General features: G+C 46.0%; 1 protein-coding gene across 1 annotated transcript; it reads right to left on the bottom strand.

Annotated features, from left to right (window-relative positions):
* Positions 1–61,703: 61,703 nt before the first annotated feature.
* LOC138581022 (adapter molecule crk-like) lies at positions 61,704–125,459 on the bottom strand. Its single transcript, XM_069652035.1, has 3 exons — positions 125,227–125,459; positions 99,544–100,068; positions 61,704–63,292 (listed from the first exon to the last, which is right to left on the bottom strand). Exons 1-3 carry the CDS (start codon positions 125,386–125,388, stop codon positions 63,158–63,160), a joined length of 822 nt encoding a protein of 273 aa, XP_069508136.1. The 5' UTR covers positions 125,389–125,459; the 3' UTR covers positions 61,704–63,157.
* Positions 125,460–144,179: the final 18,720 nt, after the last annotated feature.

The raw sequence follows: 144,179 nt of genomic DNA, 5'->3' as shown, positions 1-144,179 counted from the left end.
CACATAGAACAGTATTCATAGTGAAGATATTTTTACAATGGTAGTATATGGAAGCATAGAACATTTTACATGATGCTTAGAAACAGTCTCTATACATAGCATATTTATTTTTCCAATATAAACTGATGGATACTGCAAACTACTTCCCGAGGCATCATGAGGGAGGTTTTACAAAAATACAGCCATCTCATCCTCTGTGTTTAGTCCCACCTCCACAGACCTGAATCTACAAATCAATTGCGCTTCTTCTTGCCCCAGAAGCAGTTCTTTATTGCACCATCACCAGCCTAAGGCTACTTTTTTTAAGGCCAATAAATCTAATATCTTTCTTGTCATTCATCTGATGATGCTTTTGCCAATGTTGTGCTAAAGGTAGTGTTCCATCCTGGCTACCAATTATGGACAATGTTCTCGTACGTGGGTTCTCAGTTTGCTTATGGTGCTGCCAATATATGTCTTGAGGCAGGTGCAGATTATGGCATAAATCACAAATTTTGATTTGGAATTGATGCTTTTTTCGGTCGTGATACATGTTCCATAATTGTTTTTGAATCTGTTTGTGTATTCATGAATATATTTGCACATAGTGCACATATCACATTTTCTGAATCCTGCCATTGGTGTTTGAGGCCATATGTTCCCAGGTTGTTTGTCAGCTTCAGGTAAAAATGATGGTCTTATGTTCATCTAATAGTTTTCGCTCTTCTGTAGGTAACGTTAGGATAGTCTTCTATGAATTTGCAAATATGTGGGTCCAATTTGAGTAAATACCAGTTCCTTTTTAAAATTCTCCTTAATATCTGGAAAAGGTGGTAATGAATTTGACCTTTTCTTGGTCTTTCCTTTCTGGTCGTTCTCTATGTACTAAGGTCTGTTCTCTAGTCATGCTTTTAGCTTTATCAAATGCTGTTTTTATACTTTTTCGCAGAGGAGTCCTGTTGATGAGGCCTATTAAAGCCTCAACAATAGTTTGTGGAGGGGATTGTGCAAGTATGGAGTGAATCACAATATCCCAGACAAACAGCTGATACACGCTGCTTCCCTTCCCAGCAGAATTACCAGATGTTTGTATTGCGCACATCTGTAGGCTGTGTTCCAACGGTGTCAGGTAATAATGTACCCATACATAATCTCAGCCTGAAAAGCCATTGGCAACCTTATATATGGTGATATTATGTACGGGGGCGGGTTGCAGGGATGGCCCCTGCTCCCCCTGTAAAGACAATGCATGTTCAATGTAATAAATTGTCTCTGCAAAAAACAGTGACATTTTTGCGGGGACATTATTACATGGAACTGTTCCAACTTGGCTGTAGTGTTGTAGGGCACCCTCGCACCGGGGGGGGATGTGCAAATGCAAACAGACAAAGCCTTTTCAAATGAAAGCAAGTGACACTTGAGAAATGAGAAGGTGCTGGAAGAACACTACAATGTACATTATACACAGTAAGCAAAGGGTTCCTAATTACCTTGGCCTCCTCTTCCCCCTCCCCAAATGCTCACCATGACGCTGCAGTCTTCTGATCTGCTGGCGATAATGTTGTCATTGTGGGGGCACCACTCAATGTCAAGGACCGGGCCTGTGTGGACGCACACAATAGACTGCGGTTTGTCCAAGCGCCCCATCTGCAGTGAAAGAGAAAAGTGGAATTGTCATTAGGCAAAGAGGACTGCTCCCTGTGAAGCCCACTCTATTATGAGAATCTCTCAATGGCCAGAGGTCTCCTGGACTGTGGCCAAGTGCCTTGACCTGCCCAGAAAAGTGCAGCTGAACACTTTTCTAAACAGTACCATGTACTGCAGCAGAACGGAAGAGGTAGCCTGACCTGGATTCTGCCACTTTGATTCACCACTCCATCACGAGTTGGGCAGTATCCCGGCTGGGAAAGGTGGAAGACTGAATTGCCAGAATAGTCTGTAAATTTGTTTTAAAAAACAGTTTGATCCCTGTAGTTCCTGCGAGCACTAATAAATTCTCCCTTCGGAATGTTATGTTTAACCGGGTCATGGTGGCAACTAGTTGCAAAAAGGGTTGAATTGACCTCAGTTTCTTTACGATATGTGCATGTCATAAGTATGTCTTTTTCCATATGTATTGTGAGGTCTAAAAAGTTCACATTAGTTTTACTGTTTGTTCCAATAAATGCAACTATTAAATCATTTTGGTTTGCTCGTGTCATGAAGTTGTCCAGTTCTTCTGTTGATCCGCTCCAGATCAGAATCTATATAGCGAGCCCACATAACGATGTTATCCGTGAAAGCCTGATCTGTGTATATATGTAAGTCTTCATACATTCCCATGAACAGGTTAGCCAGTGCTGGGGTGTATTTTACGCCCATTGCTACCCCTCTTTTTTGTTTATAACAAACATGAATACGTTGTATTCTAGTGTAGCCATAAGCATTTCTTTGAGCATACCCACAAAATGGTAATGCGATGCAGATTCATCTTTGAAGACATAGGGCCTCATTACGACCCTGGCGGTAACCATGGCGATTTTTGCGCCATGGTTGCCACCGGTAAACTACCGATTCCGCCATGGTGAATGGCGGAATTACCGCCCCATTCCGAGGTTTACGGGGGCGTTAATTCCCCATTCACCATGGCCCTTCCCCATTCCCATTTGAGCCCCCATAGGGCTCAATGGGAATGGGGAAGGTGGTAATTACGGTACCGCAAATTGCGGTACCGTTATTACCTCCAAAGTCCCTTTGCGGGTCCCGTTTTTAACGGCTGGTAAAACCAGCCGTTAAGGGAGGACTGGCAAAGGGACCTCGGAATTGGGCGGTAAGGGATTACCGGTACCGGTGCCCTTACGGCCCGGGTCGTAATGAGGCCCATAAAGTCTTCATTGCCGAGTCATATCTGATGGAAGTATGCAATGCCTTCACGTCCCAAGTTGCCGGTATAAAATTTGGTTGCCAATTTACTTTTTCCACTAGTTTGACTGCGTCTGTTTTGTCTTTCAGATAAGCACTGACCTTTGGTATTCTGGGTCTCAAAACATTGTCTATGTATTGCGCAATTTTCTCCGCTTCCTTCTGGAATTTGGTTGTATGCCTTATGTACCTTTGGTAATAAATAAATTGTTAGTAACACTGGTTGTTTTACAAATAAACAGGTTTTTTCCTCATCCATCAATAGGCCTTTTCTATGCCAACTCTGAATTTGATCTTCAAGTTCCTTGATTATGTCTTATCTTGGATTGTTGGGTAGTATTTCATAGCATTCTGGCATGTTTAGATGATAGTTGGCCATTCTTATGTAGTCTTGTCTATTCATAATTACAATATTCCCCTCCTTGTCTGCCTCTTTAATAACTATTTGGTTGGCATTTTTCAATTCTAAGAGGGCCTTAACTTCCTGATGTGTTAGATTACTTTTCTTTTTTCTCTCTCTGTATTCTTGGCTTCTGGATTTATCTTTTAGATTATTAAGGTCTTTTGTGACAGCCTTGTAAAAAGCATTGATCATATTTTCTGGTGCAAATTGAGGGCTAAAACTTGATTTAGGTTTCATTTCATCACTTGTTGTACTGATAGGCTTGACCTTGAGTTCTTGTAATGTATAGTGAATTAGATATGAATCAGGTTCTTGTAAGGATCTAACAGTATGTATATTGTCCCATTCTTCAATTGTTATTTCAATTCTGGGTTGTTGTGCCTGTACTTTTCGCAAGTGAGTTACTAATTGTGTTTCAAAATACTTTTTAAGTTTTAGTTTGCGTGTACATTTAAATAAATCGAAGTGTACTTCCATAGTATCATACTCAAGTGTTGCCGCAAATTATCCTTTTTTTTTAGGAGTGACATTTCTTCAGTTGACAGGATCCTGTTTGAGAGCTTTAATACCAAATTGGTTACTTGTTCCTTCTGGCTGCTTCCTTTGCACCTGCTCTTGTTTGTCACCTTTGATCTTTTATATTTTCTGGGTTTGATGTGTTTGCCCTTCCCCCTCTTAATCAATGTCCATTGTAATAGAATTACATCTTTCTTGCTTTCTTGCATCTCTCTCATGCATACAGTACTATTTTTTGTCATTATTTATATTTTATTATACAGATCTTATAGATTTTTCAAGAATGCCTGCTTGTATGGTTTTCGGTTGCCCTTCTAGGAGGCATGTCAAAAGTCAGGGCACAGTCCTGCATACATTCCTGAGGAATATTGATTTAATAAGAAGATTGGTTCAATAATGTGGTTTTGCGGTGGACAAGATTGAAAGTAGAACACAGGATGTCTTGAAGGATGTGAGGTCCAATCGATTCCGCATCTGCAGCATGCACTTTACAGACGATATGCACAACCAATCGAAGTGAACAAAAAAAGTCGACCAAGAATTTCTCGTAAAATGCTTTCAAATGCAATTCCAACTCTATTGATGCACACACGGCCTCAGGTGAGTCCCGGATGATGAATTAGCTGTAGGCGGTGGGGTACTGAAGAGGTAACTTCATGAATGGATTGGTGCTTTTGGTGTAAATGTGTCTTACTAAAGTTTGCATATTTACCAGATTGTATTACATTTTCACTATACCACATTTTACTATACATCTGTCCCTGGTTTATGGAGCCTCAATTGAAGTAATTATGACCATAGAAAACAATGCCATAGTACCCTTCAAAAGAAGCATAATATTTTCATAATGTCCATATCTTTAGGAGAGCATACTGACAGAAGCACAGACCCTCGCATGTGACAAAACCACTGACACATCCAGTATACCAATGGTGAGCCCTACAGACATGCAGAAGTTTACATTCTCAGCAGTTGGATCTTCCCACATATCTAATGCAAATCTAATTTTCCCTTGTACCACTTTATGACAATGCACTGAAAATGAAGGAGCAAGATTCTGCATCCATTTCTGTTCCAGAGTAAACAACAACTTCAAGCGCCTATCAAGTAATGTTATTTCACTTTTCATTTACGTGAATGTATTATGCTTGGAATTTCAAATAATATGAAAAGGTTTATGTATCCTGTCAGTTGTTTACACTAGGTGGCATTTATGGGTTTCTCTTTATATGTACCATTGTCTCAGTTCCATTTTGCTGTTTTCATCCGTACTAAAACAAGTACGGTGTTACAGGGGGATGCTGGTACTTCAACTACAATAACATTGTCCTTTGCAGCTGGTCCAGAGTATGAGCTATGTGTACTTACAGTTCCCTTGAATGAAAGAAACTAAATCCAGCTTAGGATACAATTAGATAGTGACATGCATATAAACGTGCAGTGTGTCAAACTTTTATGATTTCATTTCTAACGTTACACTTCCTCCCTAATGCAGAATAAATTGCAAAATGTTTGAGGGCAACATTACAATCAGTATGTTTTGCAAGGTGATCTCTGATCAAGTACACTTGCCATCTTGGATGGCTATCAAGTGAAATGTATGCTGTGTGCGATGAAAGATTTGAATTTCCAATACGATTGAATTTTTATTTTAAAGAATATTCTGTTCAAGGAATCTACACAAGGTGTGGAATTAGAAGTGTAGGCACATGGATCACAGGTGAATATAAACGCTATTGGATACAATTGGACATCAAATAGCATTTGTAATACATTTTTATGTAGTATTTTTTTAATTCAATCAAGTTGGTTCTGCTTGTAGATATTTAAATATGTTTGTTTGTGTGTAAATGAAATGTGCTTCCTTTAAACCATATAAAAACGTTTTTTTTTTCAGCTTGCTGGTGCGGTTGTTAAAGAGAAGACCACAGTTTCAGAGAAAATCAAGAAAACAAGGGTAACTAATAAACAATTTCATTTTCTAGAAGTATTTTGGGCTGGTGTTTTCTTCATAACATGTTTTTGAATTTAAAGTGCTGTATGTGTGCTATAGATCGAACATGTTTTTAAAACACATCTCCTAGAGGCCCAGAAGGAAAAGTAGTATAAAGACACAGACAACAAATGAAACCAAAGATGTTGCTTGCCAAACAGATTTCACCATGGAGCAACTACTATTTGAGGCGCATCGTTGTCCAGTCAATAAGCAGACTCGTGATGCTTATTCCCAATGGCCTGAAACTGAATGGAATGTGACCGGCAAAGCCAGCAAAGTGTTCTTGGACCATTGCTACAATGTGAGAACTTGACAAGATGAAACTGAATATAATTCGAGACTTGTCCTTGGCCTCAAGCCCAGGGATCGTATCTCTCCACGACTGAAATCTCTTCACTGGGTCCCAGTGGCAGCGAGGCTTAAGTTCAAAACCTCTGCATTGTCCACAAGGTCTTCTGGGGCCTGGGACCTCAATACCTTCAAATCTCTCTTCCCAAATATCTTCCCTCTCAAGCTCTTTGGTCATCCCCCTCCAACTCCCTTAGGGTCAGTCGCTTCTCCAAGCAGCGAGCTGGTCGTAGACCTCTTTCTTCTGCTGGGACCTCCCTCTGGAACAGCCTCCCTGCCTCTCTGAAACTTGAGGAGAACCATCTCCGGTTCAGGAAGCACCTCAAGACCTTCTTCTTTGCTTCTGCTTTCTCTCCTCCTCTCCCCTGCTGATCTTTCAGTTGAATCTGAAACTGCACTGGTTACCTGGCTACCCTCTGATCTCAGGCCCAGGTCCTCTTCCCCCCCCCCCCAGTTGCACACCTGCACTGCCCCCTGGCAACCCTTGCACTTGGGGGCTGTTTCTGTATCCCTACAGCCCCTACTAGCACTTGACCCCTGATATCTGTTCTTACCCTTGCTCTTGTCACCAGCTGCCCGCACTTTTATTTATTGTCTTATTTATTTACTGTTATTCTATGTACTGCATTGCCCCTGCCCCTTTCCCCCTGCACTTTTCCCCTTCCCTTCCCCCCCTGCACGCGCAATCTCAATGTCACATGGCCTAGTAGAATCGCTGTCTGTCTTCCCTCTGTCTCCCCTCCATTGCTTTGTCGCGCCTTGAAACCCTTGTGTATAGGCGCGTTATAAATGCCATATCATATTATATCAATTAAGATGCATTTGAATTCCTCGCAGACCACTTGACACAATCTACACCCGCAAAAAAAGGTTCACCCGATAAACATTCGATGTTGACGGTTTCTCCAATTCGTGTGCAAATAACACAAGCTGAACTAACAGACACTGAAGCTTCAACGCAATTGACCGAGGAACTTACCAGAGATCTTGACTACAGTTTGCTTGTTTGGGCGAATTGTCCATCACAGTTGAGTCACAAACCACATTCATGCAGGACGATTGGCTAATAAAGGAGACAAAATACATTGTATTCAACAGCTGCCTGGTAGAGATTATACTGATGCTGAAATGTGTCCATACATGGAGGGGGAAAATATGCAGGGAGTCATTGGTGAATGTGTCTCGTGTATTACAAGGCACTAACCTGAAAATTGTTGTGTCCACCTCCATGATACATTTTCATGGTCCGCTCAACCAATGCTGGCCAAAGTGTCAGCTGGAAATCTACTATGTTCAGCAGCTTTACTTTTCAGTGGCTCGACTTTCAGTAAGATGTCCATTTTCTGTCAATTTGTGGGAGTTCAGTTCTTTGCTAAAACCCAGTACTACAAATATCAAAGGGAATTCTTATTCCCTGCTATTAGTCAAGCCTGGAAAATGTAACAGATGTCAATCGAAAGCACATTCCCTGGCGAACGTTTCTGGCTATCTGGTGACAGAGTGTGTGACAGCCCCGGATTTTCAGCAAAGTACTGCACATACCACTTTCAAGACATGGAAAGTAAAAAAATTGTGAGTATGGGGATCGTGCAGGTGTCCGAATGTACATATTCTGTGGCCATGGAGAAATAGCCAAGGCCATGTGAGAGCAGTTTCCAAACATTCGTCATCAATTTGATGTATGGCACGTTGCCAAATCGGTCAATAAAACAATTACAGGTGCTGGTTAAAAAAAAAAAAAGGGTTCGAAAAATATTTTACACCGGTCTCAGTCTTTCAGCAACCATCTTTGGTGGTGCTCCAAAACTTGTAATGGGTCTGTGGAAATTCTTCTTGAAAAATGGCGCTCATTGATGCACCATTGTTCCAACATTCACTCCTGGACAGAAAACCAACATTTTCACGAATGCGCACATGGACCTTTATCGGAGGAGCAAGCACGTAGGAAAAAGTGGTTGGTGCCCTGTTCACCTCGACACAAAGCTCTTGAGAAGATCGTGTATGATAAAACTCTTTCAAGAGACCTGAAGGGACTCACAGAATTCTGTCACACCAAATGAGCACAGGCCCAAAAGTTTGCATTTCGGCATAGATGGTATGCAGGCCCGAACATTACTAGCTGTATTAGCGCACAGCGAGAACTTAGGGAGAGAACAATCAAGAACTGCCGGAAACTTTGGGATGCTTCGTTACACCTTGGCCTTTGCAAAAACAAAGCAAAAAAATGGGTGGCCAAGCGAATATACCAGGAAATGGAATTCAATTTTTGTGAAAGATCTCACTTGACTTTGTTGGCCATGCATACTCATGGAATCGAACCTAGGACACATACAATGCCACAATACATTGCAAATGAGCCCTATCCACCTAAAGCTGGACTTGTTGAACGGTTGACTTCCCGGTATGAATGATTTGCAGCAGTGTTCTTAATGTGCTTACCATAACTTTTGGGATATGCTCCCCAATGTTTGTGCATTGCACATCAACAATGGAATGCTATTAAACTCTAATTTCAATGCTATAAAAAAGTATTAAGAAGTATTTAATTATGCAGACTTAATCCAGTTTCTGATTCATTAATTTATATCTTTTGCCTTCCCTTAATTTATATTACTGGTCCTCGAACTATAACAATAATGTCTTTGGTTGCTTGGTGTCTGTAAATCCCTCTGCTAGATCCAAACCACATCCACACATCAGTGAATGGCTCTGGCATTGATGGCCTACGGTGGGTAACATTTTCATCGCAATGATATATTGACGGGCCAAAGTCTACCCCATAACATACAGATCGTCTTGCTTTAGCAGTGTATTATTTGGACAAACACCTTGGCAGGTGTGCACCTTTTTAAACACTTACATAGTGTTTTGGTCTTTTCATGTGTGCGATTTTTTTGGGTTCTGCAGAGCTCGACATAGGTGGCCATAGCGTCCAAATTGTCTTTTCAAATGTATCCTCTTTTTCAACTTTTTGGCAAGAAGTGCCTGTTGTAGGATGGCATACAGTGTAACTGTCTTTTTCCCCCTCCCGCCCCGCATTTTATCCCTTCCCCCCTCAACTGGACTTGTGCGATCTCAAGGTCTCTCAGTCGCTGTTGGCACACGTGGGTCAGCTGGGCTCATCTACACAGTGTGAAGGTCAAGGAAAGGGAGCAATTCATCTATCGAACTAAACAACAGAAACCGATTATGCAGAAATAATGGCACACATACAATCTTGCATGAATAGGGGTACTTCGGTGAAATGAGCGAATATATTGCCATTCTAACCGCTTCTCTTTGCAATCAATTTGATAGCACAATCTCTGTACCCATGTGCACAACCGAAAGGCTTGATCTGCCATCGGCCCTGCTTGGGTCCTCAGGATATAGATAGACGTGTGTTGCTTTTTGGGAGAATATATTACTACATGGGATTAGGGCTGTGATGTGGGTCCTTGACTGATCAGGGCACAGGAAGGTCAGATGGATATCAGCATGAAAGGAATTTCAGGTTCTGAGCTGGTGGGCTCAGGCCTGGCGGGTGGAGGTTGTTAGTGCACAGGAAATTCAGTAGCGATGAATGGGCACTTGGATTTATGACTTGTCAGTGACTCACGTTATCCGCAGAGCACATTCCTCTGCGAGAACAGAGGGCGCGCAGGCGTGTCAATGGGGAGGAGATGGTGCGGCCTGGCTGAGCAAGGCACTGGGGATGGGAGGGCTGCATTTGTACAGAGAGATGGATTTGGGGCCTAATAGAAAGTTGTCATTCGGGCTATTTCAAAATGGTTTCCTAATGCTGGGCTTGAAACTATAGTGTGTGTGTTATTTGCGATGGGGTGTGGTGTAACGGAATGTCGCAGGGGTTGGCTACGCCTCCCCCCTTGGTTATTACATATATCATGTTTCGAGAGTGACGAACTTGGAGGAAGGGTGGGGCAAGGATCGTCTACTTCCCAACACTAGTAAGAACAGTGTCTCTGGCTCCTGTCTGTTCTCCCTGCATTGCCTCGTCGCGCCTTGAAGCACTTGTGCATTGGCTCCTTATAAATGCGACATCATATCATCATATGATATAATGGTCTGTTTCAGACAGACACAAATAGAATCTTAGGTTACACCAGACTTTTAGTGGCTTGTATTATCTGTTTTACTTACCTTCAGTGTAACTGTTGCCCAAAAATAACTAAATCACTAGCACTATTGATGAGTAAAAAAGTATTCATGATCGCGCAGCATTGGTGGATGCCAGCAAATAATTTGTTTATTTTTCAAACATATTTTAAATGCCAAGTTGGTCGGCCGGGCTCATGGCTCCCATGGAGTCAAGGTTACTGTGTGATGTTGATTGTGGGGAGTTAACACTGACAAGTCTTGTACGGTATGTTTTAGATTTGTGGCTTTCCTTCACAAAAACAAAAGCTACCAGGCATACATGCTCTAAACAAGCTTCAATTGTTATTCAACCTTGGACGAAAGGGAGGATTCGCTATGGCTTGAAGGACGGAAGGTGTCGAATACCCGCAAAAATGGCAACATTATCTATTTTGAAACTGGTGATTGGAACATTTACTTTCAATCTATGCAAACCGTTGTTCTGAGCGGACACTCTGCGTTACGCCAAGAGAATGGAACAACCAAATATAATGTAATTTTAACTATTCAGTTTAAAGACGAGTTTAAAGTCGAACGAGTAAAGGTTTCATTTTCTGACCGGTATTGCTTGCTTACATTGTTATGGGTTGTTAGTTGGAGCATATTGTGACGATCATTCATTGACGACCCGCAAAAAGAACCTGTGTGCAGGCTAGTGATATCTAAACCACTTCGTACCATGGCATATCAGGGTGTGCTGTCAACGTTATATTATTGGATGTGCCAGGTGCAGAACATTTTCCAAGGGTACTTGGTTCGCTTGTCGAAATTTGATGTTGCCAGTTCCACTAAATTTTTAAACAAGATACCAGGCGCCCCTCTCTCGAAAGAACATGGCATTATAATCTGTTATGTTTTTTTTTCACACTTTGTGTGTCCGCAGCCATCGCCTTTTGCTCAATGTACCTTTCACAGATGGTAAATATCAGTCATTGTCCCAGCCACATGGGCAGTCCAGCACCGAAATGCTATGGCAATTCCCTTCTGAACAAGAGTACCTACAACAACCACATAAACGTGTTTCAGCCTTGTTGGGCCTCATCAGTGAGGTAGAGCTGTGCCTCTCTGAGCACAGTGAGCATGGAGTCCACGTCAGGGTTCCCCCAAGGGAACTTAGGGTCACCAACCCCAGGTTTGTTGCAAACATATGTGTTGTTAAATTTTCCATCAGCTTCCACATCCCATTGGGAGCTATACAGACTCCACAGCGCTAACCTCTCAAGCACACCGTAGACTTAAACTTTCCCCGATGTCTTCTGTGTGTTTCCATTGTTTGTGGTTTGTGTTAGTTATTAGGTTTCACCCGATGCAGAATTACAAGGTAAATGGGTACATTTGAATAAAGAACGGCTACTAAAATATATTCTTATTATGTTTTCTACACAGCTACATTGTACAATTCTCCGAATGCCATAGTTTCCAGATACTGACAGATGGTTTCTTCAGCCAGCAGTGGCAGATACGCCTAAACGCATGGATTTCCATTACGCTGATGTGGGACGATCGCCCGGGACTGATATGCCCTTTGGTGGTCCCAGAGGCAGGAGCAACCGGTCATCGTTTACGGTCTAGCAAGAAGCTGATGCCGAAGTCTTGTGATTCAAGATGCGTCGAATGAGCACCTTCTCCCGAAAGGAACAATGTGTGCCTCATGATAAAGTTTTGATGCTCTACCCCAAGGACATTCAAAAATTGGTAGATAATCGAAATCAGCTGATGTTCTCGGAGCGTTTTTTGAGAAATAGAGCACATTATAAATTGCAGAGTATTGATGTTAAAATTCTATTCCGATTTGGGACGCGCTGTGCTGCAAGAGGATGTGTGTTGATATTCTGGGTTCATGCGTCAACTGATGTTAAGACGTAGGTGATGACTGGGCGAGATTGGCTACGCTGTCCACTATCTTCATGAAAATAGGTGGAAAAATAATCGCTAGGAATAGTGATGTCAGCTTCAGGGGCGGGTGATATGATTTAGTGCTGCAGGGGCACTTGAATTTAGGGCGATCGATCCACGGATAAGATTAGCACAAGATGGCTGCACCCAACTCGTTGATTTTGCATGTGTAAAAGTGAGGAAAACTAAGGTAAGGTGCATAGGAAATGTTTTTACGATCAATCACAGTTTGCTTAAAACCACATGCCCCAACGCTCGGGACAATGACATTTTTGAGCGCACTATTCCTTTAAAACAAAGAAAGTATTTCATTGGCAAAATTCTAATAAGTAAATTCATATAAAGAGCCCTCATTAGTTTGACCTGCATGTTATCTAAGTAGCAGTCGAAACCAGGTACTGCTTTCCTAGAGACATAAGAAACTACGCTAACTGAACAAACAAGTTTGGCTCGAGATTCTCTCATCCATCTATCCTTGTAGGCCTTCTTTAATAAATCTTTGTAATTTTCTGGAATTAATTCAGGCTGTAACAAGTAACCCTCCAGCCCCATTGTGGTCAGTTCCCTTCTTATGCCCTTGAACCATGGCAAACTTGAACTACCCAAATGAGTTAGCACATCCCAAACAGCTCTTCCATAATGACCAGTTTACCTTTGGTCCACAATCTAGCCCAAAGGAACACTGGCCTAATCTGACATATGAAGCCAACGCTCTGCAGGCCCAAGTCCCACAATGGCAGGACATTGGGCACATTGACATGCAACCCCAGGACAGATATAAGAAATGTCTGCTCCACAACATAGAGCATACCTGGATTGCTCATACCCCAGCGTTCTGCCCAGTAAAGCACAGATTGCCTTCCCTGACTCTTATAAATCTGGAGTAACACTAACCAGCCCCTTCCCATGGATAAATCTAGATACTGCTGCACAGCTCCAGGACAATTTTAGCAAAGCCCGCCTCACCTGGTCGCTCCATGCACAGTTGGCCAGTAGGCGAACCCCCAGGTAGTCAAAGCTCACAACCTGTTCGATAGAGCTGCCTTCTCAATCCAACATTGAGCCAAGAGGATTTCGTGGCCAGTGATTTACTAAACGCCATGGAATGTGTTTTCAGCACATTAATTGTTAGACCATTAGCCTCACAGAAGCCCTCAAATATTGCCAACTGTCTCCGTAAACCCTTAGGAGTCATTGAAAGATGCACTGCATTGTCAGCAAACATAGGGATTCTCTCGAATGCCATCCATGGTTTAATACAGGATACTGATGGCCTGGAGTTGAAGAATGAGGGGAAAAGCGGCAGGGCACAAATCAAGTAAAAGTAATTAGGGGTCTATTGGCATAGGCACTGGTGGGAATTGCGTGGTGGAGGGTGGTAGCGTTGAAGTTATGAATCCAGACACCAGAGATACGGAATTGCCAGCCCATCCACACATGTGCTGTGCCCACTGGAACAGTCTGAATTAAATAAAGACCCCCTCATGGCCCACAAGATTGAGACGAGAGCTGAGCAGGGGAGTAGGGCGGGTGGGAAGATATTTTCTTATGCCCACCCCAATGGTTAGCCATAATAATAATGGTGCTCACAGAGGCTCCAGGAACTTTGTTGATACACACCATCTTGCACCTGAAGAAAGATGTGAAGGGTCCATTATTTCTCACCAACTTGGCCCTGAAGTGAGTGGGAGTATATTGGAAGAGATCCCCTCGGGGAGGGAAGAGGAGAAGGTGGAGTGGTTGTGATTATCCCCTCTTTTGCCTTGACTAATAGGTTGATTTGATTTTGAGATTTCTTACGCACACCAGACAGACTTAACTGCATTCGGGCGAAGGTGATCACTATATATCCGGTATAGAGTGTGTACACATTGCACATGAACGGTACTTTAACTAAGTTATTTGAAAAAGAAAGGGATCATACCAGCAAAATAATAGTACAACGAAGGTCCAGCTAGCAATCTATCCAGAAATAATGGTCAAGCAGGCAGAACAAAAAGACACCAATTCTATGCAGAGTATAAAGAGAGTGCATATATTGGGGAAACTTTGTAAGCCCTGCAAGCCTAACCAAAAAACCTGTTGCACAACATTCCTCCCCAGCTTTGTAGAAGACATTAAGAGCATAAAAACTAGCATATTAGATTCTGTTTTGCTTGACCTTATTAAAGAAGTGGGGCGGGCCGAAAGATCAAATGCAGTTATTAACGCAGCTACTCCAGTACAGGGCATTGGTTTGTCATGCTTTGCCTCTACCCATTAATCCTAGGGTGGGGTTACACATGCATTCTAGTGAGTAAAGATTAGAAGTGGAGGACAGAGGGAGCCTATCAATATCCCTTCTCCTAACCATAAGGTTCAGTTAGTTCCAACTGCACTAAACAATCAGTGTACCCACCTTCATAAAGGCTCTTGCAAGTATCGTATCTCTTGCTCAGTATTTGGCCCTCTTTTTGAGGTCATCAATCGACATAATCATCCACCTGCATTATTGGGGCAGTCCACAGTTGGTGCAGCGTCCCAAGGTATTAGGAAAGCCCAAACTCAGTTCCAAAGGCAGCTGAGTGCCCAGATGGATGCTTCATCCGTTATTATGTATAATGTCCCTAGGCTTCCGCAAAACGCTGTTGAGTTCTAGATTTCTTTAACCACCAAATGCATCCACTGGATAAGGTCTGTGGAAGGGTGTAGTTCAATTATCAGGGGGGACATATTAAGAAGATGCCAGTGGGCAAAAATGCCCCCTAGCAGCTGCAATTGAATTAGAAAATGTGTACCAATAATTTTCTTGTAGATGGCCTAATGTCTATTGATTTCGTCCATTTCCCCACCACCCCCTGCAGGGTTCATCTATAACTTTGAGAGTTGAGTCCCCTCGCCCCTCCACGCAGCAGACGCACACTGCCTACCCCAACATCTTAGAACAGAATAAGGCGATGAATAATGCAAATGTGGGGCCACCCAATAAGTCACACTGGAGAAATAATTTCACATTACCGAAGCCAGCACACCACAGCAGGGGAGAGCGGAGAGACGCAAGAGAGGTTTATAGTCATTCCATCGACAGCCAAAGCATCTAATGCCATACCATCTATAAAAAAAAATAAAAAAAAAATCTAAGCATTTTTCTTTTTTTTTTTTAATGGGGGTGTACCCCCCTATCCCCCTTTTTTAACCTTTAAAATCCATTTAAACCCAATTTTTATTAAACTAAACCCTTTACCATCTAAAAAAATGCATTAGATGCTTTTTTTTCAGATGGTTTGGCTGTCGATGCTTTGGTTGTCGATGCAATGACCGGATACCCGCTGGAGACAACCGGTAAGACCTGGGGAGTGGATAGCCCAGGAGAAATAAAGCATACCAAGAGGAGAAAGTTAAGTATTCTTTTTGAAGTTGTGTACTTTAAGATAAAGAATCTGGGAAGGAAGTTGATCCCTGGAACTGTGAAAATTGTTGGTTGGAAAACCTTTTGTTGGATTTGAACTTGTGTTGAACTTGAACATTTGAGCACTTGGGGAGTGCAGGGGGGCAGGGCTCCAGGCAGCTCTGCAGGAGCGGCAGGGACACGTCTCGGCTGAGAGCTGGCAGGGCTGCACAGCGAGAGGTAGGTGCCCCTTGGTTTGCAGTGCCTTGGATCTGGGGGGTTGGTTCCAGCTAGCTTCTGTTCCAGTTGTGGTGTGGCGGATCCTGTTGTTCCTGGGCCTCAGTCATTGGGGCGGGAGGGGGGACATCTGGGGACTCCTAAGCTGCGGTTTGGGGGTCGGCAGCGTGCGGGCTTCAGATCGGCAGTGCTTTGCGGTTTCGGCTTCTCGCAAGTGTCACCGCCTCAGTTCTCGGATGCCTTGTAGACTTTCCTCGCATCTGGGGTCCAGCATTCTGTTGGTGTGTCTCGGGCTCAGTCTGTCCTGCTTCATGGGAGTCCGGTGGATCTTCCTGGAGCTCGGGCCCGATATAAAACTAATGGTCAGGGTGAAGGATGAAGTGTTCACTCTGCCCTGGAACCCCTACCACTTGACAAGTTAAACTACATTGTGATAGTACTGTGATTACTAGCCTGTGTCGTACCACAGCGAATGGTTCAGATTGACCCGATTCATATCTAGAGGTCTCCGCACTGTGATGGTACTGTTAATGTTTGGCCTGCACCACACTGTTATAGCATTATTATTACTAGACTGTATCGTACCCCAGACAACTGCCTGCATCCCTGTTCATCACATGGTAAAACCTATTGCATTGTGAAATCTATGCCTCTCCCCCGCTATACAGGAGTCTCAAATCTAGGGGTAGCCGCCATCTTTGTTTAGTATATGGTGAAACCTACTGCATTATGAATCCTAGGCCTCTTTCCACTATACAGGATTCTCAAATCGAAGGCTAGCCTCCACCTTTGTCTAGTATATGGTGAAACCTACTGCATTGTGAAACCTAGACCTCTCTCCCACTCTACAGGATTCTCAAATCTAGGTGTAGCCTCCATCTTTGTCTAGTATATGGTGAAACCTACTGCATTCGGAAACTTAGGCCTCAACGGTATTGGACTCTCAAATCTAGGTCTTCTAGATTACTTCTGTTACATTGGACAAAGATCACCCCCACCCAAAAAATCTCAAAGCTTACGTTATGCATGTCTCACACCACCAGTGTGCACATAGGCCGCAGGCACAGCCAAGCATCCATGCACGATAGAATGCTGCTATGGCTAAGCATATCCGATCTAGCATCACATATAGCTGTCCAGACTGAAACACCGGACGTACCTCCACACCTCTGCCACTAGCATACAGCCACTAGCATCCGAAAGGAACTCAGTACATCTGGCAACACATCGACTCTTTCAACAATAACAATCTATCGCAAACCTCTCAACAGCGCCCACCCACATTCCTGACCTCACTTCGGGCTGCTTAGTCGAGCCTTGCCAGCCACCCAAGTCCTACAACGGCAACATGCACACTAAGCTAAAGTCCTTAGAATTTTCTACCACGTAGACTACGGTCACCGAGGACGTTCCAACCAGAAAAAAGCACATTGAGCGCTATATAAATAATGAAATACAGCACAAGACAATACAATACTTGGAAACCTCAAGCGTCAATTCCTGTACACATTGAAGTTTAGTTAGAGTGTGAGGGCCAGAATACGATTAGGGGTACAGGACAGGCCTTTTATTTGGATATCTGGACACCGGACAGACTCATTTGTTTTGTTGAGGTAGGGAAGTTCCTCCTAGAGTAGGGATAGTGAGGCATTTTCCAACACCTTTTTATGTTAATAAACGTTTGTAACCACAAACATGTCTCCTTCATGTCCATGTCTCATTCATGGCTCCTCACAGGGGATCAATTACCTTTTGGAAATGGGTCACTGGAACGGACGTAAATGGGGCACCCAACTTTGAATACAGTATTACACCACATGAATGGTGCAGACATTTTTCCGGTCCTTTACACTAGAGAAGAGTTTTCCAGTTTATTGGAATCTTCATTGACAGAAGTATAGTCTGGGAGGGTGTCCTGCATTTAATACTGGAGGAAATAATTGCACACAAATGAGGGATGGATGCAGGGTCAGATTATATTCCAAGTGATATTTTTAAAGATGATATTCTAATCTGGGCTCCTGTTCTCTGGAAATTATTCATGGTATGTGTCAATCTGAATATTGATCCCATTTCTTGGTAACATGCCGTAATTGTCCCAATATATAAAAAAGGGCAGGAGGGAACATCCAGCAAACTACGGGACAATCTCCCGGCTGGATAGCACCAGTACATTTTTACCAAGGTGATATTACAACACATCCAGAAAAGGGTTGATGAGTGTAATATAATCCATCCAATCCAGGCAGGAATCCAGAAAGGCAAGGGAATCGTGGATCAGGGTTTCCTACTTTTTGTATCAGTGAAAAAGTGCAGCGTTCTGAGGAAGACAAACTTGTTTGCCATCTTCGTCGACCTCAAAACGGCCTTTGACGAAGTCCCACAGGATCTACTTTGGCAGATTTTACACAATAGGAATATATCCAGGTTAAATTGCTGTCAATTGTAAAATTGCTCGAACACATCACTAATGCCGTGATTTACTACGGTTTGGCAGGGGAGTTAACACAGCATTTTGAAGTTACTAGGGGGCAGGGGTAGTCAGGTATGTGTCCTCGCCCCTTCTTAGTGTTTTCATCGATGAGGTGATCAGGGTACTTCTTGAGAAATGTTTGGACCACCCCAAAACTAGCCATAGAGAGAAAGATCTCTTTTTTGCAGATGATGCCTTTTTATTATCCACCTCACTGCAAACCATTAAGGCTACTCTGGCATCCTTTGTGAAAAAGTGTGGAGAGCTCAAGCTTACCCTTAATTAGAGAAAAATACAGGTATTTAAACCCAAGCTTGCCAAAGAACAACGGGTCGTTGCTAGAGTTGATGGTTGTGTGCTAGAGCAGGTTACATTTTACGAATATTTGGGGGTCAGATTGAAATAGTGTGGGTCTAAGCCTTCCCAACACGCTCGGACCAACCTATCTAACTACTTCATTACAAGTACGATTGGGATTCCGTTCAGCGCGGTGGAGCAACAACGGCTTCTGAGGAGTGCCTCGGACCCCACAGTTGAAGGGGCAGAGCCGAGAACTGCCGCGTCGCACAAGCAACGTGGCACAGGATTACAATCCCAACGAGCAGAGTGAACACAACGCACGCAGCTCACAGAGAACAGGGGCATTGTAAAGCATTAGAGTACCGCGCTTCACGCTGGTGGAAGGCGTGCTGGGCAAATAATCCCAGAGCACAATCAGAGGCAGAAAAAAGTAATAAAACACGCTGCACTAGCGCAAGGAGGAGCCCGTAGACTGCTCCAACACAACTGCCCGAAATTCAAGTGCTAAAGCACTACGAAAGTGCAGGCCACATTAAAGAAAACAGAGAGCTTGCCAGCAGAGCAGTGGACGTGCAACTCAACCTGCAAGTTCAGGTATTTGGCACACAGCACCCTACCTCTATAAAAATGTCAGAATATGAATGGAGTCTTGAGGAACAGCCGCAAGACCAAGCACTTAGTTTTAAGGAGGTGCTAGGGAGCTTGCTGGTCAATGCAGTGGCAGAAGGGGTTAAGGCCATCCAGGAGAGGCTGGCTACTTTAGAGTCCCTCCTATGACAAAAGCACAAAAAAACAAGAATAAGTGAAGCGAGCACGTCCACTAGGGCTGAGGAGAAGCAAGGCCCTCAGGGGAGTACCAAGACTTGCAAAAGGAAAGCCTGTACTACTCCCCCGGGTCGCAGATACATGGTGGACCAGGCAGCCCCAGATGCATTTGAAAAGCTGAGAAACGCAGCAGTGGCATGCCTCGTGGTTACAACATCCTTTAATCACGGCACGTTTTTTCACGGGGTTTTAAAAAACAAGGGTTTTTTCGTTAAAAAAATTGCAGTAAAAAACCCCATGAAAAAACATCCCGCGATGAAATTACATGGAACTGCCTCATGACGCCCCATCCGCAGGGGAAGACCATATGGGCGAAGCAGACAGACTCAGAAGAGGAGTCACTAGACGTCACAGCCTCTTGGCAGGAAGAAGACAGCAAACCTGAGAAAGAGTGGGCAGAACCCACTGGTGACAAAAGAGCCCGAAAAGAGAAGCACCTGAAAGGTGATGAAGGGGAAATGTCGGACATGTTCATTCCGGACAATATCAGAAACCCCAGGTCCTCAGACTGACAGCCATCGGCTAGGGTGGCAAAGTATATGACACAGAGGATTAGGAAAGCGCTGGCCAAAGACAAGAGACAGCGTGTGAGGGCCGAGTGTCCACATCCAGATCTACCTGGAAAAGTGGCCGATGCACCAAAACTAGATCGTAAGATGCTAGTATTTCTTACCCAAACGGCAAAAAGACCCACGCAAAGGTATGGACAGAAAAGGTGCTAGACCTTACAGGCCCCTTAGCGAAGATCATGGATCTAGCAGAATGAGCCTGGGACACTAGCTAGAAAGTGGACGCAGACACGTTAGCAAATTGGGCACCGAGAGCAGTCTGTCTGTTAGGTAATGCAAATTGTGCAATCTCTTCGGAGACGAGCGTACTCCTCTTAAATATAGACACTAAGTTGAGTTACTTAGCCACTTCTGAGGCCGGTGACTCAGCCCAGGGCCTCTTCTTCAGCAAGACTTTTGGTAAGGAAATGAGGCGGTTCATAGGGATCTACACCTCCTTGGAGAAAGCACAATCCTCCATTAGAAAACAATTCCTGAGCAGAGTTTTTGCCGGGAGCTGCCGCTATAGGGTTAGAGCAGCTGGTCGCTTCCAGTCATCAAGGAGACCACAGCGCAACATAGCCCAGTCTGGGAAAACAGACAGCAAGACTCTTTCTTCTCCCCCAGAGGGAGATTTCCCAGAGGACACAGGAGCAGGAAGAGCACAAAGCTCCAACAGTGGTGAGACCCTCAACTTAACCGCTGGTAGAGGGGAGGACATGGCAGAACTGGCACAGGCTTTCCAGCGATACTTGGGGGCTACAGACGGCCCAAGGGCTACAGTTGGAGTTTATACAGCACCTGAGACAAGAGTGGTTCCTGCATCCCAAGCAGAGCGAGAGAGCCTGCACAACGAATTGAAGCAGCTGAAAATGAAAAGACTCTATTGAGCCATGTGCGCAGGGACCAAGGTTTGTGAGCAATATGTTCCTGGTCCACAGGAAAGAGAAAGCCAGGCCAGTTATAAACTTGAAGGAATTGAACGGTTGGGTGATAGGAGCCTGAATTTTGTGAAATGTCTGTCTAACAGAACTAGTGAAAGATTTCTGGCATTATTGCCTACATACAGGGACCTCAGTGACAGCAGAATATCTACTGGGAACTCTCAACATTGTGGCGCACTGGAACACTCGTCACTTGACAGACTCCAGCGACTAGAAACTAAGCGAGAAGGTATTCCAACAGCTGGAGCAGCTATGGGGACTAGTACACATGGACCTGTTTGCCTCCAGATTGAACACGCAAACAAGTTGGTATTTCTGCTGGAGATTGAATCCGACCGCCCTGGGGTCTGATGCCTTTCTTCAAGACATTCATGATGATCCACAGAGTATTAGCGAAGATCCGCAGGGAGAAAGCGACAATAATAGTGGAGGCATCCATTTAAGTCGCAAGTGTGGTTTCCAACTCCGACAGAACTTTGTTCGTATTTCCCGCAGATTCTCCCGTCAGAAAAGCACCTGCTCACGGACCCAGCCTGGTCATTTCATCCTCTGAGAGTGAAGGGAACGCTTTCCCCAACGGCATGCAAGGTATCAGAGAATGTTGGTCAATACCAGGCATTTCGGAGCAGGCTGCTAAACTCATCACAGAGTCATGGGCCCCCTCCACACAAAAGAGCTACAATGCAGCATGGAGTAAATGGTCATACTGGTGCAGAAGTAGAGGTATTCCTGCCGTTTCTGCTCCTGTAGTAGCAATCCTCCATTTCCTAGCCTCTCTCTTACAAGAAGGTAAGTCCTTCAGGACCATAGGGGTGTATAGGTCAGCGATCTCGGCTGGACGTAGACAGAGCACCACTAGGAGAGCACCCTTCAGTGGTCAGGCTCATGAAAGGGGCACGGTTTTGGGTTCCCCCAAGTCTGAAATACAAGGAGCTATGGGACGTGACAAGTGTTGCGCTTCCTATTAAGCTGGGCGACAAACAGACTCCTGTCCCTGATGCAGTTATCAGGGAAGCTAGCCATGCTGCTGTTCTTAGTGTCGTGCAAACGAGGTTCAGACGTTTAAGCATGATACTGGCCGGAGATACCTTCACACTCTGTAGGAGAACGAAGGCCAACTCTGCGTCAATCTTGTATCCCTATTTGATCGGACAACCAAAATGTGCATAGCATGTGTAAGAGTACGAGTGCAGGACGGCCGAGCTGCGACCGGCAGGCGTGTCACAACTCTTGATTGTGCGTAGGAAGCCCTACAAAGCAGTAGCGACAGCCTCCATTGCCAAATGGGTCCGCAAGATTCTGCAACCAGTAGAGATTGACCTAGGTAGCTTTGGAGCACATTCAGTGAGAAGCGCTATGGCCTCGAAGGCATTCATAACAGGGGTGGCATTGCAGGATATTTTGCAGGCAGCAGACTGGGTCAGTGATAGCTCATTCAAAACATTCTATTTTAAGCCTGTTCCGTCAATGGCAGAGGCAGTGACTTGAGAACTGTAAACAAGCATGGACATAGAATGAAGTTTACCCCTGCATACTGTGCAGGGAGTCTTGATCCTATTAAACACACAGAGGCAAGCATTACTTTCCCACCCAGCCCATGCACTATATCGCAGATTGGGGAGTGGTGGTGTGATTTTTATAATATGTAGGACAGTGCATTCTCCACCCTGATGGTATTTTTTTTCTGGTTAACAGGAGATGACCAGAAGAACAGCTGATCGAGGAGAAAAAGAAGTTGAAGTACAAAAGGGCTGACTCTAGTGACCAGACCACGTTGAGCGAAGTACCAAGTTGGCCTGAGGAGTTGCCAGGAACGGTTTGGTTTTTCATGTGTTTTTGGAATTACAGTTGAGGTACAGTTCAGAGCATCCAAAGAAGGGGTGGGGCAAAGGAAAGGAAGTGACTTATGGGCAATTGCAGGAAGTGTCATGGACTACAAGAAGGAGTAGGATGAGAGGGAAATGTAGTTAAAAAAAGAAAATAAGAAAGCCATTTTCTGTTTATTTGTTGAAACTGCTGAAGAGTGGTATTAAAGACATTGAAGCATAATGCTCGCCTCTGTCTCTTCAATAGAATCAATACTCCATGCGCAATATTCAGGGGTAATCTTCAATATATCTAATATATTTGTGTTTACCAGATTTTAAGTGATTGATTTGTCTTTTTCGTGTATGGCTAGGCTGGTTTAGTACACAAGACAAGCCATATTTTATCATCTACCATTTGGAAATACACACTTTCAATGTCCTATTTTATGGCATCGATATGGAATATCTTCTTTTAATGCTATAATGCTGTGCATGTACTTTTATTGTTCTTTGAACAAAGTGCATGGCCTTGTGCCGAATAAGTACAATAAATAAAAGGCTGACTTGGAAGTCATTCTCTGTGGGTTGGCACAAAGACACATGGTGTTGTGATCAGCAACCACAAATTTTAACATATTGCCTGAGGTCTCCAGAGTCAAAGGGCAATCCAAATTAGGCCTAATCTCTGGTAAAAATGGGCCCACTCCTAAAAGTGAATCCTGGAGGAACTGAATACTTGTCTCACTCCTGTCAGTCTGATAACAGGGCATGAAACCCTTACAGTTGTTTTCTCCTGGGATTCCCCCCTCCACCCGCTTTCTTGGGCCAGCAAGGATGTATGTAAAACCACTCTGATGGTATCCTGACATTAGGTTGAACTAGCAGGGGAATGTCACACAATTGTAAGAGGAAGGACCATACATTCTGAGGAACCTCCAATCCCTCAAGATTTCAGATGGGCTTTGTGTGCTTACTTTCCAGGAACCCACCTTCCTGTTAAAAAAATAAATAAAATGATTTTATTGGGATATAGCCGACATGTCAGCTTTTTTAAAATTTATTTTTTTTATTTGATTTGGCTGAAATTAATCAACCTTTCAAAAAGTACAACAAGAGATTTCATGTTACATTTCATAATACAAAATTCATAAAATTCATAAAATTCATGAAAATGTTACTTAAAAGTTACATTGATTCATTATTACATTTGTAGCGAAATTTAAGTAGTAAGTAAAAACACGAAAATAAAATAAAAAATATATAAGAAAGCAACAGACAAGCAAACGACACCTATAAGAAGGTGAAACAGAGAATACATTCACATACATATATATGTAGTGTAAGCATTATCAGTTATTCTCTTCTAGATTCAGGCTGTCAAGGAAATTAATAGCAGCAAGTTGAATTGCCATATTATTACATCCCATTCGGACCCCCCAACATTCAAATTGGGATAAATTCCCCAAATATTCGCAATGTCTGGTGAATACAAGTTCTCGTTTAGGTCTTATCATTGGACATTCTGTGATTAGGTGAACAAGAGTCTCGGAACTGAGCCAATTTTACAAAAGCAACATAAGTTTTGGTCCGCAGGTGTGAGCCGGCGCCTTGCTTTTATGTCACCCGTCATCCACAGGTTAAAGCGGAGACGTAATATGCCATTACGATATGTAGGTGAAGGACATTGTATTAAGTATGGTGGCAAAAAGCCAATTTTTTTGGGAGGAAAGCGGGCCATGTCACCATCACAAAAGGTAAGACAGATTTTGCAAGTATTGATCCAATCGGTCTGCCGAATCTTTAGTTTTGCTTTTTCGGAGTTGGATAACAAGAGATTGATAGTTATGCCAGCTTGTGCAAGGATATAGTAGGCTTTGTTCAACCAGGTATTCACAAACACATATTTAGCTGTAAAAACATAGTTTGAAAGGGTTTTTAGCAGTACATTTTCAGTTGTGGATATCAAGCATTTTCTAAATAAGGAGCACAGGCGCCAGCTGTAATGCACCTGGAGAGAGAGCAACCCCAACTCATATCTCAGCCAGGGTATCGGTGTACATTGGGGCAGGTGGAGCACTGAACGCCAAAATTTAGCTTCCCATTGATGGAATTTAAAGAAGGACTAAGTAGGCAAGGATTCAAGGCCATAAAGTAATATTGGAACAATTTTCTTTGTCCAAAAATGCCATGCTGGCAAGATAGAGAATTTGACATATTTATGCATAATAATGCGGGCTTGGGAAATGGCTGAAATTAGCTTATTCTCCACCCGCTCCAACTGGCCATGTGCTTTCAGATTCCCGTCAAAAATCATACCCAAGTAACAGTAGTTAGGTACTAACCCAATCGGGGTAGAGCCAATGGTCCATGCAAACGACAATGGTCCTGCGCATCTAGGGGAGTATTGTACAATCTGAGTGTTCGTGGAATTGATCAAAAGTTCATTCAGTTTTACTTACTCCTGGAACACGTTCAGTAAGCGCTGTAATCCGACTCGAGTCCTAGAAATTAGGACCAAGTCGTCAGCATACATGAGTGACTGAATTTGATGGTTGTTCAACTTGGGGGGAATCCGAAATTACCTGACAGTGGCTCTTTAACATCATGTATGTAATAATTAAAGACAGCAGAGGCCAACAAGCACCCCTGCTTTAGTCCCCGAAATGTAGGATTTTTTTTGACAGGAGTCCATCTAGGGTGATTCGAATTCTGACAGATGTTGCATAGTGCAATGACTAAATAATATCTTGCAATGCAATCGGACAGTTGTCTCTTTTTAGTTTATTCACCAATAAGAGGCAGCTGATTGAATCAAATGCTGCATTCAGATCAATAAATGCAAAAAAGACCTGATGTTTATTCTCCTGACATTGGGCTTTTATGGCGTTAAGGGTCAACAGGTTGATGTTCGTTCCCATGCCCGCCATAAACCCTGTTTGACTGGTGTCTCAAAGATTACAGGTCTTTGTCCAGCTGTTAAATTCACGAAGTACAAGCCTAGTAAAGATCTTGCCAGGTGCGTCTAGTAACGCTATAGGGTGGTAGTTCGCCGGGACAGATCAATCACCTTTTTTGAAAATCAGAATTATTATAGAGCACTTCCAAGATAACGGGATGGTACATGTGTAATATGTCTTTGAAGATTGTTGACAATATATGTGCCCATATCTGTGGATGTGTTTTAAACATTTGATTCGATAACCCACCTGGACCTTCTGCCCTCGAGGAACTGATCTTTTGTATGATGTGATAGATCGTTTCATAGGAAGCTTCCACATGCCAAGATGAAATAGATACCGATTCGTAAACACATTCAGCAAACTTTGGGTCAGCATAAAGATTTGTAAAATGTTTGACCCAACCTTGCTCCAATACTCCATTGAGCTGGGCATCTGCCTGCTGATGGCAAGTATGGTTGTTTAACAAATACCACATGCCAGAAGAATTCTCGTTGCGCATTGCGAGCGCCATGGCTTCGCTATCTTGCTGGAATAGGATTGACTTTCGGGGCACGCAACCAGTTCTTATATTTCATTTAACAGATTTAAGTTCCCACCATTTAAGTGCTGATGTTGACATTAAAATTTGTTTTTGGTCAACCTGAATTCCACTCTTCTTTTTCTAATGGTGGAGTCAAAGGCGTGTGGATGTCTGATGATGTTACGCTGGGTAATTGTAACTGTTTGTGCAAAGAAGCATAACAAATCTGTATATTCATTTCTACCGAATGCGTTGAAATTGACAGTAACCAGATGGTCAAGCTCATTCAGTTTATTCGCGTTCCATCTGAGACGAGAACGCAAACTGTTAACTTCCATATTACCACTATAATAGGCATTGCTAGGCTTTAGCATCATAACTATATTAATACAGAGAGACAACAAACTATGATCACTCTTAGTGTGATCTTGTATGGTTAGTGATTCAATCTTTTGGAATAGTTTGGAGCCAACAAAGATGTAATCAATTATACTCGTAGATGAACCACGATGCCATGTGTAGTGGACTGGAACATCACCCTGCACTGAACCATTCACCATGTAGTAATTTCGCTCACTCATCAGTGCCAACCACTTTTGCGCTGCTTGGCTATGTGATCTAAGCTTCCAGCAATCTAAATTTAGATCACCCAATAAGATGGTATATGTTATCGAGTTGTCCAGTGTAATAAGCTGTAGGATGTCTCTAAAACCAGAAAAAAAGGTGTCATCGGGCATGGTAACAACATTTCTGTATATGTTAATCACGGCTAGAATTTGTACACCGTAAATGATCTTAACTAACTGAATGTGTGGTCCTACGGAAGCCCATGGCAAAATGAAAAAAACAGCTTTAATGTTGACAGCAAACAATAATCCTGATGATGGCCTGCCACCCGTTGGAATTTCCGGAATTAGGGACAATTCATAGTTGTCCCAGAGTGGTGATTTAGTTAGCCAAGACTCTTGCAACGCTATGATGTGATAAGAATCACACATCTCTCTAAATGAGGTGGATAAGTGGCTGTGGCCTCTGGAATTCCAGATGACAATGCTTAATTTTGTTAGATTAGTACTTTTTAGTTGTTATTGCTGTGCACTCTCAGACACCCAATTCTCTGGTTTCTCGACGCATTCCTTGATAGATCTTAGGCAGTGTAGTATATAATTTGGATTTGGGTATGTTATATTCCGGGTGCTCAGCTAGCAGGAAACCCATGTCAAATAGGAGCATTTTATTGCGCCATATTGAGTGCCAAGCCACGCCTGATGGAATCCAAAATCGGACTATAGAAAGTGGTGAGTCAGTTAGAAATTCAATCTGGTCTATGTCGGACGTGGAGATGTTGGACAGATCTATTTCGGCAAATATATTCAGCATACTTTGCCGATTTAGGTCATACACGGGGTGGTCTCCCTCTCTGCATTTTAGAATCAGCGTGTGAAACTTTGCGCGTTGTGGATGTAAATGCCATGAGGGGAGCCGGGTTTCACTTTTACGGGAAGACCATTTCAGAGTGGTAGGGGTATTAGGGCAATCGAGTGGCCATGCATTCTTTTGCAACTGCTCATCCCTGGAATTAGCCGAGTGATTAAAGGAAGTAGGGCCAGGCAAATTACCAGCACCTTGTGCCACTTCCGACGGGTAATGGGGCTGACCAACTATTTGGGCAAGAGTTTTCGCAAGATGAGTGGCTAGATAATCGTCCACTCTTTTCCCAAGTTCGTCAGTTACAGTCTGGGACACAGAAGGGTCCACTAGGTGAGGCTGTTGTGGTAAAGGCGCAAAGGATACTGATTTTAGCAGAATCAAAGGGGCCTTTGTCGGTTGTGATGACACTTGCGGTTTCTGGGACCCAGATTTAGCTGTTATTTGTTGGACAATACCTGGCGTTGACTTGTTACAAACAAAGGCACTGGCAATTGGATTTGGTTTTTGAGAGGAGCTTTCCTGCGCCTCACGCAAGGAGTGAACTAGTTGTGATAAAGGAGAAAGAGTCACAGTGGACCTTGGGTTAGCAAGTGGGGCAAGACTGACAGATTGTGTTGATGCAGGTAAGAATGCCAGCTTACCGAGAGTTTTGAAAAAGGTATTAAGAATGCTTTTTGGATTCTTGGTGCCAATCATATTATTATTTTTTTTTTTATCAGAATGGCTGATTTTTGTTTTGTTTTATTATTGTTGAGCTTCGGGTTTCTGGATTTCAGCTGTTGAAGGTGACTTTGCCCTTCATTCACAATCGGTTGTAAATTTGGCGTCTCTACTAGTCGAGGTGGAACCTCATTGCTCAGAATTGGAATCGGCAGCAAGGGAGTGGGGCTCTCCACGTGAGATGCCACTGGTCCTATTATGCCCGGAATTGGCGGAAGGAGGCAAGGAACCAAGACAGCAGGAGTGACCACCTGTGGCGTATGAGATGGTGTTTGTGCACTGGGTCTATTTAGGTCACCGTTAGCCACGTGGTTAGAAATCAAGATAACAGACTCTTTGGGAAATTCCTGACTTTGAGGAATTTTTGACAACTGTTGTGTGGACAACCATTTCATCAAGTCTTCAAATTGTAGGGCTTGACGGGTGTCTTTGGAGTCCAACAATTCAAAAAGTTTGCACAGACTACATACAGCGGTGTTAAGTGCTGACGGCGCTGGTGGAATCATTAAAATAGTATGCGCCGAAGTATCAGTTGGATAAGGGTGACTCGGCCAAGGAGTCGGCATTGCAAAGGATTTGAGCATAGGCAAGTCATTCGCGTGGGGAGAGTCACAAGTTGCCGACATAGCACTAGGTATAGGGTCAACCCCTCGAGAGGAGGATTACACCCACGTGTACTCGCATAGATTGATAGCGCAACTGAATCGGATAATAGTTGTGGAAATGCAATTGTAGAAGTGGACAGCTTTGAAGTATGCAAAATATGACAGTTTTTGGTGGATTCCATCATCGTCAAGTCAGAGATTGGTTCAGAGATTGGTTCAGTGTTAACGGGCCTCACAGGAGTTCATTTGGATACATTAAGTTTCCCGATGGTTAAAGGGGAGGGTGTATGTACTTCACATGATGAGATGGTAGCGGGAGACAAAGGTGATGTGCCAAATCTATTGTTTGGTGGATTAAATGGAAATCTAGTGTGCTGATTGGTGGACATGGGGTCACAGAAGTGGCAGAGAAAAATGTTTGGGGTAATAGAACAGAATCAACTGAGGGTGGGAATGTTAATGGGTCAAATTGGGTTGATAGCAACAACAGCGCTATTGGAGGCATGTTAGTAGTGAGCTTGTATGAAGTAGATGCAATCATTAATGAAAAAGACCCAAGAAAGTAGTTACAAAAGCAAGGAACAATGTGAGACACAACACTGTACTTCCCTAGTAGAGCAGAACAAGAACAAAAGTCATATTCAAACAATCAACAGGCAAGCAAAGCAAATATACGGGTTCTCAACCTGACTCCCTTGAAAGGAGGTGTAGAGTTAGTTTCAGCTTACAATGGTCCAAATGAAATAAGAATTAGGCACCGTGGCTGCGCGGCTAAGCAGCCAAGCGGTACTTACGAGTACTTGCTCGTGTGCACGCGCGCGCTGTGTGCGGGTAAACTCGCTAATGTAGCTGAGCAGCCTGGGAGAATCCCAGCAGCCAATCCCCACAAAATGGGCGTTTTTTTGAACAATGTCAATCAAAAACACAGGGGATTGACAGAAAACGCTGGGGAAAACAGAAAACAACCATTAGAACTGCGTTGAGGTGGAGGCAATACTAGTAAAGTCCAGCTGCAAAGTTCAATCACCTGTGTTGATTGGTGGGTGTTGTAGCTTGTGAAGTCCTCAATAAAACAGGCAAATGAGGATAGGAACAGGTCCAGAACACACAGCCAAGCGGTACTTACGAGTACTTGCATTTCGGCTTTACATATAGAAAAATACAGACATTACATCTAATTCCTAATACATCACGAAGAGTTTAGAAAGAACAAGATCAGGACCCAAATAAAAGCGAACAACATATAAATTCCACCAATCCTAAAAATAGAAGAAACAAAGGCAAAGAGAAACATTATAAGAGAAACATTATATTCCAGTTATTTAAATGTGATAAAACCCAACCTTCCTATTCCATCCTTTGCTTCACAGGAGGGGATCCCTCCCACTGGAAGCAGGCCTTTTAAAATATGGTTTCTTGTTTTTGTTGGCCCAAACTAATCTCTTCCGTAGGGGTTCCTTTACCAGCAAGCTGGGTAGTTCAGGAGTCCCATAACATCCAAGACTTTCTGGTCGTCCATCTTCCAAGCTTGAAATAGGGGTACTACCAACTACTTTAACAGATGTTGTAGGTAGGACAGGAGGAATATTCTCATTCCCCCTGCCTCTGTTTCTGACTCCTTGGCTTTTGGATTTCCCCTTTGGCCTAGGTTTTCCCTTAGGTTTGGCTAAGGCAGCCTGATTCTGAGACCTAGTGCTTTAATGATCTGGTGAGTGCCTATCAGGATCTAGGAGACGGATCTCCCCCAGAACTCTTCTTGGAACAGGTTTCCTAATATTGACAGATTCCCTGACAATTTGCAGCTCTCATGGCAGGTGCTACTGGAACATTGAGAGAGTGCCTACAAGCGAACTATCCCCCACAGGATCTCTGGCAAGACCCTGTGGGTTTACCATGGAGGAAGCTACATGAGTAGGACTGGGCCCAGTGTTCCGAACAGTAGAGTTAATTACGCCCACTACTTGAATATTATCCTCAGAAGAAACTTGACTAAGGGACAGGACTGCAATGGGAGCAGAAGCTCCAGCATTGTTAGCTTCCAAGGAATCTAAGCCAACTTCAGATTCTTCACCTGTGGGGAAGGCAGCCAAAGGGGAGGACACCCCTGCAAACTCCTCATCCTAAGGAAAGACCAGACTTGCGGAGTGGATCCCCAAGGTCTTACCCTTACACCTGGGGTCCCCCTTCCTGTGGTCTCTGGCTCCCACTGGGCCTTGACACATAGGGAGGCTTAGAGAAACCACTCTCATTCTTGGGATGATTAGTCCCACTACCCTGACCCGACTACTGTGACTTCCCCTTCCAAAGTTTTTTTGTGGGCCTTCTTTGATAAAGTATCTGTTTCCACACCCTCTTTCCCCTTCTTGGGATGTCCTTATGGGACACTATTTGAGACCCCTAAGTGAGCAGCAATGGCTAACCTATTAGGATTTCACTCGGAGTCAGCAAAATGTTGCTTCAGCTCTGAGGAACAAGAGCCAAACGTGTGCTCAAGTGGATCATGCCCTCAAAGGTGATAACCCTCTAGACAGCTGTACACGTTTTTCAAGGAATCTGTAACGAAGGTGACATAAGTCATACTTTCTTTTTTCTTGTACTCTTTAAATCCCCTCAAGTACTGGGCAGGAGTCTTCCCAAACTTTGAGCTGAGAGCTTGCTTACGTTTTGCAAAATCTTGCCCTTCAGTTTTTGACATTTCCTTAAAGGCAGTGCAGCCAGAATGGGACAGTTTGCTGAGCAACTATGCAATTCTATCAGCATTCCTTACTCCTTGTACTTCGTATGCATACCCAAAAGTCACAAGCCAACAATTATGTCCTCCTTCTCATACACATTGCATAGATCTTTTTGGAACTTTGGATGTGAAGAGGACCCTGCACAATCTCCAAATCCTCTGGAAGAACTGTGAAGCCTATAACTTGGCAAGCTTCATCTGGTGATCGCTGCCCTGCCGCTCAACTCTCTCAAAATCTATTCTTTCCAAGTTGAACGCAAGCTCTTTTTCCTTGAGCCTAAGCATCTCCTTTTTCAGATAAAAAAATGGACTCAGCATCTGAGGTAGTTACATTCAGAAGGGTCACCCTCCTCCTCATTATCACTTTCTACAATAGCTGCAGCGGCAGCAACTCTATTACTGCTGCTGGGCACTGCCCCAGCATCACTACCAGTACCATTAGGTAGGGGAGGTACACACTTATTATTCATCAACATCGATTTTCATTCGGCTTTAAAATCATCAAGTACAAATGCACCATAAAACCATAATTCAAATCAAATACAGTTTTCTACAGATAGATCTCTCAGGATAAGAATTAATTAGTAATTTAAAACTAAAAAATAAAATTCCATTAATCGCATATCGTTTTAGAACATCTTAAAAAGAGGCAGAAAAGCTACACAACACATTTCCTACATGGTAATTGTGGAGAGCAAGCTCGCCACCTCAGGTTCCATCAGAAATGAAGCTGTTTTCACAAAGACGATTGGGGTTTGGAATCATTATATTATTATTATTCTCAAAATGTAGAATCTGGACAATTCAGCTTTGGTGCCAGAGACTGTTAGGCCTCTGTCACTACACAACTCTTTGAAGTGATCCACTTTAGAAAAACTTAAAGACGTGAATGTGATTGTCTCCATGCTATCAATTATAACTACAGGGCAATCAAAGATCACATTGCACTGTGTAAGTGTTATCCAGACACTTCAGTGTTGTTCACTGGCAAGGTACTATGAGGGGTCAGTAATGCGGGGTGGACAACCGCTTGCGTTTTTCTCAGAGTTGAGCATTTTATTAAAATAAAAAGGTGAAAATAAATCCTTGCTAATCCTACTCTATCAGGGAGTTCCATACCTAGTCTAAAAACTAAAGGGGTCACTCCTAGCATAAACAAAACTGGCCCTCACACTAAAAAATAAACACATTCAAAGTACATCATAAACATGAATCAGCAAATACCAAACAACCAGTAATTAGTTTGACGGTTTAACAATGGGAAATGGAAAAGCTTTTCTTATATGCAAGCACTCCACCTTGTATTAGAAGAGTGTATGATACATTTCCGTTGTCAGCAGAACTCTTTACGACGACAGTTTCTACTCGCTCCCATTCTTACGCAAGTTAATATAGAGCTGGTAACAGTTACTGGCAAGGTTTTCAAAGTGAACCTGAACGCGGAGCTTGACTCACCAGCTCCAGGAACACTACAGTTGTGGGCCGATTCCACTTCCAGACATCTTCTCCTTCTGCTACCACTCCAAGGACCCACACCCCTCTTCAGAATGGGTGTGTCCGGTCAGGCCTGGTCAACAAGGAGTCTCCTTCACTCCTCTGACCCTCAGCATGCTTTTTTTACACAGGCCTCAGACTGTAGCACATTCAAGGCTCTGCAATCACAGCCACTTGGCGCACCTGGGAAGACCTTCAACTTCAGCAAGTCTCTCTCTCTCTCTCTCTCTCTGGGCAGCCAAGTCAAGGCCAGGCTTGTGAACACAGGACCCTGTCAGAACTTGCAGGTGAAATCTACTTTCCTCGTGGCCCGCGGCCCTTAGTGATCACACTTCCTCATGAACTGCCTGCCTCATGCTCTTCTCCTCCTGCTACTACTGCCAGCCTTCCTACTCCTTCTCCAGGTCCCTCTTCGTTCCCCACCTCCTGCTGCAACCTTTTATGCCTCTCAGGTTGGGCAATTGATTTCAGGTGCAGGAGGCCCTTGCTGTTATTTGCCTGATCCTGGAAAGGGCTGTTAGGCCGATTTGCCTCTCCTTCACTTCTACATGCCTCTCCAGCCCTCTTCGTCGTCTCAGTCCCTAGGGAATTCTGGGACATGTGGCTCACTTTAGAAAAGTTATATTTTCCCATTTCTTAAATTTGGAAAAAAGCCATAAAAAGGGAGGGATTAGGGGGAATGTCACTTCCTGGTCTGATCTCCCTCCTCCTCCCAAACCATGTGATCCTCCCGCAGTACACCACCCGCAGGATCGGGATCAGAAAGTGCCTGCCTTTCCCTGGCTACAGGAGGGTCCCAGACCAGGTTTCTAGGAACAATCCCACTTGAATACCTGATCCTCACCCCTGCACACCAATTAGAACTGATTTTCTATACTCTGGCCTGGTGGACCGATGTATAGAAGACCAACCTTGTTTAGTGACAGGGACAACTCTGGAAGCTGTACCCAAACCAGTTCAAGGTAGCTGGACAAGTGGTCAAAGCCAACTCAGGAGGGGTGAGCCTGGTAAGGGGTCCTCAGTAAGTACACACAGTGAAATGTCAAGGAACACGCTTAGACAATCAGTTATACAAATACTTATTTATGGCTATATAACACTATGAAAAATTACTGCTAGCATTTAACATCATCAAACAAGACAAAAAAATATACATAAATACAATCACTGGAGTAGGGCAAAATACATAAACCCCTGCAAAGTAAGGTAAGTATTAGTATGCAGCACTACAGGTTCACAGAAATGCAACACTAACTTCAAATGTCCATCCCTAAGATGTATGGGGCCTTGTGCTCAAACGTTCACCAAAGTTCCACACAGTTTTGTAAAACGGGGAAAAAGTTAGTGGAGGGCTTCTGGGGTCCAATGAACAGTTGAAAGGGCTAGAGGACAAGTTGTGTCTCCCACTTTTGGAATGCTTGCACGAGTAAGCAATGGCAAAGCCAAACTGCTGCAAAAGTTTCTAAAAGTTACCAAACTTTTAAAAAGGGAGATAGGGGTTCAGATAGGCACTGTTGCAACTCACCCCCATACTCCGATTCTTCTTAGGACTTGGCAGGTCTTCAGAAGAGGGCCCAAGGTCACTTTACCCGCTGTTAGCTCCGGTCCTGGGTGCCCAGGGGTTGCAGGTTCGAGCAATTCTCTGGTCAGCTACAAATGCTGGTACAAGTTCTTCAGGATGAGGAATGCAGAAGAACTCTACACACAGCCCATCTCAGCACAGGACTGGATGCAGGAAAGTGGTTTTGGACGACGGCCACCGATGCACGGCGACACAGGCGGACACACTTGTTGAGGTCGGACTTAGCAGAGAGGAGTCCTGTAGCACAAGCAGTCTATCCCCAAAGTTCCAGGCCTCAATATGGACAAACAGCAACATCTGCAACACGTAGCACAATCTCTGAGCTGGGCAGCCAATGGGCGATTCAGGGGCACTTCTGAGGTCTCTTCTTCGCAGGACTCCGAGAGGACGTAGAGAATGGATGTTCCCTTCACTCCAGGGTTGAAGCTCCCTTGCAGGACTTCTCAAGATCACCTACAAGACAGGGCTCTTCCAGGACAGCAGAAGTTGGCCGCCAGGCATTCTTCCAAAGGGTTCACGGTCTCCTTACACTTCTTGCAGCTGGACAGTCGCCTTCAGGTTTCTTCCAGGATCTCTTTGGAACTGGTACAGGGATCCTCTTCTGATCTAAAAAACAGGGAGGAGCCGAAGATCCCACTAGTCAAGTATCTGGTAGGACCACTGGCGGCACAGCTCATGCATACCACTCAGATACACTGAAACCAGTTTGTGGATTGGGATCAGACAGTCTGAACCCACTTACTGGCAAGCAAACGCACATGGCCCACGAAAAGCCTCAGCTTTCTACTAGAAGTCCATATAAGGATTTTCCTGTCTTCACAGGCCAAGAAGAAGGGTTAGTCACAAGATGGCCAAGAGACAAACGAAAACCCTTGCATTACGGCCATGTTTGGACACTAGCCACATTAGGAAGGAAAACGCGGTAAACACAGTAAGGCTAAAACAAAATGCACAACAAAAAAAATAGCAAACAGTAACTGCTGCCACCAGCTTGTCCCTTAGGCACACCTAAAGTAACCAAAATTCCTCTCAGTGTTAGTCAAGGGAAAAACAAAAAGTGTACCCCTTTATAAGATGGATCAAAAGTTACCAAAAGTTATCAAGTAGCAGAGGGAAACAATGTTTCCCAGTGCTGACAGCCTGAAGACATAGCCGTTTCCCCAAGACAAGTGAGCAAAAGCCACTGCACTGTAAAAGTTCAGGTTAGATTTCAAAATAAAAAGCAAAATATTTGGGGAGGGTCCATAAAAATGGAGGGAAAGGGGATGTAAAGAGAAATCAGTGAGGAATGTTACACAAAAGGTACGCTTTCCGCTGCAGGATCTCGGCCACAGAATTCTCGAGCCAATACGACCCTCTCAAGACCAGCATCAACCTCTCCCCCACTCTGGTCCCAGCATTCTGACTCTTCCGTGATTTCTTCCTCTGCAACTTCTTGCAAGTTTCAAAACTCCTCTGAACTTTACTACCACTGCCCTCCTCCTCCTGCTGCTGCTGCTGCTGCTGCTGCTGCTGCCGCCGCCTCGCTTTCCTCCAGCTTGGTCTGATGGCCTGCACCGGAGGGGGCCCCTTTAAGCCTCGCAGCCATCCCCAGGTGTGGGTCATCAACATTAACAGGTTGCATAGCACACCCTTGTGCCTCTGCAGTTCTCTTCCTTGTCCCAGTACTCTAAATTCAGGGGCTCGTCCAGAACACAAAAGTTAGCTTTACAATAGGCTATTAGAAAACTGGGGCTTTGCAGGAAATTACAAGGGGGAGGGGGGAAATTCTCCCATTCCTCCTGACCTGGTTCCCCTCCCACGTGATCCTCCCAGCTAATACCGACCCCAGGGTCAGAATCAGACAGTGTCTGCCCTTCCCTGGCCACATGAGGGATTCCAGGTCAGGTTTCCTGGGTGAATCGCCTCCAATTCATCACACAGGCCTTCAGATAAGTGTCATACCATCCTCTTTTTACACATTAAAATCTTGTAAATAGGACACCTTTTATCTTTCTGTGTTATCCATTTAAGCACCAGTTTAGAGCAGCATTCACAGCAAAAGGCAGGTGACTTGACAGAAACCAGAGCACATCTTTCGATTCTTATCTGCATGGATGAAATTGCAGGCCACATACTTCTGTCAGAAACTGCACACAGAGAGATGAGGATTGATTTTCTTTCTGTTCAACTTAAGTGTTTTAAGTCTGTAAATGCTGATGGAGAGGAACATAATGTATGCATACTTGTTTTCCTAGCATTTTAGGAACGGAGCAGCAAGAAGATGGAAAATGTAGTTCCAATTGGGAAGTATCCTCTTAAAAGAAAAAGTATGCTCTTTCAGTGAACGCATGCTTTCATTGAACAACAACATTTTTCAGAGTTCGTGCTGTGTGCAGGGAAGCCAGAACTGCTCCTATTAAAATTGACCTGTTATGCATGAGTGAAGCATTCAACAACGTATGATGCGGATTTACCTATACTTTGCATGCAAGGGAAGTTTACAATGTTAGCGCTCATCTGTTCCATTTGTGAGAGGGTGTTTGTTCTGCTGCACACTGTTCTTAATCTGTCGGGGAAACATGCTTACCTGTTATTATGTGGACCACTGCCGCATAAGGATTTCCATAGTTTTAACAGTATTGGTCGACCAGATGTCGCACACAATTTACTCTTGTGAAGGAAAAATAACAATTTGTACTCCCTTGAAATCACATTTGCTCTCAAAGTAAAAATAGAGAGTAAAATACTCCCACCTGAAAATATTATCTGGAGCACTGGCCCTTAATGTACCAAATGGGCTTAAGATTAAAAACAAACAAAAAAAAAAATCACATCTGTGTTCACTGCATCGAGCATGGATTAGATGTAATTTTGTACCCAATGTACAAAGTCTAGATCAATTTTGGATGTATTCTCCATCTTTCAACATATTCATTTCATATTTTAGAACTTTAGATTGATAATATTACTGCATTACATTTTTTTCAATTGCCAAATTCGCAATATGCAACTTAGCACTGATGAAATCTATTTGTATACGCTTGATCGATGAATTTTCGATAACGATTGACTATTTGGTTGTAATGTATGGGTCTATGATATAAACTGCTTTTAAGGTTTCGGCTTAAATAAAGCAAAATTTGACTGATTGTGACCAACAAAAAATTATTTGCTTAAATACGAGACAACCAGTCTATACAACAAAGCCAAGATCAAAATTGGAAAAACATTCACTGGCACAGCCTAGAACCATGTAGAGGCCGGATTATATGGTATACATTACTCACTGTAATCGTATTTCTGATGCGTGTATCTGCTTAGATTCACATGCTATGCATAGGCCGCCATTTAGTGGTAGCTGCAGAGTATTACATATATTGTTTTTGAAACTCAAAAAGGGATGTCGACAGGGCAGGACAGTAATACTATCTATCCCTAGTCCGACATCCACTGTACCCATGGTCCTTCACGTGTCAACGTTCCTCAGATTGTTTGTTTTCTGACATGAGGTAGCATGAAGTGCAGCGAGAGTACAGATGTAATAAAGCAAATCAGAGTAAAGCCAGAAAACATATGCACCTTCTACTTACAGGGGAGGAACGATGGGCGGATGTGGCCTGAGGGCATGTGGCACGTTATAAACATTTTAATATATAAATAAACCTGAATCTAAGCAGGTACAAACAACAGCAATACGTTTACAGTGAGTAATGTATCCCTCCGGAGCCTTGTGGATCATGCTTAGATCACATGCTATGCATAGATTAGCAAGCAGTGTCTGGAGAAAGGTGGTGGGTTGTGAGAAAGTACAGCAGCAAATAGATGGTTTAGCACTGCTTGTCCCACCTGTGAATCTGCTTTAGAATGTGGGTCAATGCAGTAGTGCAGAGTAAAAGTATGTATGGAGCTCCATGTTGCTGCTTTGCAAATGGCGTCCAGCGGAACGTTTGCAATAAAAGCCAACGTGGCTCCTTTACCCCTGGTAGAGTGAGTTTTTGGTGTGAAAGGCAGAGTCTTGTTTGATAGAGAGTAGCAAAGGTGTATGCATGTCACTATCCATCTGGAGATGTTTTTTGAAACATGATCCCCCTCTTCCCTGCCAGGTGCAATGGAGACAAAACAGTTGGTCTGTTTTTCACAGCGGTTTTGTTTTGTTTACATAGTAAAGAGCCGCCCTCCTTACATCTAATGTATGGAGTTTTTTTCTAGCTGAGCTTGAAGGGTTTTGAAAGAAAGCTGGTAGTTCAATGGACTGGTTGACATGGAACTTAGGTGAAAACATCGGGTGTGTTCTTAGTACCAACCTGTCTTTGTGGATAACAAAGAAAGGGTCTTGCACTGACAAAGCTTGTAGTTCATGTACTCTTCTTATGGAGGTGATAGCCACCTGAAAAGCTGTTTTATATGCAAGGTGTTTAAGGCTGGATTTGCACTTAGGCTCAAAGGGGGGGTCCCATCAGCTTTGCGAGTACAACATTTAAGTCCACCTTGGAGGCGGGTTTGAAATGGGGCCGGGGGGGAGGGTTAAAGTCTTTTTACTCCTTCCATGAATGCCTTAATGACAAGGACCTTCCACCAGTACACCTTGCTTTGAGAAGGGGGTGTACGCGGATAGAACCACTAGGTGAACCCTGGAGTTAAATACATGTAATGAAGAATGTGTGGAGGAGTACATTCAATGGGGTTTACATTTTATGACTGGCACCATATTACAAATCTTTTCCATTTGTTAAAATTACAGTGTCTGGTGTTTGGTTTGGATGCCTCCTTGAGGATTTCCATACAGCTGTGAGGAAGTTTTAAATGGCCAAACTCTATGGACTTCAGGAGCTAAGCTGCCAAGTTCATAGACCGAGGTTGTGGGTGGAATGTAGTCTGCCAGTGCTGTGTGAGCTTGTTGTAGGGGCACGGGAGTTTGATTGGTTCATACATCACCAGTTTGCGCAGATGCGGAAACCAAGGTCGTCTCGCCCACATAAGAGCACCTAGGATTAGTGTCACTTGATCCTGGTGCATTTTGTTCACCAACCTGCTTAGTAGTGGTGTTGGGGAAAACGCGTAGGCAAATTTCCATGACCAGTTCATCCACAGGATGCTCCCCATGGACCCGTGTTGGGGAAACCTGGATGCGAAGTCTGGGCATTGTTTTGGCTTGTGGCAAACCAGTCTAAAGGGGAATAGCCCCAAAGGCAGAAGATATTGTCTAAGATGTCTTTGTCAAGCTGCCACTCGTGCTCTCTGAGTAGAGGATCTCTGCTTGATGAGTCTGCCAGAGAATGGAGTTCCCCTGGAACATGATGCAATATTAGGAACATGCCCCGCTTGAGTGCCCACTTCCACATTTTATGTGTTAGCCTGGACAACTTGGAGAGTGTGCCCCCCCCTGCTTGTTTATGTAAACATAACAGTGGTGCTGTCTGTGAAGACTTGTCCTGTCTGACCGGACAGGTGTACCTGGAAAGCTTCTAGGGCCTTGAGCAATGCTAGCAGTTCCAGACAATTTATATGATTTTGGGCTCTGGTCTGTTCCCACAGGCCATGTACTGTGTGGTGAAGGTAATGGGCTCCCCAGCAGGTGAGCGAAGAGTCTGTTGTGAGAACTGCTTGCACTGTAGGGTTGTGAAAAGGTTTTCCCTTGAACAGGTTTGCTTTGTCCACCAGCGTAGCGCTTGAACCAGGGTTAGCGAAACCATCAATAGATCGTCCCACTGACCGCTTGCCCAAGACCAATTTTTCGCTAACCACTCTTGCATTGGGCACATGCACAGTCATGTGTGCAAAACCAGGTAAATGCATGAAGCCATCATCGAGCAAGTGCATTGCACTGCGTACGGTTATTTGGCGACCGGCTAGATACAGAGGTATTTGCAGCAGAAGGTTTTGCACTCTTTCATTTGACGGAAAGACTGGACCCTCTTCTGTCTTTATAACAGCTCCTAGGAACTGTTTTGGCATGAGACTTGATTTTTTCTCGTTGATAGTTCTCTGGGTATTTTGCTTGCAAATTTGGGAGGATTCCCCCAGTTATCAGCCAGTCGTCCAGATAAGGGAACACTGGGATTGAGTCTCTGCGTAGGTGCGCTGCCACTACCGCTAGTACCTTGGTGAATACCCTTGTAGCTGAGGCTATGCCAAAGGGTAGCACCTTCAATTGGTAGTGTTGGGCCGCTATTTTGAAGTGCAAGAAACCTTTGTGCACTGGGAACATTGAAATATGAAGGTATGCATCCTTCATATCCAAGGTTGGCATGTAGTCCCCCTGTATTAGCAGTGGGATTACTTCCTCTAGTGTGGTCATGCAGAATTTTTGTGGCTTGACATAGGTGTTGCAGGGCCCAAATCGATGACGGTGCGCAACGTTGGGTCTTTTTTTGGCATAAGGAAGTACATTGAATAAATACCCTGGTTTACCTGATTTGCCAGGACTATTTCTATGGCGTCCTTTAGGAGCAGTGCCTTGACCTCTTCTAGCAGGATGCATTGTTCTTCCTGTGAAGTCTGTCTTTGTCTTGGCGGGTGGTTGGCTGGTGTTTGAAATGGCTCTATGCGATACCCCCACGCCCTGCCCCGATGAAAAGTACCCACTTGTCTGACGAGATTCCCTCTCATTCGTGGGTAAAGCAAGAAATACGACCTCCTACTGGAGTGGTATGGGTGGGAACCTGAAGCGGGTGGTCATTGCTTAGGAGGGGTTGAGCCCTCCCTTGAGGAGGATCTGCCCCCACTTCTAGACCCTCTTTGGCCTCTTTTAAAACTCTGTTGGGAGGATGGTCATCATGAGGAACCCCAGGACAAATGTTGCTCACCCTGGTTGTAGTTACAGGACCGCAGGGAGTTTTGTCCTCAAACGGCATGTGTTTGAGCCTTCTCTCTGCCCAAAGGGTTTGTTGGTGAGCTGACCTAGGGATTTGAGGGCAACATATTCCTCCTTTGCGCTTTTAAATGCATCTTCAACAGCTTTACCAAATAAAGCGTTCGGCTTAATGTGCATGTTTAAAAGGGTAGCCTGGGTCTCCGATTTAAACCCTTACTGGAGCGGACATGCGTGGCGTTTAATAAGTGGGCCTTCTACCACAATTTGACCTCAGTCTGCTGCATCCAGGTTATTTTTAAAGATGCAGCTTGCTACCTGTCTCCCTTCAGCGAATTGTGTGCGAGAGCTGTGTCTTTAGGGGCTCTGGAACAGAGTCTATTTGCTGGGCAATCTCGTCCCACTTGTGGCAATTGTAGCTGGATAATAACGTAGTATTATTAGCTATTCTTGTTTGATAGGCAGCTAAGGAAGCTACTCTCCTGCCCAGGGTGCAGATCTTTTTACTCCTTGTCAGGAGGGGCTACAGCAGAGGCTAACGGTGTTCCCGCAATCTTTCTAGTGGTGGTGATTACTAGGGAGTCAGGCTTTGGCTGTCCCCTAATGTATAAAGGGTCTGGTCTAAACATCTTTTCGATGCGTGGGTTGACTGCACGTGTCAAATTAGGGGTAAGCAGTGAGGGCTGAATACACCTCTGGACCGATTGAAGTAAGGGGATAAACTGTGCTTGAGATCTTTTGTCTCCAAAGATGTCCTCCACAAAGTCTTTATGGACCCGAGCTTCTGGGTATCTATTTTAAAGTGCTCTCTAGCTTTTAAGAGCAGGTCAGTGTATTGCAGTTGGTGGTCTACCAGGGAGTCAGCCACAGGTGGGTTGGTGTGGTCTGAGGATAGGATGATGTTAACATTGTCATCATCATAATAGTCCCATGTGTCCCCCTGGGTCTGTATATGAGCCAGGGACTTGTGAGCCTTGAGTGTCATAGTAGTATGTATCTCGACCTGCATCCTGATATGACGAGGTGGTAGCCCGCATGGTGTCCAGGAGGGTTTTCTTGGATGCAGGTAGTTTGCTTTCTGCCTCGCCCTTTTAGGGCCCCGGAAGGTTGGGGAGTTGTTCAGGGTGTTCAAAGAAGTTTATGAAACTGGACATTCTTCTCATGACCCCATTAAAGTGTTCTGCAGTCCATTGGGAGGAGCTTGGCAACACAGAAGGAGCAAGTGCAGGTGGAGGTTCTGGGGCAGGGGTCCGTTTATGATACATTGCCCCCGAAAGGGTGTCCTCAGTGATTGTGTAATACCTACGTGTCGTACCTTGAGACTTTGAGACTTGGGGCGTCGTAGATTTAGAGTTTTTTGACATTCTCGCCTTCAGTAGGGTGTCGGGAACGTGTTTTTTAATAAAGGCGCTCATTTAATACCCTTTTCCCCAGGGCCCTTGACGCATCTTTCGACGCACGGTCACCGTATCCAGGGGACTTATCAGATTTAGGCACACAGTCAGAAAAAGACTTTGGCGTCTGTTTCAGGAGCCAGTCATGTAGCGATCGCGATGGCCCAGAAGACGGAGAATGTTCGGACCTTCCCTTCGACACGACGTGTGGCTTATCGGTCAACGATGTGGTCGGCTTTCGGCCATGGGGGATGTGCTTGGTGTGGTGTGAACTGGGGGTGCTTGAGCCGCCAGGTGTCATCCCCGTAGCAGAACCACTGGCCTGCCTGTTGGTGGCTCGCATGCGGGAATCCACTGGATCCCAAGCGCGCCCTCTGCATCACTTAGGACGCTGATGCTGCCATCGCTGGAGGCTCCCTCAACGTCCATGGTGGCTTCGGCCTGCATGGCGTGGTGGCCCAGCGTTTAGTCTTGCGGTCCTTTAATGTTTTAGGCCTGAACAGTTTGCAAGATTTGCACTGTTTTTCAGTGAAGTCCCTAGGGAGGCAAAGGTTACACGCTCCGTGCGAATACATCCAGGGAAACTTCATGTTACAGGAAGGACAGAATTTAAAAAGGAGCGTTTTCCATTGTGTATAAAGATGGCATCCTGGTAAAATAAATGGGATTATGGGGGAATACGCACTCTCTTACAGAGACTGAAATATGAACCCTCCCCTCCCACCCCCGCTCTCCCTACTGCGCACGGCCAAGGTCGCTGGCAAAGGTTTGTCGAGACGGTAGCACCAGTCGTCAATGGGTGGTCTTGTCCCTGAAGCCGTTGCCGGAGATCTTTTGGTGTATGGTTGTCGAAAGGATAGAAAGAAAAACTATGTTTAAACCTTTACTAAGTAATGGCATCAGCCAAGACGGAACTGCCACAAGCCTCAGAAATAAGTGTATGTATATATATATATATGATACAGTACTCACTGTAATCATATTTCTGATGCTTATATCTGCTTAGATTCAGATGCTACCCGCATCCCATCACTGCGAAGACCCTGTGAAACCAGCCCTACTGTGACAAGACCACACAGGCCAAGAAGAATACAAACTCACAACTACATTCTCAACCCGAGAAGATGAAGTAATGAGGCTCAAGCCTCGGTATCCAAAAATCACTGCTGATGGATAGAAATCTATCAGCAAGAATAAGAACAAGCGCTGTGCGTAGGCCGACATCTAGTGGAAGCTGCAGAGTATTAAAGTAGTTGTTTTCAAAATTCAAACAGGGAAGTCGACAGGGCGTGCCAGTAATACTATGCCTAGTGTGACGTCCACTGTACGCATGGTCCTTCACCTGTCGAGGACCCCCAGATTGTTTTGTTTCTGACATGAGGTAGAATGAAGTGTAGCACAAGTACAGGTGTATCCAAGCAGATATGTATCAGACAATAGCATCAGAAATATGATTACGGGGAGTAACACATCCCTTCTGAGGCTTGTGTAATCTGTTTACATCACATGCGGTGCATAGATTAGCAAGCAGTGTTAGAAGGTGGTGGGTTGTGAGAAGGTTCATGGGCAAACAGATGTTTTAGAACAGCTTGTCCCACCTGTGTATCTGTCTTGGAATGGGTTTCAATGCAGTAGTGCTGAGTGAAAAGTGTGTACTGAGCTCCATTTAGTGGTTTTGTAAATGCTGTCTAAGGGGGCATTTGTAATAAATGCCAAAGTAGATCCTGTGCTCCCCTTGTGGAGTGACCTCTTGGCATGAAAGGCAGAGTCTTGTCTAACAGAGAATAGCACAGTTGTATGCATCCGACTATCCATCTGGAGACGGCATTTTTGGAAATGCGGTCCCCTTCTCTGCCTGGGGCTACGGAGACAAACAGTTGGTCTGCGTTTCTTAGCGGTCTGGTCTTGTTTACATAGTAAAGGACCACCCTCCTTACAACTAGTGTGTGGCGCTTTACCTCAGCTGAGCTTTTTGGGTTCTGGAAGAAAGCCGGAAGCTCAATGGACTGGTTCACATTACATTTTGAGATGAATTTAGGAGAGAATCTAGGATGAGTATGTAAAACCAGTCTGTCCTTCCTTGTGTATGACAAAGACTGACAATGCTTGCAATTCACTAACTGTTCTAATGGAAGTAATAGCCACTAATAAGGCAGTCTTTTAAGTCAGGTGTTTAAGACTTGACTTGTGCATTGGCTCGAAAGGGGTTGCCATGAGCTTAACAAGCACTACATTGAGATCCCATCCTGGCAGTGGGTTTGAAATTGGAGGGTGGAGTCTCTTTAATCCCTCCATGAATGCTTTGATGACCGGCACCTTCCACCACAATACTTTATTGTGGGAGGTGGTGTACGCCGACAAGGCCACCAGGTGGACCTTTATAGAGTTGAAAACTAACCCAGAGTCTAGCAAGTGGAGCATACAGTTTAGAATGTGGGATGGGGTACATTCTATGGGGTTTATTTGTTTAGTCTGGCACCAAATTACAAATCTCCTCCACTTGTCGAAATAAGTGTCCAGTGTTTGGCTTTCGTGCCTCCTTGAGGATATCCATACACCTCTGTGGTAGGTTAAGGTGTCCGAACTCTATGACTTCAGGAGCCATGCTGCCAAGTTAATCGAGTGAGGTTGCGGGTGCACTGCAAGGCATAAAATAAGCAGTGTCGCAGAGAAATTTGCTATGCAATTCTGTAGGTTTGCGAATTAAATTGGCACTTGTGTAGCAAAGCTAGCTATTTAAGTTACCCTGTTCAATGCCCGCCAAAGCACAGCTCACCCAGCATTCCTCTCTTGCCTTCAGAGCTCTCTCTACCCTAGATTGACTGCAAGCGCAAAGGGGCTAACGGGTAGAGAGTGCAGCAGTAATCTTCCCCTTCACTCATGTGCCAAAAGGTCTGTGTGGGAGTGCTATGCACGCTTTCTTTTTCAAATATTTTCAAACCAGAAACAATCTGTATAATACGGTTATTAAGCTAACTGTATTCTGTCTGCCAAAGACCAGTATGTGTTAGTTATTTTTTTTTAAAAAGGCTTTCAATTCCTTTTCTAAAAATGTAGTTGGTTACATAATGCATAATTAGAGTATTGCTACTGTAAAACACTGCATCGTCTCCATGCTTTACAGTTAAGTGCATCTAAATCTCAGTAGCAAATAGATTTCATTTTGGTGGGGAAGATGCATCATATGACAAGTGGACACTTTTGAAAATGTACATGACCACGCAGCTAAATGCTTTGAGGGCAAACCTAGTTCTGTGGCCTGCTGGTTACATACCACTTGCAACTGGTGCCTAACCCATGAGCTGATCCCATACTCTTTTTTTTAAAAGTTTTATTAATTTTTAAAATACCAAACAATACAAACCAAACACGCAGTGCATTTTACAATAGTTCAATTGTTCATAGCTTAATCAAGGTTACTGCTCCCCTCCCCAACCCTCCTCATGAGCCTATTTATACCTAGCACTCTGTATCTGCTGCCCGTGGCGAGGTATCGCTTCCCGTGGAGCCTGTCAGATCATGTATTGTTCCAAATAATTCTGCTATTAACGATTTCCATGCCATCAGGGTTCCCACCTCTTCCACCCCCCCCCGCGCTACTCGCCCCTTGCCATACCATCGTTTCAGCCTCCGCCCATTTCTGCAACTCCCTCCACCACACCTCCACTCGTGGCTTGTGACACGTTTTCCAACCCATGGCAATCCTCCTTTTTGCAAGCACATATGCTAAATCCTTCAATTTCCCAACATGTTTAAGTTTCTGTGATCTGGGGAACCCTCCCAGCAAGCAGGCCCAGGCTGTATCTATGATGATCGTAACCCCCTTTTCCGCTAGTTTCTGTGCCACTTCACCCCAGAAACACCCAACATATGTGTCATATCAGCCTTTTCCTCATCGCATTTGGGACATGCCTGCCGGCCAGCATTTACAAGCCTGGATATATTCTCAGAGGCGTCCTGTATGCTCTATGCGTTACATACAATTGTATTTGTTTTAATCTCGCATTCCTTGACACCTTCTTGTGGTATCCTAGGGCATGATCCCACATCCCATCTTCTATCGGGGCTCCCACTTCCATTTCCCAGTCTAGTCTCAATTGTGTCAGCTCCTTCTCGGCCTTAGTCATCACCATCTCATACAGTCTAGAAATCTCATGCCCCCCTTCCGATATGTCATATATTGTCCCCATGATAGCATCTGGTTCTTCTTCCAACTCTGTTTCAGGCCATGTTTTACTAATTCTCTGTACCATTCTATGATATGTGATATATTGGCCCATATGTAGCCCCGTTTCTTCCCCAAGCTCTTCGAAATCCTTAATGGTTCCCTCTTGCCATATGTCCCCCAACGTTACCAACCCCCACCGATTCCCAGTGGGTCCTAATCGCCCTCAGCTGCGTATCCTCCCCCACCAATGCAACCAGCGGTATCTGCGGGGAGCATGGGAATGGGTTCTCCATCATCCGGCACGCCCTACGCCACATTTTCTACCCAACCATCATCATCATCATTCTAGGACGCCCTTCTATTTCTGACTCAGGTAGCCAGATCATTTCTTTCAAGTAGAATGGGGCACAATCATGCCCAAACAACCTTAGTTCTGGGGTCGTTTAATAAGAGCCATTTGGCCACATATTGTAGCTGGCTCGCCACATAATAAGCCTCAAAATTAGGCAGTTTGATCCCCCCTTTTTCATAAAAGTTCTGCAGCTTCCATAGCGCCACTCTGTTTTGGGTACCCTGTCACAGGAAGTCCCTACACATACTGTTCAGTTTAGCAAAGAACTTCTTGGGTATCATGTATGGAATATTACTAAAGTAATGCAGGAGCCTAGGTAGGACCACCATCTTCAGCACTGCACCTCGTCCCATCATTGCTAGGGGCAACTTCACCCAGAAATGTATACATTTCTCGATTTTCACAATAGCCACCTCGGTGTTATGCCTATGTTCTTCTTCTACCGTGTGGTACACGTCTATCCCCAGGTATCGAAAAGAGCTAACCGCCCATGGTATCTGCAGCACCGGTAACCGCCCCACAGGGGTTCTGAGCGGAAAAATGCTAGATTTTTGAGGATTCACCGCTATCCCAGACAACCCCGCATACCTCTCCATCACCTCCAGGATGTACTTGAGATTTTCTTCCGGGTACCTTAAGTATAGTAAGAAATCATCCGCATATAAAGATATCAGGTGTCGTTCCCTTCCTACCTCAATACCTATCGTATCGTATTGTTGCCTGAGGTATATTGCTAGGGGCTCCAGGGCTAGAATGTAAAGCATAGGGGACCAAGGGCACCCCTGCCTGGTGCCTCTACTAAGTTGCCATCTTTTGGATATCACTGCTCCCGTTCGGACTCTGGCTAGCGGCTCACTATATAACATCTCCGCCGACCTAATGTAGCCAGGCCCTATCCCATACCCCTCCAGGGCCGCCAGCAGCCACGGCCACCTGACACAGTCGAAAGCTTTTACCGCGTCTAGAGACACAATCGCCATTTCGCCCTTGGCCTTACTACCCCCATTCGATCACCTGTTGGAGTCGCCTGTGATTATGGGTTATGTTCCTATTCAGGACATAGCCCGTCTGGTCAGGGTGTATTAATTTGCTGATCAGTCTTCGCATTCCGTTTGCCAGGACAGCCGTCAATATTTTGCTGTCCTGGTTCAGCATCGACAAAGGTCTGTAAGAGCCACAGCTATGCCATGGCTTGTTAGGTTTGGGAAGCAGTATTATGATCGCCTATCTGAGTGATTCCGGCAACCGTCCTTCCTCAAACGCTTCATTGAGCATTTCTAACATTGGAGGGAGCACTTCCTCTCTATATATTTTGTAAAATTCACTCGGGATCCCATCCGCCCCCGGGGTTTTACTGGTAGGCAACTGCCTCACCACTTCCTCTAATTCCTCCAGAGTGATCGGTGCATCTAGCTCTCCTCTCTCTTCTTCACTTATCTTAGGCAATCCAATATCTTCTAGTGTTTCCTTTATCTTGTCATGGCTACAGCCCTCCTCGTCCCCGTATAGCATCTTATAGTAATCCACAAACTCCTTGTTAACTCCTTCTTGGGTGTCCACTACCCCACCATCTTCTCTCGTTATCGTTCTGATCGGGGGTCTGGGAGTTTCGCTCTTATATAGCCATGCTAAGAGCTTTCCTGTTTTATCCCCTCCCGCATGCTGTCTCTCTATATATTTTTTATAGTTGAGGTTGCAGAGCCTTTCCCAATGTTCCGCACATTCCTGCTGCAGCTTAAGTACCAGCTCCATGTCTACGCTCACACCCTTTAACGCTCTTTCCAATTCCCCTTCTGTTCTTTGTAGGTCAGCTAGTGCCCCGCCTTGCAGGCCCTTTGATTTAGCTATGGCCACCCTCTGCATCACTACCTTGAAGGCTTCCCACAAAGTACCCGCCAAGTCAACGCTACCCGTATTTATTTCAAAGTAGTTAGTAATCTCCACCCTTATGTCTTCTCTAAAAACTGGGTCTTTGAGTGCTTCTGCTCGGAGGCGCCATGTCAGAATCCGTGCTCTCAGGGGGCAATATTGCCACTCGAGAACCAGTGGCGAGTGATCCGAGAGGACCCTCGCCTTATATTCTATCTGAGTAACCTCTGTAAGTACATCTGACGTGGCAAAGACATAGTCCAGCCTTGTATGTAGCTATTGCGGGGCGGAGTAGTGCGAATATTGCCTCTCTTGGGGGAATTTTGTTGTCCACACACCTGCCAGGCCAAAGTCGTCTAACAGTGCCCGCAATGCTTTAGCCGCTGGGGCGGGTCTATCAATCTTGCCATCCGATCTGTCTACCTTGGGGTTCATTACACAGTTAAAGTCCCCACCCGAGATCACTGCACTACCTACACACATACTACGATTGGTGCACAGAGTCTAAAATATGTTGCCGTGTTCTGGTTGGGGGCATATGCATTTACAATACTTATCTCCTTATTTTCAACCAACCCTCTCAGTATGACCATCCGCCCATCCGTCTCCGCCTTTTCCTGTAATAGCTGGAACAGGACGTGCGGCGCAACCCAGGTAGGTACCCCTCTAGCATTCGCAGAGTATGACGAACCCACCACAACCCCTTTCCATTTCTTCACCACCATCTCCATCTTTTCCCTTGTCAGGTGTGTCTCCTGCAATAGTGCAATATCTATCTTTTGCCTGCGCAGATACAACATGACCTTATTCCTTTTCAAATAACTTAAGTCCCACGACATTCCACATGATCACCTTAATATCACCCATGGCTCGTTAAAGATCCACCTTCGAACCTCCAGCCGATCCCTCCCGCCCGCGCAATACAGATTCAGCCATCCGGCTCTTACATTTAGGCTCATGTTCAAACTTAACCCCCCCCCCCCCCAACAACTACACACACACCCAACTCCCCCCTTCTCTCCCCTACCCTTCCCCAACAAAACCATCCCCAACTGTTGCCCAGCTCCATCCCTGGATCTCAGGCACCCCCACATCTAGCCCTATCTCAAACAAGCCTGTGCTTAGGGCTTAGTAGGGTAAAGTCGCCCTAGTGGCCCACTTGACTACCAGTTCTCAGGGGTGGGTTGCTTCCATCCCGTTGCTCCTATTTTCAATTTTATGACGCTTCATGTTAACACTATGCAACTCCCACATACGATTTATCCACTATATTCCAGTCTGTGCGGGGCACAAGGCCCGAAGGCTACAAAACGTCCATCCGGTCTCACTCTTCCCCCCCCCATAACAGGGCCCCCCTCCCACTTACCCCCTCAGTGTCCATGACACAGGCTCCTCAATTGTCATTCTCCTGATGATCTCGATCTGCCTCTTGTTCTGGGCAACCCTGCAGGGCCAGCCATGACCCCACCTCCTCCAGTGTGTCAAAGAAAAGCGCTCTACCCTTGTACAGCACCTTCAGTTTCGCTGGGTACAGGAGCATATACTTGATGCCTGCCGCACGCAGCCTCCTTTTGACGGCCACATAGCTATACCTCTGTCTCTGTACCAACAACGTGTAGTCTGGGTATGCCGTGATGTTGGTGGATGATCTCTCTATTGTACCGCCCTTACGGAAATATTCCAGGATCCTCTCTCTCTCTCTCTCTGTAATTCAAGATCCTCACGATTATCGGTCTCGGCGGGGCCCCAGGTCGTGGTTTCCTCATCGGGGCACGATGCACTCGCTCCACCGTGAACCCCTGTGAGAGCTTGTCTGCTCCTATCTCCTGGAGGATCATGTTTTCTACATAGTTCGTGGGGTCCTGGCCTTCCTCCCCCTCCGGAAAGCCGACCACCCGTATGTGGTTTCTTCTCGCCTTTCCTTCCGCTTCCTCCACACGATTTTCGAGATTAGCAACCTGCTGTTTTAGCACGTGGACCTCTTTTGCGTTATTTGTGCTGACATCTGTATTGGTCTTCACTGCGCTTTCCAGACTACTTGTTCTTTCTGCCAGCGCCCTAATGTCTTGTCGTAGCAGGGTTAGTTCAGTTCCTACCAAATCAATTTTGTTCTCTAGGGCTGTCCACAGGTCCGTCATTGCCAAGCCCCATTTCATGCTCATCTCCGTTATGGCCGCCAGGATCTGATGCTTATCTCCTTCTAGGGCTTCCTCCGCAGGAGTCACGACCGTGCCCTGCACCAACGTCATAGGGGTCCTCTGCGTTTTTGTAAAAGCCTCCATTGTAGGCTGTTTGGTCTTGGCTTTTGGCCCTTTCGTCGACATAGCACCACCCTTCTTGCGTATCTGGGTCGGACTGTGCGCTGTTGTTGTGACTCTTCCAGTTTCTTAAGCCTTGGAGTTACTATCTGCCACCTTGCTTGTGCTATGGCGCATGCAATAGCTTCCAGGTGGATTGTATCCTCCCACGCTTATTTTACATATACAGTTCTTGTTGGCACATGCAATACAGACAGGATTTAGGTGTACCTCTAACATTATGTCAAGCCTGCTCAGCAACTGGCTATTGGTTCATCCTCCATAGCCACCCTGTGTTATAGCAAAGGGTACAGTAGTGCTCAGTTGCACAGGTTGTTTGCAGCCTGCCAGTTAGTTCTCATGCAATCATGCAGTATCATCCGCATGGGACTATACTTGCACCGCCAGGTGCCCACACGATCCTCCTGCTCTTGCTTCCACACGTTCCGTGCCAACGGGCACGTTATCAGTGCGTTGCAAACCCTAGCACTCCGCAGGCAGGCCACAGCTAACACGCACGCTTGGTGCGCCCCCAGTTGATGACCGGAGCTCCAGCTGCACTCGCAAGGGCCCCTCGTTCTCGCAGCTGCCCAAGCGCACAGCCTTTTCTTCTGTGCCCTGTTGATTCAATCCGCAACTGTAGCAATCGGCTGGGGGAGCTACTCCATTACTGGGATGCGCCCCTCGGGATCTCTTTGTTTTCAACCACCGCCATCTTGATGTTCGTCTCGCTGCTAACTCCAAGACACAATGTATCGATACACACACTCCAGAGCTCCGGGAGCACCGTCAGCCTGCACACGTTCTGCCGAGTGCCTTCACACGCCTTCTCTAATGTTTAAAGTTACATTTAAGTGAGAGAAATGTACACTTCTTCGTCCGATAGGTTCGCCGGATCACGGAGATCACAGCCTATTCCATAGCTGCCTAGCCACGCCCCCATACTGATCCCATACTCCTTGACATTCTATCTTACCATATTGCTTTATACTCGCTACCCTGAAAGTGACGTGGCCGCAAACTACAATATTCTGCCTAGTTTGCCTAGTTCTCTGCCTGCTACGTCATCCACTCTGCTTAATCTTTTACATAATGAATACCCAAAGCTAACTTGATATTTACTTAAAGTAGCGATCAATAGTTTCATCCAGTTTGTAAATCTACATGCTTACTGCAAAACTGTACACTGTAGTTGTCCTCCAGAGTTCACTTTGCTCCGATTATGATTGCATTATATATTTGCACCTGCAGTAGAGAGCTCTGGCCAAACTGTTTTCAGTGCCTTTTATCATATATGTTTGTGTCCATTCATGCAGCTAACCTTTTTACAGACACTTATCCAGGGCTCGCAAAGTATTTTCGCCCACTTGTATAGTCGAGTAGATTTTAAGAAGGCAGAGTACCATTTGCAGGGGATGTTGGAAACATTTAAATAAACTTTACTTTGCAGTAAATGTGGAAAAAAGTTTAACTGTGTGGTTGGCCTCTGGGTGGTAGCGGTGGGTTTGTGGTGACATGAACCATTTTTCAGAAAGTGAATTTAAATTGGTCATCCGTTGACATGGGTCTAGTGCATGTCTCTTCAGTCGAGTGGGTAAACTAAGCTACTCAACCTGCAGGTCTAGTGGAATTTTAAAGAATTTGTAAGGCCTGACATATCTCACTAATGGCTGTATTTCTGCTCATTTTATATCTTGGGTACAAGTATCTTCTGGTGGCATTAAAACCATTAGACCAAAATTGCTAATCAAATGAGGTTGTTTGCTAAACAAGAAAAAATGAATTAGCAAACTCTGCTAATCCATTTTTGAAAACATTTATGCCTTTCACTGTTCCCGTGCTGAGCGAGTAAGGTGGTCTGGCACGGGAGCTTGATGGGATCGCACATCACCAGTTTGCGCAGATGTGGATACCATGGTTGTCTTGCCCGCATAAGAGCAACTAGGATGAGTGTTCCTTGTGGATCTTGTTCACCACCTTGTTCATGAGAGAAGGTGGGGGGGACCATTTGGGGTGAATAGCGTAAGCAAATCTCCCCGACCAGTTCATCCATAGGGCGTTCCCCTTGGAGCCTGGTTGGGCGAACCAGGATGCGAATCTGGGCATTGTTTGTTTTCGCTTGTAGCGAACAAGTGTAGCATGGGGGAACTCCGTTGAGAGAAGAGGTGGTCTACGACCCTTGTGTCTAGTTGCCACTTGTTTTCCTCTGGTAGGGGATCTCTGCTCAGTGAGTCAGCTAGAGAGTTAAGTTCCGTTTGAGTGCCTATTTCCAAATTTGTTGAGCTAGTTTGGACAGATTTGGAGAGCGTGTGCCCCCATTTGTTGATGTAAAACATTGCTGTATTGCTGTCAATGAGGTCTTGCATGGACTGGTTTACTAGGCGTATCTCGAATGCCTGAAGGGCCTTGAACACCGCCATTAGTTCCAGCAGATTGATGTGGTTCTGCGCTGTGGCCTGAGTGCACAGACCCTGTGCTGTGCGATGGGGGTGAAGAGCCCCCCACCCGGTAAGAGATGCGTCTGTCGTAACTTATCACCTGTACTTCTTTATCGTGGAAGGGCTTCCGCGTCAACAGATTTTCACTCGTCCACCAGCGAAGATTTTGTACCAGTGTTGGCGAAACGTCCACTGGATCAGCCCACTGACCGCTAGCCTGAGACCACTGTTTCGCCAACCACTCCTGCATGGGTCGCAGGCGTGCGTGCTGCGGGACCAGGTAAATGCAAGATGCCATCATGCCTAGCAAATGCACAGCTTTGCGTACGCTTATCTGGCGGCCTGCCTGATAATGAGGTATTTGCAGTGATATATTTTGGACTCTTCTCTAACGGGAAGACTAATCCCTCTTTTGATTCTATAACAGCTCCTAAGAACTGTTGGGTCATGCATGGCACTAGGCTCGATTTTTTTCTCATTTATTGAGAAGCCCAATTGAAAGAGGAGGTTAATAGTTCTTTGAATGTCTTGTCTGCAAATTTGGGGAGTCTCCCCTGTAATCAGCCAGTCATCCAGGTATGGGTACACTGGGATTGCTTGCCTGCGCAGGTGCGCTGGCACAACCAACAGTACCTCTGTGAATACCCTTGGTGCGGATGCTATTCCGAAGGGTGGCACTTGAATTGGTAGTGCTGGTTTGCGATCTTGAATCCCAAGAATCTTCTGTGCACTGGCAACAATGAAATATGAAAATAGGCATCTTTCATATCCAATGTTGCCATGTAGTCTCCCCGCTTTAGGAAGTAGGTTGAATAAAAACCCTTGTTTACCTGGTTCACCGGGACGACTTCTATGGCATCCTTGTGGAGCAGCGTTGCGATTTCCTCGAGAAGGATGCGTTGTTCTTCCTTCGAGTGAGTCTTTTGACACAGGGGATGGTTCTGGGGTCACTGGATCAGTTCCACACAATAACCGCCCGCCACAGTGGATAACACCCATTTGTCCGAGGTGATTCCCTCCCATGCTTGGGTGAAGTCTGAAATATGTCCTCCTACTGGAGAGGCATGCGAGGGCACCTGAAGCGGGTAGTCACTGTTTTGGAGGTGTGGCTCCACCTCTAGAAGTGGAGGACCTCACCTGACCGCGAAGTCTGCGCTGTCCTCTTTGGTAACCCTGTGAGGCCTGGCCTTGATTGTTACCCCAGGCAGGATGATCCTTGATTTTGGTCGTAGTTTGAACCCCTTTAGTAATTTTCGTCACTTTCGCTGACAAAATTCTCAGTTACCCCTTTGCCCTGTGGGTTTAATGGTAAACTGGCCTAAGGACTCTTTCTCCGATTTTAGGGTGTCTTCAGTTGCCTTCCTGAAGAGGATGTTGGGCTCAATAGGCATATTAAGCAGCGCAGCTTTGAGTCTCTTGCTTGAAGCAGGACTGGCATAACCACGCAGGTCTCTTAATAATGGTCCCTTCTGCAATAATTCTGCCTGCATTGTCAGCAGCATCTAGATTACTTTTCAGAATGCAGCTAGAAACGACTCTGCCTTCTGCCGCTACCAGGGCCAATGGAGTCTTAAGGGGTTCAGGAGCTAAAGACAAAACGAACACCTCATCCCATTTATGGCAGTCATAACTCACCAGAAGTGCGATTCGAGCCTGAAAGGCCGCCAAAGAGGCTACTTTCCACCCCATAGTATAAAGCTTCTTACTTTCCTTGTCTGGTGGTGCCTCCGAAGAGGCTAAGGGTGTCCGTGCTCTCTTTCTTGTTGTTTTAACTACCAGAGAGTCTGGCTTGAGCGGTCCCCTGATATAGAGAGGATCTGTGTGAGCAGGTCGGAAGAGCTTCTCTATGCAAGGATTAACTGCCTGCGTCTGGTTAGGTGTTTCCAGGGATGGCTGGATCCTCCATTGGATAGAGTGCAGGATGGGAATGAACTGCGTGACCGCCTTTTTATCCCCTAAAATGTCCTCAACAAAGTCCTCGTCTTGTTGAGTCTCCTGCGTTTTACTCTCAAAATGTTCTGCTGCCTTGATGAGCATGTAACTTTGTAGTGGCTGGTTGTCTATAGGCAAATCCGCTACTGGGGGCAGGGGGGAGTGACAGGAGAGGCTATGTTATACATATCTTCCTCTTCATCGTCATAGTCTGGTTCTGTGCCCTCCTGAGCTGTATATGTATCTACAGTGTCAGAGTCTGGGGCATAAAGATCAATGAAGGGAGGCTCCACCTGGGATAGGATAGCCAGGGTCTAAGGACAAGCCCTCTTAAAGGGGGGGGGGGGGGTGAGGAGTAGAGGGCATCTGTGGTGGCCTGAGAACCAGAAGCAGCTGTCGTGGGAGGTGTGATTTGGAGGTTTTGGAAAGAATCTGGGTTCTTTTCCAAAAATGTTGCCATAAAAGGTCATCCTTCTCATGACTCTATCGATGTCCTCACATGTTCATTGGGCCGAGCTTGGAATGGACATAGGGCCTAATGTAAAAGCCTGAGAAGTAACTGGGGCTAGAGTGGCGGGCTGACCCTTATTCTTTAGGGCTACTGCCAAGGAAGCCTCTTCCTGAGGAAGTGAATCCCTGTCCTTGGGTGTAGAATGGGACCTTTCCTTATGGAGGTGTCTTTGAAGTGTGCTTCTTGGACTCCATCCCCTTCAGTAGGCTTTTCGGGACTTGTTTCTTTACCAGGTGGGCTAATCCCGACTGTATGGAGTCTTTAACCGTTTTCGACGAGGAACTTCAGCTGTGGGGAGACCCACCGTCTTGTCTGTCGACGTGCAAAGGCTGGTAATGGATTTAGACACGTCGTCTGCGGTGCGTTTCGACAGTCAGGGCCTTTCATACAGCGATCAGGATCTCAATTGCCCAGAGGACAGGGATTCTACGGACTTCTCCCTAGACGTCATGTGTGGGACCTTGGTCGACAAATGCACCGAGTCACAGCCCTTGGCTGTGTGCTTAGTGGAAGGGGCTGTGTGAGCGCTGAACAGGGCCGCCGGCCTGTCTGCTGGGGTCAGGGGCTTGCGCTTGGGAAACTGAAGTAACCCTGTCGCCATCCAAAAACGTGGTGTTGCTGCCGTCGCTGTAGGTCCCCTCCACATCCATAGAGGCCTCGGGCCTGCATGGTGTGGTGGGCCCAGCGCTTGGTTAAACGGTCCTTTAACGTCTAAGGTTTAAAGAGCGTACAGGCTCGACAGGTACATTCAACGTGACCACGAGGGAGACAAAGGTTGCACACCAGGTTCTTGTCGACCCAAGGGAATTTTTTGTTGAACTTGGGCAGAACTTGAAAGGGGGTTCTATCCATATTTAAATGAAACGGCAGCTAGGCGAACATAATGTATGAAAAGGGGTTAATACATTCTCAAATGTCCTCCCCGCTCTCTTCCTACTGTGTGGGAGGAAGCCCGAAACGGCCCTCCAAGGCCGGAAGGATCCATCGATGGGAGTCTTCGACGGTCGTTTTCTTCACCGTTGTCGGAGATGTTCTCGATAGTGAGTGACCAAAGATATAAAGGATAGAAAGAGTAACTAACTAATAGATAAATCAATGGTGTTATGCCGATAATCAGAGCTCCGCGATATAGCACCCATCTACGATGGCAGAAAAAAAACAATCTGAGGGACCTCGACGCATGAAAAGACCATGGGTACAGTGGACATCTCATTAGGGATATTTACTGGCATGCCCTGTTGGCATCCTTTTTCATATTTCGAAAACAACTACTGTAATACTCTGCAGCTTCCACTAGATGTCACAGCCTATGCACAGCATGTGATCTAAGCAGATTCCACAAGCCTCAGAAATATTATATATATATATATATATATATATATATATATATATATATATATATATATATATATATAAAAAAAAAAACAAAAACTCATGCATAGGTACAAAACATCCTTCCTAAAATTGAGATGCCAGGATTAAGCAAATCCATGCACCTAAAACAAAGACCCTTCAAATGTACTAAAAAACATCACAAATTTAAAAAAAAAAACACACCTATACATGGAGTAGAGATTAGACCTACTACGGGTACCAAAGAACACCAAAATTTTTCTAAAATGAATTATCCTCAGACATCGTTACTCACCTGGGTAATATCTGTGTTTTATTTTCCACCACTTCGGCAAGGAACCAAAACGTAAAAATGATTAGTTCTTCACAAGCAGGCAACGCATCTTTTCTTACTATCCAGTAGTAAATTACCCACCAACATTCAGATTAAAACAAAAAAAAGAACATTGATTCAAAGAGAACTAAAAATGTGTAGACGCCACTAGCCATTGGTGATAACTGGCTCTTGGGGAGTAACAACTGAGTGTGATGTGCGCATCTTTAAAACTGAAAGTAAGGGTTACTTTTTAGGCCTGGCTACAAGCTTGCAACTTGGATTTTTTTTTTAACCACTGGATTAAAACGTTAACCAATATTATGTAAATACATTGTGCAGAAGGAAATCATTGCATTGTCTATTGCACAAAGAAATTTTAAACATATCATGCAAGACACAATCAGCAGGGGGGGAATGTCAAGTTGCAAGCTAATAGCTAGGCATAAAAAGGTACCCACTCCCTCAGCTCAGCAAAAGCACATCACACCAATTCGTAGACACCAAGGGCCTTATTCATTGAAGCGTTTTATAATGGTGCAATCCCATAGGAAAAGGCTCTATGAATCGAGCCCCAAAAGTCAATTATCACTACCTAGTGGCAAGTGCATATTTTGAGGCCCGTCATAGTTCACTAGTTACATTACAATGTGTAGGACATACTGAGAGTTAAATTGCACTGTATAAAGAATCCACATAACTTATCTTGCACATAATTCAATAAATCCTAAAAAATAAAAAAATAAAAGCGAAAAGGCAATACTGTCAAAAATAGTTCAGGTAACACAATTATCACACAAAAATACCAGTACTGTTGCAAGGCTAACTTTCCCCCTAAAACACTAAACAGAACTCTCTCATTTCAACATACACCAACAAGCAAGTTCAAGTGTGTAGCAAATATAGAATATTGTGAAACAGTACAAATAAAATATCACTATACACCAATAAAATAATACTAAAAACAAACTGCTTTAACAGTTCCAAACCAACATGACAAAAAGGTATACAGTCGTTTCAGACTGCTTTTGAAAGTGTATCATTTTGTCAACTCAATTTAATAGAGTCGTCAACACACGGGGTTGGGTGGGAAAGGAAAGGGGGACCCCCATATTCCACCAAAAAAAAGGGCAAAAAATAGGTTGCGTTATTATTTCCCAAAGGCTGTACAAAGCTGGCAATTCTGAAACCTTCAATAGCTCTGCTGAAAGGAATATTAAGGCCGTCAACTGAACATCAGGAATGCACTTAGAAATGCATTTCAAACACTCCCAAAAGAAGGTTGCAGCTGCTCTCCTTTGTAGAAGGTAAGACAGTGGGTCTCCAGACATCCAAGATAGAAATGAAGATTCCACCTGTTTTAGAATCACTCAGAGGTCGACTAATATGTAGAAATAGGCATCAGAATGAGTCCCGATGGTGGGACCACTAGATCACATGTTGTTTACATGCTTGGCCTACATGACAAACATGAACAACAAAGCACAGAAATAAAAATTTAAAATAAATAAAAGCACAAGCACTCCATGTAGTGTTTGCTGTGCCTTTTATTAAATAAAAGACTGTACATTTGTGAAATGTATTTGCTTTAAACATTGGGCGTTATGAAATATATAAAAAATATGTATCCAAGGGTTCCTTCCTAAACCCAATATGGAGTAAGTGGAAGCAGTGTACATTGAATATTAAATTTAAATCGGGTGGAGGTAAGGTTGGTAAAATAAATTCGAATAATCTCTGGTGGCCCAGTATCGCAATCTAATCCTCATCTTCACGCAGGTAGCACCTCAGTCTTCTCAAGCACGGGCTACATGTATAGGCATAGTATAGAGAAAACAGCATGCTGTGAGAAGGTAGATGTATGTGTATACCATGCCAAACGAGTTGAACAGATTCTGAAAGCACTAGTGAACTGAAGACTTCCAGTTGTCAAAGCTACCCCACAAGCCCACCAGTGTCCTTCTTACATTTGTGCATATATGGGGTCCTTCTGTTATGTGGACTTTACCTGAAATATGTATAGGTATGGTTTAGAATACAATAAAGTTCTCAGGGGATGTGATCACCATGAAGGTTATAGGACCAGTTTCAGAAAAGAGAAAAGGCAACGAATGGCACTATCCACACCGAGGAGGGTGTCCCCATTCATGCATACTTTTAGATACCACTGCTATTAAAATTGGACCCACAGATAGATTCAGGGACACTGAGCCGATAGGGACCAGGCGTGGCAGTGCCAGCAGGAGACCTTGACGGGAGTGCATCACAAATCTCTCCCAACCTTTAGGGTAAAATATGTATCTGCTTTGGCACGGAGTGAAATATCAGCCTTTGCACAAACAGAATACAATTACACAGCAGAATACTTCTTACATTTATTGTTCATTTTGCAACATGTGTTTCAACCCCCCCCACCCCCAACCCCATGTTCTCACATCCCCCAGTGTTCAGTTTGCTCATGTACACCTGAAACCATCTCCTCCACCCATCCGCCATTTGTATTTCACCTGCATGCCAGCGTAAACATAATGGGCAGCAGCGCCTGATACTTCACTTGCGAAAAAAGTGCTATATTATTTAACCCCAACACTCATGCTCACTTACTTCAGTCGCTCCCCTCCCCCTAATTCAACTGCTACTCCGATTCTAGAAGCACCACACTCAAACTCTCGCCTCACTCCAAGTATTCCTTTTTTCCTCACTTCGCTCATCCATTTGAGGCTTTACATTCACGCTGAAGACCATGTGAGGGATCCCAAAAACAGAGCACTGAGGTTTACATTATTTGTAAAGCCCAGAGGTTGCGGCTCTTGAGCTGCACACGTCCTTCAGAGCAAATACTGGAGTGGGTGCGTGGTGTGTCAATGGCAGCACATCGTCTAAGGGATAAACCAGAATGGCACCTCAAATTTACTTTACATCAGCCAAACACAGCTGCCTTTTAATCTTCATTGCCAATTACTCTTCTTGCATCTCGCCTGTTTGATCCCAGCACCACAAGAAACAGATAGGCAAGAGCTCCAATATCCACCGTATAGCAAACAATTGATGTGGCTCCTAAAAGGAAGACCTGTTCCATTTTCAATGTCTGTCCTTCAATGGCCAAAATCCCAAGCAACTCAACACCACCCACACAATCTGTTTATTTGGAGGCCGGCGAGGGGGCTGGACAGCTCTTAAGTAGAAGGGGGCCAGGAGGCCTAAAACCCAGGAGGCCAATGAACAGCCAAACTAGAGTTTTTAGCGACACTGTAACCAAGCTGGCATCATAGTTAAAAACAGCCAAGTAAGCCAGTATAATCAGAACACTGGTTTGAGAAAACAGTGGAATGGACACAAATCTAAAAAAAAGCACCTGTAAAAAGGGGGGGTGGTGGGAGAATCTTGGCAGCCAGCAACAAGCACCAGAAGATAGCATAATGATCAGCAAGGGCAGAAGAAAGCGAAAAAAGGAACTAACGGGAATGGGCCCCATAAGTGGCAGAGAGAGGTACGCAACATCCAATTCAAAGCGTGATTAAATGTACTGAAAACAGTGATCAAACATTTGAAAAGGTCAGCAAGTAAATCAAACCCATTCCTTTACTCCACCCACCAAAAACAAATTACACAGGCGTCACAAAATGATCTGGTTGTCCATTTTGAAAATGTAATCATGATGGCATGCTTAAAGAATGAAGAATGAACCATGGAGGGATTCCTGCTCACATTCAGCAAGAGGCTTCAAGATATTAAACATAGGGACTTTAAGACCTTTAGCAAGCCCTTTAAAGGTCTGGACAGGACAATAAATAAAAGGGTGTGTTTTTAAATTGCCTTAAAAAAAAAAAGAGAACAAGCTGAAGACAGGTTGCAGGTGTGCTTCATAATTTAGGAGAAATACAGGCATGCTGCAGTTTGTATGCAGTTCTTATGCTAAATTACCACTGACCAAAGTGTGCATGGCTGGCATGTAAAATTGTGACAAGGGGTGGAAGGCTAGACACAGCCCCAAAAAACAAACAGTTTGAGATACAGGAGATCCTGCTACATACCGCCACATCATGTTAACCATAGATGTGGGTTGAAGATGGCCAGAAATGGTTACACACAGATAATTAAGAGTAAAACAGCTATTTTTTTCTGCATGACCCGTATCATAAATGAGCATGAGTTCTTAGCCCCCATATGAGGGGGTGGGATGATGGGTTGCTACGGATAGAAAGGACATGATGGCAAAACCTTAGTGTTAGAGAAAAAAGAAAAAAATTACACACAAGTAGCCTCATTGTTAGTCACACTGCGAATGTCCGGACCCTTAACTGCACAGAAGTCACCCGATGTCAACCCCTCACATCACCCCCCCCCCCTGCCCACTCCCCTCCCTCCCCCAAATCATAAAAAGTCTACAGAGAAACCTATACGGCTAATCATATAACTTCATCACAACCGGAGACCGGGCCTGGGTTGCCAACTTAGCAATGTCCAATATTGCTTTCACTTGGAGATGCACGTCCTTTGTAATTCCCAACCAACAACTGTTTGATCGCATTCTCTACCAATTCTGAGAAAGTAAAACTCCATTGAGGATTTCACAGCCCTATGTAATCTCACCCAAAGGAAGGGCTCTGGTCCTGCTGCAGGTGCAAGTTAGCATCCGATTTCCGACATCATTGTGTCAGGTCACTTTCCATCATCTTCGCAAAGTGTGTGGATGCACAGGGGCTGCTGACCTATGGTGACAGAAGGGTGTGCAGGATCAGGGCCAAGGCAACTTGATGGGGACAGACTACCCATCCGAGTCAGTTTCTACTGTGGCCCATATGTCTGAAGCGAGGCCTGTAGTGCACAAGAAGAATTGAAAATGGCCAATGGAGGTAAAAGCATGTTGTGGGGAAGAGTGACTACATCAGTCATCTCATCGCTCTGCACTTGTGACGTTATGAGTACTTTGCTACCATGAACTCTACCATTTCGGGTCTAATGAAGGCTTGTCCAAGGTTGTCTCCCTGTGGCATCCGATGTGGTCAGGCCTCAGCTGTTCTCATCTGGATTTTGAGGGTCAACAATCTTGACATGTGTGAAGGGAAAGTGGCCAGTGCGACCATTGCTCTCGCCCTCCCACTGCCCGTTGATGTTCATCTTCGTGACACGAATGAGATCGCCAACCTGCAAAAGATGGAGAGAAAGGTTAGGTCACTGAAAGAACTTGCCGGGAAGAAAGCTGGCATTAAAAAGGACAGTGATTACTGCAGGGACCTTCAGCCAACACAAAGAACCATGTGAAGGGACAGGGAGCGATCTGTCAAACTGGGAGTTTAAAGGTGTCTGTCTGTCTGTCTGTGTCAGGGGTGAGACTAGCCTGGCCATAAGATCTAGGAAGAAATCATTGAGTGTGGCAATTGCCCCAATATACCTACTTGATGTTAGCAAGTCACCACTTTCCTGGAAACCAGTATTGACCAACTCCCTGAGCCAATGACATAAGAACCACCCCCCTTTTAGCAACGTGTAAAAGATGCTCACATCCTCCATTAAGGTTTTTCCTTAAATTATGCTTTTTACCAAACTCGGCAGAGGATGAGAGTAGACGGCAGTGGAAGAAAGTTAAGGAAGGAGCAGCAATGCCAAGGAAACTCAAATATGTTTTTTGACAGGAATTATGTCCACAGACAGAGGATTTCTGGAGCTTGTCAGGAAAGAAAAAGGAGAGCGTGAAAGGGGGGGGGGGGAGAAATGAGTGATATAGTGTAGCATGCATCTAGGGGTGTTGGTGCATCTCTCTTTCCCACCCTCTCAATCAGGTGGTTAGGTTTTTTTTAAAATAAAACCTCCACAGCCTATTTCTGTGCCAAGGGTCTAGAGAGGGCAACGCAGATTCTCTTTCTTACCGATTGGTCCATTGCACCAATAATAACTATTGCGATGAGTCATTGGAGGTTGTCACTTCTCCCTCATGGAGAGTCCATTCCCATGAGACCAAGGAGGTGAGGCCGCTACCAGATAGTCTCCCTGGGGGTGGTATAATGCGGGAGGATCACATGGGGGAGGAAATGAGAAAAATGACGACCAGCTAGGTTTCAGCCTTTATGACAACACCAAACCATCACATACTCCAACCTAGGGCTGGGCGACATATCGAGGTTTGGAGATGTATAGATATATGTTCAAACTCGATATAGGAGGAGACAATAGCGTCAAGATTAAGATATACATACATTACATATACCACAATTTATTTACATATTCATATTTACACAGCCGTTTGTATTCTCGAAGAGGAACCCTGTATTTGCACTTTTTGATCAATGTCTTATAAGTACATGGGTTTGTGACATCTCACATGTAGTTGGCGGCTTAAAACTGAGCATTTAATATCGAGATATATATTGCATATCGATATTCAGCCCAGAAATATTGAGATATGACTTTTGGTCCACATCATACAGCCCTATTCTAACCTCTTACTCTTCTAGTAATCTCTCTCCCTCTTCTAGTAATCTCTTTGTAGACAGCAGACCCATGTACTGCTATAAAGGCAGACTACCTCAAGGTTCTGGAAAGTGCCGAGACGAAGAAGAAAATCAGGAACATAGGTAATCCATGTACTGGGACGAGGTGAGACACCGGAACAATGAAGAGCAATGTCAAGAAGGAACTGTAGCAGTATAGACTTCCGGGGAGGTGTGGTTTCGCCGACGCCACTGCCTAGGGAAGAGACACAGCCAACCAGGACGAGAGGCAGTGAAGCCCGAAGGAGAGTTGAAGAAAGCCAGGATAGAGCCGAGAGCAGTCCGCTCCCAGCGTCAATAGGACAATGGAACTCCTTTGCCCAGCAGAGTCAAACCAAGCGAGTGATACGAGTCAACTTCCTTGTGGCAGTACTTCGCAGGGAAGTGAACCTAGTGGGCCAAATCAAAAGAAGCAGTAGACATGGCAAGGTCCAACAAGCCTGGGAAAAGGGAGTCATCCCCACAGGCTATTTGAGACTGAATGCCAGGAGAGGGGTGAGGGGGGGGGGGCATTCTACAGGCCTACAAAGTAAATATTGTTTGGAACATTGCGACATGGGGAAGGCAGTCATTCCCACAGGCTGTCTTGAGACTGAACGTCAGGAAAAGGGAGACATTCTCCTGGAACCAGAACAGTACTGCTTTATTCTTTAGTTTCTAGTAAGGTTTTCTTCACACAGGACAGTCACCTTAGATCTTTAGTTGAGGCAGGGAAACCCCTCTTATGAGTAGAGAAAGATAGGTTCTCTCTTACAGTTGTCTCTTGCTAAAAGTCTTCAGCCCCAAACATGCCACATTTGTGTCAGAGTCCTTCTTCTGCACCCTTATTTATTGGAAAAATTGTATGGAGCCTATACACGAGTGTTTCCAGGTGCCACAAGACAAGATATGGGGGGTCGGGGGCCAGGAGTGGGGGTGGGAACATGGGAATCAAAAAAGTAGAACAGCAAAAACAGACATATTGGCCTTGTGGCAATCCAACCATGCAGCTTCAAAATGAATGGAGTAAAAAAAAAAAAAAAACGTATCTGTAGCCTTGGTCAAAAGTGTGATTGCTGGTTCTATTGTAGTGGGTAGACAAGTGCAAAGGAAGGTAAATTAACTGCATAATTTTAAAAGCAAAACAATGGGTACTAGAAGGCCCCAAAGACTTACATGCTTAGAATATAGGATTTTTTTGTAGAGACCTCTTCATACCCCTGTTGTGAGAGACAAAGGGTGAGATGACATTTTGCCAACTGCAGTTGATGTTTATGAAGTGAACACTGTGGGTCCAGTAAAAGAAGCCGGTGTGCCATTTGGAGACAGCAGTCAAGAGAGAACTGCAGAGTCTTTGGGAGGAGGCCAGGGCAGCATTAGGAAAAATAACAGTATATCCAACCCAAAGGAACTGGCAAAAAGGCAGCCATTTTTTCAATCTATACCCACTGCAAATATGTCACTAGCAAGTAAGCCTCCTGCTCCCGACCACTAATTTTGTTTTCACCAGTGGCCTGTGCCAACAGTGTCCATAACCGGAAATGAAACACAGAGAGAAGGTGATGGAGACATTGGAGTAAGCAGCACCCTCAATGTACAGCGTTAGGCAGGATAAACCACCTGTAGGAGGTCGGTGGAGTACAGCACCACAGTCAGACAGCTCACAAGGCAAGTGGGGGGGGGAAGGCTCCCTTCCTACCTAACTCGCAGACAGTGGCACTGCACCATGTGATGTACCTGATGTGCCAAGATCTAGTGACTAAGCAGCAACGGCAGTTCAAAATTACCAGCTCATACATGTAGGCCTTCAGACACCCGATGAAGTTAACACCGTACGTAAGGAAGAGCTCAGAGTTATGACCGCCTAACTTGCCATGCTGGTTACATAGAATGAAAATGCAAGTACAAAAACCACAGCCTTTCCTTACAGTCGATTTCCCAGACTGTGATTCAATAATTGGTGGAGCAGGTCCCCAAACTGTGGGGACTCTGCCTGGGCCAACCAGGCCAGAGGTTGATGTGAACGCTTTACAACTCTCTGGTTTGTTGATGAGATTGCAGGATAATGCTCGTTCCCCATGGCCATCTCAGTTGCTATTCCTCAACAATAACTAGTTGCTAGCAGTCATCCCCCAGGTTAATAGAAAGAAGATGAACAATGAGGATCCACACAAACATGTTCCAATCAAGCAGAGAAGCCAGTTTAAATTTCACCACCCTATCCATCCACGCAATTCCACCACCCTATCCTAACATTCCAATGGTTTGGGAGGGGCAACATTGTACAACTCAAAAGGCCAGGATCAAACAGTTTGATTCCCATGACAAAGTGCCACTATTGTTTGAGCACATCACTGCGCCCCAATATCTCCAAAGTTTAAAAGGGGACCTGAAGCAGCAACATTGGGAACAGGACCAGTACAGTCAAAACATAGGACAACAGACTGCATAGTGAATGAGCAAGTGGCTGGATCCCTGTTGAGCATACAGGTATTGTGGGTACGGGGAGTGGAGCATATAACAGACCCGTCAGGAATGGAGCACATACCAGACCTGTCAATAGAGCCCAGTAACTTATGTTCTCTGGATAGTTTGGAATGCTTTTGAGAACAAACGCTTGTTTTAGGGAGACAGGCAGCAACATCGAACGACATACTTATAGCGGGTACTTGGTCAACAAAAGGCCATTTAAACTCTAGCAGACAAGAGAGTCTGAAGTATTAATGAGGCAGATTAACAGCAAGTCCAAACAGATTTGCTAAAACATCCATCAAAGAGTATTATCCTGCAATTATGAGGTTTTCTTTTTTCCTTCTGCTCTTTAACGTTCTGGACACAGAATCCTGAACTACTCGACCTGGGAGGCACAACAGCAACGAACACAAGGCTCAATCGAGTCCTTATAAAGCACCTTAGCAATTTTCTGAATATCTTCATATTTTGGCTTGGATTTTCAATTTTAGATCTAAAGAATGCTGCCACTATCTGCACTTGAGCTATTAAAAGAGCACAACGGTCCACAGTACAGTCAAGTGTAGTTCTACATTTCTAAAATTGCTTAGGAAGGCGATGATTAGATCATCTGGGTCTTCTGTTAATTGTTTACCAACCACGAGGAGGGCGCTAGAGAGCCCAACCGTAATGGCGGCTCCTCTGTGAGCTCCAAGTAGAGCTACTGAATATACTGACAAAAACGACAAATGGTGGCAAAAGAGTCATGCCAGCAACATTGGAAGGCCCCCGCAACACTTCTAACCCAGAACAAGCCAGGGGGAACTCTCAGAACCCCCTAACACCGAGAGCGAGGAGATCAGCTTTGGGCGGGAGAACGGCAGCAGCGACTGGGAGATTTGTACGTACACCCTGAAGAAGGCGGTGGCACCTGGGTCTCCACAGCCAATGAGCCAGGACGGCCTGAGCCCATCGAGCGGCGGAAAAGGCAGAGGCTGCGTGCCCCATCACCACGTGGGACACCCAACAGCAACGACACCCGAAGGGGGCCTGCTGTGTGCCATAATAGCAGTGCGAGAAGCCCCACCTCTGGAAAAGCCTGCCTGTTGAGTAATGTGGAGTTGGACAGCAAGCTCCACGGGTCTCCCGGCTCCCTTCACCCACCCAGGCAACATCCGAGATACCCAGGCCGACCTGCTCAGCCAACGCCAGGACAGAGAAAGGGGTCAGTGGTGTAATCGCTCTACAAGGCTTGACACGCAACACCGGGCGAGTGAATCACTATACACGCTGAGCCAACAGTGGCAACACAATTAGGAGGCAGTGATTACCGGCAGCAACCCAATAGCAGGCCCAACAACCTGGCGTAGCACTGATTGCCTAGCATTGAAGCAGCACAAAGACTAGAAAGAGGCACAGCCCACCACCCCCATGCCTGGGAGGGTTCGATGGAGGGGGGGAGGGGGGAACTCTCTAACAGCAGCATCCTCCAGCGTGAGCCTGGGCAGGTCCCGACACCTGCATGAATCCAGACCTACACAGCCATTTCAGAGCACACCAGCTCCTGGTCCCTCAGCAGACAGCCCATCATGATAGTGGACACGTGGCACATCCAGAAGGCTCAGGCCTCACCCGGTTTTGAACCTAGGGCCGGAGGCAGTCTGGAGCCCGCCCCATTTGTACCCAGCACAGTATCAACTTCAGAGGAGCTGCTGAGGATAACAACTGGGTGCCCGTAAATTACCCCATAACGCCACCACAACCCCTCTACCAAGTACAGCAGCCACAAGATTAACGACTCCACACGAGGTGGTGTGGTGGTAATCGCGCTAGACCGTGAAAATACCGGATCATTTGGCCACAAGGCCGCTGGCGAAGGCGTTTGGAGTGGGCACATATAACTATGACCACACACTGGCATAAACGGAAACCTAACCACGGACCAGCGGAGCAACAAAGCGACGAGACCCAGGCCATTACCTACCCCCAGAAGTTCTCCTGTTGTGCCGAAAACACCCAGAACAGAGGTGTTGCCACTGAGCTTGGCACCGGGACAAGGCCCAATAACCCACCCCCTCAATTGTCAGCGTAACAAGGCACCTCCAGAACCGTCAAGTCGCCAGCAGCAGCTACCTTAAACAACGTCCAAACGGACTGCGCACAAGTTCAGGAAAGGCCCAGCTCTGTCTGCACCCCACTAAGGAAAGACCGAGGGCAGGCTAGATCACTGACCGAGCCCACCAACATCACTGTGACAGTGAGTGAAATGTGCACCACTCCGACACCTTTAGAAATCGCAGTTCAACGTAAAAGATCCGGGTTACACACCACCTAGCTGCCTTATGAATAGCACACCAATAACAAACTAGTTCATAGTCGAGAAACACCAAGTGTGAGCCAGAAACCCGAAGTATGTTCAAGGCGACAAGGGAAGGGACACGTACAGTAAGAACAACCGATCGTGGGGCAACGCACCGACTCCTGCATACAAGGGGGCAGTCGGGCACACACCGCACCGCAGAGGTCACAGGTCAACAACCCAGGACAAGCCAGTCGTACCAGGCACCTGGTGAGACAAACAGGCCACCACCAGCAACCATAACCTTGTAGTCAGTGAGTCACCTGGACCCGAAAAAAACCGACATCTCCCAAACACAGCACCACTATCCGAACTACCGTGACGCATCCTGATCGGACCACTCTGACTGAGTCCCCGAATATGGGGAAATCAGACAAATCACAAAGGAAACTTCGAGGGCGGAGCCGCCATCAAGCCCCAGGGCCACTAACTCAGTCAGAACCCCCTGAAACACGGATTTGGCCCCAGACATTGATATCCGAGAGATTCTGCTAGAATATAAAGCAGGCACTGGGAGTCTCCACTCTAAACTAGAATCTCTATCCTCAAAAGTAGACCAACTACAGCATCGGCTAGATAAGCATGGTGACCGACTGGACACAGTTGAACAGAGAGTGTCAGGACTGGAAGATGGAAGCACTGCATTGGCGGCCAGAGTGTCCGCACTGGAAGTCCAAGTTAAAACAGGAACAGCCAAAAATGAGGACTTCGAGGGGAGAACCCACCTTAATAATATCTGCTTGGACGTGTGAGAGAAAAAATCCTCTGAAGATGGAAAAAATGGTCCAGGCCATGTGCAAAGATCTGTTCAGAGAATGCTCACTGTCCCACCTCTTCATGGTAGAAAGAGCTCACCGGGTGCCTCCCAACTGTGCAGCTCCAGCAGCGCCCCATCATAGCACGGCTGCTTAACTATAGAGACCGCAACACAATACTGCGACTAGCCAGAGAAAAAGAAGAGCTACAATATGATGGACAAAATCCAAATATACCCATACTTTTCGTCAGTAGTCCATGCATCACGAAGATCTTTTGCAGGAGTGAAAAAGAGCCTCACACTGTCAAAAACAGTACTCTATGGTCTTCCCTACAAAACTACGTGTCCAACATGCCTAGAGGACAGTTATTCAATTCACCTGAAGCAGTGAGCATCTTCCTTGACGAGATTGGATGTCGACCCCCTGGAAACAACCCAAGGCCGGAGAGAGAAGACCGAGGCAGAAGAGACCCAATCTGAGGCCATCTGGTATGTGACAAATTAAGTGACAATATCACGCACCCTGTGTCATGAACACAAAAGAACACCTAAATATGGGGTGGCAAAACAGCACGCTCTACATACACCAACTACACTTTAAACACTTGAGTTAACACATCTAGATGCACTCATAGCCAATTCTGGAAAGGAGCTAACAGACCTGGCTGGGCACTAGCGCCTCGAGCTCAGCATGGTTTCAAGTTAAAAGGGAGGGAAGAGTCAACGGGCGAGTTGGGGGGTTGCACGTGGGTGTGGGAAACCGAGAGTCATTCTAGTACAAGTAATTAGGGGTGGAATGCATCGAGTGGGTAACAGGAATCCTGTGGGTAGTTACACTAGTTCGGTGTCTGGTACTCGTCAGCAACCCCCACAGCTGGACACCATGGGTCGAGCAGGGGCCATACGTACAGGTACAACATAGTTAGAGAGTCCAATAACATAATGTGCAAATATACCAAGGGTTGAAGGATTCAAAGTAGCAACGTGCAATATTAGGATGGGGGAAAAAACCCAATTAAAACTCAGAGGATATCCCAATATCTTAAAAGACACAACATGGACATTACACTAATACAAGAAATCCACCTCACCCCTTCCTCTGAAGGTAGATGGGCTGCAAGCTGGGGCTGCCAAAGATATTACTACTCCTCTTCGTCCTATGCCAGGGTATCAGGTATTAATATCGCAACATATATGTTCGCCGTAAATAATATCGCCAGGAAAATGTCGTGGCGATATTATTTGTGTGACCATATATGTGGCGATAGGGGAAAGAAAAAAAGACAATTTTTCGGCGATATTTTTGTGGCGACATTATTACATGGAACCCATGCCAGGGGAGTGGCAATCCTAATAAACAAAAGAGTGAAATTCCGACTGCTATCAGTGGCCAGGGACGATGCGGGGAGTGCATTACTGGTGCAGAGGGTCCTCGCAGGCAAAGTAGTCGTCCTGGTAAACTCATACGGACCAAACACAGACAACACCAACGCATTTCACAGGGTGAGAACACACCTAGCAGAGTTTAACACAGCCAGGATCTTTTAGGGAGGTGACCTGAACACCACACTAGGCCCTATATGGGACAGCTCTAACATGAGCGGGATCACTAAAGCGAGCCTTCAAATACAAAGAATCTGTACAGCCTACAACCAGATCAATGCATGGAGACTGAGCCATATAAAAACCTGAGACTTCACGTATCGCTCCTGGGTTCACGCCACCAGCTCCAGGCTGGACTATCTACTGGTATCCCAGGGGGACATGGGGTGGGGGTGGGGGGTACAATTCCAATGGGGTGGAAGTCATATTCTTCAGAGAACGCTTTCCGACCACTCCCCAGGCACCCTGATATGATAATGGCATTTATAACGTGCCTACACACAGGTTTTTCACCATGGAGTGTATAACTGAAACTAGTGAGGGGGCGTGCTCCTGGAGATTTAAAATGAGAGCACTCCAAGACCAGGCGTTTGCCCAGGAGCTACTTGCAGAGATACAGGCCTTTCTCACACTTAAGCGAGAGTCTGTCTCTTCGAGTGGGACCCTACGGGAGACCCTAGAATGCTATGTCCGCGGGATCTGTATGGCCAAAGAAAACTGGATCCTGAAAATTATTAGAAGGGAGCTTGCAGAGGGCGAGACCCGATTGAAAGAAATCGAGAGAGCATACACCGAAAACCGAGAATTCAATTACTGGCCCAGCTGCGGGAGGAACAAGACAAATTCAGGGTGAATGCTGACTGAAGTCTGGTTCTTGTTGCAAGCCCACCAAGTCTGTCAGTATGGCGAAGGCCAGAAAACAGGTTCACTCCTGGCGAGGCTGCTGACAGACGTCCCCCATAAGTAGAACGTGTCCGAGACCCACACAGGGAGTTCATTCACACCGAGGAGGAACTTGTCGAAGTGTTCTGCACCTTCCATCAGGATCTCTATAGTTCCAAATCCCGAAGGGACCCCGCAGCCCTACAAGAGTACTTGGAAGAAACAGAATTGTACTGGGTGGAGGGAGACATGAGAGAACCACTTAATAAGCCAATCACTCTGGAAGAAATAATAGCAACAATCAAAGAACTTCCAGGGTCTAAATCACCAGGACCCGATAGTCCAGCCAGAGAATTTTACTAAACATTCACCCCGACCCTAGCACCGATCCCTCTAGTGTACGAAGAGGCACTAGAAAAAGGGATGCTGCCTCCTACACTACGCAAAGCGAACATCATTCTGCTTCACATAACCAGGAAGCCACCCAACGAGGGTGCCTCGTATAGACCGGTCTCGTTGATAAATGTAGATAAAATCTTCGCCAGGATCCTAACCAAGAGCCAGCTTCCACTGATGCCGGGGCTGGTACTAGCCGACCAAGCAGGTTTCACACCTGGGCGAAACACATTCAGTATTCAACGCTTCTTTGGCGTCATTGAAGCCCTGGACCCCTCGACCAAAGCAGTGGCGGTCCTCTTAGATGCAGAAAAAGCCTCGACTCCGTCGAATGCCGGTCCTTCGGAAAATGGGTCTCGGAGCACACTTCCTGAAGCTGGTTTCACTCCTCTACAAGAACCCCTTGGCTAGAATTGTACTAGGGAAAACACAGTCGACACACTTTGAGGGACTAGACAAGGCTGCCCTCTATCAGCCCGATTATTTGCCCTCGCGATGGAACCGCTTTCCGCTGGCCTGAGAGATGGGCAAATAGGAAGAGGGCTTTCCCTAGGTCCCAATAAACTAATTCTAGGTCCCCACAAACTAATTCTATCATTATATGCTGACGATGTGGCACTTTTCATCAGCAATCCAGCGACAAATCTGAATACGGTGATGAGGGAGATCCTTAGGTTTGGGTCTCTTTCAGGGCTGAAAATTAACCATAATAAATCGGTGGTCTGACAGTGGAAACTAAACAGTTTAGCAACGATTTTGAATCGCAAGGGGAATCCTCAGGCGTCAGGTACCTGCAAGTAATGGTGTCTAGAAACCACAAAGAACTTTTTCGAGATAACCACAGGAAGGCTACTGAAACACTAAACGGAAAAATTGCAAGATGGCAACACCTCCCACTTATGCTGATGGGCCGGGTATCCATAGTTAAAATGGTTATATTGCCCAAACTTTTATACCGGTTTGTCAACATACCTATGCTACTGTCGGGAGGTTTCTTCCGACGTTTACACAGTCGGACCCTAGACTTAATATGGGCAGGCAAACCAGCAAGAGTCGCCCACACGATCCTCACCCAACCGGCAGCAAAGGGAGGATTGGCACTACCAGACTTGGAAAGCTATTACTGGGCCGCAGAGGCACAGTTCCTAGGACATTGGTACGCCATCAACTTTATCCGCTCACATGTCCTAATTGAACAAGCTCTAACAACCCCCAATCTCCTTCGAGCAGTGATCATAGCTACACCATCTCTCTCCAGACAAACCAATGCTGTAATCTCAGCAGCCACCTACAATTGCAATCTCATTACATCTTGCCGTCCATTCCTTACCACGGCCAATGCACCACACTTGCCAGAACTCCGATTATGTCGAACATTGACTTAGTGCAATTCCCTTTACCTAGGAACTAGTCAACGTAACCTCAACAAGCTTCAGGTCACTCAGAACAATGTTATCAGCTACGTTAAATATCCCTAGGAATCAGCACATATCAGACTTTAGACAGAGCCTACATTAGCTCTCAGTATCTCACTAAAACACTTCCACTGACGCACAAATGTCTTGCCAACCAAGCTTCTAGTTACCTGGCTTGTCGGTTCACCCACCATACATCTAACCGTCCTCTAAGAGCTGCCCAGTGCCCCATGTCACACCGTACCCAGATACAAACTTCAGAAATCAGGTGGATCGAGCTTCCCTGTCCTCGCTACGGAACTCATTACCCCCAACCCCCTCAGAGCCGAACCTTCATTCCACCAGAGTAAGGCCAAAGCCTGGCTACTCACCCAAGACCCATACCCCCCCCAACTCCTTCAGGCCCCACCCAGCACGCTAGCCATTCCACCACTACCACTAATCCTTCTTCGAACCAGCCTTTGACTGTAAACATTTTGTAATTCTGTAATTTTTTGTAACCTTTCGAAATCTGTATATATGTTGGATCTATGTTATATACCCTCACTGTTCCTCATTTTTGTATATTACCGTTCCTTAACTCAAGTCGTTGTCACTAGGTTTACCTGCCTATATGCAACCTAAGATATGCGCCCAGATGCCTTTGGGCCAGGCACGCTATAGAAATAAACAAAATACAAATAGGTGAACTCCAGGTCCCGCTAACCACACTAAATGTAGTTCTGATCACGTACGAGATATGGAGGATTGCCAGCAAAAGTAACGTCACCAGTCGATACTCACCCCTCTTCCCTGCAAGATTCATTGCGCGGATGCCGATCAAAGCTGAGCAGGTATATTCCAGTGGACAAATAAGCTAAAGATAAATCTATTCGTAGATGGCACGTTCCTCACGACCCAACAGGCACGTGAAACGAGGAGCAGGCTCAGCCCTAGACGGGTTCATATATTGACTGCGACATACACTACAATTCCTCTTCCCATCATTCCCAACACAACCGCCCACATGGCAATTCCTGCACGGGGTGATCCAGACACAAGGCGAGGGTAAATTGATATCTAGAATTTACTAAGTACTATTGGCAAACACGGCAGGAAAGCTGAGAACCCCGAAAAGAGGTGGGACGCGGCACTCAGGGACGCCATAGGAGAGGAGGATTGGGCACATACTGTGGCAAACTCAAAAAGGTTTCCCTCAACTCAAGATACAAATTGATTCACTTAACTTTGTCCACCAAGTACACCATACACCAGCCAGACCCCCACAGAACGCTCAACCATATCAGACACATGCGAGAGATGTGACAGTGCCCCGGCGGGCTTTCTACATCGTGCCTGGGAGTGCCCAACAATGAGCCGGTTCTGGACAGAAGCACTAGACACAATTTCATTAATCATTGGAGAAAAACTAGGGCAGTGTCCAATTATAGCTCTGCTGGGATGCAACAAAGATATACGACTTACTGTAAAGAGACTTACTGGGCTGCTGCTGGTGCTGGCAGGAGGGTGGCTATGGCCTGGGGGAAGAAGCCGCCCATCCACCATGCGGCCCTGGCTCCAGGACGTTGCATATTGTCACGACATGGAGACAACTTTCATCAGAACTTTACTCCTCCATGCGCGTCCTCCAGACGTATGGGTACCCTACATTCACTACCTGTTGACAACATCGGACTGATCAACGACTAGACAAATGGATCAAATCGAACGACTTTCTTCTTTACTTTTTTCCTATGCTGCATGCTACATACAAACAGCTCTATAATTGTACTGCTCGAGTGACTCCTCAAGAAAAGTGTGTCTGAGGGGGGGCAGGGGAAATACATTTTTAAACATTTTAATTGTGAGACCGCCAAGGGACGCGGAGCATGACGGACCTGTAAAGCTCACGCTCCACCAGCACCCCTGGGCCTAGAGCGCCTTTCCAATCCCCAGCCGGGAGTTTAGAACAGAGCCGAGGGAGACCTGCGCCCAAGCAGCCTACCCCACTAAGTGTGCAGGACCAGGGGCCCATTCCCGCGCGGGCCCGGTGCGGCGCCCCATAAGGAGGCCATCAAGGGACACCCGCATCCAAGCACAGCGCACGCTCAGGAGACAGGAGGCTTCCTGCACCGCGGCACCGCCAGTCCCCGAGAAGATTGCGGGGAGCCCGAACCACAGCAGGAACCCATCGCACCCGCAGAGCAGACACAGAAGTGGGGTGCGGGAGAGGAGGCCCCGGAGCATACAATCCGGAGCGGCGGGCACAACGCGGACACTGTCTGAACGAGCCCCCACGTAACACGGGAAGCAGAGAGGAGATTGGTGGGCACCTCGTGAGTCCCCAAGCGGCCCGCACCTAAACTCTGCCAGGTGGCCCTCCACCGATCCCCCCCCCCCCCCCCCATAACGGGAAACCTCAACCGGCAGCCCGCACAAGTAGGTGTTGTCGGAGGAGGAGCCCGGGCCTGGAGTGTTGGCCCTGGGGACACACAGACACTCGCCAGCCCCCGACACCCATCCAGCCGAGCCAGAGGCGGCGACCAAGTGAAAGTGAGGAGACCGCAGGGGGGTGGGGGTGGGGACCAGGACAGGGAGGATATAGAGGCTAAGGATCTGCCCCCCCCCCTTTAACCCCCCTCACCTCAGTCTGACTTCATCTGGGCCTACTCACGGTGAACCACAGACCTGAGGATAGGGACGGTGTGGCCTTTCTCTCCTCCCGGACCGAATAGAGGCTACCCATCAGGAAGGGAAGGGCCCGGAGGCTAGTGCTCGAGCCCCCACAAAGTGCTGAGCTAGCACAAAGGCCTACAACCAGGAAGGGGGCTGCCGTCGAATGAAGAGGGGCTGAGACCGCAGAGGGGAACACTGGAATCAGCCTAAGCGAACTCCGATAGTGGCACCACACTGAGGTGCACCCAGATAGCAAGAACCTGGAGCAGACTACACCCACCAGGGCAATCCTCTCGCTCCAACATTTCTGTAGGTCGCACATAGCCCCGAGCACGGCCCACGGAGTCATCATGCCCAGAGGTGGTGCCCCCCCCCCCCCCCGGTGGCAGCACTCACAAAAGAAGATCTCAAGGACATTCTCCAGGAGATCAAAGCAATCCGGACGGACATACAGACCTCAATAGTTGACCTCAGAGGGAGAGTGGATGCCCTCAAAGAAATAAAATGGAGGGAATGGAACACCACCACCTCCAGACAGACCTGCTCGACATGAAATACGAGGCGAGGCTAACAGACCTAGTAATGAGGGAAGAGGACATAATCTTGAAGATGATCTCGAAAATAGGGAACGCCGAAACAATCTACGCATTATGGGCGTGACACAACAAAGAGGCGAGACACCGACGGACGTGGTGAGGAAAGTCCAAGGTCTAATAAACCAACTCTTCGCGATAGAAGGGGTCAAGGAGGTTCAGCTAGAAAGAGCACATCGAGGTGGTGGAGGCCCCATGACGATCGTGGTGCGGTTCCTCCGCTATAGAGAGAAAAATGGAGGTTCTGGAAAAGGCAAAAAGGCTGGGGAGCTTCTTCTTCGAAGGGGATACAATCAGGATCTACCAGGACCTTTCCACCCTCACTCGCAGAAGAGAGTGCCATCCGCTTACCCAGTGGCTCACCAGTCAGGACATTAGATACAGGTGGTCCTTCCCATTCGCCCTCTCCTTTGAATGGGCCGGTGTAGACTACAGAGTGACTAGCGGCAAGGAGGCCTCACAAGTGCTGCATGTGCTCAAGGAGGAGGCTCCGGTTGAAGGAAATGAGGAGGGGATACAAGCAGCGCCAGGAACCAGGAGAGAACCGGAGGGCCCCTGGTCCACAAAGAAGAAGACAAAGGGCAGAAGCAAATTTAAGAAACCAAATACCCCGACGATGAACGAAGGAGAGGACTAGGCGCATTATAGTCATCTTGTCAGGGTGTGTAAAACCAATAGCCAAGCATCCCCGGCGTGGGACACGAAGTTAACTAGGGGAGCGGTGGTGGATGGACATTCTCTCACCCTGGTGGCTTGCCCGTTGGCAAGCGTCATGAACAAGGAGGTGGTGGGGGGTTGAGGGGGGGGGAAGGGGGGAGTTGAGGGCAGGGCTTCCCGGGTTCAGCAGGGATCCAGATCCGAAAAGGGACAGAGTAGCTCCCGCAGGACCGGGTGGAAGACGAGAAAAAGGCAAAGATCTAATGGCAAACAATGAGAAGAGGGGCTGGGTCGAGACATTTAGGATGGGCTCCCTCAACGTGAAGGGACTTACCTCCCCAGCAAAGCACTCCCTTCTGAAGAGGGACATGAAGAATGTGGGGGTAGACGTCCTCTTTGTGCAGGAAACCAGAACAATGAGGGGGAGGAGAGGGCCATCCCAGGAACACATGTGTGTCAGACCTTCTGGGCATCCGGCCCAACAAACAAAGGGGGAGTAGGTATTGTTCTCCACAGGAATCATAAACTTACAGAGGTAGTGAGCTGGGGAAGGGAGGACAGAATAACTCCAGAGTCACCCTAGCAGCTATATATTGCCCCAATGTTTGCCAGATGGAATTCAATCAAGAAGCCCTGGGAGAAGTGATGGCCAAATCGGAGGGGCTCCTGCTCCTGGGAGGGGACTTCAACATGTGGGCAGACTGGGAGTTGGACCATAGCGGGAGGACCATCCCCGCCGGGTAGTAGAGGGGGCAGACCCAATGGGGGGGTTTGTGATCCAATGTGGGAGCATGGGTTGGTGGACATCTGGAGGGAATTACACCCAATTAGGATAGAATATACCTTCTATTACGCAGTCCATGGAACTAGAACGAGAATAGATTACTTACCCACGGAGCACCAGCACATGAGCAGAGTAGACGCTTGTGAGGTCCGCCCGGTTAGCTGGTCCGACCAAGACTTGGTCTGGTCGGACATTTGCTTATCAGGCCTCAAACCCAGGTAATCCCTATGGAAATGTAATGACTTTTTACTCAGAGACGCAGTCTTTAAGGAGGAGATGATAACAGCAATCAGAGAATACTTTGAGCTGAATGATACAGGAGAAGTCAATCGGGAGACCGTGTGGGAGGCGGCGAAGGCTACAACGAGGGGTAGGTTGATCAGTGAAGGGGCATCCAAAAAGAGGGTTAGGACCCTCCTGGCTCACAGATTGAGGTCAGAGATAATTGACCTTGAGAGGTCTGAAGGGAAAGGAGAGGAGGAGAGGGAGGAGAGGGAAGAGACAAGAATTGAAGGAATTGGAATTGGGCAAAATCAAAGCGGGCCTCCAACATCTGCACCAAAGATACTACGAAAAAGGCGACACGGCTGACGTAATGCTGGCAGCTAAACTTCGAAGCCAGCGAGCGGATAGATGGGTGGCAAGAATTGTGAGTGGGGATGGTAGGGAAAGATCTGACCCGGAAGGCATAGCCGAGAATTTCCCCAGCTTTTATGAGTCACTTTACGGGAAGGAAGGTGAGGCATAGGGGGACGCACTGGAGGCATACCTCGATGGAGTCACTCTACCTGTCCTCGGAATCCCAGAGGCATTCGCCCTGTATGCCCCAATAACAGAAGAAGAGGTGCTTAGGGCAATATCTGGGTTGAAACTGGGTAGGGCCCCAGGGGAGGATGGGTTCAATGCAGGCTTTTACAAGGCCTTCGCGGGCCACTTGGCGGGGTTCCTAACAGGACTTTTTCCAACATCACGATGACAGGGAGGGCTCCCCCATCCTTTGGTAAAGAATTAATCACGGTAATCTCAAAGTAAGGCAAGGACCCGGCAGACTGCCGGTCCTATAGACCAATTTGCCTCCTGAATGTGGACGCCAAGTTATTCACCAGGATCATTGCTACGAGGCTGGACGGCCATATGCTGGGGTTTATCCACACTGATCAGGTGGGCTTCTTACAGGGAAGGCAGGGGGCAGACACCCTTAGAAAAACCCTACATCTTATGAGAGAGGGGTGGCGCTGTGGAGCAGCCCAAGATGGCTGCCTAGCCACTGAGCTCCGTGTGGGATCGGTGAAAATCTGCTTACATCTGCGGCCACAACGTGCGTTTCGTTCCTGTTTTTACAGTGCCGCTACCCTACATCACTGTGCTGCCGCCAGGGGAACTCCGGCTATTCTTCGTCCCTGGGAGCCCCGGACTGGGCCTTCTGCCGGAGCGGCCCTCTACATCGCGGAAGCCGCGGCGCTAACCCGGATCCCGCCCCCGCCTCTCGGCCCGCCTGCCCCTCCTGGCGCTCTGTTGGGCGGACTGCGGCCCGACCGCGATCCTTGAGGCTCCGCGGCGAACCCGTGGTCTGCGGCTGGGGCCGTCGCGGGAGCGCGCCCCGGCTTCACCTGCCCATCCGACTGTGGACCTTCGTCGCCGTCCCCCGCAGGGTGTCGCGGCCCCTGAGGAGCGCGGAGCGGCTCCCCCCGAGGTGAGGATTGGCTGCCCACACCAACTTGGTCCCCTCCAGGGGGTGATCGGTTTGCCCCCCTTCCTCCCCCCGCTACTCCTCTGTCCATCCTTCCTGGGGGGGCGGGCGGACTGCGGCCCGAACTGACCCTGTATTGTGTGGCGCGCGGAGGCGGCCTCGTCCAGGCGAGCTGCCGCGTTTGCGGGTTGCTGCCGGAGCCATCGCTGAGCGCCCCCCGTCGCCCAACATCTCCCGACTGGCTCCGCTCCCCGGTGGCGTGGAACGGCCACCTGCTCACGTCCTGCTGGGGGCGGTACAGGGACCCCTCGGCGCGAGTTCTGCCCGGGGCGCGCACCTCTTGCCCCTGCAGCCTGGTAGACACTGGCTCCAACCCCTGTGTGACTCTGGTGTTTCAGCGGGGTGGCAGGCGGGATAACTACTGAGCCATACCCCGCTCCCGCATCTGTGCCGCGACGCCACCCCCCGGATCCTTCTACTGAGACGGCTGACCCTGTGGTCTTAGCACCTTCTCATTGACAGTCCCTGGAACCACCTTACGCCACCGTACCAGTTGATCTCTGCCTACCCGTGCCCCTCCTGGGCCCTGCTCCCATCTCCGCTGGGGTAATCCCAACATCTACAGTCTGCACCCCTGACCTGGGACCACACTCTTCCCCCCTGTGGCCGGGCCCTCTGTCTGCATTTTCCGTGGTCCTATAACAACAATGCCTGGCAAGGCCAAGGGGAACCATAAGGGGGGGTGCCATGGACAGATTCGCTAAAGCTGTCCCGAGGGGAGAGGCGGAACAGGACTCGCCCATTCAGGATGATCTGGAAGTTGACCATCACCCCACTCCCGCACCCCCAGACCTGACTACGCTCATGGAATCGATGGCCAAAAACTTTGCGTCTTTTCACGAGAAATTAGACGACATCAATGCCAATGTTGCCTCCCTAAAAACGCGGATGGATCAAGCGGGGACCAGAATCAGCGACGCTGAAAATCGTATATCCACCAATGAGGACGAAATACATGCACTACAGGACACAGTGGCGTCCCTATCACGTGACATGCGCAGTGTGAAAGCGAAGTGCGACGACCTTGAATCGCGCTCTCGCAGAAACAATCTGCGGATCGTCGGTGTCCCTGAGAATGCCCTCAAGGGACGCATGGAAGACGCCGTGGAATCCCTGCTAAAGGACCTCCTGGGCAACCCAGTCCTGTCCCCATACTTTACCGTTGAGCGCGCTCATCGGGCTCTGTCACCGAGGCCCAAACCTGGCGACATCCCAAGGCCCATTATAGCCAGGATCCTCAACTATCGGGACAGAGACCTCATCCTCCGGCTGTCACGAGAGAAAGGTGACCTGCGCCTCGAATCTCATACTATAAGGATCTTCCCGGACTTCTCAATAGCGGTCCAGCAGGAGAGGCGTCAGTTCATCGGAGTTAAAAAGCTGCTCAGAGAACGAAACGTTCCGTATGCCATCCTGTTCCCGGCTCGCCTCAAAATCACACATGATGGGAAACTTTATTTCTTCACTGTTCCAGAGGAGGCTGTGAAATTCATTGAGACGCACCTACCGCTCCCCAACCCAACGGGGGCCCCGGTTGATGAGGGGTGAGGAGTGGTAACACAGGCCGGACACTATTTCTCCATCCGGAACATCCGTCACCTTGAACGTGCATATGGAAACAACACACTACAGATCCATCGCATCAGGCTCCCCCAGCGCCTGACCGGGCTGAGACTAGACCCAACCACGGCGGACAATGCTCCCCCTGCGGTTCGGAGCATCGTGTTGTCTACGAACCCTAGAACTTCCTTCATTCTGGTCTCTCCCGCAAAGCTCTGCTGGACATGGGCTCCTGTCTTTAGATCCGCTCATCGCAGAACCTACTCACGACAGCCTAGGCTGTCCTACATCTTTGTCTAAGAACCGCCCACACGGCTACAGCACACCTCGCTGCAATGGCAACGGTTTTGGTTTATTGGTTGTCACTGCTTCGGTGCCCCTGTTGGGCACAGAATGGGCCTTATCCCTGTTGGATTTCGCCCTCCGAACTCCACCCCTCGGGGAGATTCGGTACTGTTGGTGACACATTTTTTGGGGGGCAAGGGAGTTGCACTGCAAGTTGGGGGTGGGCAGTGAGGGTGGGGGGGGGGGGGTATGGGTTGTTACCCGGGAAATGTTTTAGAAAAAGGCAGTGGCGGAATGGCAGGGCGCTACACACTGGCTCACCTATATTTGTGCATGCTCACTCTTTTATTTGAAATTCAACAAATTTCGTGGGATGTACATTAAAACCGTAGAGATGCATGCAATCGTCTCAATCACAATCACCCTGGGATCGGGGGTTGTGGAGACAGAGTTTGCGGCACACGGAAGGGGACACTGGCGCGAATGTCACCTAGTGGGAGATTGTCCTCCATGGGTATTGTGTTTAGCGATATTCTTGTCTGATGCGCTAAGATGTCAGTGACGATAATGTCATGGAATGTCCGAGGCCTAAGTAATTACACCAAGGGCCGCAGGATCATGGCTTATGCCAATAGACACGGCTGCAAGGTACTGCTCCTGCAAGAGACACACTCCACTGGTCCACTGGCCAGAAGCATTGCGCCTACCTGGGGACCCCACAGATATTTTACTTCTTATTCCACACGCGCCAGAGGAGTCCTAACATTGATCCACAAGTCTCTTAAATTTGTCCTCCATAGGAGCTATATAGATCCTTGTGGAAGATACACTGTGCTGTACTGCGCCATTGCCAATAGAGATTTCCTACTTGTAAATACTTATGGCCCCAACGTCGACTCCCCCGAATTTATTGACCAGGTGGTCTCCATACTGCTAGGATACACGGATGTGCAAATCATCTGGGGTGGGGATATGAACTTTATTCTGGACACCTCCCTAGACAGGACTGGCATAGCGCCCAGGCCCCCGTCGGGCGCAGCGCGCAGACTCCTATCTCACTGCAAGACACTTGACATGCATGACGCATGGAGAGCTCTACATCCGTTAACACGGGAATACACCTTCTACTCATCGGTCCACGACAGTTCGTCCAGGATCGATCTATTCCTACTATCTGGTCCTATGCTAGGCAGGGTTTCCAAGACATGTATACTCGCTCGCACACTATCTGATCACTCACCGATCCTGTTGTCTGTTGACATGGGCATGCCAGCCCCCACTATTAACACATGGCGCTTTAAATCTGCTGCCCTACAGGACATAGTCTTTAGAGCAGACATACTTGCAGATATCCAGTCCTACTTTGACAACAACTCACCACAGGACACCACCCGGGGGATCCGCTGGGACGCCTTCAAAGTCTTCATTAGGGGGGCGTCTATCTCTAGGGAGGCGGGGGTACTCAAATCCATAAGAACCACCCTATCACGCACTGAAACTAAGCTACGAGACCTGGAACGGGCCCACCCGGCCTCCGTTGACCCTGGTATACTCTCCCAGATCAGTGAAGAACTCAAGATCTTCAATGAACAGGCAATCAGGGAAGTGCAGTACTTCAGTCGTCCACAGGCTGCACGGAAATATGGTGAGGGAGATAGACCCGGCAAGACACTCGCTGCCCTGGCCAGGGGGGGGGAGTGGGGCCAAGCCCACATTACCAGTGTTAAGGATAATCATGGAACGACTCAGTGGGCCGACCAGGACATACTGGAGGTCTTCACAAGCTTCTATTCCAAACTATACTCTCAACCCCCTGAACATAGCGAATCCCATATGCGCGAGCTTTTAGACCAGATACCCACCACTATCATCTCCCCGGCAACGAGGGAACAGTTGGATTCCCCCATTACACTAGATGAGATGGTGGAAGCCATATCTAGTCTCCCGAAGGGGAAAGCACCGGGCCCCGACGGGCTTACGGCTGAATTCTTTCAGGAGCATGTGGCCATTCTGGGACCCGAATTGCTTGAGGTATGGAATGAGGCCCTCCGGCTGGGATGCCTTCCCTCGTCTCTACGTGAAGCCGTTATTACGGTCCTCCTCAAGCCTGGCAAACCAGCCGATGACTGTGGTTCGTATCGGCCCCTGTCACTCATGAACTTGGATACGAAAATCTTCGCCAAGGTGCTCGCCAATCGTTTCATTCCTATTATGTCATACATGGTACATGAGGACCAATCCGGCTTTGTCCCTGGTAGATCCACATCGCACAATATTAGACGGCTCCTTAACGTCATGGCTCGTATCAATCAAAACGTGTGTGCGGTGGCGGTCACCTTGGACGCCCAGAAGGCCTTCGACATGGTGTCCTGGAAGTACATGTGGTTGGTCCTGGAAAACATGGGCGTCGGACCCGGGATGATCGCATACATCAAACTATTATACACATCCCCAGTCGCCAGGGTTCGCGTCAACTCCCAAACATCTGCCTTGTTTCCTCTCTCTCGTGGCACCCGACAGGGCTGCCCGTTTTCCCCGATCCTGTTTGCCCTTGCCATCGAGCCCATGGCGGACTATGTCAGGGAGCGTCACTCTTGCAAAGGGATACGCCTCCAGGGTACACCCGAAATTATCTCACTCTACGCTGACGACATCCTGCTGTTCGTCAGGAGCCCAGATCTCCACCTTGACCCTCTCCTTCGGGACATCACTCGTATCGGAACATACTCAGGCTTTACTATCAATTACACCAAATCCGAAATGTTCCCCCTCACACACTCCACGCTCCAGCCGGCCACTGAATACCCACTCCGCTGGTCCCCCAACGGGATTAAATATCTGGGAGTTCAGGTGTCTTTGACCAAGGAGACTCTCTTGACTAGCAATTACCTAGCAGTGGCAGAGTTAGCCGAAACCAAGATTGCGCGCTGGCGCCCTCGCCCGTTGTCACTTGCTGGGCGGTTATCACTGGTCAAGATGATACTGCTTCCCAAATTATTGTACACATTCACAAATGTTCCCATATGGCCTGGCAGGAAATACTTCACTGATCTGCACAGGCTGTGTGCGCAGTTCCTATGGCACTCCGGTGCTGTGCGGAAAAAGTGGGGGGATATGACTCTGCCCTACGACAGAGGCGGGTTCACGGCCCCTGACCTGATGCGATACTGGATAGCAGCGCAGGCACAATTTGCCACTTACTGGTACCCCGGACCCTCCCCTCGCCCGCACGTCAAGCTTGAAAACCTTGCTGCCTCCGGCGCAAATATCATGACTCTAATTTTACATCGTCGGTACGTACCTGACTCACCTATAGATCCAGTCCAGACCACACTATCAGCCTGGGGGCGGTTGTTTGCTGCAGGCTCCGCGGAACACCCATACTATAAGTGGCTCCCCGCCTGGCAGCTCCCCGGGTTGGAACCCACGAATGACATAGCCCTGGCGAGTCACTGGCGGTCCCTAGGATACCTGGCCCTAACTGACTTCTATCCGGATGGGGTGTTTATAACACCACAGACTTGGAAGCCATCCCACTCTGGTACACCGCTGGAACTGCTGCAATACTACAGACTCCGAGCAGCGTTCCGGACCGCTTGGCCTGTGTTCCCTAACGAACCCCCCGACCATCCCGCTGTTGCCTATATCGCCAACTCCGGTGGGGCTCGAGGGGTAGTTTCATCGCTATATAAACTCCAACTCACAGCTGCCACACCACCGCCCTTACGGGCTCGGGACGACTGGGCCTCTGAACTGGGGGTTGACATTACAGACCATCTGTGGGGTAAATTGTGTTCCCATACCGGCAAGGTATCCCTGAATTTCCGATACCGCACAATACAATACAAGTTGCTGAATAGGCTATACTATACCCCGCGTAGACTCTCCAAGTTTGCCCGCTCCGAGATGCGGCTCTGCCCCCGCTGCGGAGCGGAAGACGCTGGCCATCTCCACATGTTTTGGGACTGCCCCCAACTTGCCCCATTCTGGGATGAGATCTTTAAAACACTGTCCGAAATTTGCGATGTGACGATTGAGCCTGACCCGATGGGGGTGTTGTTCGGAGTGTGGGGTGAAGAAGGGGTCAGAGGGGAGGCCAAACTCTTGAATATATATTGTATAATAGCCAAAAAATGTATCCTTCAAAATTGGAAATGTGCTGCTCCTCCCACCTTTCAGAAATGGCTGAATCTACTGACCTGGTCCCGAAACTGTGAGGAAGATTATATTGCTACTCTCCCATTCCGTTCCCGGCCAAAAAGCATTTGGACTGCCTTCAACAGTTATCTTAACGGTCTTGATGTCCCCTCCTCCGGTGTCGGTTCTCCCTAGGTCTCCACTGTTATGTACTGAATTCTCTGCAACACTGTTTTGCTTTCCTCATCTTGGGGGTCATCCCTCGCTACCTATGTACATCCCCATGTATTACATTTGTCTTGCACTGTTATCTCATAATCGGCCTAATGTGTGTGTATGTCATCTACCACTGCCAGCAAAAATAAAAGTTTAATAATCTTATGAGAGAGGCAGCACCAAAGGGGGATAACCCGGTCTTGGTGGCCATCAACGCCGAGAAGACGTTCGACCGAGTGGATTGGGGGTTCGGTTCCTTCATGGAGTACTCAAAAAACTGGGCTTTGGAGAAGGGATCCGGCAAGCTATGAAGGGCCTGTTAGGAGGTGTTTAGACTTACATCATTGTGTTTATACTTACATCATTTCAGCTGCTGCCATGTAACCTAGTTACCAAAGAATCTTTGTTGTTATGATTAAGCAAGGGTTCCAGATTGGAGCAGCAGAGAGAGGATTGAGAGCAGGAGGACAGCCCACAGCTGGGGGCCTTTCTCTTGGATGAACTAGCTAAATAAATCCTCACTAAAGACAAGGATTGCAGTGAAGTGTGGTCATTTACTTATTAACATTGGCGACGAGGACTGGGCCAAGGAGAAAAGGCCCCCAGCAGCAGCAATATTGATTACAGTGTGGATGCAACCGGACGGAGCGGCACACTACATGTGTAAAAGCAGGCGAGAAACACGGCCATTCTCCTGGAGCGGAATAAACCAATAAGGTGTATCCTGGAGCGGAGTACGAATTCTGAGGAAGAAGTCAGTGCCTGGGAGTGAAGTGAACCACGAAGGAATCCTGGAGCAGAGCACGAATACTGAGGAGGTTGATTTGTGGTTTGTGATTTGCAACTACGAGAGACTGCGCTGACAACACCAGCAGAGGTCCCACCTGAGGTCACTCACTATTTGGATTGCCATTGCCTTGATTACTCACTGTCTTGCCGTTACACACACGGCTGCGGCTTGCAGTTGTTTATCTTTGAATGGAACCCGGCTGTCAGGTGAACGAATAGTCGACCAAGCGAGCGAGGAACTCTTGGAATGTTGCAGCCTGGGGTCACGTCAGCACGCAAGTAGACCAAAGGGCCGTGGAAACGTGGCGGCCATTTTTACGTCGTGTCAATAATACGTTTCGAACAAACGAGACTGTCGAGTACTTTGACACACAGCAACTGGTTGTGCAGTTGGACGCCGGACCTGGAACGGTGGATCACACAGGAATCTACCTGGTGGGTGCACACCTTGTAAAATTAAGTACAGTTGAGTGACATTGTGGCTGTGCAGGGTTTGTTGTCTGGGCGTGACATTCTTTAATTCACAGCATGGCAAATGTCCCAGCCCCAGTTTTCTTCCTTCCTACACCAGATGAGCCTAGAGTGCGTTGGATAGACTGGAAGGAGGGATTTCAAAAATATGCACTGGCAGCATTTGGACCCAACTTCTCCAATGAGCGCAAAGAGGCGCTCCTATTTCACTGTTTAGGCGCCGCAAGGCAGGAAGTGGTCAAAAAACTACCAGAACCTCCAGACATTCCTGATGGGGGGGCCATATGAGAAAACATTAGCAAAATTAGACAAACACTACTGTGTTGAAGAGAATATAATTCTTGAAAGGTACAAATTTGCTACGAGAGCTCAGAAAACTGGAGAGAGTATTGAGGAATTTGTAACTGCTCTCAGAGGCTTAGCCATTAAATGTAGATTTGACCATTGTCGAGATGAGCATGTCAGGGATCAACTCATGATTAAGTGTTCTAACGATAACATCAGGAAGGAGTTATGGAAGGAAAGAAATCCTTCTCTTGATAGAGCAATTGAGATAGCGAAAATGATAGAACACACAGACAAATGTATACAAATGCTTCAGTTGGATAATACATCTCAAGATAAGCCCAAAACAGATGACAATGAAGCTGCCATACACAAGGTTTCGAGAGTGATGCAGAGAGATGCGGCAACTTCGCGTCGCCCTTGGCAAATGGGTAGGAGACCTGAGGGTCGCCAAGGTCCCTCTACCAGAGCATGGGGACAAGGATCATCTACCAGAGGGTCGCCCAGTGAGAATGTTACATTCAGGGGTGGCAGGGACTCTGGTTATCCTAGAGGTGCATCAACTAGGAGGTGTTTCAGATGTGGGAGTCTATCTCACAAAGCATCTGACAAAGAATGTTTTGCAACACACATTGTATGTAATGAATGTGGGGTCAGGGGACACATGGCTAGATGCTGTAGGAATTTTTATACTGCCTCAGGTCAAATACATGAAGTCAATGCAGATCAAGAATTTATATCAATTGATGATGCTGGTAGGGAAGTTATTTTTTCTGTCAATGCCATTGATGGGAAGGTCAGGAAAAAGAAACCATATGCAACTGTGTTAGTTGGAGGGGTGCCAGTATCAATGCTCATGGACAGTGGAGCAGATTATACTTTGATAAGTGTGCAAGCGTGGAAGGAGAAATTTGGATGTTGTACATTGTGGGAGAATGTAGTCAGAGCAAATGCTTATGGAGATGTGCCCACAGAAATTTTAGGGTGCTTTAAAGCCGAGCTCTAATTCAAAGACAGGAAGGCGATAGGGACTGTCCATGTGGCCAACAGAGGTGGAGAGCTGTTGTCCTGGAGTGATCAGGCAGAGCTCAAGATAAGACTTGAAGCAAGCCACCCAGAACAGGTGTTGACTGTGGAGGGTGAAAATTCTGGTGGAAAATCGGTCTCGAGCACTGTTATGGAAGGGGCCAGAGGGCAAATGAGTGTCACTATGTTAGGGTGCTTGAAGGGATTTGTGCACAAAATTCGTTTGAAAAGAGATGCTATTCCCAAAGTTGCCAAATTGCGGACCATTCCCTTGGCCCTGAGAAAAGATGTAGAGAGTGAATTGAAAAAAATGGAAAGTGAAGGAGTGATAGAGAGAATTGATTCCTCAGAGTGGGTTAGTCCTATTGTAATAGTGAGAAAGGGCAATGGATCTCTGCGGATATGCATAGACCTTAGACACCTGAATAAAAATGTAGTGGCTGACAAATTTCCTTTACCCAGAATAGATGATTTATTGGCAGGTGTGTCTGGTTCCAAAGTATTTTCCCTTATTGACCTCAAATCTGCACATCACCAAGTAGAATTACACCCTGATTCTAGAGATCTCACAGCGTTCATTACCCCTATTGGCCTTTTCAGATGTATAAGAATGCCATTTCGATCGATTTCAGCAGCTAGTGTATTTCAGAACGTCATGTACAGATTACTGGGAGGAGAGAGAGGTGTCATGTGCTACCAGGATGATGTGCTAGTATGTGGGAAAAATGAAGCAGAACATGATAAAAGGTTAGAGAGTGTTGAACATATTCAAAGAGGCTGGTCTTACAGTATTGTTAGAGAAATGCATATTTAAAACTGACAAAGTTGAATACCTAGGTCATGAAATTACAGGTGAAGGGATCAAACCCAAAGAAAAGGCCATAGAAGCCATTCGCAAGATGGAAGCACCAAAATCCAAAGCAGACATACTGTCTTTTCTAGGTTTGGTTGAATTTTATGGCAAGTTCGTTAGAGGGTTGTCAAATTTGTCAAGGAATATGAGGATGTTGACTCGTAAAGGTGTTACGTTCAAGTGGAATGAATCATGTGAGGAAGAGTTTGGTAAGATTAAAGATGCCATAGTTAATGCACCCATTTTGAAAACGTTTGAAGAAAGTAGACATTCATTACTATTTGTGGATGCTAGTGACTATGGTATTGGGGCAGTCCTAATGCAGGAAGATCAGGAGGGATTACACACCATAGCATTTGCATCTAGATCTCTCAAAGGACCTGAGAACAGATACTCAGTGGTAGAAAAGGAAGCATTGGCTTGTGTCTGGGGAGTGGAAAAATTCAAGAGATATCTGTGGGGCAGAGAATTCACAGTATGTACTGACCATAAACCCCTTATAGGAATATTTACCAAAGGTGGTCTGGAGGGAGTTTTCAGACGCATCATGAAGTGGGTGACGTCCCTACAAGGCCTGCAATATGACATGCTTCACGTTAGTGGTGAAACCAACGTAGTTGCTGATGCCCTATCTAGATCAGTAGTGAGAGAAATTGTGTCTGAGGAGTTTTCTCTGACTCGTGAGAAAGGTGTTGAAATATTTCAAGTTCACGAGTCAGTAAAGAAAGAGGAGTGGGACAATGCATGTTCTGAGGATGAATTGTACCAGAGAGTTTTAACATTGGTGACGCAGAACAGAATAAGAAATTATCTTGGTGATTTAGGTGGGTTTGCCAAAGTTAAGGAAGAACTCTGGATTGATAAAGGATATTTACATAGGGGACATCAGATGGTTGTACCTATCAAAATGAGAAAATTAATAATTGAGCTAGCTCATGTTGGGCATTTGGGACTGCCTAGAACCAAAGGCTTAGTTAGAGCAGAATTTCGGTGGCCCAATCTTGACAAAGACACTGAAGAAGTGGTCAACAATTGCTGCGATTGCATTTAAGGTAATAAGGGTCTCAGAATTCAGAAAGTACCCATGACTGTTAGGAAGCCATCCACGGTTCCCTGGGATGAGGTTGCTTTAGACTTACTAGGTCCTTTCAATATCAGTGGTGGGAGAGACACCTATGTATTGGTTGTCATAGATTTATTATCCAAGTGGCCTGAAATATTTACACTAAGAGATATATCCAGCAGTAGCATCATTAAATGCTTGGAGCAGTTATTTTGGAGAGAGGGATTCCCCAGGAAGTGTTTATCAGATAATGGCACCCAATTGGTTTCCAAGGAATTTAGAGAGTTTTTGAGTAACCATGGCATAGAACAAGTAACTACCTCATTATATCACCCCCCAGACCAATGGGTGCGTAGAACGTTTCAACCGTACACTCATGGATGCCATTAGAATTGCGGTAGCCACAGGAGGTGACTGGGTCAGGACCATAATGGAGAGAACATTCCAATATAGACTAGCACTGCACAGTGTTACGGGTGTATCTCCATTTGAATTATTAAGAGGGAGGAAACCTAACTCACACATGTGTCCAGGCTGGATGGGAAGGTCAAAATTTGTAGGAATAGATCTGGAGGGAGTGAGAGAGAAGATATTTGAATCAGGGGTAAGATCCAAGGAGCAATATGACAGGAAAAATGCTTGTAGAGAATTCAGTATTGAGGAAGGTGATTGGATCAAGATCAAACTTCCCACCAAGGTGCGCAAAGGCGCATCCATATTTTCCCAGCCCAAACAAGTTGTTAAAGATTTGGGATCTTCGGTTCTTGTTAAAGGAGGTGGGGTCTGGAACAAGGAGAGGATAGCAATTTGCAAAAAGGTAAACAACACCTTGTAACTGCACTGCACAGTATTTACTGCATTTTACTTATTCCTCCACATAGCGGTGTATCAGATACTATGTAAATAATGAAGTGTTGATTTTCAATGAAATTGTTTATCTATTTTAGGCAAACACTTATATTTTGGTAAAAGGAAGGGAGGTGTTAGGAGGTGTTTAGACTTACATCATTGTGTTTATACTTACATCATTTCAGCTGCTGCCATGTAACCTAGTTACCAAAGAATCTTTGTTGTTATGATTAAGCAAGGTTCCAGATTCGAGCAGCAGAGAGAGGATTGAGAGCAGGAGGACAGCCCACAGCTGGGGGCCTTTCTCTTGGATGAACTAGCTAAATAAATCCTCACTAAAGACAAGGATTGCAGTGAAGTGTGGTCATTTACTTATTAACAGGGCCCTTTACATGAGCTCATCAGCTAGAGTTACGGTGAATGGGCGCTTGTCACGTGTCTTTATTCTTCAAAGAAGGACGAGGCAGGGCTGCCCCCTTTTCCCACTCCCGTTTGCCATGACTATGGAAATACTCACGGAATACCTCAGAGGTTCCCCGAGAGTACGGGGTATTGATGTGGGAGACCGTACCTTTAAGCTTGGCCTTTACGCAGACGACATCCAGCAACACCTGAGGGAGCCCACCAGCTCAATCCCAGCCGCACTGCAGGTGATTGACCAGTTCGAAGGTTTTCAGGCTTCAGGGTAAATATATGCAAATCTACGATCTTTCCCTTTGCACCTGACACAGACAGAAATTTGGAGGAATTTATTCCACTGGGCCTCCAGATCTGCACGGAGGAGATCAAATACCTGGGGATGAACATTGTTAGACCCAACGAGGACCTGAGTCAGGCAAACTTCCCCCCACTTTGATAACTTATTCAAGGACATGGAGGGCTGGGGAAAGGGGCAAATATCCTGGATGGGGAGAAAAAACGCCATAAAGATGAACCTTCTCCCCAGGGTGCTTTATGTGTTTCAGACGCTCCCACTTGAGGCCCCAGAAAATTACCTCAGAGGCCAAAAAGCGTATATTGAAATTCATATGGCAAGGCCAAAGACCCAGAATAGGCTATTAGACCCTCACCCGCCCCAAAGAAAGAGGAGGGGGTTGCCCTCCCAGATCTGTGGACCTACCACAGGGTGGCCCAACTAAGAGCACTAGCCCCCCCCCCCACCTCAGGGAGGACCCTAACAAACAATGGGTCTACCTCGAAAATTTCCTCTTGCAACCAGTCGCAGTAGGGGAATGGTTATGGGTCCCATTGAAAAATCTTCCAAAAAGAATAAGGGACCACCCAAGACTAGGTACAATGTGGAAAGCGCTAGCAGGGAAGGGCAGTAGAGAAAAGGCGACCACATGGCCCTTCCCACTGTGTCACATCTGGTCCACGCCAGTGTTAGAAGAAATCCCAGGCCATGAACATTACCAGTCTTGGTTCGACGCAGGACTCTGTAGGGTCGGCCAACTGGTGAGGGAGGACACCTTCATAAGCATCCAGGAGCTCAAGGAGGCGCTGGGAATTGGCGCACTCTCCCCCCTCCTATACCTACGACTCAAGGGAGTCTTAATGAAGCCAAAACTAAAGCCATGCATACAAAGAAAGCTCACCCCCGTCGAGAAAATCCTAGATACCCATGTAGAAATGAAGGGGCTCATCTCCCTCCTCTATGGAGCACTCATGACCCCCGGGAGGGAACAGCGAGAAAATGGGAGAGGGACCTAGGCTGTGGAATCGGGGATAGTCTCTGGGGACGACTCTGTAGCAGGGCATTCAAGACATCTATCTCATGCCAGTATAAGATGCACGCCATCAAACTTGTGGTGGTATGACCCAATCAGACTCTCCAGGATGTTCCCTGACGTTGTCCCCGTGTGTTAGCACGGCTGTGGGGAAAAAGCCAATTATAGGCACATGTGGTGGTCATGCCATAAAGTTCAAACCTACTGGTCAGAGGTGCTCAGCTGGCTGGAGGAGGTGGGAGAGGGTGGTTTATCCACAAGTCCCAGTCCTTTTGATATTTGGGCTGCAGCAAAGAGATGAACACTGGGAAAATCTCCCAGACCTGACACACTCACTACTACTGGCAGCCAGAGCTGCTAGGACTAGAACATGGAAGAGGGCTGCTCTGCCTACAAGCAGAGAATGGGTGGCAGTGGCCAAGGACATCTATTTTATGGAAGACTTACGGCAGCGATACAGGGCTCTAGTGCACAGATAGAGACTGATTGGCTACAATTCATGGAAGCGTTTGTTAACACAGAGGAAGCGATCTGAAGTTCACACGGGCTCCAGACCCGGTCCAAACCCCCCCCCCCCCCCCCCCAGTACAGAACATATTGCCCTTGAACGAGGGGAGTCGGTTTGTTATCAACTTTCCTCAGCCTGGTTGGAGCTACCCAAAAGAGGCGCACTACGGACAAGCACAGCCTGCGTCCCGAGGCAAGGGTGGGGGGGCGGGGGGGGGTAGGGGGGAAGGGAGAGAATACATCAGGGAATTAGGGCTTCCTTGTAGTGCTCATGTGGCCAGAGTTGTTGATTATAAAATGCTCCCTGTTTTCTTTGAAAATAAAACTGAATTAAAAAAAAAAAATGGTTTACCAACCACACACAATATGCACAACAATTAGAACTTGTCCAGATATCCAACAATCAAGACATGATACTTTGACCTACAATAGCTACTACTCCACTGGTAATGAGATGGTTACCGTTAAACTCACCAAGAAGGGGTCAACCAAGCAGGAAACTAATGCCCTGCCAGTCATTGAGTAGGCACCACTGCCGAGATAATCTCTGAGACAGCAACAGGACAGTTCCCTGGGACAGAAAACTGAGTGCAGAGCCACATTAACAGATCATGCAGGTGTCCAGAACACAAGGAAATATTAAAAAAAAAAATTATATATATATATATATTTTTTTTTTTTTTTAAAATAAAACAAAGTAATGGTCCAGTCTTCAAACACAGGTCTAGACTAGCCTTGGAGAATTGAAGACATTGCCAAGCGGTTTACAAAACCGAAAAGAAGGAATTCTGAGAGCTCCATAAGAGGCCTACTGTGAACGTAGATCCCACCTAATGCCCTTGTTAGCAAGATGGAACCTCACCTAAACTAGGATAACTTCTTCCTGGTGTGCGGAGGCCAATTTAGGACAGATGAGGAATTGGTAGTGGTTGCCCTACCTGCTCTACCCCAGAACGCCCTTAATCCCCTCCAGTCAGAGAGGTACAGAGCACAAAGAATCTGGCTTTGGACGAGAGGCAGAACTTACAGCAGAGACGTTTCAGCTATCCATAAGAAAGGGAAATGGTGACCATGTGGCAGGGTGAGGCCCAGAGAAGACCCCCACACATATAAAGTGGCTACTCCAAGCCCTCAAATCTCTTTGGCTAGACATCGTGGTTGGGCCAGCAAATAAGCCACTGTAGCATTCCTTTGATTTACAAGCTTGACCCTATCCAGCAAGTGGTGTCTGAAGCAACAGTTCCAATTTCCTAAGTTTCTGAACCCAAATATCAACCACACCAAATGTTAGTGTAAGTAAACACGAGGACTGACCTGGTCCCAAGCTGGCTCAGGTAGTAGTTTGTCGTGCAGGTCAAATTAACATCTCTGCTGCTGATAATAATCAAGGCACAGTACAGCTAATGGAGAATCATTTTAAGCATGAGACAATTGAGATAAGAGAACCCCTGGTTAAGAAGTCTCATGAGACCAACACAACCTGGGGGGGGGGGGGGGGCGTTTAGCGAACGCCAGCAGCACCATATGTATATTTTTAATGGTATAGAGTGCAAACCTGACTCCAGAGCATTGGAATGACATCAGCATGGCATCAGTAAATTACAGTCACCAGCGCACCATCTAACCTTTTACTGGAAAGCAGGATGTAGGTAGGGCACCAAGGAGTCCTTAAAGCTACATGCATTTCCTGCATCTATTGTGTATGCCACATGCAACCTTCAGAGAAACCCCAAAGCTGCTATGAAGGTAGCAAGAGATTCAAAATGGTAAGGATATGGCGGGCAGGGGGGTACAGAGGTTTGACAGAAAAGACATCGCTTGTTAGACGGACAGGTCGGCTTTCCCAACAAAAGGCAGTTATTCTGCTCCATGTGTCTGATGTTTACATCAATAGACTAAAAGATAACCGTTCTGCACCCTCTTGTGCCTTGATTTTTCGGATACAGCTCTAGAGGAATAGTATGCTCTCAATACTATTTTCTTACTCCTCTTACTCCTGTCTCATATCTGGTTCCTGCTTAGATCGCATCTTTACCTCTCCACTTTCTATCTCCTCTGTCGCTTCACTTCTGGTTTATGTCTCCGATCACCATCTCCTTTCTGTCTCAATCTTCCCTACGTCCCCCGTTATTGTTCCTTCTCCTGCTTCTCTCTTATTTTCAACGCGCCTTGCACAATTTTAATATTCCTCTTTATTTCCTCTTTTTGTTCTGTTCTTCTGTCGTATTAATCTTTTGTCACTTTGACTGCAGAGGACGCTGCGTCTACTCTTTCCTCTTCACTTGACAGTCTTTATCCGGCTTCTGCTTTTCGCGTAAACCTGTGCCCAGGTGGCCAGGACACGGATATCGATTTTGGATCCAGTTCCTGGGTGTGGACCAGTGCTGGGTGAGGGATCTTCAGGGAGTGGGACACCACCGGATGGTGAGACGCAGTATCCCCTTCCTTGTAAAACCTTGACCCCATCCTACCCGGTAGGATATTTTGGAACACCCGCCCCCCCCCCATATTTTACAACACAAACACTTTCTTACCGACAGCCCGACTAACACCTGAGCCGTATGCCTGACATTTCCAATCCATGGTCAGGCAATTATCGACAATCACGCACACCAGACTTACACTTACCCACACAGATAAAGGCGGCGAACAAGAGCACACCGAGCAAGGCGAAACACATGAGGAAACAGCAGTTCCAAGATAGCAGTTTAACGAGTGAAAAAAATAAATAAATGTTGAAACAGAAAGGTATTACAAGGAGGGAAGTACCCTTGACCTCTTCATCAAGGAACCAGTACTTTCATGGTTCCTCGAGATAAGAAAACATAAGACCAGGAAAACAGGCTGAAGAATCCTGCATTGTGTGTCGGAGATAGCCAGAGCCCTCCCATGTCAATAATCAAAGCAGGGAGAATCGCCAGCCACCGTGGTACTGTTCTTGGCTCCAAGAGCAAGGTAGCGTCGGTGAGATCAACACAGCCGTTGAGTTGAGGAGACCGATACAAGAATAGTCTGTGTTGAAGCCAATGTTACAAGCAGCAACATTGTATGGCGAGCACTGGAACGAACATCTTTAAAGCGCACGTGATCAAGTTGAACTGCTGATGAGTGATTGAATTTTAAAAGCAAGCTATAATACCTTTGACAGTGTGGTCCGGCACGGCGTGGGTGCTCAATCAAAGGTCTCTGTAAGGTATCCAGCGGAGGAGTAACTAAAGTAGATACATTTTATCCGAGCCCGGTGGAGGGAGATCATTTGAAAGTGGCCAAATAAATGTGAATCGAAGTGGTCCTGCGACAGGTCAAGCAAAATCCTGGAAATAGCGTAATTCGATGGAATTCCCCCCACACGTATCACTGTGCACCCCGCCCCCATGTTCCCAATGCTGTTGCTATATATCTGTAACCCCCCCCCCCATATTCCTGTATTGCCCGCTGTCTCCAAGTGTCTGTCTGTCACTATGTTCCCACCATCCTGTTCAAGTGCCTGGTCTCGGGCGCTCTAAAGATAACCATCACATCTCTTACTCTATAATATACACCATCACTCAACTAGAACACAGCTATACCCCTGATTAATTCGGCCTAGCTGCCCAAATAGGAATACGACCTCATCAACACCTCCCCACCCTAATAAAACACAGCGAGCCGAGCACATTCCGGCATAGTTGCTCACATATGCGTCCTTCAGGCCTAAAGCAGCCAGAGCCCAATCTGGAGGTCTACCCCCAGACTGCACACATCCAACTGACATCTCCAGCACCACACCTAAACGCTAAAACGCAGCTACCAACTACACCAGCTGCACACTTATCTGGTGCACCCATGCACCCTACGACACTCTCTCTCTCTGCTGACCAGAACTACAGTTCCCGAGGGCGTTCAACCTACCAGCGCTTTGAGGTCATACCAATGATATATAGAACGCTATATAAATGCCAAATAACATAACATTTTGTGTTAAAGTGGGTCTGAGCCTGGCAGAGGGGGACCAGGGGTGAATCGAAAATCACCCAAGAAGTTGTACATGAGAATCCTGAGCAGAAAATATGTTTTTTTGTTTGTCATATCAGGCCCTCTGAAATAAGAGACTTTGAATGGCAAAGAAACTTGAAGGCCTTGATACTGAGATTTGAACTTCATCCTCATGTTAGAGAAGCCAGAGACTGTGCTAAGCTAGATTGTGCCGCCTTGTCCCGTGCTGAAAACGTGGGGAAGGGAAGCAAACGACGCAAATATCCCAAAATATCATTTCTTGAACACTTCTTTTGCATAACATGGTTTCCCACACCATTTGTATTCAAGGATTGGCATCATGTTTATTAGTATAGGCCCTTTTATTTTGACAACACTAAGACTACGTTATTATTTGATGGTCGTAGCTTACTCCCATCTGTAGATTTAGGATTAGATAGGTGTTTTTTCAAACCAAGTTGAAGTTCAATAAACACCCTTGAACTGTGATCACTTGTGTGTCTTACTTTTGATACCATGCCTTCCTTACAGAGTCCTCTGGGTAGCTGTAAGCAAGGTACTCCTGTTATTTCAAGAGGTGGGTAACAGTATGTCTGATGTATTAAATGTGCTTCAGGGTTCTCAAAAAGAGCTGTGCATACAGTGTGGATCTTCTTCTAGAAGGCGGCGGTGTTCCGCTCAGTCATTCAGTATCTAAAGTGGGTTTTGAGATGGAGTGCTAGGTTAGAAGTGGACAGAAAGAGAGGCCAATAGATGTTCTTATCACAGTAATGCTTTAAACAGAAATAATTCCTATGGGGGCGGGGGTCGATAAACAAATGGGAACATGACAAATTCAAAGAAAGGGAAGTGGTTACGTTTAGATATCCTTCCACAAAGTCCGGAGATGTTCTTGCTATGTTGGAATTTTCAGGTGTACACAAAAGTGGTCGCTTAGCCCTAAAAACATGCATCAAACAAACAAATAGTGGCACCACTTAGAAGATGAGACTGTTGAAGATATCAGTGGACTTTCTTTTTTTTTTTTTTTTTATAAATGAAGGAGGCAGGCTGTGGAAATAAATATGCTTGAGCACTTCACCATTCTATAGTCCAAGTACGCACCTCAAAGGCTAGGGCCGTCTTATCATAAGCGTTGGGTACTCTTCGCTGGGTGGCCCTGGCTGCAACAGGCCCATTCTGTAGACTGGGCAGCGGGTTAACGTTGGGCTGGGCGTAAGGACCCAGCAGGGTGCCTTTGGGCAGAGCTTGGGGTTTGCAGACCTGCACATAGGGCACAGGGATCATGCCCATTCGGCCATCTGCCCGCTGCGCCGTCCACCATTGCTCCTCAGGCTTGGCCAGGACCTTCAGCACCTCTCCCTTTTTGAACGGAAGATCTTCCTCATCATTGCCAGCAAAGTCATACAGAGTCCTGACCCACTCGCCCCCATCATCTCCTTCAGAAGGCGGGCGCAGGGGCACCCCAGGGCCCCCACGCGGGGGCAGGCTTCTAGAGACAGGCTCTATGAGGGTAGTAGTGTCCAGATAGTGAATTTTATAGAACTCCAGCAGAGATGGAAGGCCATCAAATTCCTGGTCTCCAATCTTCAGTCTACCCGGCACGCTGTTAATGATGTAGTGTGATACCTATGAGGCAAACAAAAAACACATTAGGAAATCAGCCAGGTGAGGACAAAGAGACATCACACATGAATGGGGAGGAGTCTGGGGCAAGTCTGTAGCTGGAAGCACCAGCCAGAAGGGCACACAACCAGAGACAGCAAGAGCCAGCAGTGGAGAGGCGTCCAGTCATACTTTAGAAAAAAAAAAGTTTCTACATACAAAGGTTCCGAATACAAAGTTTTGAATAAAGTTTTGAATGCATTTTTTTTTATGCCGTTTTTTTTGTTTCATGTAGAAAAAAAAGTTTTAAAAAGAAATCGGAAGTGGGGGGGGGGTGGCGGATTGCTGGGGCGAGGAACCCCGCATTTATAAAAAAAAAAAAAAAAAAAATGCATTTGAAACCCCCCCCCCCCCCCCCCCCCCCGATGCTTTTGTGTCGGAACTTTGGTATGTCAAAACTTTGACTGTCGAAACTATCACTATGAACCAGTGGAGAAGTCGTTTACTGAATGGGTGAAATGCAGCCAGATCGCAGTAAGACAAAAGTAGGGCACCGAAAGCAAAGCAGGGTCATTCAGCAATGGATTGCAGCCATTAGTACAGGGTGGATGGAGGCAATATGAACAAAGTAAGTAGCAGCAAGCAGTTGGGGGCAACCTTCAATGAACTTTTAACATTTCCGAGTATGGGATGCCCCAAGCAATGGGAGACTGATACCGGAGCTTGAAGTGAAAAAGGGCTCTCAGGTAAGGTGTGCTGCACAGCACAGCTGGTTCAAGGTAAGAGATTGGCTCCAATATCTATTGCATGCGACCACAGATCAATCAGTGTGCACGTACACTGCATGTAACACTGCGCCCTAGAGCATGCAGAGTCCCACGAAAAATGTGGTCCAGCTATCACATAGTCTCTACCAAATGATATAAAGTATAGCAAAGCCCTCAACGATACACGGTTGCCCTAACGGTTCATAAACTTCTCATCCCGCCCACTTTCTTCTTTCAGTGCTGCGCATCATAGATTAACAGCTACCACAAAAAAGATTGGCCCGCTGCACATAGTCTATAATCCTCAATACAGTATGTGCCTCTTCCCGATCCACTCTTCAGCTTTGAATGTCTCCACAGTAGACATTTCCATACAGTTCTTAAACTATAAGATCAGTTGCATGCATTGCATGGTTCCTCTTTTCAGACCATGGTCTGCCAAAGGGCCATACTTCCTGCAGTGCTTCAACGCCACTATATATGGCAGGTGATGGACAAAAAGCTGTTTTCTTAGTGCAGGAGAAGGTAAACCCAGTTTAGTGATATAGCACCAGAGTTTCAATACAGGTTATTTCCCCCCCCTCACATGAACTAAAAAATGTGCATCGCATCACACACACACACACACACACACACACACTTCATTGTACCTCAAAAATAAGATCTACAGTATATATGGAACAACTTCAGGACTCAGCAGAGACTGGCATTCCATCAGAAAAACGTGTGCTTTTAAAGCATGTAACCCAATTAATCAAAGAATAGATCCTCGCTTAATCAACCTTTCTAGGGTGAGAAGCTGGGATTTAAACAATCGATCCGCAACTTGCCAGCATTTCTCAGCAGCAAGCATATTAAACCACGGAGCTATCCTAAAAGTAATATAACACGTAACCTTCAGGTTAGACAAAGATCTCTAAAACAGTCACATTACCACCCAGATCAATATTATTGGACTATGAGCACATTATTTGCACAGACCTCGGCAAGAGACACACGTTAGGCAAAGTTTGTATGCAGTACCCTTTGGGACCACTACACACAACTAGGACTACAGGTGTAAGCAAAACCAACCTTTGGTATAAGTCTGTACTACACAGTTTTGGTAGCGGAGCAGAGCAGCCAGACTTATCTCAAGAGGGGAATGTGAGCAGTAATGAGGTTACACAGAGGTCTACAATCACAAATGCTCAAGTAAACTCATACAATAAAGGTTTCTTTGATAAATACATTAATTTATCTGTCAGTTATAAAACATTCATAAAACGGAGGCAATATAATCACACAAATATACTTCAACACTATTTCAGAATACTTTTCAAGAGGAGTAAAAGGCAAAGATTATTAGAACATGAAAGGTTACAATTATTCTTAGACAGTGCATATACTTTGAGTTCACCAGAAGAGTCAATTCAATTCAATAGGCTAGGCCAAAGTCTATGAACCAAGAATCGGATAGGATAAAACGGTTCTGGTAAGTAAACGGTAAAGTCTCTGCCAAAGTTCTCAGAAGTAGTTTGTAAAAAAAGAAATCATATATGTTGGGCCACAAGCTGATTAAGCCTGCGATTTGCAAAACTTTCAAGCACTTTCACTGCGAGAGGCAAGTACCCAGTCTTATTTACACAGTAACTTGCAATGAAGAAAAAGATCCAGCTGGTGACTTCTGTTCTTGCAGATCTCGCTGTTCCTGGGCCTCCGTCGTGGGGACAAGAGGAAGGACATCGGGGGACTCATGCACTGCACTGGGACTGGTCAAAAAGCTGGCACTTGGCAAATCTTCAATTCCGATGGCTGAGTAAAGCACACAAACTGTTGTACCTCTCCCTGGTTATACGGATTCCTGCAGCACTCTGAGGAAAATGGAACCAGCTCCGAGATTGGTATCCAGGTTGCTTACTGTCGAGTTTATTGGTCCCACCAACTCAAAAGGGAGAAGTCGTCCTTGTGGGGGCTTTTCTGTCGAGGTGTACTTGGCGTTTCGGACCAGCAGCAGGACTTCACCGGACAAACCAAGTCCAGTAGTTGCAGCAGGTGTCATCTTCAAGCTCGTCTTCAGTTCTTTCATTCCAGTGGTCGACTCTGCCTTCCAAGCACAGAGACTCCCCTTTTATAAGGTTCTCTTCCATTCATTCCAGCCTCGCTGTCACTCACCCAGGAGCGTGGCTGTCCTTGCCGGACAGTCAGCCAGCCAATCACCACAAAGTGCATTTGGGTCTTCTAGGAGACTAAGCACAAGGAGTTTTGGGCTCCTCCCTCACTTCCTGCCCACCCAGACACTCGAGCGCCAGAGGCGGTCTTCACTCCTGAAGCCCGCCAAAGGCGAATTAACAAAGAGACCAAACATGGTTTGGCATGCAGAGCAAAACTCTAGATGGACTTTTCCACAAAGAAATGGTGAAAAAGAGACCACCGGGACCTGTTTTTACAGAGGGGGCTCAGACGCCATCTCAAAAAACATGGCTCCTGCGATTTAACACTACCGGTGTTTGCGGTCGGGAAAAATCATGGTCGTTTGTTGTAAAACCATTGCCACCAGCCATTCTGAGAGGAAAGGGTAGCATTTGACTGCTACATGAGTATCTAGACACAGGGGATAACAAGTAACCCCTCCAGCACTCTATTGTAAGGTAGGGTGTGCTGGGTCTCCGAATTTAAGACTAGTAAAGTCAATTTCATTTTACTTACTCTGGGAAAAAGTTTATCCCAGAAGGTATTTAAACCTTGGGAAAGCCTGAAAAGGTTTCCCTGTGCCACTGCACTGAGGGTGCTGTGTGACACAAAATGAAAAGATGATGCCTAGGGGGTTGGTTAGACTCCATAACCAAAAGAAACAAGAGGAAAACACATTTCAAAACACATGCGAGTGGGAAAGAGGGTCACACTCTCTCCAAGTAAATAAACCAAGTGCTCAAAATCCAGAAAATTTGCTGGGGGTCTCTAAGGTGAAGGGAATTAGCACATTTATGAGAATTCTCCCTAACAACACAAATAACCAGACTATATGAACGGGAGCCAAACAATTGTTGTAATGATTACATAAATTGCCAAGTGCAGTTGCAGGCAACTAAAAGGAGTTTTGTTACTGTCCGGGCTGTTTCTGTTGCTAAGCCTACTTTTATTTTAAGAACCCTATTGGCATGGAATGCAACTGGCTGCAGTTGATGACGGTTGCACTGGTGCGTGCTAAGCACTACTTTTTGCAAGTCAACTTGTAGTTTTTACCTTGAATACATGGCATACAATCTTAGAAGCAAGATGATTGATCCCTCTAACACCGAAAAAACTCCAATCTTGGCGGATAATACTCAAGTAATGGAGAAGGGTAAAATCACTGCATATTAAACTACTATGGCAATTCAACGTGTTAATAAGGTTGTTACTTGCAATACTGATGTTGTGATACATCAAAGTCCCGCGTCTACCGCTACGGACAATAAGTCTTTTAAGCCAGGTTATAGCTTGCAACATCAGGGGCTCCCGTCAATGTTACCAACTGATGAAGGATTCGATTCTAGTAAGAATTAAATATCTCCATATGAAGCTCCACAACTATGAAATACTAATCATATTACCATAATAGATCTGAGTGACACACCTGTATTGTTACACTTGGAAAGCACAAAGAATAGTTACATTATCTCTAAACCGAGCAAACCTGATCTGTCACATAGCATGCATGCCACTCTGTTAAGTTTATAACATTATTATAAATATGTGTCGTACCTTAAGCAAAACAAAGCAAGAGCAAAACAAAACTCACAACGAAATTGCCAACACCACATCTTACATTTCTATCGTGGGTGCAACTGTAGTATGTCGAGCCAGGGAAACAAGATGTGAATAACCAATATGAACTGCGCAGATAGAAACAATGAGAGTGGCGTGTTATGTGCATTTTGTGCTGACAACTTAGTTGGCACCTCACTAGATGGAAAGCAAGATCCAACAGTGGGATCAATCTCCCAACAACCCACAAGGTGCTCAAATTACCCCTACTGAGTTAACTATGTCCATGTTTTTGGAAGCTGATCATAATATCACTGATGAAAGCTCATTTACACAACATCGATCATGACCCATCAGTGAAAGAAAGAAAATAGGAACGGTCAAACTAAAAATAAAATCACTTTGGGAGGCAACAAAGAAACAGAAATGGGGTGGTGGGGGAGGGGACATTGTCCCTGTAAAATTGGGAATAATCAAAACACTAGCTGTGTGTTAATTGAAAGCACTGCTCATTTTAGCTTATTGAGAGTAATAATAGTATCATACATCAGCCCAAGTGTGCTAGGAAAGAGAGAAAAAGACAGGTGTGGCGAGTGCTTTACTGCTGTCCGAGTTGTTCTGCTGTGCGATGTCACATACTGATGTCATTTTTACAAAGTAGGGAACATATTCATAAATCTGTGTTCCACGGGTGCCAGTTGGTTGTGTTCAGCCGTGGCGGTGGGCGCTGCAGGATCTCACTAGAGACCCTCCATCTTCACCAATTGTTATACCTGGAACAAAGAAAACTAGCTTGAACCCCCGCTACGCAGTCTTCATTCTGTTCTATCTCGGCACCCATTTGTTATTACAACAACAGGCTACAGTCAATCTCGATAATTGGGTAATTAAAGGCTCAACTCAACATAAATCTGCATTGACTGATCAACCTGTAATGCGCTCCACCACGATGAACTAGGGCTTCAAGAATCTACTGATTCAATTGTAGGTCAAAATTCCATCAACAGCAACTCATGAACAACAGAGCAGCCACACATTGATTCTTTGACATGAAAAAACATTGTGACAAAAATGAGGCAGGATGATAAGATTGCTGAAGTTCAACATTCTCTTCCCATCATTGGTAACAGACCTAATGTGTGGAATGAAGGATGTAACAAACAATGTACGTAATATTACGTCCAAATACATTGAAGTTCATTGGGTGTTTGTTACATCTAATTTAGCGCCTTTAAATAGATCAGACATCTCTTTTGGTTGAACGTCCTTCATTGAGAGCCATTTCTACAAAGGACAAGGATTATGTTGAACTAGTCAAACTTGATGGTAAACAGGTTAAGAGTTCATGGTTAGTCCTCTCGTATGGTTGATGAGGTTTGATCATTTTTTCTAAAACTAGGATATCAACTATGCATTTTTATTGAATCCCCAACACATAATGTTCATAAATATAATAATCCCACTGATTCTTTAAGGAAAACAGTAAAAATGACATGCATGAAATTCGTATGTTGCATCAACAAAGGCAGAGAAGTAAAATGCAATGAATCTAATATGCACACAGATGAGTACCAATTATAATTGGTCTTGGTTACTACACATATTGCAAAGCAAACCATTTGCTTGTCCCCAATTCCAATATTAGTAAAATCTCGACAGCCTCCTGAACCTCCTCTGGCCATAGCCACTTTTTTGAAAAACGTGATGGATTGAATATCTTTAAGACACTCAAGCTGGTTTTAATCCAGGAGAGTTGGTTAGTTAAAAACATGTGCGTTGATGGTTTCAAGCTTTTTTACCAAGCCTACAAAAGGAGGTTTGCTTGGAAGTCCTTCAGCGATAATCATTGGCGTGAGCAATACATTATCGGCTAAACAGATTTACTTGCTGCTATTATTGGCTTACAGAATGAATTACCATTATTGGTTATAAAAGTATATGACCCTCCTGGGGGGAAAGTACATAGAATGAATTTATTGGGAGGGTCATAACACAAGGAAAACGTATGTCATCTAAATTATTGGTGGGGGCTTGTCATTTTGTGAGAAATGATACATTTCCTCTTGTTCAGTTTATTAAAACTACGAGGAAACAAATAAGGAAATGATTTGTTACAATTTATGGTTGCACTTGGGCTGATTATGCTAAACGGCAGAGTAAATGGATATATACCCAGGAAATGACTTGGATTTCAGGCATGAAAACCTCACGCCTTGATTATATTTTGCAAAGCAAAAGCAAAATTAATAAAAATGCATTTTATAGAAAGAGGAAAATACATTAAGAGATCATGCTATGTATGAATATGCCCCGGTATAATTAAAATGATACCAGTTCGCAAATTAGGAAAAATGTTGGCTAATAATAGCGGCAGTAGAAAATTCTGGACGCAAAACAAACATACAGGCTATAAACACCTACACAGGGCTCGAAATTGCTAAGAGCTATGAAGTTCCTGGCTAAAGCCTAGGAGAGTCAGGTTGACCTGACACCCACAGCTACCAGGAGCGACATTTGGCTCCTCAACTTTGGTACTATGTAAACATAGCTATGTGAACTTGAATGAACATTAGGACACATCAAGAGCATAATTGGGCATATAAAATTGACAAAGTTATAGTTAGCATCTTATTTTGGAGTTACGGTAGTGGAACGCTGTATAAACAGCTCTTGGTTCTCCAAAAGGCAGCTCCTGCTTACTGAGCGATATCGGATACCCAGAAGTTGCTAGCACCTCCTGATAGTCAGATTCTTAATTCGATCCCCGTCCATATGTTATAGACTTTGAGGGGGAAGAGATTGCCCATATGACACACTGTGTCCATTGTGGATACATATGGCCCGATACGAACTCCAAATGCATGCAAGGGGGACTGTACTTGGTAATAGTAATATACATGATGTCGAGATTGTGCCACACAAGTGTAGCTTAAGGCAAAAGATTTGAAGTCTTAAGAAAGGTCCCCCAGAGGTCATTGCGTATATAATTCTGATTAAGAAATCCGAACTCAAATACAGAAATTTGCTTAAATGACATTGTCAATCCATTCGCAATGTGGGCTGGTAGATTAGGATTCGAACTTTAGCCAAAAGATTATAGCAAAACATGTTGGCAAATGATTAAAAATCATTCATACAAACATTGACTGATTAATACAACAGAAGAAAATACCTGGCAGGGTTTCTTAAAGCAATCTTTCTTTAATAAGTTGCTCACCCCTGGCATTAGTTTGGACTGCATCCAGGCTCACACTATCGACACTGATGATACCAACATGGAAATATAGATCAAGAGACAAAATGTTATAGGGCTTATGGCCCGGGCAGGATTTCAAATGCAATGATAAACAACATGTGGTTACCAATTACGAGGAAATTTGTAAAAGTGGTTGAGGAAGGCCTCATAACTACGTCATGAAAGAAATCAATTCTAGTTCCCATACATAAAAAAAGAGATAATTATCACCTAATGGCGTTGGATGTCCCTCGCAAATTATTAGCAGCTATATTACATACCGAGTTGTTTTATTGGGCCAGTTAATATCATTTGCACAACATGTAAAACGAGTTTTTGAAATAGTTGCTCTATATTGCATAACCTCTATATATTAAGGACTCTCCCCGCAACTTTAGGAGATAGTGCTCCCCTTTACGTAGCCTTTGTAGACTATAGTTCAGCATTCGATAAGGTAGACGGACAGACTCTGGTGCAAACTCAGATTGGGGGATCCCACGGGCCTCTTAAATTTGATATACCAGTTACAGTTATATTCCAACATCACTGTGCAAATTCGTCTGGACAGTATGGGTAATATGTCAAAGGGAACGTGTACTAATGTTGGTTTAAAGGAGGAATGTGTACTTGCACCCCTACTTTATTTATATGTAGCAGATATGTGCAGGAATTAATGAAGGTGTGCGTATTTCCCCCAAAATGTCACATCAGCATATGCCATGGATGGGATATGCTGATGTCATAATATTGACAGATAAATGATCTGTGGAGTTGAAACGTGTTGTATGTGCAATTACAGAGGAGTCACGTGAAAATTCACAACAAATACGAGATTATTAAAAAAACGAATTTGCTTTTAAAGGATAGTTCCGGGACTTTTTTTTTTTTATTGTTCCTACGGTTCGGCCATGTGTTTTTAAGCATAAATCGGTAGATCGTAGAAAACTTTCCTATGGACCTTACCCGACTTTTCGTCCATTAACGCACTCGAAAACATCCGCCATTTTATGATAATCCTATCATTTCCCCCCATCGCCCTGGCTCACCTGCTTTTGCGGCACTAAATCAAATCCCCCGCCCCTGAGCCTGACATCAGCAGACGCGTACCGCCCATTTCCCGTTTCGTGTCAACAATCGCTGCGCCTCAGCTAATGAAGTGTCGCCATGGAAATGGCAGGACACCTCTTTCCTCAATAAGTATAAACAGACCGTTTCACAACACACAGCAGCAGATTTTCGAATCCATTCCTCTCTCTGTGTTACTTTGAGTATTCTGTGACTCGTTTCTGTGCTCTGGTCAGCTACCTTCGTTGATTGTAGCCCGTGTGAACAGATACCAGTACCACCGCTATAAATTATTTTACTTTCTTTACCACATAATGGCTACAATAATGCTGTATATGTACGAGCCCGAGTACACCGAGGAAGAACTACTGGAAAGGCAAGCACGCGAAAACGATGGGGATTCGGACGGCAGTTGGGAGGACCAGTCAACGGATGAAGAGCCTGGACCATGTCGCATGGACGGCGTCTCCACCTGGTGCACGTGCAATCGGTGCGAGCTAATGCCAACTGAGGAGGAGAACTGCTGCTGCCGAGAAAACTCGGGATGCCTGGCCTACATTTCGGAAGGCGAGCCAAGTCCGCAATGCATCACCGAGCTGCCAGAGTTCAGGGAAGCCTGCCTCTCACGGACCGTGTTGAGGATGATGATGGTGCTTATGCACGAACTTCGCGGCACTGTTCGTCCGCGTAATCCGAGTAACGAGTAAGTATACTCTGGTTGTGATGTAAGTGATGCCACTACTATGTCATGGTCGTCTCCCACATATAAAATTACATCTACATATCATTCGAATGCATGAAAATTGGTTCCATATTGTGCATTTTCTAGATAGAATTTTTTTCAAAGCAGAATGACATTTTTTACCTGAATCGACAGTGATAAGAAAGTTTTGTCATTTTAATACAGTTTGCATCTTTCATTTTCACAGGTGGTACAGGCTGGTGGCCTATCGTTGCTTCACTTGGTGGCTTCACGGGAGGCTCGGACACCGCGTTCGGAGAGTAATACCTGCCTGTGCGGTACTTGCCATTAGACAACATTTCCCCAGCGACAGTGGACAATACCGCAGATTTTCCCTGGATGTGCTGCAACCGCAAATTTACAATGTGTAATGTTTATTATTTATGTTCAATTGAAATTAAGATCCAAAATAAAACCCAATATATATTTTAACAATGGTTGTTTTGATTTGTTCAAGCGTTGGCAATAAAAGGAAGGCTGTTGTATTTTATTGATACAAAACATGGTTATAGGTAAATATGGTTGATCATAATAAATCATCCTTTTGGGCACCGGGTACAGAGATGACCACCTCTGGCCCGTGCCGCCTTGCCACCACAGGCCAGCCTGCTGCTGACTAACTGCCTAGGCATCCAGGGTCTCCAGGGTGAACTGCACCCATATATTCTCCTGGGAGGGTGAGGTATTTATAAACTCACCCCCCTGCCTTCCATGTACTAGATCCTGCAGCCAGCCTCTTACATGCAGTTAGATGGCCTCTCCTTGTTGAGGCCCTGCGGCAAACGAGTCTTGTCTGCACGACCACCGCCCCAATCCACCCCCCGCCCTATCAAAGGCAGTTCGCACCGGGGTACTTGTGCTGGCAACTGGAGCAGTCAGGGAGCGATAAAGGCCAAGAGGTGCCAAAGACCATGTACACTTCAAAGTGGTCTATAGAGCATGGGTTGTTGTTCCCATGTCTACCTCCAGACCCCGTGTCTCCTGCCAAGCATCCCCCCTCACGCTGGACGGACCCCTGCAATCCACATAATGCCACGACATATACACGTCATTCATTCACAAACACACCCCTGTTTCGAATTCTTTATAACCCACTTCATATTTCTAATGAGCACTTCTTTGCGCTTTGCTAGTCAACCCGTGAAGGTGCTGGTTATCTGCTCTTCGTCTCTGTGAACTTCCGTGACCACTTCGAGGAAACTCGTCAGTTTGCAACCTGTGAACTGCTCCCTGTTCTACGACAAGAAACTACTCTGATCCCTGCATCTAACTGTTTGTTCGTCAAGGTAAGGCCATGTACCATAATCATTTTGCGTCCAATTTCTTTTCGTTCAAGACAGTACATGCAAGGAACTATTCACGTGTTCTGAGTTTACATTGGTATTCATAGAGAATTGTTGATCTTTACTTTTCAGAACTTTCCACAATGCCTGCCTGTTCCATTGGCGGTTGCCCTTCGAAGACCCATAATAAATCTGAAGGTACTATAATGCATGTTTTCCCTAAGACAATAGATCAGATAAGAGAATGGGTCCGATATTGCGGATATCCACCGTCTGAGCCTGAAAGTAGAGTCCTAGAGGTCTTTGCGGACAAGAGGGGTGATCGATACCGCATCTGCAGCAGGCACTTTACCTCTGACATGTACTCCACATCATTGCTAATAAAGAAGAACACACCGCGAGCGAGGCGAAAATTGCTCTCAACCGCTATTCCCACTCTATTCATCCACATCCCTCCACTGGTGAGTCAAGTTTACGTATTTATCTCTTGGCCTTGCGGTAGTGTGTAGCATTAGCCAACAATAATTTCCCATTTATGTATCCACTCAATATGAAGGCGGAAGATTCTCCATCCGTGTCGTTATTGCAGTCATCAGCCACTTCAAGAGCCTATCGGGTAATCTTACTTGGCTATTCTGCCACTGACTTGTTTTAGGCATGTAAATCAATAGTTTTAATTTATCGTGTAATTATGTTACCTAATGGTACACCCTTGTACTCGTCCTCTAGTCTTTGTTTTCAGTTATAATTATTGTTATCCAAAATAATGCAAGTACTGTCTTTCAGGGAGATGCTGAGGAGTCCAACGTATTGACGACTACCGTTGATGTCACTCAGATGCTCGAGGTACGTTTCAGGACAGTTCCGTCGCCCTCCTATGTGTCTTCTTTTTTCAATTTTGTGTTCATTACTAATGAAAGTCCTATGTTTCATGGAGCATTAGTCCAAGAAGAAGGGGGAGCATGCAGTTACGCGTCGGCGCAACAGCTTGCAGAAGTGTGCACCGCAGTTACATCGTCCCTTGATGTTCTTATGCATTTCGAGGTATGGATACTGACAGTTCGATCAAGCGAAATCATATGACGTGATTACATCCGCTATACTTCCTTCTTTATTAACGCAAGTACTATGTTTCAGGGAGATGACGGAGCTTCTTCTACAAGAACATCACCCCTAGTAGTTGATGCAGATCTCTGGGTGGTGACACTTCCAACGATCAAGCAAATCGAATCATATTTACATATCCATTATTTATTTTAGACAACTGATCATTTGTGCAGGTCTATTTAGATGAGCCGTTCACGCCTGCACAAAGTTTCTGTTCTTTTTATCAAAATAGAAAACCATACTAATGCAATTACTGTGTTTCAGGGAGTCACTGAAGCATCATCTTCAATAATATCATCAATGGAAGTCTATGAGGAGCCCGAGGTATGGATCTTGACAGTTCCATCTAACTAGATCAACAATGCGTGAATAATTGTTGTTTGAATGTTCTACACAAAGCGTTCATTCGTGTTTTGCTATTGAGATGTACGTGGGTATTGGTCCCCAAGTACATTTTGTGTTTTCGATATTATTATACATACTAATGAAAGTTCTATGTTTCAGGGAGTCGATGGAGCGTTAGTGCGTGATGGATGTGCTTATCATGAAAATGTAGTCGTTGCAGCGCAAGAGGAAGTGGAGACATGCACACACGAGTTGGAGCAACAGCGTCCTGATGTTGAAGTTCGAGGCAAGAAAGTTTCAAAGAAAAGAAAGCAAAAGAAGGTTAGTGTCCTGGTCACTATATTATGTTGTTTTTCACTGTTAATAGTTCAATACTGTAAGTTGTGTTTAAACTGAACATCCCTTTTCCAATCTGTCCTCTAGTTGCGAGTGGGTGTACGAACTAGATCTACACAGACAGTGAAGCGAACGAGAGATGTTGCTTGTCAAACCTTTTGGCAGGGACTTGAGACTGGAGATGCATCGTGCCAATGGGAAGAATATGAAGTGATTGACAACGGAGCTATACCACCACCAGCCATTGATAGTGAATGTCCTCCTGGTAGTTCGGATGCAGTTGGAGATAAATTCACAGAATCCACACCCGCAAAAACTAAGACCGCGAGAAAGTTGAAGAAATTGTCCTATTCACCCATTGCCGGAGAAGGAACAGATGTTGCAATGGAAGAGAATGAAGTGGACTACAATGAAACACCTTCAATATCACTGAACATAGCGGAAGACGATATCAGAGATTCTACCTTTCATGTGAGTGACATGTCCTCAACGTTACAGGCCGAACCAGCTGGGATGCAGAGTGACAGTATAAGGAAAGAGGCCAAATTCATTGTATTCGATAGTTGTTTGATTGATATTATTATTCGGTTGAAATGTGGGCATTCGGTAGGTGGGGAAGTATGTGGGGAGCCATTGATTAATGTGACTCGTGCAATTCGAGGCACTAACCTTAAAATACATGCCACCTGTACAAAATATCATCCTTTCTCATGGTCTGCACAACCCATGCTGGGACAACTGCCAGCAGGCAATCTACTTTGTGCAGCGGCTGCACTTTTTAGTGGTTCAAGTTTTAAAAAATTAGAGTCTTTCTTTCAGTTTGTGGGAATCCGTTTCATTGCGAAAACTCAGTTCTACAAATACCAAACCGATTATCTATTTCCAGCCATTAGCGAAGCTTGGAGAATGGAAAAAATGTCTATTGATAGTACATTCGCGGGCAAACGGTTCAGGCTAGCCGGTGATGGACAGTGCGACAGCCCAGGATTTTCAGCCAAGTACTGCACCTACCACTTTCAGGACATGGAAAGTAAGAAAATTGTGAGTTCGGTGGTTGTGCAGGTGTCACGAAGTACATCCTCAGTGGCCATGGAGAAAGTTGGCTTTGTAGCATCATTGCAAGAACTACAATCGCGGGGAATGGTGATCGACCTGATAGCCACAGACAGACACGTTTCAATTGCCAAGACAATGAGAGAAGAGTACAAAAATATAAATCACCAATTTGACGTTTGGCATCTTGCAAAAACAATCAATAAAAAATTGTCGGCTGCAGGTAAAAAAAAAAAAAAAGATATGCAAGGTATTTCACAGTGGTCCAAGTCAATCAGCAACCATCTTTGGTGGAGCTCAAAAACATGTGGAGGGTCGTTGGAAATTCTACTGGAAAAATGGCGGTCAGTAATGCTACACTGTACAAACGTGCACAGCTGGAACACGAACCAACATTTCCACAATTGTGAACATGGCCATTTGTCCACAGAGGAGGCACGGAAGAAGAAGTGGTTGATTCCTTCATCACCCACTCACAAAGCCATTGAAAAGATTGTATTTGATAAAACTATAACAAAAGCTTTGAGGGGACTCACGGAATTCTGCCACACAGGAGATTTGGAGGTGTTCCACAATATGTGCCTAAAGTACAGGCCAAAACGATTGCATTTTGGCATGGAGGGCATGATAAATCGGACTCTTTTAGCGGTCTTGGCACATAACCATAATGTCGGCCGTCAACAAAGTAGGACGACCGGAACTTTAGGGACGCTTCGCTACAATAAGGCCTTCACTAAAAGAAGTAAACAATGGGTGATCAAACCAGTGTTTGAGGATATGCAATATGAGTTTATTGAGAGACTTATTGTTGACGTCCTAGATAGGCACATAAATGGAGTTGTGAACGAACCTGTGCAGGTGACAACTGCATTGCCACCCAACATTGCCTCTGTTCCATGTCCACCTAAAGAAGAGCTCATTGAGAAATACACATCACGGTTTAAATGATTGTAATTTGATTGTCTGTTCTCTCGAGTCTCCTCATGTCGCAGGCCCATTGAATATGTTTATATATCCAACCTTGTTCATTTGCGCATTAAATTAAACCAAACAGTAATATAAATGATAAATATAGAATGTCTCCGTATTTATGGTTCTGTGGGGCAGCAAAGCACGCAGACAAAATGCAAAGATGGAGTGTAAATTTCAAGTCCTGTAAGACGGCCTTACACTGAATGTAGCTAACTAGGAATGTGTGTTCGTTCAAAGTGAAGGTCAGCTGCTTTGATTTTTTCTCGGGTGCCAGAATGGCCCACGACTCAGTATAAGGTTCTATTGTTATTTGACCTTGACAGGCCGGGACCACGTAAGAAACGATAATGAATATAATTTCAGAAACGAAAGCCATTTCATGTTCGTTCATTAGAAGAAATAAAACGTCGGCATAGAAGGAGTGGTATTTCGGGGCTGCCCTACGCACAGACACAATGGAAAATGCAAATATAATGTAAGTAACTCTTTAGATGAGTTTATACCGCAATTTAATTACTATACAGTAGCTTTAAAGACGGGTTAAGTTGTACTTGTTCATTCTATGTGGCATATTGTTTTGTACCGCGCACTATCTTGGGGAGAACCGTCTCCTTTTACGGAAGCACCTCCAAACCTTCCTCTTTGCTTCTGCTTTCTCTCTCCCTCTCCCCTGCTACAACTTGTCCACTGTCTGCGACCTCGGTCCTGGGCCCTTCCACTCTCCACCTGCACTCCCTGTCAACCCCTGCACTGGGGGACTGTCTCAGTATCCTACAGCCCCCCTTGACGTATAAAACCCAGTTGCACTGTCCTAGCTATGAAATAATTTCCAGACCTAATATATAAAATGAATAATTTTAATAAAGATCTGATGGTGAGACTAATTTCCTTTTTTTATGTTTTTCAAATAGATACATCGTCCATTATTGTCTGTGTCACGAGTACCAGACACCGGCGGATGGGTTTTTTAACCGCCAGTTGCTTCTCCGCGTGAACAACGTTAGCACCCTGACCATTTTGTGGGACGATCGCCAAGTACAAGTATGCCCTTACGCGGTACTAACGGCTAGATGCAACATACAGACCGTTGTGGTGCCCTAGTGTCTCGTTGTTGGAATAGCCATGCGATTATCAGTGCGACCGAAGAGCTTATTTTATCGTAAACCAACACCCTGTCTACTGCACACGAACATCGCTTGCCTCAAGACGAAATATTTTGGATCGAGAGCAAATAAAAATTAATTTATCTAAGACCCTGTGTACAGCAAAGGAACATCGTGTGCCTCGAAACAAACTTTTTGGAACGTGAGCAAATAAAAATGCTAATCGCTGAATATTCTCAAAACATTTGATGTCAAATAAATGTACTTTGCCAAATGTACAATCTTGCCGTTTGCTTTTAAACCACTGTTTCATATTCCGAATTGTGGCGCTGTATTGTGAGATGATCTAAGACCCTGTGTACAGCAAAGGAACATCGTGTGCCTCGAAACGAACTTTTTGGAACGTGAGCAAATAAAAATGCTAATCGCTGAATATTCTCAAAACATTTGATGTCAAATAAATGTACTTTACCAAATTTACAATATTGCGGTTTAATTTAAAAGTACAGTTTCATATTCCCAATTGTGGCGCGCTGTGTTGTTTGAGCTCATCTGTGTTGATTTCCTGGTTCTGTGTGGAGTCGCGTAGAAGACGCCTGGGCGCGTTTGCCTACGCAGCTCAGTCACGTCACGGATAGAGGAGGGGAATATGAATGTTTTGATCAAGTCTGTTTCAGGGGCGGGGGATTTGATTTAGTGCCGCAAAAGCAGGTGAGCCAGGGCGATGCGGCAAGTGAGAGGATTATCATAAAATGGCGGATGTTTTCGAGTGCGTTAATGGACGAAAAGTCGGGTAAGGTCCATAGGAAAGTTTTCTACGATCTACCGATTTATGCTTAAAAACACATGGCCGAACCGTAGGAACAATAAAAAAAAGTCCCGGAACTATCCTTTAAGTAACCGTACTCCTGGTTTGGGAAAAAAATGGATTGTACATAATATGGAAATTGAAAGGTTTGATATGTAGCATATTTAGGTGTGTTTTTTGCTTCAAGATAGACAGAACTTAAAGATCAAGAACATAGAGGCACTACGATCAAATATGAAGTGGGCAAAATAAAAGTGTGTATGTCGGCATGAAGCCTAAAGCTATAAAAGGGTCTATTATAACATAAATGTGTGAACATCAAAAGGACCAAGAAGCGTCTATCAGCGGACTAATTGAATCAAGTGAACAAGAGATTTGATACTTTGTGTCCCGGGTCACGGGCCGTAACAACAACAACAACAAGATGGCAGCGCCTCCAAGACAAAGGGACTCTTGAAGGCGACAAGTGCGACGGAGGAGTGGGCTGCTGAGGAAGGAACAGCTGACGAGCCGCTGCAAACAGGAGTGCAGCTGTGACAGCATACAAACACTAGCCCGCAGGCAGATGAGGGCACGGAGTATGAAGACCCGTGACGTACAGATGACACTTTTGGCTATCCGACATAGAAAGTAGAGCGCACAGTGGCCTGTGCCGTGTGTGCTCGGTGACCACGTCGTGGGCAATGTTGGCCTGTTGGGAGCACGGCAGGCCTGGCCCCGAGAGGCCCATGAGGCACGCGGACGACCGGCACCCCCCAGGAACAGCAGCGCACATAAAACGGAACGGTTGAAGGTGGGACACCCACGAAGACAATAGTGTATCTGGGGCTTGCGGTCCTTAAACCCCAAGTTCTATGCCGTGCAGGAGAAGCGGACGCTAAGTGCCTCACTGAACACTGCATTGGGCAAAAATTCGGCCAAAAAATAAATAAAAAGGGATATCGCACATGCGGCCTGGTAAGGGCATGCCCCCAATATCAATATACAGGGCCGGGATAAGCGACCCGGAAGGTGTGGACGGGCACTAAGGCAACCAGTACGCAGTTGCATGCAGGCCAGTGAAAGTTCGTTGAAACTTAAGTGCGCGCGAGGAAGCAGGGCAGGGTGCGTGCCACTGGCACTGAAGGCGGCAGAACACCGAATGCTACATTGGTAACAGGCAGCGACAGGGAGAGTCACGCTGATTGCCCTTGGCATAATACCGGAAAACACGATAAGCACAAGGGAGCACAGCGGGGGGCCACCTGTACCCAAGGAGAGGCCCATAGGGAAGCAAGCATAGTAAGAGGGGGAGAATGGACAGTGATAATCAAAACAGGCGCTGATAACATACATAACTGTGCAGACTGGAGGAGTAAGAAGGCACTGGCCAATCACAGTGTGAATATAGGCAGCCCACAAAGGAAAGGCAACCTGAATGCCATGGTGCACGCAGTACCACGCTAAGGGAAGAAAACAGAGCTTTGTAAACAACACACATAGGAAGGCTGAGTAGGCAGAGACCCAGAGGCCATACGACAGAACTGGACTGCCCCGGATCCCTCCGAAGACCCACAGACATGGGGATTTCTTGAAAGGTGTGGCAGTGCTTGTATAGTGCCCCCACCCCACCTCCCCGAGGAAATACCCACCACAAAGTCACCAAGTACAATCCGTAGCAAACAGAGGGGGACATAAGAACAAAAGAGACCATAAATAACACGCACCAGGAAGAGCTTGAGAAGCGGGCAAGTTGATGCACGGGTGGTGGCGCAGCAGGAGACATTAAGGGCGACTGCAGTAAGAAGGAGGTGCCGCCTGTGACCAGGTGCTAAAACACGGCCCGGGAAGACCAACCACTAGGGGGTATTCATACCCATAACAACTGAAAGAATCATGCGAGAAGCAAGAGCTGCTAGCCCCCTGTGAGGACGGACCCTGGGGCACAAACATGGTGGAGCAATGTCCGTAAGGGGAGGCAAAGCCAAGGGCAAACAGCCCACGATGGACATTTTTCACAAGTCGCAGCAATCCCCTACCACTCCAGCACAAGGCACGGCAACCACGCCCGCAGACGCGGCTTCACCACGAGAGGACAACGCGATTTTACCAGCCATTACAGAACTGAAAACCTCATGGGGGACAGCGATGGCAGACCCGAGAACTGCACTAGATACTAAAATAGATGCAGTGGGTATAGAGGTCAATCTGCTGAAACAAGATGTCAGAGCGCATGCGGAACGAACGAGCGGCCTAGAGAGTGCGGTGAAAACCAACACGGATACCAGCACAAACAATGCCAAGGAAGTCCACATAATGAAACAGGTGGCTAATCTAGAGAATCGAGCGGAGGAGGCAGAGGGAAGAGCGAGACGCAACAACATGCGCATGGTCGGCGTCCCGGAAGGAGAGGAAGGACAGGACCCCACAGACTATGTGGAGAACATGATAACACAAGAAATAGGAGCCAACAAGCTCTCCCAAGGGTTCGCAAATGAAAGTGCACAAAAATCCTGAACTACAGGGACAGAGAGAAGATCTTGGAATTCATTCGGAAAGGAGGGACGATAACAAGGGTGTCCACAACCATCACTGCATATCCTGATTACACCATGCTGGTGCAAAGGCAGCGGTATAGCTATGTGGCGATACAAAGGAGACTGCGCACAGCTGGATTCAAATACATGCTCTTGTATCCTGCGAAGCTCAAGATTTTCCACAAAGGCAAAGCGCACCTTTTTGATACCCCCGAGGATGTGGTGACGTGGTTGGAGGCACATGGCTGTCCGGAACGAGATGAGGGGCAATCCCAACAGGAACACGATAAGTGACCACAATGCCATACATGATAAAAGGGGGGAGGTGGGGGACGGGAGCAGAGACTGCAGAACTGGTAACAAGGATGCAGCTAGATGAGATATTACGAAGGAAGCTTAACATGCGACAATCGAGCACGTGGGACTAGAATATAAATTGTAAAACGCGAAATGGGCAGCGATAAGGGTGCTTAGTCAGATAAGCAAAATATGAGTCACAAGATGGAGACAGCCTACCCCCAGGAATTAGAGTAGTAGGACCGCCATTAGGGCGATATCTCCCTGCTGAGACCCAAGTACGGCAATTGCTGGAAAATGGTTAGATGCAGGGGTGTCCGAGTTCCAATGATGGAGCTGGGCAACAGTTGGGATGGGGCTGAGATGGGAGGGGATTGCAGTGTAAGTTGGGGCAGGAGGGATATGGGATTGGGGAAGTTGAGGTGTCTATAGTTAAGGGAAGTTTATGTCGGGGTTGGAGAACGAACCTACATGTAAGGGGGGAAAAAACTTAGACATGGATTGTACTTGCGGAGGGAGTAGCGGGAACCTAATATATTATGGGGGACCTTAAGGTAAGTTACTTGGAATGTTAGGGATCTCAATAGCTATTTAAAAAGAAATAAGGTTATGATGTATCTACGCAGGCAGAAAATAGACATATCCTTGATACAAGAGACTCACCCCACACAAGAAAAGCTGGAGGTGATCCGGAAGAAGTGGAGGGGGACCGTGGTAGGCGGAACATATCGGCCTATGCTAGAGGGGTAATTCTGGGTCGCACCGCATGTCCTGTTTCAGCTATTGCAATCTGCAGTGGAGGCAGACGGGAGGATGGTTATAATAAAAGGGCTGGTGGAAAACAAGGAAATATGTATCAAACACATATGCCCCGAATCAGGACACGGCTGCATACTTTAGAACCTTATACAGCAAACTCAGCAGGATCTTAGGTGGGGCGGTGATCTGGGGAGGAGACTTTAATTGTGTACTAAACTCGAAAATAGACAGATCAGATTGTAAAATAGATAGACCCACTCTTGCTGCTAGGACACTGCAGTCACCGTTAACGGATTTCGGGTTCGAGGATGCATGGAGGTCGCACCATCTACAGGATAGACAATATTCGCACTATTCAGCCCCCCAAAATCTACACACCAGGTTGGACTATGTGTTTGTCACACAAGAACTAATGACAGAAATAACGCAGGTAGAATATAAAGCGAGGGTCCTTTCGGACCACTCACCGCTGATACTAGTATGCCAATACCGACCCCGAGAGCAAAGATACCAACATGGCGCCTCAGAGCAGAGGCGTTGAAAGATACTATTTTCAGGGAGGACATGAGAAAGGAAATAATTAGCTATTCTGAGATTAACACTGGCAGTGTTGAGACAGCGGGCATGCTTTGGGAAGCCTTTAAAGTGGTAGTGTGGGGGATAGCTATAGCCAAGTCCAAGGGACTACAAGGATGGATTTTAGTCGAATTACAAGACGCGGAAACGGAGCTAGAAATAGCGTTAAGAAAGGGGAGGTAATACCAAGAAAGAAAATGAAGCAATACTCAGGCTGCAACAGAAATGCGCGGGGCACTGGGAGAGACTGTGTAATCTCAACTATAAAAAGTACATAGAGACACAGCATGGAGGAGGGGACAAACCAGGGAGAGCCCTGGCATGGCTATATAAAAGCAAAACCCCTTAGACCCACAATCAGAACGATAGTGAAGGATGGGCGCATAGTGGACACCCAAGAAGGAGTTAATCAGGAATTTGCAGATTATTACCGCCCCCTGTACGGAGATGCAGAGGAAAGTGATAAAGAAATAAGAGAAACACTGTAGGATACCCACCAGTAAGACCCCGGGGGCCGACGGACTCCCTAGCAAATTTTATAAAATGTACAAAAATTAGGCATTTCCCCCGCTCTTAGAGATGCTAAATGAGGCATATGAAGTTGGAAGACTACCAGAGTCCCTAAGAGAGGCAATCATCATACCACGTCCCAAACCCAAAAAGCCTGGCTATGATTGTGGCTCATATAGACCCCCATCAATGCTGAAACAGGACAGCAAAATATTAACAGTGGTCTTGACAAATAGAATGAGGAGGGTCATAGATAAATTAATACACCCCGACCAGACCAGCTATGTCCCCAACAGGAACATATTCAACAATCTCAGGCGACTCCACCAAATCATTAAACATGCAAACGGGGATGCAGGTGAAATGGTAATAGTATCACTGGACACAATAAGGGCCTTTGACTCGGTCAAATGGCCATGGCTGATTGCGGCCCTGACCAACTATGGAATAGGACAGGGGTATCTCAAATGGGCTAAATTATTATATAGTGCACTGCTGGCCAGGGTTAAAACAGGAGCAGTAATATCAGAGAGATGGCAACTCAGCAGAGATACTAGGCAGGGATGCCTGTGGTCCCCCATGCTGTATATTCTAGCCCTAGAGCACCTGGCGATATACCTGAGACAACAATATGACATAATAGGCATTACCATAAAAGGGGAACCGCACTTAATCTCCTTGTGCGCTGACGATATGTTGCTTTATCTGCGGTACCCGGAAGAAAACCTCCAGTATGTGCTGGAAGTGATGGAGCGATTTTCAAGGCTGTCCGGCATAGCTGTGAACCCCAAAAAATCTTGTATATTTCCATTGGGCAGACATACAGAAATCCCGTTAGAGCAGTTAAAGGTTTTACAGATACCATGGGAGGTCAGTACGTTCCGATATCTTGGGATAGACACATCATGCAGTGGAAGTAGAGCACCAACATAACACTGAGAAAGCAATCAAGAATATTGAAAATAGTATGAGGTTTTGGGTGAAGCTCTCCTTGGCGATGATGGGACGAGGGGCAATGCTGAAAATGGTGGTCCTGCCAAGACTCTTACACTATTTTGGGAACATCCCATACTTGATACCAAGGCGATTCTTTGCCTGGATGAATAGCATATGCGGGGAATTCCTCTGGCATGGGACGAGGAACCAAGTGGCCCTTTGGAAGTTACAAAACCCACATGAGAAAGGGGATATAAAACTGCCAAACTATGAAATCTATTACATAGCAAGCCAGCTGCAATATGTAGCTAAATGGCTCTCTGAAGAACCAACCTCAAAGTCCAGGCTGTTCCAATTGGACTGTGCCCCATTCTTCCTAAAAGAAATGATGTGGTTGCCCAGATCGGATATGGAGGGGTGCCCAAAGATGATGATACTTTGGTGGGAGATATGGCACAGGGCCTGTGAGATAATGGAGAACCCATCCCTGTGCTCCCCGCAAGTACCATTAGTTGCACTGGCGGGAAAAGAAAAGCAATTAAGAATGATGATCAGGAAGCACTGGAAGCCGGTGGGGAAAGCAACAATGGGCGACATGCTGGACTTTGACGGGCTGGGGGAGGAAACGAGGTTACACATGGGACAGTATATTACATACCATAGGGTGGTGCGACGAATCAAAGAGACGTGGTCTGAAGTAGTACTGGAAGATGAACCGGACACCACCACAGATATAAGATAGCAGAAGGGGGACACGAGATATCTAGATTATATGAGCTCATGATGTCCAAAGTGGGGAAGGAAGTGGTGCAGCCGACACAGGACTGGGAAGAGGAAGTGGGGGCCCCAATGAGTGATGGGATATGGGAACGAGCCCAAGGGTACCACAAAAAAGTGTTGAGAAACGTAAGACTGCAACAGATACAATTATACATAACCCACAGGGCATATATGACACCCAAGAGGATAGCCAAATTCAAAAACACAGGACGACAATCATGAGCCAAATGTGACGAAGAAAACGCCAGAATGGTGCACATGTTCTGGTCATGTCCAGTAATTGAGAGATTCTGGGGAGAAGAAGCACATAGGGTGGAAGAAAAGGGGATTAAGATAGTGGTGGACACGGTGTGGGCTTGCCTGATAGGAGGATTTCCTAGATCATGTAAACTCAAACATGTAAGTAAACTAAAAGACCTGGCGTATGTACTTGCAAAGAGAAGAATCGCCATGGGGTGGAAGGCATGCCATAGACTGTATAGTGGAACGACCTACAGAAATGGGCTGAGGCCTAAACTACAGTCTGGCAGGAAGCAAGCAATTCTGGGGGAGGGGGGAGGCAGAAATCTTGATAGCCTGGAAACAACTAATAGCTCAGTTATATGGACCCACGCAAGACTGGTCAAGTGATCGGGACCCAACAGAAACCATGGAAGAGGAATCCCTACTACAAGACAAAGGAATAGAACACGAAGGAGAGTAGGCTCGGAAGGGGAGAAGCAGTGGACACGGATGAAGCAATGTATATCTCAAATGTTATTATGCGCACTGCAAGTTTGGTTTGTTGGAATAAAATTAAAATCAATAAAATGAATTTTACAAAAAATTATTAAAAATTATATACAAAACCTTATTCCATCTCTCGTATATGGCATGGAAACCAACAATACCACTAGGTTGGAGTAGCTTAATAAGTTTAAGGGGAAATCGAGGCACTGAATAGGTGTCTCTATTCGGAGTATACAAGTCTTGAATTTGGGATTACATCATTAAGCACTTTGGTTAAATTACGAAGCATGCGCTCTTTATCCTATAACTGAACAACTTTTTGGTGGATATTATCAACACTAAAAAGTGTGAAATTACTTATGACGCATGTTAAAGAGAAGCTAGCTGTGGCGGACTTAAGAACAATGAGAGGTATACCATACAATACTATAAGAAAAAAAACTAGAGGGAAAAAGTGAAACGCCGAGATTTTTCCCAAAACATACTTGAATTTGGGAAATGTAAAAAAGTACAAGCAATTACCACTAACTTATTCGTACAGTCAACTGCAACAATATCTATTTAAATGGCGCACATTTCTATTACTATGCATGGATTTACTCCTTTGTTTAGTGGTATGAGGGCCTCGATATAGAATTGCCAAATATATGCGAATTTGTAGAATATGTAATCATGTTGATAGATTGGCAACACCTTAATGTAATGAATTGGTTTATTTTGAGAAATGTGTACGCTCACTTAATACGATACATCTTATTTTTTAGTGAGATGTAAAAAGGTAAACAACTAGCCATATTGATTGCGACAATTAAAGTATGGTCATTTATTACAGATAGTTATTTTAAAAATGAAACCTTGAAATTGGGTCACCATATAATCTGATTTGTTGATTTTACATTTGCTACAGCTATTGTAAAGCTTATGCAATTATTAGCTATTTTAAACTGTCACGTTTCATTAAAAAATAAATTATATATATATATATATAAAAAAAAAAAACAGAGAACACGACACCAGCAGATGTCAGGGTGCACGTAACACCAGCATAAAAAAAAAAAATCACCAACAGATTAAGTCTGTTAAAACATGTATTTCATTTGGAGAATGTCCACACATTTCGTGCCTCGTCTGGGCACTTGATCACACTCAATATAGATCGCTGCAATTCGCACATGACCCCAGATCAATGAGATACGAAACATAGACTACAGGGAAAGATCTCATGTCACTGTGCCCATTAAACTATTGAATTATCTTACAAGAGATGTAACGCATGCCCTTTAATACCATACACAACAATTGCAGGGGCATTAACCAAATGAGCCATCTGTGTGCTCTATAACTGCGACTGGCTATGCTAGATCTAGTGATCGGGAACATTAAGCACATTAACGCTGTTGCGCTTCGAAACTGTAGTTTGCTCGGGTTTCCTGCAGCATGTCCCTTAACCCACAGAGCTATCTTTGAATAGTGCCGTTCAAACAACTTCCAATTGTAACAAAGTGTGGTGAGGCTCTCTCAGACCCGTACTTACCTTCTTGTTCTCACTGACCGACAGAACAAAGTCCCCGGGGCAGGTCGTACTGTCCCGCACCAAGAACGTGCCGTGCCGATGACCCTGCAAAAGGGACACTGCCTCCTGCCGGGTCAACTGCCCAAAGTACCAGTCATACTGGTCTCCGAAACTGGAGGCCATGGCAGTGCTGTGGTTGTCAAGCCTCACTCAAACGGTAGTGACTAGTTCCCATTAGAGGAATGGACTGTGCGACGTGCCAAATCACGTGACCCACACGTTACGTTCGGCGAACGTATGTCTACGTTATCCAATATTCTGTAGATACCACGTTACGTTCGACGCACAGAGGCACCGGTTGAAGTTCTGACGCAGGCGCGTAAAGGCGTTCCGGCGATATTGAGAGGAGCGAAGCCATTTCCAGGCGAACTTTCCAGGTAGATTTGCGGTGAACAACGATTTGTTCCGAGTGTGACTCGGGCTGTGTCTTTGAAAGGAGTGTCTAAATGAGTTCTGTTCAGGATCGGGCTGGGGCATAAAATTGTCTCCGGCACCAATAAATAGCGACCCACAGTTGCAAATGGGAATTCATTCCTTTTGTGACACTGTTTGAATAGTACCCAAGGGGGAGGTTTTTGTTCAAATGTGATGCAAATTGTACGTTTTAAAGAATATGTATTCAGCAATACTGGTCAAAACTAATAGGCGCATAGTGAAGTAACTCATCAAAAGTGGCTCACTTTCATATATGCCAACCCTCCCGATTTAGGCGGGAGACTCCTGATTTTTAGATGTTAAAGAGTGCTATTCTTTTCGTACTCCCGCCTGAAATAATTAAAACCCCAATGCAATCCCATGGGGAAATTACTTTCTCCCGCTTTCGGGAGCAGAATCTTCCTCCTAAGTGGTCGAGAATGTTGGCATGTATGCACTTTGACCCAAAAAACTGGCCCACACAAATATTTTGTGTTTTTGGTTTGGCCATGGGCCTATTGCCCATAGGCCAGTCCGATCCTGCTTCTGTTCATATGAATCAGTGGCCTCTCTAGAAATCAATATTAGCAGGACAAACCAGGGAATGTTAAAGGTATTTGTACCGCACACCGTCACCAACGGAATTGGTCCCCAGGCGCTCGAGTGGATCTGCAAACAAGAAGGGGGGGTGGGTTAGGTGAAGAGGGAATATGAAAGCGAGAAAGGTGTTGTGCTGTTGGCAGCTTCAGTTCGGTTTTTACTGTGCGCTGAGCGAGTTTGGGTGTGAATATTGGATCGATATGTGTCCTTGTGCGCTGTTGTTGCGATTTATGTGTTGTTTGTTGGTGTGGTGAAGTGTGTGCGGTTTGCTGAGCAAGAAGGTGGTTGTGTGAATTTTTGTGCGAGTTAAGTATGCAGAAATTTGAGATTTGGGTTAGTGGGTTATATGTCTCTTAGTCCTTACAATCCTTGTTCCATGTATCCTGTTGTCCTATGGCTTATCCTTTCTCTTTTTCTTTCCTGTCTGTCTAATTGTTAGGAGTGATGGCGTGGCAAGTCCCCAGCTGTGTTATTTTCGACCGTAGTGTACCAGGTTGTCGTGCATTGTCCCCCACTCTGGTATCAGAGCTGTACTTTTACAATCACCTGCTCCCTTCCTATTTCCTGTCGATGGCCCATTGCTGCCTGTGTGTACTTGTATGCCAAGATGTTATTGACATATCATCCTTACACTTCCATCCCAATCTCTCCGTGATCATTCTTTGGTATGGTTCTAGCTTATCTTTCAATAGGTAAGTTGATAGGCTGTAGATTGTTCTTCCCTGTTGATGGGCGATAGCTTAGGGGATAGGGATGATCAGTTTCCTTTCTCAGCATTGTTTCACCTATTTCAGGGAACACAAAACAAGAGGCAGATGTGCACAAATAACCAACAGCAACACATACCCTGACACATACACCCTTAAATGAGTGCCCAAGTTCTTCTGGAGGTATCCTGAACGCTAAAAAGTTATCACTACGAGTGAAGCAGTTCTATGTCGAATCATCTTTCTTATAGCTTCCTGAAAGATTTCTGATATGTCGATGGTGTGGCACTTGTAGCAATACAGACCCATATGTTTATTGGTGCATACTGTGAGAAACCAGAAGATGTCTCACTCACTAGTCCCAGGGGATCTGTCATCCAGGTGGCCAGGACATGGCCATCGCTTGTGGACCAGTGCAGGAGGATCACCTAGGTGACAAATCTTTGGGGAGTGGAGTAGGACAACAGATGGTGAGATGCAGTATCCCCTTCCCTGTAACAAATTTACCCCATCCTATCAGGTAGTATATTTAGGAACTCTACCCCGCCCCCTCTTTTACAACACAAACACTTTCTCACGGACAGCCTTCTATGAGTGAAAACAGACGAACACCCGAGCAGTATACCTGACGTGTCTCAATGCAATGGTCAGGCGAGGTCAGGCAATTACTGACCATCACACACACCTGACTTCCATTAAGCTTCCCCACATGAAAAAAAGGTGCAGCACGAGAGCACACTCTGAGCGAGGCAAAGCATACAATGAAACAGCAGTTTTGAGACGGCAGAGAACTGTTACTTTCCAGAGACCTCGAGAATCGAAAGCATAAGAGCAGGAAACCAGGCTGAAGAATCCTGCATTGTGTGTCAGAGGTACCCGCTGGCACTCCCGCATCAATAATCAAGACAGGGAGAATCACCCGCCACGTTGGTACCATCCTTGGCTTCAAGAACAAAGCAGCATGAGTGAAATCAACACAGCCGGTGAGTTGGAGAGGCCGATACAAGACCAGTCTGTGTTGAAACCAAGGTTGCAAACAGCAACATTGTATGGCGAGCGCTGGAACAAACATTGTTGAAACGCATGTGATAAGAGACACCAGTAAAGTTGAACTGCTGATGAGTGACAGAACGTTAAAAAGCAAAGCAGAATACCTTTGACAGAGTGGTCCTGCACCACATGGGTGCTCAATCGAAGGTCTCTGTAAGGTATCCAGGTGAGAAGTGGCCTAAGTGAAATTGAGAAAAAGATTATATCAAGAAGAGAATTAGTAATTGTGAATCAAAGTGGACCTGCAACGGGTCAAGCAAAAACATGCGCACAGTTTAAAGTCTTCGATTTTGATGAAGTAGGGAAGTTTCGTCAGAGCTCGGTGGAGGGAGATCCGGGCTGAACAGTAAATCACCAGAGAAGTTGTATATGTGAAATATTTGGTCCGAGCCCGGCGGAGGGAGACCAATTGAAGATTTTGTGTCAAAGTGGGTCTGAACCCGGCAGGGTGAACAGCAAATCACCCAAGACATTGTATATGAAATCCTAAGAAGAAAGGAACTTTAATGTTTGTCGTGTTGCACCAGACCCTCTGAAATAAGAGACTTTGAATGGCAAACAGACTTTGGCACAAAAGGCCCTGATGTTGAAGTTTTGACCTGCATCCTCATGCTATAGAAGCCAGAGAGTGTGCTAAGCTCAAGCGTACTTCCTTATCCCGTGCTGAAAACATGAGAAAGGGAAGCCAACGGCCTGAACATCCTGACATATAATTTTGTGCACACTACTTTATTTTTCGTATAACTGTTACCCACACTATTTGTATTTAGAGGTAAGGATTGGCAATACGTTTATTAGTATAGGCCCTTTTATTTTGACAAGACGCCACTAAGACTGCATTATTATTATTTGATGGTCGTAGCTTGCTCCCATTTTTAGATTTAGGATTAGCTAAGCGTTTTTTCAAACACAATTGAAGTTCAATAAACACCCTTGAACTGTTATCCCTTGTGTCTGTCTTACTGTTTGATAGCATGCCTTCCTTACGTATGGTGGCATCAGTGGGATATGATTCAGTTGACACAAATTGAGAATCCATGCTGATAATCATTGTACCACCAGAAGGCAAAACTTGAATTGTTGAACTCCTCGATTCTGATTGTGTATCCACTCTTACAGAGGTTGTGTTTTCCCAGCTTCACGTCCCAACTGGTCAACAAGATTTATTTGTCAAAACTCTGCTGTTATTAGACACCCTTTCACTTTCCCACTATAACATCCAACAATGGGATCGAATAATCTTAAAAATACGACCCACACACATCTTCATTAGACCTAGCGCTCTGAATCCACCTCTTCCCGAACTTTTTCTTTTTGATACCAAATCCACTTCTGTCCCTGGTCCATTAGGTTATTAGGCTATTACTCTAGAAAAGGAGATCATGTATTTGGGTTCTAAGATCAGTGCTTGCCCATCCAAAGGGGAGTTTTTAAACTCTCTAGATATTTAGACACTAAAGCTAGGTTCTAAAATGATTAAGAGCCATATCAAATTTCTGTAAATTCTCCATCCTTCCAATAATAAAATATCATATTGGCAAGGTAGTACCGACTTTGCTTTTTGGTTTAGAATGTCCTATTCAAAGCCTCGAAATTGATTGGGAAAAGAGAGCAAACATTATGGAAAAGAACCCTGAACCTCCCAAATTCGGTGCATGTGGCCTCCATTCACTATGAATTAGGGTTAATATCTCTCTTAGCTTGGATAGAATAAGATGGGTCTCATTATATAGATTAATCATAGAACCGCCTCCAGATTCCCTCTATGAAGATGTTTCCAATCAATTGAAGAAGGGCAATAATACATTTCTAAACACCCTTAAGAACAGAGGCACTGAGATCTTAGGAAAAGCTGAAACTGATGTAGGCACCCTGGTCCAAAACCTGCTAAAATCAAAAGAATATATGAAAAGATGGAAATGGATCAGAACGATTGACAAGATGAGAGCAGCCAAACTATCTACTTCATTCTCAGTCTGTGATAACCCCAAATAATTTCTACCTACTTATCTAAGAAAATCACTGGATTCAAGAATTAAGGCGAATTTCCTTAGATTCAGACTAAACATCCTACCATCTCTGGAAATATTACATATTAGAGACGGGGTAGTCTTCCCTAGTGATATTTGTCAGGACTGCGAGATGAATGTAAAGCACTCAACTAAACATCTGTTATCTGTTTGTCCAGAGACTAGGGAACTGAGTTTTTTCAGACTATCGAGGTTTGTCCATAATGCTGAGTTCTTGGATTCTTCAATGTTCTGGGAAAGAATGGCCTCTGGAAACGAATAGTTTTTGACAGTAGAATTTGCAAAGATTCTGAATGTTTTAAACCTTATTAATAAGGAAAGTATTTGTAAGAACTGGTGGGGAATGAAACAGGCTGTATCAGTGTGATACTTCCTTTTGTTTTTCTGAAATGAATGGTTGCATTTCGCGCCTTGAATCACTTGTGCATAGGTGCGTTATAAATGCCATATCATATCATACGGGTATGATATTGATCTGTTGTCAATAGATTTTTCTTCTTTCTTTGCTGGTGTTTTTTCTTTATTGCAAAGTTAATCCTCTTTGTTTGATTTTGTTTGTTTGGAATGACAATGATTTGGATTGCCAAGTGCAACTTTTGATGCGAGAGTAGTTTCAGACTTGTAGATATGATTTTAATGTTTTTGTTAATCTGTCTTTTCTTACTCAATTAATGTGAAAAATGTATTCTTTGTTTCTTTTCTCAAGATATGTAAAATTTTAATTTTCTTTATTTGTATTTGTTTACTATGTGTAACAAGTCAAGATTTCTTCTTTTTTGGCTATATCACAATAAAAAAAAGGAATCCGGCAACTTTGAAACCCTATGAGAGGGATCTGAGACCTGTTCTTTTCAGATTCAGAAAATATAGCAGATGAAACCCTTACACCGCCGGAAGACATGGCCCACGGCGATGAAACACGTGTCGGCTGACCACCACAAAGGCTATGTGTCTACACTGTAATAAAATCACCTTGTACCAACCAAATACAGCATGGAAATCATATCTATAATTTCTAAAATCAAACCACTGCAAGGTAGCCAGGTTCCTGGGTGTGGACCAGTGCGGGAGGATCATCTGGGTGAGAGGTCTGGTGGGAGTGGGACACCGGATGGTGAGACAAGGTATTCCCTTCCCTGTAACACCTTTTAATCCATCCTACCCTGTGGGTTATTTAGGAACTCTACCACCCCCCCCCTTTTACAACACAAACACTTTCTCACAGACAGCCCACTATGAGAGAAAACAGACTAACACCCGAGCAGTAAACTTGACATGTCCCAATGCAACGGTCAGGCAATTACTGACCATCACACGCACCTTGCTTCCATTAAGCTTCTCCACACGGATAAAAGGCGGAGCACGAGAGCAAACTCTAAGGAAGGCAAAGCACACGAAGAAACAGCAGTTTCAAGACAGCAGCTGAAACTGAGAGGAAAGGCAAAAAAACAGAAGGGGATCGCAAGGAGGGAAGTTCACTTGACCTTTTCAACAAAGAACCATTACTTTCCAGAGACTTCAAGAATAGAAAGCGCAAGAAACCAGGCTGAAGAATCCTGCATTGTGTGTTCGGATATACCCGGGGTCTTCCTGCGTCAATGTTACTCACCACTCCGAAATAGGCCGAAGATGCGGAGGAGTGACCTTGGAGATGATGGTGGTACAAGAATCGATATTCAGCCTTCCATCCCAGCTCCCCTGACTACAAGACTTAGGCTTCCTCAAAGAGGGGCTCTTTTCTACAATGTACCTCTCTTGGTTTCAGTTGGGACAGACAGAGGTGTCAATTGAATTAAAGAGCAGGGAGAACACACACCACCAATACCAATGCTGCAAAGGAATACAAAGATATTAGACAGTGTTGACGTTAAAGCAAGAAACCAGAACAGTTGAATTTAATGGGAAACTACCTAGATAAGTATTGGAGTGGAACTTCCCCGGGGTGGATCTACAAGAAATATAACACAAAATGAGTGGGAATGTTCTAAAGAGCCTTTTAAAGTATCAGTCCCAACTTATATATCGAATTAGTAACAACTAACCTGAATAAGGATATTTTGAGGAAAGGAATCCAGGAAACAGAAGACAACGAAAGGAGAAAATAACAAACAGGAATGTTAGTATAGAGAAGTAGTCCCGGACGGCACAAGGGTCGCACTAGTGCCGGGTTGGTGCAGTTTTCAGCAGAGCGTTTATATGCACTTGAAGACAAGTTCACAAGATAGTCACTCAATGTCCCAGAATCCAACAGGAGACAAATATCCAAACAAGTCGTGGAGAGAAAATAGTAGCAGAGACGGGATTTGCCAATTAAGTATGTACCTGAGCACACATGCATCCAGAGTAGGTGTAGAAAAGTTCCGGATAGTTGACAGCAAGACCTCTGCTTTGGTTCCGTGTGCAGAAGCGGCAATCTGGAATGAAGTACCGCAGGAGACAGAAGGGAGCCGGATCCAGTAACGTTCCGAGTCAAAAAACCAGACAAGCACGACAGGAATAAAGGAGGAGGCAAGCCAATCCAGTAGTCAGGCAAGGGTCAAAACCAGGAATTCAGATGAGGAATCATGTAGAGAAGACACGAAGAAGTAACGGACGTAACCGCGTGTAGCTTGTAACGCTAATTAGCAGCAACAAGCCCCTTGAAAGACGGTGGTTTTATAGTCGTAAGGGGGCGTGTCTTGCCGTACGTCTTCCACGTACAGGACGTGTCAGCTGACCCGAAGCCCGTCGTAGTTTGTACAGGCGCCATGGCAGCCTGTATCTGGTCCACAGAGGAGCTTGCAAAGAAGTCGTATTCTGCAAGGAGGCCCGCGGGGAAGCCCGAAGTGTAACAGACAATAATCAAGGCAGGGAGAATCACCAGCCGCCTTGGGACCATGGTCTTAAATCCACAACTGTTCATCGAATTAAAATAAAAAAAATTCAATTAACATTTTCACAATTATGGACACGCTTAAATGCCAGGCGTTGATATTACCAGCGATTAAAGAACATAGAACCTGTTTCTTAACAGGGTTGTAGAGCCATGCATGATTCACTACCCGGGCAGGGGGCACAGCCATTACTGTACCCATTAAACTGACCCACCAATCTTATTACCTAGTACCTTGTGGTCTGATGCATATAACCCACAGTTGCATGGTAACCATATCTCATATTTAGGCAAATTGTACTAGTCAGCCATATCTCGTGTTTAGGCAGATTGTGCTAGTCAACCATATCTCGCATTATGCAGATTGTGCTAGTCAACCATATATCTCGCATTATGCAGATTGTGCTAGTCAACCATATATCTCGCATTTAGGCAGACTGGGCTAGTCAACTATATCTCACATTTAGGCAGATTGGGCTAGTCAGCCATAACTCGCATTGAGGCAAATTGTGTCAGGTAGCAATATCTCGCATTCAGGCAAATTGTTTTAGGTAACCATAATATGCATATTGGCCAATTGTCTACAGTCTACTGTTGTACCCCCATTTTAGTTGATTCTCCCTATATGCAGATGTCCCAAACCTAAGTGTTGCTGCATTTACTGTTGTGCCCCCATTTTAGGCACTTTTCTACCTCTGTCCAGGTGTCCCAAATCTAGGTGCTACTGCATTTACTGTTTGCCCTCATTTTAGGCGCTTTCTCTGTCTATCCTGTTTGCCCCCCCCCCACTTCATAACTGTTTGCTTTACCCTGGAGCCGCAAAAACCCGGTGCAGCACCAGGGGGCTGTTGGTGCTGATTGGTGTTTGCGCTGCGAGGTAAGCGCTGAGGCCGGGCTATCAACAGCTGGTTTCTTTGCCCTTCTCAGCGTTCGTTCCTCGCATTCTGGTTCCGCTGCTGGAGACTGTTGCCGGGGCCGAGATACCAACAGTTAAGTTTTCTTGTTTAGTCCCTTGCATGTTTGCCGGAGACGGTTTCTTGGAGGCAACAGGGAAGCAACAATGACCGATATTGCTATCAACATCTAGCCAAGGAAGAGTATATTTTGAGGCATCATTTGTGTGCTCCGTGGAACGCTTTCAGCTGTCTTCAGCTGTCTTCTCCATGTAAGGAGGTGGCTACAAGGTCCGTACAGTGGCAATGGTTGGCAAAGTAGCATTCTTTTATTGTTTTTAAGTCTTGGGGAGCAAAGGGTGTGGGAGTCGGACTCTGGGTGCTCCTCAAGACAGTCAGGCGTTCTTTGCTCTCAAGGCTGGTTAAGATAACGTCCTCTGTTTACCTTGAGCTTTTTTTCCAGATGTTTTTAACTATGAACTGAACTATGAACTTTCTTATTGAGAAACTGTTTTTTAAATGACATTATTTCGCACACCGATTTTATTTTACAAAACCTTGCTTGTATCAGTGTCTGTTTGTATCTCTTAACAAAGTTTTAACTATTCAATGGTCATAAAACCAATAGTCTTACTTGTACTTTGCACAAAAGCTGGCCAGTGGACTTGGGGGTTGACTAGTTCATATGCAGCTTAGTTTTACTTTTGCATAATTTGCACAATTTAGCTTGGATTGCACAACTTTGTATAGGTTGCATACATTAGTAGAAGCCGTACCTCATTTTGGTTTAGAGATACCTTTTGCTCTTTCCGCAAATTATTCAGTTTAGCCTGTGTAATGGCAAAAAGGAAAGCAGAGGGTTGGTTCCCTCAGGGTGCCCTAAGAAATAACATTTCTCAAATGCTGCAACCACTTAATGAGGTTAACCATCCAATTACCGAAATTAAGGGATTTCTGCAGAATATGGAAGTTCTCAACATCGCCGATTGCCCAAACAGAAGCAACAAAGTGAAAGCAGCATTGGAAGAGAAAGCCCATTCATTGTGTAATGGGAAGGTTTCCTTAAATATGAAACCCAAAGTGAGGTCTAACTGTGCTGTTCAGTCTGAGAGTGTAGATCTTATAGATTTATGTGATACTGATCAAATAATAAAACAGACAGATCAGGGGTTTCTTAAAAAAAGACCCCATACAAGGAGGATATCTTGGTCACCTTTGAAGTTTCTCATTTACTGGGGCGAGAAGAAACAAAAACGATATCTTCCCTATTAAAAATAATTCTGTAGCCCCGGGTTCCAAAGGGTATGATATAGTTGAAATATATAAAAATCCTACTGTCATTAGTGGGCCTGGTCCTGTGTCCTGTATCTAAAAGTAGCTCTAAAACTGGCCCCAAAATAGTCCTGTTGAAAACCTGGGGTGGCTCTAGTTGTTCCCGCAAAGGAAGGGCCCATCTGAAAGGGAAACGTAAATTATCACTCCCAGCAGCACAGAGGCATCCAACACCCAACCAGTGCTCGACAGGCATTCAGACTGAGCCTTTTAAGTCCCCTGATCACAATATCAAAATTCCCAGTACAACTGCCCAAACTGAATTATCAGCTGAGATAGCCAGAGATATGCTTGCAGTTAAGGTTGATAGCATGACCAGGCTTTTAAATATTCTGATAGTGGAGATCAGGGAAATAAAAGGCAACCTTGCAGTACAGAGTGGGCCCAGGGTGATAAAACACCCACCGAATGGTGTAAATGAAAGCCTGATAGAAAAACCAATGGCAGTTAACAACACACGCCTGGCCAACTACACGGGTAACGTGCTAGGATCTGCAGAGGCTTCTGAAGCCATCCAGAGGAGGGTCTATGGTGTACAATCAGGGGGCTATGTGAGCCGTGTTCATGAGCACAGATTTCCCCTTCACAAACCATTAGAGTCAAGGAAGGGTGTTCCCCTAACAGGCTCTAATCTGCTTCCAGTAAAGTGCTCTACCCATGGCAACTCTGGTCCATCAAGGGTGAACACAGAGGCAGTTGATTATCGCCCTAGTTTGGTAATGACCAACGTCCCAAGATTAGCAGTTGGACAATACGAAGATAATGAAAGTTTGAGAAACAAATGCTCTCACTGGATTAGACAAATTAAGTGGTGTCTTTCGGTTGTCTCTAATGATATTTTGTTTTGCCTGAGGGGCAATGTATCAAATTCACACTGGGACCATATTAGAATCTATTTGAAATCCTGGGACTTGGTTGAGGGCTAATTGAGTATTGACCGGAAAGTCTGCTACACTGACAAAACCAGGATTTGTCAGCTCACCAGAATTTTTATGTCTCAGGGGCCCAATTAAATCTAACCATAATGGGATGTTGAATGAGTGCAGTTCCTCCAGAGACTTTGTGGTGGTGAGACAACGTGAGAGGAGCTGCAGCGACTACGTTTTCATCTGCCTGCCTCCCTTTGTACTGTGGCTTTAACTCTGGTCCTGTCTACATATACCGACTCATGGCGCATAGCACCTCACGTGAGTCTGTAGTAGTCCAGTTACTGTGAGTTACTGGCACTAAATGGAAGAAAGGAGAGACCAGCTTACATGTCCGAATACTCGATCATACCAGAAAAAATAGCAACCTGTGCAAGCGCCTGTAAGGACGTCTGGGCGCAAGCAGCTGGAAACGCAATAGAGGTGAGAAGCATGAACGATTGAATCTCAGCGTGTGTTAATGTAAACAAATCACTCCCGTCCGCACACGCGAGCGAGGAAGCAGTCTGTGTGTGGCACGCGCGGAGAGACCACAAGTTTAAAAAATGGAAAAAAAATGAATTCTTAAACATTGCATGGACCTAGCTGATACGGAAATTCTAGAGGCAAGTGATGTAAAGGTTTTGTCCAATGGCGATGGTGTCCAAACAGAAAAAACCTCCACACTTGTAACAAAGGAAATGAATATTGGTGTCACGGGGCAGGAAAACACCATAGCGGGGAGATCCCCATTGGTCACCCCCACCTCCTGTAGCCAGTACAACACACACAGCTGATGAAATAACCAGACAACTTTTTTAAGGTTCTTTGGAATATACCAGGTCACAGGTTTATTTGGAGCAAACAATAAACTTGGGACGGTCCCAGCCACATATTACATTACAGTCAGGTAAGGACAAACCGTGTCACTGTATTTGCCACAGGCACAAGCTGACCACGCTTCTGGTTACTACAAGGAGAACACCGCTTACTACCAGTAGGACACTTATGGGCACTGACAAGGAGGTTGCTGGCCTAGAGCCCTAAAAGGGAAGTCAGTGCCCGTCGATGGATTTGGCTCGAGCCCGGCCAATCCTAACCCGCTGCCGCCGAAGATGCAGCGTGAACGTCCCTCATTGGCTAGGACCACCCCGATACTCCGCCTCGCTTTGGGGGTGGCTTTCGCTGCCCACAATGCCCCCATACCTTTGCTCCTTTTGTCCTAACTCTGCCCTACCATCTTTACTCACACCTTAAACCTATCATCTAATTCATCCCAACTTCCATGTCAACCAGTCCCGAGACTGCTGTATCCTAAAGCTGTACCATCATTACACAAAGATGACACCTGGAGCTCAGTCCAGGCCGCAGAAGTGCCCGGCTGCCTGCGTGTTGCACATGTCCACTTCGCGTCCAAAGACCACTCCGTTGTGAACCCCCCCATACTATGGGGGGGGTCTTTAAAAAACTGATTTCACTCAGTTGCCTCTGGAGATCGTGCTGGCACAATAGGTGCCCCATAACATTTGCTGGTGGCTCAGGACGGACTAGTCACTGGTACCGAGTGGCCCGAAACTAAACGTCACTGGTGCCATTGAAGGACAATGTGGCCCAACCGGCCCTGGCGCTGTGTACAGGTCTGTTGGCCCAGACCCTCAAATCGTACATCTCCGTCTTTTCAATTGTCAGTGCGCCTGCGCCATCATCAGGTCTTACTGTTTGCATGTACCTTGTGGCAGTGTCACCAGCTTGCCCACCTTACGTGGTCATAGTGCTGTGTTGCCGGCCGGACATTCAAGTTGTACTTCACCACACTTTACTAATCATTATATGTAATATCAATGCATGAATGCCCACATCCAAGTCTTACCATAGCCATGTATCTTGTGGGAATCCCACAGACTTACCACGTTCCACAGCTCACCGAACCTTTCAAGGTCCCAGAGCGCCGTGTTAATGGCCAGACCCTAATTTGCACACAAACCAGAATTTCCCATTATCAGGGAACGTATGCCACCATCAAGTCTTACCGCGGCATGTACCTTGTGGGAGTGTTCCACTGCTTACCAACCTGTCGGTCTCATTATGCCGCGTTCCTGCCCATACCCCTGGAGCCAGACCAAGGTGGTCAATGACATCCTCCATTGTCTCTGTTCCCTATGATAATACATAATCACACGCTGTAATTACCACAGTTAATACACCCTCCCTTCCTACATGAGAGTACCCTGTCACAACCAACCTATATTAAATGCTGTCTCCCAGACCCTACCCTAACACTGTTGAAAAATCCCCATGTTTTGTAGAAAAACACCCTGTCTAAGGACTGCACTGCATGGGTTCAACCGGATTATTGGTCAGCCAAATTATACCTACTCAACTTTGGATTCTACCTTAACCTCGAATCGTACAGTGTTATCCTGCACCACAGGTTCTGGTTGAGCCATAAAGTAGTGTGCCCAATGTGGAGTGGGTCCCGGTAGCGGATGGCCATCCCTACCTTTTGTTTCACTGTTTCAGTATCAACCCTCTCGCCGAAGAGTGGTGCAAATTGTGTGCCCCACCGACCTCTGCTCCCAATGAGCCTGTAATTAAGAGACCACGGCACAACAACGGCCCATGGTAACAGGTATGTGGCATCTACTGATTGTGGGGCCACAAAACATTTTTGGCCCGTGGAGCGTGCCTTAAAGAAGGTATAGTCGATGATTACGCCCGACAACATCCGTACTGCACCCCATAAAAACCTTGCGCTCCAACTTGGCAGAAAAAGATAAAAGTTAGCTGAATGCATCTGAAGCTATGGCCATATTGGCCACTTGCGGCACCCCCAGCGCTCGCGGGCATTCCCACCCCCCCAAAGATGCGTTGCACCTGTGGTGCAGGAACCATGCAAACATCTACAGCTAACCCGCATTGCACATTAACCTACTGACCACCTGGCATGTGGTGGCTGCTGGGTCCCTGTAAGGAGATAAAGCATGCCAGCGCACCGGGCTGTATGATTCAAAGCAGTGTAGGAATTATCACTGCTTTGCAATGACCAAAACACTTTTCCAATCATCAATTTGTTCGGCAAAGTAGTGTGTTAACTACAGTATGCAACTCCCTTTATGAGCCCATAACGCCATCTTTGTTTAATCCCACCAGCTGACCAGTAAGGCGACCGGCCTGCCTGAACTCATTGCTTGGCCATAATACCTAGCAGCTCGGCGGCCAGCCAAAGTGAAATTGTAAACCCATTGAATTTACAAAGACCATAAGAGGACGCTGCACCTAAAATGGTGTCCTAGACGACAGAGCTGCTGTCTGGTCCCCTTCCACCTAACAGAACAATCGCTTCATGAACATACACAAAAACAAATCGACAGCGACTGCTGGACAAGGTTGTGAACCTCGGTGCTGCACCCTGAGTCCTGAAACTCGGTGCCGCACCATTAAAAGCTGTGGCTGCAAGCCCCCAAAATAAATTAATAATAATTTAGCATTTATATAGCGCTACCAACCCTCAGGTATCTGAGCGCTGCTTCTTATTGCCCAGTGTGTGGTGCTCATTTTTCGACCTCGGAAGGATGAAAAAGGCTGAGTTTGGCCCTGCCAGGATACGAACTTGCGTCAGCAGGTGCAGCACAGATGTCAAAGTGAGCCCTCTACTCCCTGTGCTATCTGACCGGAGATAGCAGCAAGGCAACCTCGCACCCCTACCCTCCACATTACAAACGAGGGTGGCGGTTTTTAGTTCCAAAAATTGTATTTCAGCCTTTAAGCCTGAAACAGTATTATCCCACAAAAAGTTCTCTAATCTTCAACCTTAAACTTATGCTGTATGGCGGCAGCACTGAGATCCATCCGTTCAACCTTACATTTCAAAATCCACTTCCATCTCTTTTGAAAGCCGAGGCTCTGGCCAAAAGTAAAAACGAAGGAAGGAAAGATAAGCTAACTTGCCCCACCCGTGCTCATGCGGCACACCTTTAAGTAACCACCCTACATTAATAGCAGTTAGAGCCACACCGATCGATGTAGCCTTACCCGGAGAGCAGGGAACCACGGGGCAACACGGTAAACGTATGCCTGCCTGACGGAAGGCATTCCATTACATTGTCTGGGTGGGGGGGGCATAGTTAGTAATACAGCGTAATCACGACCAGACAAGGAAATTACGCTGCAATATGAGACATTGCACGCGTAAAGCCACACTTAGGACACCAGTCCGACATGCTTGGAATGTAACGATGCCCATTGCCTGTCACTGTGCATACTTCCAAAAACCACGAAATCTGTCTGTCCCGACTTCACAGAGGCCATGACCAACATGCTGGAATGGCCAATGTTTTCTTAAAATTTGGTGCCTGCATTGAACCATAAAGAAGAACGTGTGTGGCAAGGGCCAATAAGCAAGCCCTGTGCTAAAAAGACCATTTAAAATCATAGAAGCGTAATTTACCACAACACATCCCTCACAAGCTGTGGCCATCATCTTCCTCCCAGCTGAGGCCCCACACACCGCCTGTACGGGGGAAAGGAACCCATGGAGCACCACTCCTATCATCCCCCGAACTACCATCCACTCCTAACACGGGAAAACATGCGACCAAGGGAAATTACCTTTGGGATGCCTAAAGTTTGTTTCATCACAGACATGACATTGCACTCCCTTTTGCGGAGTGCGGGATGATGTGCCTGTACTGAGCTGCTAGGACACCTTCTCATGGCACTCTAATGCAGTGACTCACAACCGTCCAAGCCAATGACACGTTTTTGAATGGAGCCCAGTGTCTCTAGTCGATGCAGCATGTGGGCATGAAACACACAATTCACCCTTAGGCGTGATTGAAATATACTGATGCACGATGCTTCTCCCAATGCATATCCCCAAAATTGAAACTAAAAAATACCCAGGACATCACGGACATTGAAGAATGACAAAGTGGCCAATACAGGGGTCGAACCCATGACCTTGGCGTTATCAGCACCACGATCTAACGCACAGACCTAACCGTCCCGCTATTAAAACTCGGGTCTCCTGAATGCAAGACAAAAACCTATTATTCAATGTGTTGCTGCTGTGTGGCATGCTCAATTTACAACTCGGCCCATACTGCCTAGTAGTCGAATTACCATTCCAGCACGGTTACCCACGCATACCGCATCCGCAGTCCGCCAAGAAAAAATAACACTCCAGTGTTTGTCACCGCCATCCCACACCGGGCATGCACTGCGCCACTTAAAATGCGGCACATGTAACACAAAACGCGAAATTTACTATACCACCCAGAAGCACATGTCCATCTCGGCAACCTAACTTAGTTTGATTCGAGGACCTTGTGGCCACGCAGTCTATACTGAGGGAACACGTGCCAGCAACGGCGTACAGGAACAAAACAAAACATTATAAATTTGAATTGCCAAAGAGAAACTTAAACAGCATGAAGGTGCAGTGTTCATTATACTGGGTATGGTGCAGTTGCAAAGGCGCTGCGGCCACGCAACTGTTAGCCCCGCAATCCTGTACATAATTCCTCGCCATGACCCTCGGATGAAAAATAGAAACTTGGTCAAACCTTGCTAAATGTGGTGTCACGTGCCCTGACGTGGAAGGTCAGTGACCCTGCGCTGACGACATTCATGCCCCCATTCGACCCTTTCACCAGTGGAGCTGCCAGGTGGGAGATATGGCTGCAGCAATTTGAGATGCACCTTGAGGCCAGGGACATTACCGTACCCAAAAAGATGCGCACCTTCCTCCTATTCAACGTGGGGTCAGCAGCCCTGCGCCTATTCAACGCCTTGCCAAACCATGGGAGCGACATCGACTACGCAGCAGCGAGAGCCGCGCTCACCAACATGTTCAAGCCTGACCTCAATCCAGACTATGAGCGGTTCCATTTCTGTATGGCGAGACAACGCGAGAGAGAGACAGTAGACAAATTTCACGCTCGCCTTCGCGAAATGGCCGTAGGCTGTGAATTCCCAGACGAAGAATTCGCCATTCGCCTCCAAATCATCAATGGGATTTCCTCTGAAAAGCTAAGAAGGGCAATTCTATCAGAGAGGAACATGCGGTTATCACGCATTCTCGAGACAGCGCGTCTCCGCGAACAGACAGAAGACCAAGTAGCGGTAATGGAAGCAGCCATCCAGAGACTGACGTTAGACAGCCCCGGACCCGCAGAAGACGTAGCGGCCATCTCCAAGCAACAAAGCACGCGCCCAAAACAAAACCAGAGGCCTTACCCGTCACAAGGACGAGATCAAGCCTGCAAGTGGTGCGGAGGCCCATGGCATAAAGGTGAATCCTGCCCCGCCTGGGGATCCACATGCAGAAAATGCAATCGCCTTAACCATTATGCAGCTGTCTGCCTGAATCCGCCGAACAGGAATGACAAAGACTCAGGCCCACGCCCAGCACAGGAACAACGGAGAAAGTTCGCGCCCAGAGAATCTTCCCGCCAACAAGCGAGGAAAGGTAAAGCTAGAGCAGTCGATGAGTCCCAAAGATCCCCGAGCACGAGTGACAGCGACGACAGCGACAGCAGCTCATCCCCCGAAAGGCGGAACAAAGGGAGGAAGAAAAAGGGGAAAAGACAAGTGCACCGAGTACACCTAATATCAGCAGTCAAATCAGGCAGATCACGCCAGAAGAAGAGACCGTCGTGCACAGTCCTCTCCAACGGAGACCCGCTCAAAGTAGTAATTGACACCGGTGCAACAGTAAACGTTATGCCAGTGACGGCGTTCAACAGACTTCACCCAAAACCAGAACTCCACAGGAAGAAAGTCGGGCTGTATGCTTATGGGTCCAAGAAACCCCTCCCAGTGAGGGGGTCGTTCAAGTCAGACTTTGCGCACAATAACACCAACTCCCGTGCACGGATCTACGTCGTAGATGCCGGCTGCGAGACTTTATTAAGCTGCAGAACAGCAGAGAAACTGAAGCTCATACACTTCGCATTCAGCGTTCAACACGACAAACTTAACAACCTCCTAGGTCGACACAAGAAGCTGTTTCAGGGCATCGGGTGCCTAAAAGGGAGAACCATCAAACTCCTCATAGACCCTACCGTTGAACCCAAGGCAGTACGTCACAGACGAATCCCATTTCACCTGAGAGGCGCAGTGGAGAAAGAACTAGCTAAGCTCGAAGAGGCAGGGATCATAGAGAGAACATCAGGCCCGACCCCGTGGGTCTCGCCAATGGTGGTAGCCCAGAAACCGAAACAGCCGAATGCTGTAAGAATATGCATTGACATGAGGCTTCCCAACGTAGCCATCGGCCGAGAACGCCATGTAACTCCCACCATTGACGAGCTCATCGTAGATCTCACGGGAGCGAAGGTATTCAGCAAACTCGACCTCCGTTCTGGATATCACCAGCTAAGACTATCCAAAGAATCACGATATATCACCACATTTTCGTCCCACCTCGGCCTAATGAGGTACAAGCGACTAAACTTTGGGATATCGTCCGCTGCGGAGGTTTTCCAGCACGAGATCCGCAAAGTCATCACGGAGCTGGCAGGCACCACCAACATCAGTGATGATATCCTTGTGTACGCCTCAGACAAAGACGAACACCACCGACGTCTAGCAGCAGTCTTGAAAAGACTTGAAGAAGCGGGTTTGACACTCAATGCGGAAAAATGCGAGTTCAACAAAGATGAACTATGTTTCTTCGGCTACATTTTCAGCGCAGCAGGAGTATCCCCAGACCCATCTAAAGTACATGACATAAAGGATTTTAAGCCACCCCAGTCTGCCTCGGAAGTGAGAAGTTTCATGGGGATGGCAACCTATTGCGCACGCTTCATCCCCGATCTCGCCAGCATTGCGAGCCCTCTCAGGGAGCTAACCAAGAAAGACCAAAGATGGGAGTGGACCGAAGTACACCAACTGGCGTTTCAACAGATCAAAGACGCCCTGTCCGCCACCACGACCATGGCATTCTTCAACGTGGAGCGGCAGACTGAACTCCTCGTTGATGCCAGCCCAGTGGGCCTAGGAGCAGTGCTGACCCAAACCGACAGTGAAGGCAGAGTATTCCCCATAGCGTTTGCCAGCAGGGCCCTCACGAAACCCGAACAGAACTACGCCCACATAGAAAAGGAAGC

Source organism: Ambystoma mexicanum, chromosome 3p (assembly GCF_040938575.1).
Source record: "Ambystoma mexicanum isolate Mex_15411 chromosome 3p, UKY_AmexF1_1, whole genome shotgun sequence".
Lineage (NCBI taxonomy): Eukaryota > Metazoa > Chordata > Amphibia > Caudata > Ambystomatidae > Ambystoma > Ambystoma mexicanum.
This window is presented reverse-complemented; position numbering and strand designations above follow the sequence as displayed.

Coding starts and splice junctions, on each gene's coding strand:
- LOC138581022 (XM_069652035.1), bottom strand. CDS start 125,388: ATGGCCTCCAGTTTCGGAGACCAGTATGACTGGTACTTTGGGCAGTTG. Junction 100,069..125,226: donor CGGTCAGTGAGAACAAGAAG/GTAAGTACGGGT, acceptor TTTGCCTCATAG/GTATCACACTACATCATTAA. Junction 63,293..99,543: donor AGACGGCCCTAGCCTTTGAG/GTGCGTACTTGG, acceptor CATCTTTTGCAG/GTTGGCGATCTCATTCGTGT.